Below are 144,179 nucleotides of genomic sequence, written 5' to 3' on the forward strand. Positions count from 1 at the left end.
GGCGCCGTCGTTGCTAGGGAGCATAAAATACTGCCCCTGCTGATGTGGCACCCGGGATTTTTCCCTCCTCCAAAAGCGCCGCGAGTGGCACCGAAAGGGACGTGCAGGCATGCTGGGCATTTTCCATTTCAGTTGTGAGCTCGTCCGAGCATCACCCCTGCCAGCGCAATCATCTCCCTCTTCCTCTCCTGTGCCCCTCGCTATTGAACGCCATGGCTCTCTTTATTTTTCCTTTCCCACTCGCATTTAAATCTTTGGGTGACCTTTGGGCGGCCAACTTAATTTGGCTTGGGCGGGTACCGACTTTGGATGGCCTTATGGCTTAATTGTCTTTGGGTACCATTGAAAGGTATCACATTTGGCATACCTATTGGCCGAGGCTTTGTCAAGCTTCTCCATTGGGCGGCCTTTTGGCTTTGTAAGGGCACCACATTCAGGCATGCATGCTGACTAAAGCATCACCAAGCACCACATCTTTCCCTAGCAGGCCTTGACTAACAGTATCTTCGTGAATTTGATACCCATATCAGCTTCTTAGTGCCATACGCCTGAGAGCACGCCCTTCGCACTTGCTGAAAATAGTCTGAAGCTTCTTACCACATCCGTTTTGGGCACTCCCCGAAATCATTTCATTGCAAGAGACGTCATTTCAGACACGATGATCTTCAAGTACTTATGTGCTTCCATACGGGCACCACATTTAGCGTATTTAACTTGCAAAGCATATTGGTTTGCAGTATTCCCTGATTGAAGCTCAAAAACTCCCAGATGGCACTCCGACCGAGCCGACTAGACTGGCACGAAATCGATCCCCGGAGAATCTTTAGCGGCCCATAACTTGGCAGCCATAACTCCGATCACTGATCTGAAAAGACCCACGCGCACCACAAAGTGAGCACTTCAGGCCCGTGCATTCATTTCATTTCTATCACCTCACCTGCAGCAGTTGCCCAATCTTGTACGGATCTGCAATCGACTTAAGCTTCAAACTGCCATAACTTCTTCATCGTAGCTTCAATCGACGAGCCATAAAGACAGGCCGGTAGAGCACTTCAAGCATTGTAATTATAGATCATAACATCCCATCTGTGCTCACTTCAAGCATAGTCCTTTTTAGAATCATTAAGGCATCAATTGGTCCTTTTTAATCTGCATCTAGCATACTTTAATCATTAAGCTTGGCCTGTTAACAATCCCTGATCACTGCTCAATAAATGTGTAGGCTTCAAAGAAGCTTAGCTTGCATTTCTGTGCTCTTTTTCTCTACATGGCAGCGGAGCTACACGACAGCGTTGCCCACTTTTCGAGAATTTTTCTCTTTTAGAAATTTGTCAAAATGCTTTAGATCGCTTCTTAGAGTAAAAGTAACTCCCGTAAAAAATAGTCAGAAGGATAAGACTGCATTCACACCTACAAGGAGTTCACGTTCAATGGAGTGATAGTGCAGCTCAGCGTCCTTGAAGCAACCAAAAGCCCATCTGCATATGATAGGAGTATCATCATTTAATTCACACAAAATTTATCCCCAAGCTTCAAAATAAACAATAAGGGGCTTATTGGTAGGAATTTGGAGAGAAGGGAGTTTGTTGCAAATATTCTTGATCTTTTTCACCGTCTTGGAAAATTTGCCAGACCAAAAGAATATTTTACTTCTTTCTAATTCCTTAAAAGAAAGTAAATCTTTGGCAAGAGGAGGATATTGAGGGGCAATCCATTGCAGGTATCCAATAAAGGATTGAACTTCTTTGTAATCATTAAGTTTATCCAAAAACTTCACAAGTTTCTTCAATACACGTTCCTGCATTTTTATACATCTAGAAGATATTTCTACTCCCAGAAAGGCTATTTGTGGTTGGCATAGCTCAATATTTTTTAGGTTGAGCACTAATCTTGTCTTCTACAATTTCTATATAAACAGGTGTAAGTGCTTTATGTGACTTGCAATATCCTTGGAGTAGACTAGGATGGAAAATGTTTGAATTGGCAGCAATGAAAGTAGATGGGTGAAGTAGTTAGAACTATATTACCAGAAATATACAGAGAGGGAAGACAAGTGTTGACAGTTCTAATGATCATTCTATAAGCTAGTTGCAGGTGATCTGAACTATGCTTTAGATCTAGGCCATGATTTTTGTTCAATAGAGAGATTACTTCATCGAAATATTTATCAGTAAGGCTGCAAGGGAAGTTTGGAAAAAAATCAATGTATGTAGGACTATTGGATAGGCTACCCTGCAAAATGTTGATGGTTTGATAAGGCAGATTTCACTGCCTAGTATCTAGCAAGGAGATTGTTGCAAATATTCTTGGATTAAATTTGATGATGATGCAACAAATTTGATGATGCTTCCTTCGCTGTTTTGTGGCCATCGCTAGTCTTGGTGCCACTTAGACATAGACATCATCAGCTCTTTCAGACTACTTTTACCCCACGATCTAGTGCTTTGCATATCCGCAATCCATTGACCCCCTAGAGAGATAGTCACCTCTTAGGCATAATTGAATAATCAACCTAGCAATGGTCATATATTCCTTTAAGAAGATATTATCTGACAATGTGGAACTAGAAGAAACCAGTTCCGCTGGAAAATGGACCTTACCGAAGGTCTCTACTGCACAAGTGTACAAACACAATAAGGTATTTTCCCTCTCTACTAATACACTCTACCACAAAACTCATGGGAAGATAAAACTAAGGGAGAGTGATTTTGATAATCACATTATCCACCTCTTTGAGGAGCTATCTAAATTTAGAAATAGGGCTTTGAGAAAAGGTCATCAATTTTTACATATTGTATATATAGTTGTTGGCATAATATCCTTGTTTCGAAAAGGTCTTAATGTTTCATGCATTGGAGCATTGCTAGATACTAGGCACATAAATTTGCCTAATCAAACCATCAGCATTCTACAGGGTAGCCTATCCAATGGCCCTATATACATTGAATGTTTTCCAAACTTCCCTTGCAGGCTTACTGATAAATATTTCAATAAAGTAATCTCTCTATTGATCAAACTCATGGCCTAGATCTAAAGCATAGTTTAGATCATTTGCAAATAGGTTATAGAATGATTATTAGAACTATCAACACTTGTCTTCCCTCTGTGTATAATTTTAGTTACTTGAGAGAAGATGCATCTCAGACCAAAAGACAAAATATTGTCATGAAAGTGGATGATACCACTCAAGGAACCTTACCTGAAATGGTGAACTGGCAAGAAGTGGAGTTTCCTTTAGAATGAAAACTAAATATTTCAAAGATGATCTTAAATGAAGTTCCAACGAGTTCCTTTAAATATTTAGTGGCTTGGATCCATTGATCAATACAAAATCTTGAGTCAATCTAGATCTAAGAAAGTAATTGCTTCCGTCTTGGCAAAACTAGTTTACCAAATACAGTTCAATGAACCTGACTCTCGAGCCTCGAGCTATTCTTCAGCCTCAGCCTCTCATTGACGACATAATCCTCCACCTCTGGCTTGCCTACATCCAGAGACTTACAAGGATTAAGAAGGGCTATTCATATGTAAAATTTGCAATAGAATTTTTCATTTGAGTTTGTTTCTAGTGGAATAAATTTTTTGACCAAGCAGCTATTGAAGAAAAGGAACTTTCTTACAGTCTCCTCTATATTTTTTCTGCACCCAATACACGTCTTCAACATTTAGAGTCCACGCATACCAATGCCTTAAAAGAAATTGATGCACTCCAGTATCAGGTGTTGTCCAAACTGTATCTTGTTTCTCATTCTCCTCCTCATACTTTTTTTCCCGGGGGGTATTTCCTCCTGATAAAAAAGGAAAATAAAAATCACTGAGGTACAACAAACTTTATAGCAAGTAATCAGTTTTGGTGGTAGCCCAAATCATAAAAACTTCCCAAGAATGTTCTCTGTTGTTCTTCACGAGCCAATGCTTGAGTCAGTAACACACTTTCCACCAAAAATGTCACCCTTTGCAGATGAAGATGCTCAAGAGGGATTTAACCCCTATCAAAGATGGGAGTAAATGCTCTTGTGAAAAATTGGCAGCAACAGAAACAAATCGGTGAAGTAGTAAGGACAATATTACTAGAAGATTTTGACTGGATAGTCTTTCAAGATGATAGTTGTTTGTACTAAAATCTGACAATGTGGAACTAGAAGAAACAAGTCCCTCTCAAAAATGGAGCTTACCGAAGGTCTCTATTGCACAAGTTTACAAACACAATAAGGTGTTTTCCCTCTCTGCTAACACACTGTACCACAAAACTCATGGAAAGCTAACAATAAGGGATAGTGATTTTGATAATCACATTATCCACCTCTTTGAGGAGCTATCTAAATTTAGAAATAGGGCTTTGAGAAAAGGTCATCAAATTGTATATATTGGATATATAGTTGTTGGCATGATACCCTTAAAAAGGTCTTAATGTTTCATGCATTGGAACATTGCTAGATATTAGGCACATAAATCTGCCTAATCAAACCATCAGCATTCTGTAGGGTAGCCTATCCAATGGCCCTATATACATTGAATGTTTTTCAAACTTCCCTTGCAGCCTTACTCATAAATATTTCGATGAAGTAAACTCTCTATTGATCAAAACTCATGGCCTAGATCTAAAGCATAGTTCAAATTATCTGCAAATAGCTTATAGAATGATCATTAAAACTGTCAACACTTGTCTTCCCTCTGTGTATAATTTTGGTTACCGGAGAGAAGATGCATCTTAGACCAAAGAACAAAATATTGTCATGAAAGTGGATGATACCACTCAAGGAACCTTACGTGAAATGGTGAACTAGCAAGAAGTGGAGTTTTGTTTGGAATGGAAACTAAATATTTCAAAGACGCTATTAAATGAATTTCAGCACAACCAATGTCTTTGAATATTCAGCGGCTTGGATCCACTGATCAATACAAAGTCTTGAGTTGATCTAGATATAACAAAGAAATTGCTTTGGCAAAACCTGTCTACCAAATGCAGCTCAATGAACCCGACTCGCAAGCCTCGAGCTATTCTTGTATCTCAACCCTTTATCAATGACATAATCCTCCACCTCTGGCTTGCATACATCCAGAGACTTACAAGGATTATGAAGGGTTGTTCATGTGTAAACTTTGCAATACAATTATTACATCTGAGTTTGTTTCTAATGGAATAGATCTCTTGACCAAGACAACTATCACTACAAGAGGCTATTCATATTAGCGACGCTCACACAGCGACGCTCAAAAAAAAATTCCCGGCGTCGCTATGAGCGTCGCAAATTTCTTTGTAAATTTGCGACGCTCATAGCGACGCTGGCTGGGCTAAAAAAATAACCGAGCGCGCCCAAAAACTCAGATCTCAGATCTGAGTTTTTCGACGCCCTCAAGCAAGGAGGAGGTAATGCTCTCTCTCACTCTCTCTCTCTCTCTCTCTCTCTCTCTCTCTCTCTCTCTTTTTCTTCTCCACACACACACACACACACACACGAGGAGAGGAAGGAGAGCCAGGTATGCTGCTTCCCTCTCCTCATTCTCATGTTCCCTTCCCCTCTTTCTCTCTCCCTCTCTCTCTCTCTCTCTCTTTTTCTTCTCCACACACACACACACACACACGAGGAGAGGAAGGAGAGCCAGGTATGCTCCTTCCCTCTCCTCATTCTCATGTTCCCTTCCCCTCTTTCTCTCTCCCTCTCTCTCTCTCTCTCACACACACATACACACACACATAGTGTTTTTGAGAGAGAGAGAGAGAGAGAGAGGGAGAGAGAGAGTACAAACAAAAACAAAAACGCACACACACATACATAAACAAAGAATGCACACACACATTGAGAGAGAAAAAGAGAGAGAGAGAGCATGCATAAACAAAAAACGCACGCATTGAGAGAGGAAAAGAGAGAGAGAACATGCATAAACAAAAAACGCACACATTGAGAGAGGAAAAGAGAGAGAAAACATGCATACGATCCAAAAAAACGCACACACATTGAGAGAGAAAGAGAGAGAAACTAATTTAACGTCGTAGGAAACTAATTAAAATTAAAAGAACTAAAGATCTAGCCGACGAGGAGTTGAACTCAAGACCTATTATTCAAGAGGGAAATGGCATAATCAATCTATCATACTTGGCATGGGTGATAGAAAGGTTATACCATTTATCTCTTTTTATTGGCACACACATTCACACACGCGCACACACACAAGAAGAAGAGAGTTATAACGTCGTAGGAAACTATCTTAAAAGACGTTAAAGATTAGGTTATATGTAGACTTACATTAAATTAGATTTAGGTTTATTTTTAACTAGATTTATGTTTATTTACGCTAGATTTAGATTTACGTTATATTAGATTAGATTTAGGTCTCCATAGACTGTGATGCCTGCATGAAGCGGGTGAAGAAAGCCCTCAATGGAATATAGGGTATTGCTGCCTTCACTCATGGTGGGCTCCGTCGATCCAAAAGTATTGGTGAAATGTCTTCAGAAGATAGGGAAGAAGGTGGATCTTCAGGGCGGCAAGAGTCACTACATCCCCGACACAATGACCATCTAGACAACCTCTAGTCATTCAACAGCAACTTCAAAGTTAGTAACAAGAGCAAGAACGGTCTAAAGGGCCAATTGCTGTCGTCAGATGTGGATGGAGATGAGGCAGCGTCAGCGCCGAAAGTTAACTCTCACATCTTTAGTGATGAGAATGCCAACTCTTGCCGAGTTATGTGTTAAATCAGTTTTAAGGTTCTTATAATCCCTGTTAGTTTAGTTCTTTGTTTTTAATATAACATAATTTACGTTAGATTTAGATTTATGTTATATTAGATTAGACTTAGGTTTATTTAGGTTTACCCACACACACACACACACACACACACAAGAAGAAGAGAGTTTTAACGTCGTAGGAAACTATCCCAAAAGACGTTAAAGATTAGGTTAGATGTAGACTTACGTTAAATTAGATTTAGGTTTATTTTTAGTTAGATTTACGCTTATTTACGTTAGATCGAGTCCACGCAAGAATTACTTGGTAGAAGGTTGGTTGGTATCAGAGTCCCTAGTGTACATTGGAGAGTGGCTAGACGGATTTGATAAATCCCGGGACACGCTATGGCGAACCATAGATGATGAGCGCATATCTGGGATTGTCATGTGCAATCTCAGTGTTGAGAAGAAGATGACGGAAGATCTAGAGGCTAAAATCAACCGATTTTGCATGCTTCACAATCCAGTGATGCAAAAGTGGATTTCACAATATGAGGATGCAAAGCAAGAGCGACAAAGGGTACGAATCAAGTGGAGACGGGGAAGACGACCACCGATGCACTATCTAGCGGTTCTGGAGAGCCTACCAACCTTCATGAGCTTAAGATGGTTGCACAACCAATTGAAAAGCGCACAACAATGCGGTGTCGAAGTGACTGAAGAAGAGTAGGAGTACTCTCGGGGTTGCGCGACCAAGGTAAGTTTGCAATGTACGACTAGCAAGTGACTTTATTTATAAACGTTTGAACGGCCACTCATAATCTTTGTTCGTTGTAGTATAAGTCATACACAGCAGCATGGTGTAAAGGTCGACATTTTAGGGTGGAACGAATCGACAAAAAGCGTTTTACTCAAGATTGTGGAATCATGGCAAAATTTGAACAGTCTAGTCGACGAAGTTCCTCTGATGCAGATCCTGTGGTGGCGGAACTCACTTACTTCGGCACGCTGCAAGAGATTTTGAGGATCGATTACAGAGGATTTTTTGTCGACTTGTTCGACGTGCAATGGTTCAAGATAATCATGGAGGGTCGCAACGCTACTGTGCGTAGAGGAGAGTCTGGTTTTCTTGAGGTGGATTCTACTAAGAAATGGACTGACCTAAGAGACACTTTCGTACTACCCGAGCATTGTGAACAAGTAAGTATGTAAATAGTTAACATCCCCCTTTTACAAGTTATGTGCTTGAAAGCTCTCATGTAAGTTATGTGGCTCTGGCAGGTAGTATTTCATCCTACAAAGTCTACATCAAACTGGTGGTACGTCATTTCTCTCGGGCGTCGCTATAACCGTCGCTATTTATGGCTCTGTAGCGTCGCTATAGTCTGCAGTGTAAACGTTGCTATAGTCGTCTCTATGAGCGTCGCTATGATCGTCTCTATGAGCGTCGCTATATAGCGACTGCGACGCATATAGCGACGCTCTCGTAGCGACGGTTTTAACGACGCCGGGGGTTATAAAAACCCAGTGTATTTCCGTCACTAACAGCGTCACAAGAGCACACAACCTCTTGTAGTGTATTGAAGAAAAGGAACTTTCTTATAGTCTCCCCTATTTCTACCCGCACCTAATACACGTCTTCAACCTTTGGAGTCCACCTCCAATTGGCATACCAATGTCTTAAAAGAAATTGTTACAATCCAATATCAGGTGTTGTCCAAACTGTCTCTTCTTTCTCAGTATCCTCCTCATACGTTTTTTCCCCGAGGGATATTTCCTCCTCATAAAAAAGGAAAAGGAAAAATCAATGAGGAACAACATGCAAATTAATAGCAAGTAATTAGTTTTGGTGGTCGCCCAAATCTTAAAGACTTCAGGAACCACTCATTGAGTTAGTAACACACTTTTTCAAGAAATGTCACCCTTTGCAGATGAAGATAGTCAAGAGGGATTTAACCCCTATCAAAGATGTGGAGTAAATGCTCAAGTGCAAAATTGGCAGCAACGAAAAAAGATGGGTGAAGTAGTCAAAACAATATTATCAGAAGAATTTGACTAGATAGTCTTCAAGATGATAGTTGTGTGCAGTATGAAGAAGAAGATCTTGATGAATTGATATCTCTCTTCCCCAGATATTTCAAGCCCCTGAAGAGTCTTTAGATAATGAGTCAGATATCAATTTTGAAGAAGAAGTAAGAAAGATGAATCCAATAAAAATGGAAATAGGTGAGATAAAAGTTGAGACACCTTCATCTTCTTCTACAACAATGCTCAAAGGTGCTATAAATATTAGAGACATGACTATTCTTGATATTAATGGGCTCATTCAGGAACATGTATGGAAGGTTTTTGAGTTTATCTACAATTCTGCTCATTATGAAATCCACTATAAAGATCTTACACAAAGACAATCAGTGTCGATGATAATAGCTAGATTTCAAGAAATGTTGTGATCCTGGTGGGATAACCTTAGCACAGACAGCAAAGCTTACATTATGTAAGGAGGACCAAAAGTTTCTGAAAATTTTGATAATGTAATTTCACTGGTCATGCAATTTCTGGGGTCAACCAACAAAATACAGGAAAGGAACAAAGAAGCATTAAAAGGAGCAAACTGTGTGATCTAACTCATATTAAGAAAATACCAGCAATACATGACACACTTGATGTATCGCTTTTTAGGCGGGTTTTTCAAAGCCGAATACAAACAATATTACATCAACTCATTCGCTGAGTCATTTGCAAATCTAGTAAAGGAAAGAATCAAAGCAGTTGGTTTGCATCTTGATGAGAATATTTCTCTAGCACGAATCAATTATTTTGTGGATAAAGTTACTGATCTTGAATGAGCTAGGATAAGGATTAAAAAGGAAATCAAGACGGTGAGAGGATTCAACTCCAGTTTCTGGGATAAAGAGGCAAAGGCCAAATCCTTTGGATGGTGTAGAGACGAAACAAAGCACCACAGAAACAAGTATGGTAAAAAATTCAAGGTAGCACAAAGGAAGAAAAATTTCAGCAAAGAAGAAAGAAAACAGGTAAGGTGCTACATCTATAACAAACTAGGGCATATTGCTCGAGAATCTCCTTAACGAAAGAAGAAATTCAAAAATGCAGTACTGAGGGATAACTATGAATATGAGGTAATCTACTGCAATGTTTTGCAAACAAAAGATATCCCTATTGCTGAATATACTGAGTATGATTTTGATGAAGAACAATCGGCTAACAATTCCACAAGTGATCAGTTTCGGCTGATAATTTTGAAGGACCAAATTTTTTTGATGATAGTCAATCAAGGCTTAACAACATGGTGAGAAAACATTTTTCATTTTCTAAGCAAAAAAGGTATGTTTCTTCTAGCTCTGGGTCTAGTCCTTGTTCTTCAAACGAAATAGAATCATGGAAAAACCAACAACCAACACTTAAGCTAAATCTCTCAAGAAAGGAGCAGCAAAGGTATACCCCTTTGCCCTTATTCAGAAACATGGTAGAACAGGCCACTTCTATTACTCAACAAGATGACTGGAAGAGATTTATGCATTCAAAGTTGTGGCCTTCACAACCTTCATAGTCTCGCCATAGAGCTGAAAAGGGTTTTTACAAACCACATGGAAAGCAGAATGAAGCCTCAACTTCACACTATCACCCCATGAATGAGGCCTCTGAATATATTCAAATCTGCAGTAAGATTGATAAAGCCATTCTCGAAGCTATCCAGTAGGTAAATACCAAATGTGATCAATTGCATCAATAGTTTCGATCTATGTAATCTCAACTAGCAGCTATCGAAGCTAAACTTGACCATGTATTTGGAATTGTAACCATTTATGTGATATGGCTGCCCTGACACAGGTTGCCACAGGTTGAACGAAATTTAAATGGTTGTAGCATCATTGAATTTAATCCAAAATATAATAGAGCCTTCTACTCTAGAGCTTGGGTCAAGTTTCCTCAGGAACAAATATTTCATGTGGATGCACTTTGGGACTCAAGATCATTAATTGCATATATCAACTACACCTTCCTCCCCCCACAACTAATTGAACTGCTTCCCTACGGAATTATAGTATCCTATGCAAATAATTCTCGAGGAAGAATTAATAAAATTTTCTCATGCAAAGTTGCTTTGGGGAATGCAAAACGCATGTTATCCTGTATTTGTACCCACATCCTAATATTGATCTTACCCTCGCTGCCAATAGTATATCACAACTTACTCCTTATACTATTGCCACCCACTTATCTATTTAATTCTGGCTTCATGGTACTCCCTACACTATTTTCACTAAACCACGTGGCACTTTTTTAATAGGGGGAGTAATGCCTACACTACCTAATCCACAAAAAGACGAAAGATTTCTAGTCTGGTTTGAAGCAGACAAAAAGAGGTATTCATCTGAGCTTGAACTGATAGCCGTCCAACTGGCTGACCAGACTAGCGATAATCCCTTCACATTTTGGGATAAAGAGGAATATTGGATTTCTCTTCGAGGAGAACCTCAACCTCAAGGGTTGAAAGCCACACATCCTGAAATGTCTTTATAGGATATGAGAATGTGCAATGAAGAGATAATTCAACTTCTTCAAGGATGGTTTGATTTCTCCTTCTAACAATGCTTTTCCATGTCAACCATTCTATGTCAACAATCATCCAGAACAAAATCAAGGAGAAAAGATGTTAGTAATCAACTATAAAACCAATCAATGATTGGTTAGAGCCTAAAATGTTTCCTTCTACCATTAAAGGATGAGTTTTTGAGGAGAATTAAAGATTGTAATGTATTCTACAAATTTGATCTAAAGAGTGGGTTCTGGCACTTCAAAATTCAACCTAAAGACAGGTACAAAACTAGCTTTGTGGTACCACCACAAGGCAGGTATGAATGGAACATTCTTCCAATGGGTTTGAAGCCAACACCATCTCTGTGTCAAGAACAAATAGAAATCCTATTCGCTGACTGCAAAGAATTTTTGCTTCTCTACATCGACGACATCCTAGTCTACTACAAGGATATTGCAAATCACATAAAGCACTTACGCCTGTTTATACATAAACTGAAAAATATAGGATTAGTACTCAGCCTCAAAAAGATTGAGCTATGCCAACCATAGGTAGCCTTTTTGGGAGTAGAAATATCTTTTGGATGTATAAAAATGCAGGAACATGTATTGAAAAAACTCAAGAATTTTCCAGATCAACTTAATGATTGCAAAGAAGTTCAATCCTTTATTGAATGCCTGCAATGGATTGCCCATATCCTCATCTAGCCAAAGATTTACTTTCTTTTAAGGAATTAGAAAGAAGTAAAATATTATTTTTGCCTGACAAACTTTTTGAGACAGTGAAAAAGATCTACCATATTTGCAACAACCTCCCTCCTCTCCAAATTCCTGCCAATAAGCCCCTTATTGTTTATTTTGATTCTTCTAAAGAATCTTGGGGAGTATTTTGTGTGAATTAAATGAGGATACTCCTACATATGCATATGGGCTTCTGTTCAGTTCAAAGACGCTGAGCTACACTATTATTCCATTCAACGTGAACTCCTTGTAGGTGTGAGTGAAGTTTTATCCTTTTTTACTATTTTTTATGGGAGTTCCTTTTACTCTTAGAAGTGATCTAAAGCATTTTGAAAAATTTCTAAAAGAGAAAAATGTTGGAAAAGTGGGCAACACTCGAGTTTACCGGTGGGCCTACAAGTTAAGTCACTTTGACATCACCTACAAATTTATTTCAAGAAATACAAACAACGTGGCTGATCTTCTTTCCCATATCAAAATGACATAATCAGTGACTTCACACTAAATAATAAAAGTGACTTCAGCCCTGACAAAAATCCCACTCACTTTGAAAAGTCACTTTAAATAATACTAGGACATGTAGCCCTTGTATAAAAGGAGGCCTTGTACTCCTTGTAAGGGAGTTCTAGATTGTAAGTGCTCAATCCTCTATAAAAGGAGGCCTTGTAGTCCTTGTAAGGGAGTTCGAGATTGTTACCATATACATGTGGTAGTGATGTGTGTGAACACACTAGGACCACTGGGGTATTTTTTCCCTTTTTAGGAGGTTTTTTTCCCCCGAGCATTGGATATACGTCCATCACTCTAGGGCTATCTATCTTTCTATTGCACACTAAGTAACACACTCTCTATTGTGTGCCTTGAGCTTCCTTCGTCTTCTCCAAGCTATGTGTGTTTCTCTGCAACCCTAATTCCAACAATTCGTATCAGAGCAGGTTACGTCCTCTCGGGCTTAGTCGCCAGCTGCTCCAACACACGCCTACTCATTTTCTCTGATTACAATGCGGTTTGTGAGAGTTTGCAGGTCGACAAATATTTTGGGTCGGCTCGAAGAGCTTAGTCTGCTCAGATTTTTTATTCCGACTCATTTCGGCCTCCGTTTCCACTACAGACAGGTCTACACATGCAATTTCTTCATTTTGGGTAGATTTCTGTCACTGCCAATTTTTTCATAACAGGTGCTTTACAGTCTTTTACGGTTTGTGCTACATACCACGTGTTGTTCCTGCTCCGTTTCTCCTCTTTTCCGACAGTTTTCACATCAGGTGCAACATTTACCATGGCTGACAATAACACGGATGTCTTCAAGATGTTTGTTGTTGAGGACAAGTTGCATGGGGAAAATTACCCTATGTGGGCTTATATGATGCAATACGTTCTTGTGTCAAAGGGTGTCTAGAATATTGTGCAGGGCATTGATGTATGTCCTCGTTCTGAGGATGTAGGCGATGTTGAGGATGTTGCAGGTCTTGCTGCAAGGATTGCTGCTATTAGAGTTGTTTTGACTATGGCAGAACAATCTCCTTGGGGTGTAAAGGATGCGAAGGCTCATGCATTGATTGTGTTTTCTGTGAAGCGCATCATTGTTCGTCACATCCAGTCAGCAAAATCTGCAAAACAGGCTTGGGATATTCTAGCAGGTCTTTGTGCAAGCCGCAACGAGGCTAAAACTGCTTTGATGCGTAAAGAGCTCGAGTCGAAGATTATGCATGAGCAAGATGATATGGACACTTTTCTTGCTAGATCAAGGATATCAATGAGAAACTTATTTCAGACAATTCCCTTGTGCAGACTGTTCTTGACGCCTTACGAGATTCTTACCAGACTTTTGCTAGTACTTGGAGACTTATGACCTAAGGAAATCTTGAAGTTGTCAAGTTTGATGCATTATGCACATTACTATTGCAATAGTCACTTTCCAGAAAAAACGGGACTAGACAGCGTGCAGTTGAACAGGCATTTATTACTTCTCAAAGAAAGGATGGTAACAGTAATGCAGCCACTTCTTATGGTTCTGCTGCGAGTGGCAAAACTTCTGTTCCCAATGCAAATGTTGATGGAAAATGGGCCTTTAGTGCAGAGTGCACTTACAATCCTGTTGTCAATGATGCATGCTTATCAGTTGCTGTAGATTCACATGTGTGGTATTTTAACAGTGGTGCTACAAAGCACATTACCTCACATCGTGAATTGTTCACCTCTCTCGAGTTTGTCCCTCATGGGAATTCAGTCACTTGTGCCAACAATGCCTCTGATCCAATTCAGGGAGTTGGAAAGATTGTGCTTACTACTGCAAATGGCAGTTCCTTCACACTTGTTGATGCACTTACCTGGGATCAAGAAGAATCTCTTGTCTATATCTGCACTTGCTAGACTTGGACTTGTAGTCAAATTTGTGGATGACAGATGTATAGTCCATGATCTCAGTTTTGGTGATGAAATTGTTGCATCTGGCCTTTTGTTCATGGGCTGTATAAGCTCACTTTGTATGACAAGTGTGGAAAAAATTTTGCAAATGTTGTTGCAACCTCAAGGGCTATTTCAGATGCAAAACTTTGGCATGCACATTTTGGTCATCTGAATTTTGCCAGTTTGCTACGTTTGCAGAAATCTAATATGGTCAAGCTTCTTAGCAGCCTCTTGAAGCGCCTGTCAAACATGTTCGGAAGGTTGTAATTTGGGTAAGATGCACCATTCTAAGTTTCCAAAGGATGGTTCATTTTGGGCCACATACAGGTTGCAGCTTGTGCATAGTGATGTTTGTGGGCCCATGCAAACTCCGTCCTTGGGCAATTACCTTTACTTCATGACTTTCATTGATGATTACTCCAGGCATGCATGGTTATTTTCGCTTAAAATGAAGTCTGAAGCTTTTATGTGCTTCAAACAATTTCTGGCTATGGCTGAAAATGTCTTGAAATGTACTATGGGCACCCTCCGTTCCGATCGAGGGGGGGAGTATATGTCTCATGAATTCAATGCATTTCTGGCTAATCGTGAGATAAAAAACCAATGTATAGTTCCTTATACACCTCAACAAAATGGTGTTGTTGAGTGGAAAAAGAGGTCACTTACGAAAGTGGCACGATGTATGGTCAAAGTTAAGCTTTGCTGCATTCTTTTTGGATTGAGTCCATCATGTATGCCACTTATGTACTAAACAGGTGTCCTATGAAAGCTTTGCACTCTATTACTCCATATGAAGCATGGCATGATAAAAAATCCTTCTATTGAGCACATGCGTGTTTTTTGGTTGTTTGGCATATGCTTTGGTGCCACAAACACAGCGCAGAAAATTGGATGATAAGGCTGTCAAATGTATTTTTGTTGGTTATAGTGTTGAAATCAAAGGTTACTGGTTGTATCATCTGCAAACAAAACATATTCTGGTTTCATGGGATGTAGTGTTTGTGGAATATTCTGTTCAGTCCTTGTTGTCATGTACTAGAGACAGTAATGTAAGCTTACGGGACATTTATGACACCTTCTTGCCTCTTTTCGGTGGTGGAAATATGAATGTAAGTTCCAACGAGGAAAATGTACAGCCTATGGGGGTTTCTAAAAATGTTACAAATCAGCCTATTACTGATGCAGATGTACATGATGTACTTTATGAGGAAAGGGCTGAAAATGAGCAAGCTAGAGGTATGCCAAAATGGCTGGTGCACACTTTGCATGATAGTAAATTGGATGCACCTTTGTCTAGTTGTACTCATTCAGTCTCTCACCATGCATCTTATGCATCAGATTGTTATGCTTTGGCTATGTCTAGCTTACATGATGTTGAGGAGCCTCTGTCTTTTGATGAAGCACAGAATTTAGAAAATTGGATGGCTGCCATGCAATCAGAATATGATGCACTTATAGAAAATGATACATGGACTTTATGTTATTTGCCTCCTGGAAAAAAGGCCATTGGTACAAAGTGGGTTTAGAAGTTGAAACACAAGCCGGATGGTAAGATCAATCGCCATAAGGCTCAACTTGTTGCAAAGTGTTATGCACAGGAAAAGGCATAGATTATGAAGAGACTTTTGCTCCCACTTGTCGTATGCTTACTGTGCATTTTCTATGTGCATTGGCAGCTCATTTTGGTTGGGACGTACATCAATCAGACATTGTTACTGCTTTCTTGAATGGTGCATATTTGAGGAAGTTTATGTAACGCAGCCTCGGGGTTTTGTCATAAAAGGACAAGAGGACAAAGTGTGCAGATGTAAGAAGGATTTGTATGGGTTGAAGCAATCTTCTCGTGCTTGGTATGAGAAAGCTGGCACTCATTTGGTCAAACGAGGCTTTCATAACAATCCAACAGAAAGCACATTGTATGTAAAGCGTGAGGGTGATGTACTTCTCATTGAGGTTCTTTATGTCAATGATTTGCTGATCACTGGACCAAATGAGAGACATATTACTAAATTTAAGGCTAATTTGAATGCTACTTTCAAGATGAAAGATTTGCAGCTGTTGCATCATTACTTGGGTGTACAGTTTAAGCAGTGTGATGGTGGTATTGCCTTGTGTCAAAACAGTTACATAGAGACATTGCTATGTAGGTTTGGACTTGAGGGTTGCAAACCTATTGACACTCCCATGGAAAGAGGTTCGAAGTTGAGTCTTGTGATGTTGGCTGTAATGGAATTTGCCTATTCAATTTGAGAGTAGCGGAATTTAATGAGAGTACTTTCAAGAAATGATTTTGTAAGCATAGCGGGTTGACATAATTGAAGATAGCAACATAATCATAGCAATTAGTTAACTTGGCATAGACAATACTTTTGCAAGAGAGAGAATTTAGAGAACATGACAATAGTTGAGGACCGGATTTATGTGGAGCCGGTCCCCCCTCCAATAGGCATTTGTATTATGATTTCTCCCATAAAGAGAGACTTGTTACAATACAGTCTTTGTGTTCCTTGTGACCTAGGTGATTCCATGAAGATGGAAGGCTTCATGCATCACAAACATAACATAAACTTGAAGAAAGCTTTAACTATCCCAAGCCTCAGTCCCAAGACCTCAAACACCTTCGAAGGTGGAGAGAGCTAGCAGGGAATGAGGGTAGGGAAGAGGAAGAAGAAACATTTCGTAGGAGAAATAATTAGTTCCTCACTTATCATACTCTTGTTGCTAGCATACATAATAGCATTAGTAATGAAGAAGAAGGAGATGGAAAGCTTAAGCATTGAAGCATAGCTCTTGGTTGGATTTGCACTCCATAGCCAAGAGTGTTGGTGTAGGCTCTCAACCTCTACTTGCTTGGAGAAGGAGAGGGAGCTCTTGCACTTTGCATAGTACACAATGAGAGTGCTTGTGAGTGTGTGTGGGTGAGTATACCCCCTAAGAACCCCCCTAGCTTGCTTGGGTCGACCCCCCCTTGTAGCTCATGCTTGAAGCTCATTGGACCCCTCCAGGCCTAGCCAATCACAAGCAGAAGCCATTACAAGCAACAGGGATAGCCTTGGGACAAGTGTCCCCCTTTCCCCTTTGAGAGAGAGGACTTGATAAATGCAAAAACAATTAGATAATTCAAGTAATTTATCATTGGACCCTTTGAAGCCTAGCCAATAGGCTTCAAGCAACACATGAAGGTAACATGGGTAGGGACCTGACATGTGTCCTTGCTGCCTCTTCAAGCTGGGGCTTCCCTTGTGAGTGTGAGTGTGTGTTCTCTCTCTAATCCCTAGGAAAAGGACTCGCCCCCCCTCTTGTAGGGATGCTTTTGACTTTAGGAGCTCAAGCACCTTAGTCATCAAGCATGACAAAGCACTTGGACTAGGGGGTATTCCCACAAGCATCTCAGGCAAGCATGTCAAGGCACCTCAAGCACCTTAATCAAGCGGCAAGTCAAGCACCTCAAGCATGGAGTAAGTCAAGCACCTCAAGCACCTTAATCAAGCACCTCAAGCAGGACAAACACCTCAAGCACGACAAGCACCTCAAGCAGGACAAACACCTTGAGCTTGGGCCGGGATCCCACCTCAAGCTCAGCCCTAGCTTACCTAAGGTCAAAGGACTTTTACACACATTATTGGAGGTCTTCAATGAAGCTAACCCTAAGGTCTTATACTCCATTGGTTAGCCTTGCTCTTGATAGACCATCTCCCATTTGGGCCCCTTTACTATTGGCCCCGTGTTGAGATAGATCTATAAGCACATATCTATATCTTAACACTTGTTCCCGTTTATTCTCCCACATTAAGTGATCAATTTAATATGAGAAAATCATTTGGGTTGGTTAGATATTAGATTTTATGACATTACCTCTCTCTTGAAATCATAGTCGTCCTCGACTATGAGGTAGAAGAGATAAAGGCTTAGTCATTAGTCAATCGTACTTAGCGGGTAGAGGATCCCTTTTTTACCCTACGACATCTTTCCAAGATGGATGACTAATCCATTTGGTGCTTGGGAGACATACCTGCCGCAAGCATGTCTGCTCTTTAGTCCATTTCATTCTCCCAAAGTAGAGTGACAAATTCTACTTGGTGTTTGAGAGACGTCGTCATCACAAACATGATTCTAAGCATGCATACTAGTTAAATTTGTGCACAATTAAAAAGAGGACTAGTCATATAAGACAAAAACATGAGTCATTTAAAAAAATTTGTACATTTGCTTACTCTAATGTAGCATTGTAAGCATTGACAAGGTTCATACTATCCTTAAGTTGTACTCCTTGCATCCATCTAGCATTTTCAAAAAGATAATTTTTGAACTTAATAAGATACCGTCGGATTATCTTACCATGTCGTAGTACCTTGTCTTCATGCCGAAGGACAGCTTCGGGTTGTAGCACCTCTTCTTGGTCTTCAATTTCGGGAGGGTCTTCAATAATTGGTACAATTGGTGGCTCACCTTTGTAGGGCTTCAGGAGGCTTACATGAAAGGCATTGTGTATAAGCCAATGGTTGGGCAACTTGAGTTGATAAGCCGTCTCATTGATAGGCTTCAAGATTTGGAAAGGACCATAGTATCTTTTTGCTAGTTTAGCATAATACTTTTGATGGCCCGTAGGATTTTTGCCCGTCGTTTGCCTTATCGAGCCTTACGAAACTTGAGTAAGACCCAATCATTTTCGTTGAACATTAAGGCTCTTCTGTGCTTATCAGCAGCAACTTTTTGCCTTTGTTGAGAGATGGCTATAGCCTCCCTAATCTTTTGAAAAGATTCTTGTAGGTCACGACTATATTCATCGGCGACGAAGATCTTCCCATGTACTTTGAGTAGCAAGGGACTTTTAGGTCTTCCCTCTATGATCTCGAAAGGTGCTTTCCCGGTAGAAGTATGGACAGTATTATTGTAGGCATACTCTACTAGAGGTAAGTACTTTTCCCATTGTGAGCGTTGATCTACTTTGGTAACATAAGTCTTGAGTAGATCGAGTATCGTAAGATTGGCTATCTCACTTTGGCCATCCGTTTGTGGGTGATAGGCCGAAGAGAAATTCAATCTTGTTCCTAGATTTTCAAAGAGACCTTTCCAGAAATTACTGGTCATTCTAGGATCTCTATCTGACACGATGGATGTGGGTAATCCATGGTGCTTGAAAATCTGAGATATGAAGAGAGTTGCCATTTGATGTGCCTTAATAGTCTTTTTGACAGGAATAAAATGTGCTTGCTTGCTAAACCTGTCAACTATTGTCCATATTCCTGTATTCCCATGGATAGACTTGGGTAATCCAAATGATGAAATCCATGGATATACTCTCCCATGGTGAATTTGGAATAGGCAATCGCTGGAGTAATCAAGGTTGCTTCCCTCTATCATACTTGGTCTTTTGGCATACTACACATTTTGAAACATACTCTTGTATGTCCACTTTTAGGGTAGGCCAATAGAAATACGTCTCTACTCCTCGGAGAGTAGGTTGAATACCTCTATGCCCTGCATATGGAGGAGCATGGGATTCATACATAACCTTCTCACGAAGGAAATGGGTAACACATAGCCTATTGCCGTGGAGAAGATAACTATCCTGCAAGGTGAATGGTTCCTCTTTCTTCCCCAAAGCAAGGGCTGACATTATGTCTCTAAAGTCAGGGTCAGTAGCATACTCATCTATCATAGAGGATAGATCATTGTGAGTAGCTATAGACACCGCATTAACTTTGGGTCGTCGTGAAAGTGCATCGGCAACTTGATTGTGCTTACCAGCTATGTGAGCAATATGGAAATTAAATTGCGAAAGAAAATTTGCCCACCTCATTTGTTTGTCGGAAAGCTTGGTTTGCGTCATGAAATACTTGAGACTTTGGTGGTAGGTTCGTAGGATAAATGGAGTCCCCAATAGGTAGTGCTTCCATGTGTCTAGGGCATGTAGAACAGCTAAAAGCTCTTTCTCATAAATGCCCAAGACTCGTTCATCAATATTGAGCCTTCGGCTCTCATATGCTATGGCATGCCCTTCTAGAAGCAAAACCGCTCCAAGGCAATCACCACACGCATCACATTGGACCTCAAATGGCTTTGAGAGATCCGGAAGCACGAGGACTGGTTGGGAAGTAAGCTTCTCTTTGAGTTTTTCAAAAGCATTTTGCTCCTTAGCAGTCCATACAAACTTAACGTTTTTCTTTGTTAAGTCGTGTAGTGGTCCTGCTACTTGAGAGAATTTTGCTATGAAGCGTCTATAGTATGCACACATACCAATAAAGCTTCTTAGCTCATGTAGATTCCTTGGGTTAGGCCATGATTTTATTACCTTTAACTTTGATGGATCCATACGAATACCATCGTGAGAGATAATATGACCTAGATATTGAATCTCTTGAAGGAAGGAATCACTTTTCTTTTGGTTGAGAAAAAGTTTGTTCTCCCTCAAGGCTTGAAAAATCACTTGGAGATGTTGCTTATATTCCTCCAAAGACTTGGAGTAGATGATGATATCATCAAAGAACACTCCAGTGAATTTACGATATGGTCTGAAAATTTTCTCCATGAGACGATTGAAAGTAGCTGGTGCATTAGTCAAGCCAAAAGGCATGACTAGATATTCATAAAGACCAAATGTTGTGCGAAACGCGGTCTTTAGGATATCTTCATCCACTATCCTTATTTGATGATAGCCACTCTTAAGGTCAATCCTACTGAAGTAGGTAGAGCCTTGTAGCTTATCAAACAGATCTTCTACCCGAGACATGGGAAATCTGTTTTTGATAGTGATATGGTTTAGTGCTCGATAGTCCACACACATACGGTATGTACCATCTTTCTTTTGCACTAAAAGGACTGGAGAACAAAAGGGAGAGGAACTAGGCCTCACCATCCCTTTGTCTACCAATTCCTGTACTTGCCTCATAATCTCCTCTTGTTGAGCTTTTGAGACTCGATAAGGAGGTTTGTTAGGCGGTGAGCTTCCTGGAAGGAGCTCAATACGATGGTCATCATCCCCTCGTTTTGGAGGTAGGTCCATAGGGATATCATCGATGAACACATCTTGGAATCCTTTTAGAAAAGTAGACAAGTCTAACTCTTCTTGATTCCTATCATTTTCATTTGATGAAACATTATTAGCTTTTAGAGATTCTTTGACATAAATCATGTACGCAGAAACTGAGCTCTTCATTGATTTATCAAAAGAAAGAGGATTTACAAGTGGAATAGTGCGACCACGCTCACTAGCATCTATATACATGTTCTTTCCCCTGTAGGTGAAGTAAATTCTCCTTTCAGGGAACTTCATGTTGGCGGCCATGCGATCAAACCATGGTTCCCCTAGGATAACATCCTGATGTTGGAGAGAAGATGAAGAAGTCTTCTTTGTCGACATAGCTTTGGACATGAAGCCTCAACTTCCCAATCAAGGGAGTAACGGAGGCTTGTTGTCCCTTGAAAGCTGCATCGGCTATTACTATATCTCCCATCTCAAAAGCTTGAATGCCCAACTTGGTGTCCAACTCTATTGATATGAAGTTGAGAGTAGAGCCTGGGTCAAACAAGATGAAGGCATCATGCTCTCTTACCTTTTCCCGCGCATAGGAAAGTGATGATCCTTTGCAATGACCATCCTCTTTTGGAGCTTCGATGGTGGAAGCCCTAGGAGTCTCATTGCGAGTATTCTTCTTGGGGCAAGAATGATAGCGATGTCCTTGCTCTCCACACTTGAAACACTTATGGTCCTTGCGAAAAGCTTCAAGCTCTTCAGGAGAGAGTTTGTTTTTACCTTTGTAAACTCCCTTCTCCTTGGACCGATTGTTGTTGTTGTTGTTGGAAGTGCCTTGGGAATTATTTTGAGCATTGGATTTCCCCTTTGCATCATTTTTATCTTTGTTTTCCATGGGCTTGACATTACGTCTAGCCCCTTGATGGAAATTGATGCGTGAAGCAACCATGGTGTGGTGGATTACTTCGGTAATAGTACCGGGCCATTGAGAGTTGATGTATTCGGCCATCTCTTCAGGTAATCCCGCACAGAATTGCTGTCTTTGTTCGGCAAAGTCTATCTTTTGAAAGACAGTAGCTTTGAGATGTAAATCCCAAAACTTGTCTACATACTTGTTGATAGACTCGTGAGAGAGAAGCTTCAAGCCGCGCCATTCGGTAAGAACTTTATCTTTAGTATCACTTGGAAGAAATTGCTTCATGATGGAAACTCGTAGAGTTTTCCATGTCTTTGGGGCTTCTCCATTGCCACGAAGGCTAGCCCACCATTGACGAGCTGATTTTTGGAAGTGCATAGCTACATGGCGTAGCTTGGAGGACTCTGTGAAGCCCTCATCTCCAAAGGCCGCATCAAATTGCTGGATGAAGGCCAACACTTTGTCGATAGCACCAAAGGTGCCATCATAGGTGAGAAAAGAGATACTCTTTCCTCCCTCCTTGAACTTCTTTAGCTTTTGTGACCTTCGCCATGCAGGAAATGATTTGCGATGTCCTCCCCCTCTTGTATTCTCTAGGAGAATAGCCATAACTTTCATCGGAAGAGGAGGAAGGTGAAGAAGAGGGAGAAGAGGGTGACCTCTTCCTAGCCCTTTTCTTCCTTTGTTTGCTCTCTTGCCTTTCAGAGTGATGAGGAGAAGGACTATAGGTTGCTCTTTTCCTCTTGGGAGGAGTAGGCGATCGTCTAGACCGCTGTCTTCGTGGAGCCACATCTTTAGAAGAACTTAGACTGTCATTGCTTTCTTTCTCTTTGGATTCCTCCTCTCGAATGGGGGAGAGTCTTCTTTTGGGGGTCTCTTCAAGAGGCCTCCTAAGCTCTCTCTCCTCTAGGAGAGGAAGGGAAATTCCATAAGCACGAAGTTGTTGAGTAACTTCGGCTTGCAAAACAGGGTTTTCCATAGCTTGTGCACCCTAGTGACGAGATAATTCACAAACATGGGAGCATCATCATTAGCACCTTCATGTGCAAAATCAAAGCTATCAATGTTCATTCTACTCTCTTGATTATTGTCAGCCATGTTAACAAGATTTATGTTTATACTTAGTGTATGCTTTGGCAATACAAAACCTTAGTTGCCACTCCTCTTAGCCTTTGAAAATCGGCTCTTAAGTATCTACACCCACGGCTCAAAGTGGTTAATTATAGAGAGTAGAGGAGTAGGTCTAACATAGCAGAGTTTCCAAGGGTTAGCTCCTTTCGGACTTCTTATGGCTCAATAATGGTAAAGCCGTAGGCAAGTCTAGAAAGACTCCATTATTAAGTCCAAAGCTCCCGAGGTGTGCACCATCCCCCACATAGTGGGCTCAACAAAACCGATAATAGATCCCAATTCCACTTACCCTATTATAATTAACAACATCAACCATTTATAGGCTACTTAAGGACCTCTCTTCTTAAGCAAGAAAAGAGAAACCAAATGCTCTGATACCAATGTAATGGAATTTGCCTATTCAATGTGAGAGTAACGGAATTTTATGAGAGTACTTTCAAGAAATGATTTTGTGAGCATAGCGGGTTGACATAATTGAAGATAGCAACATAATCATAGCAATTAGTTAACTTGGCATAGACAATACTTTTGCAAGAGAGAGATTTTAGAGAGCATGACAACAGTTGAGGACCGGATTTATGTGGAGCTGGTCCCCCCTCTAATAGGCATTTGTATTATGATTTCTCCCATAAAGAGAGACTTGTTACAATACAGTCTTTGTGTTCCTTGTGACCTAGGTGATGCCATGAAGATGGAAGGCATCATGCATCACAAACATAACATAAACTTGAAGAAAGCTTTAACTATCCCAAGCCTCAGTCCCAAGACCTCAAACACCTTCGAAGGTGGAGAGAGCTAGCAGGGAATGAGGGTAGGGAAGAGGAAGAAGAAACATTTCGTAGGAGAAAGAATTAGTTCCTCACTTATCATACTCTTGTTGCTAGCATACATAATAGCATAGTAATGAAGAAGAAGGAGATGGCAAGCTTAAGCATTGAAGCATGGCTCTTGGTTGGATTTGCACTCCATAGCCAAGAGTGTTGGTGTAGGCTCTCAACCTCTACTTGCTTGGAGAAGGAGAGGGAGCTCTTGCACTTTGCATAGTACACAATGAGAGTGCTTGTGAGTGTGTGTGGGTGAGTATACCCCTAAGCACCCCCCTAGCTTGCTTGGGTCAACCCCCCCTTGTAGCATATGCTTGAAGCTCATTGGACCCCTCCAGGCCTAGCCAATCACAAGCAGAAGCCATTACAAGCAACAGGGATAGCCTTGGGACAAGTGTACCCCTTTCCCCTTTGAGAGAGAGGACTTGATAAATGCAAAAACAATTAGATAATTCAAGTAATTTATCATTGGACCCCTTTGAAGCCTAGCCAATAGGCTTCAAGCAACACATGAAGGTAACATGGGTAGGGACCTGACATGTGTCCTTCCTGCCTCTTCAAGCTGGGGCTTCCCTTGTGAGTGTGAGTGTGTGTTCTCTCTCTAATCCCTAGGAAAAGGGCTCGCCCCCCCCTCTTGTAGGGATGCTTTTGACTTTAGGAGCTCAAGCACCTTAGTCATCAAGCATGACAAAGCACTTGGACTAGGGGGTATTCCCACAAGCATCTCAGGCAAGCATGTCAAGGCACCTCAACCACCTTAATCAAGCGGCAAGTCAAGCACCTCAAGCATGGAGTAAGTCAAGCACCTCAAGCACCTTAATCAAGCACCTCAAGCAGGACAAACACCTCGAGCTTGGGCCGGGTTCCCACCTCAAGCTCAGCCCTAGCTTACCTAAGGTCAAAGGACTTTTACACACATTATTGGGAGGTCTTCAATGAAGCTAACCCTAAGGTCTTATGCTCAATTGGTTAGCCTTGCTCTTGATAGACCATCTCCCATTTGGGCCCCTTTACTATTGGCCCCGTGTTGAGATAGATCTATAAGCACATATCTATATCTTAACACTTGTTCTCGTTTATTCTCCCACATTAAGTGATCAATTTAATATGAGAAAATCATTTGGGTTGGTTAGATATTAGATTTTATGACACCTGTATCACCGAAAGGATCTCAACATTCGAGAATCCCCCAGCTCAATAAAACCTCACTCGACCCTCAACAAAGCTGCAGTAAATCTGACAGTACATAGACTTCCCACAAAGTCATACATCCACAAATTTCCCACTGTATGTTGTAACTGCTGCGGCGGTTGTTTGCTGCGTGACTCACAGCTAGCAAACCCTCAACAGACATACATCATCTCTGACAATACATCCCATGTGGAAGTACCTGCAATGTCAGGATGAAATCTAGAATATTAAGCAAGCAAGCACAAGCTACCTGATGAAGTAGTGGATGTCGCCTACAGTCTATGTGTAGATGCGCCCGTGTCGTATGTGACACGCCTCCAAGAACTGTGAGCTGTCCTTCGATGTGTAGACAGCCACAAATCAACACTCTGGGAGTGTCGATATCCTCAGCACCTACAGTCGTAGGCCGAAAACCCCCAAATTTGCAGAGTCGGATCTGCACCCGCTGAGACCACGTAGTCGAAAATGCCTGCGCAGAACTTTGTCGAAGCCGAACGGTGACCGAGATGATTTGGGCCGTGTCTTTCCCCGAAGAATTTCACTCCAATCTGAGCTGGTGACTCTAGCCTCCTGCAGTGCTGCCCCGACCCTCGATCTGAGCTCTGATACCAGTTGAAGGAGAACGAGCGAAAGTGGTCGACGCGAGAGAGAGTGCGAGAAGAAGAGCCACGACGATATGGTGAACTCGCTCTACTGTTATGTGAGAGCATAGTGAGTTCTTATTAGGTTTTTACAAAAAATTGTGTACATACCTGGCGGCCCCTCCCACTTACCTGGGCGACCACATTGGCTTTATACCCAATTCCCCCGATCATTGGATATACGCCCATCACTCTAGGTCTATCTATCTTTCTATTGCACACTAAGTAGCACACTCTCTATTGTGTGCCTTGAGCTTCCTTCGTCTACTCCAAGCTATGTGAGTTTCTCTGCAACCCTAATTCCAACATGGATTACATCTATCATCTCTATAGCTCTGAGTTTTACCCTTTGTAACCTCCAGGAATATAAGTTTCTTCAGTTTTATCAATATAAGTTTTACCCTTTGTAACCTCCAGCAATATAAGTTTCTTCAGTTTTATCAATGTCCATTGTTATTACCATGTCGTTACTCTAGTCTGTAGTTACTTTGTGCCGATATTATTTCACAACTAACTCCCTATACTATTGCCACCGACTTGTCTTTTCAATTCTGGATTCATGGTACTCCCTACACCGTTTTCACAAAACCACATGGCACTTTTTTAATGCGGGGAGTAATGCCTACACTACCTAATCCACATAGCCGTCCAACTCGCTGAGCAGACTAACGATAATCCCTTGGAATTTTGGGATAAAGAGGAATATTCAATTTTTCTTCCAGGAGAACCTCAACCTAAAAGGTTGAAAGCTACACATCCTAGAATGTCTTTAGAGGATACAAGAATGTGCAAGGAAGAGATAAATCAACTTATCTAGGATGGTTTGATTTCTCCCTCTAACAATGCTTTCGCATGAGTCAAGCATTCTATGTCAACAATCATTCAGAACAAAAGCGAGGAAAAAAGAGGATAGTAATCAACTAAAATCCAATCAATGATTGGTTAGAGCCTAAAAGGTTTCCTCTACCATTAAAGGATGAGTTGTTGAGGAGAATTAAAGATTGTAATTAGGTATTCTCCAAATTCAATCTAAAGAGTGGGTTCTCGCAATTCAAAATTCAACCTAAAGACAGGTACAAAACTAGCTTTGTGGTACCACAAGGCATGTATGAATAGAACGTTCTTCCAATGGGTTTGAAGCAAACACCATCTCTGTGTCAAGAACGTATAGAAATGCTATTCACCAACTGAAAAGAATTTTTTCTTCTCTACATCGACAACATCCTAGTCTACTCCAAGGATATTGCAAGTCACATAAAGCACTTACACCTGTTTATACAGAAGCTGCAAAAGACAGGATTAGTGCTGAGCCTCAAAACGATTGAGCTATGCCAACCATAATTAGCCTTTGTGGGAGTAGAAAGACCTTCTGGATGTATAAAAATGCAAGAACGTGTATTGAAGAAACTTCAGAATTTTCCGGATCAACTTAATAATCACAAAGAAGTTCGATCCTTTATTGGATGCCTGCAATGTATTGCCCCTCAATATCCTCATCCTGCCAAAGATTTACTTCCTTTTAAGGAATTAGATAGAAGTAAAATATTCTTTTGGTCTGACAAACTTTTTGAGACAGTGAAAAAGATCAAGCATATTTGCAACAATCTCCCTTCTCTCCAAGGGATTCAGTGAAAATTATGCATCCCATAAGCTATCTTAATTCCTATTGGCTAATAGACCTATAGGTCCAATCAGAATTAGGCTTCATTTAAATAATAAGCTAAGCTCTCTCTCAAAAAGAAAAAGGGAGACACTTGTCATAATGCTATACCGCTTGCTAGTTATGAAGGCATCCTTTGATTGGCTAGGTCCTAGCATGGACCAATGAGGTGCAGCAAAGAGTTAGGACAGAGAGGGGTTGACCAAGGAAGGGAACACATCAAGAGATCGCTTAAATTTTGACTTCAGATTATCGACATCAATGGCGGACGTTAGTATATGTGTAGGTAAATCTGGAGGAAGGCCAAATTTTCAAAAAAACATTAATTTCAAATTCTCAATGCCTATATCGAGTCGTATACGGTCACTCATTTTGGCATGTATTTCGATGGATATATCAGCACCTGTAGTACCGACGGATTCTGCAAAAATAGAACGCACAGGTTTCTTCTATGCATTTCACTCATTTTCCTTTTCCTCTCTTGCCCTCATCCTCCTCACTTGCTGGCAGATCTGTTGCCACAAGGCTTGTCGAACTTGAGATTTCCACTCATACGATCCTCCCCATCAATAAGGTAACCTTCTTTTTAAGATTTGTAGTAGATTTTTTCACTTTTGTGTGTGTGTGTGTGTGTGTGTGTGTGAGAGAGAGAGAGACGAGAGAGAGAGAGAGAGAGAGAGAGAGAGAGAGAGAGAGAGAGAGAGAGAGAGAGAGAGAGAGAGAGAGAGAGAGTAACATATAGTGTGTGTGTGTGTGTGTGGTGTGTGTGTGTGTGTGTGTGTGTGTGTGTGTGTGTGTCTGTGTTTTTGTAGTTTTGGCAACATTTCTTCAATTGTTTTTTGGTCAGATAGGCCGCATGTGAGTACTCTATCATTTTCTTTTTTTGCATACACAACATGCACACAGACATTCACATATACATACACACAAATAAACAAAAACATACACTAAACAATATAAACACACTTTATACAGCGCACACACACAATTTTGAATTCAACAAAAAAATTTTGAAAAAATATAACTCCTGTTATTTTATAGATTATATTAATTTAAAATCATCATTAATAAAGAAATATAATGACATTTGATCATGAAAAGAAAGAGTTATTTTAATTTCTGTAAATAAATTTTGAAATTATGTTTTCTTAAAATTTGTAACTTTCCATAGGTGTTGTAAATGTAATTTATTAGAAACTATATAGCGTTAGATTCTAAGTACCTTTGATTAGCTTTATTCGTTTTGCAAATTGTCGATCGGCGTTGTTATGTCGATCGCTTGGGACGAAGCACCATTATGTCAATCGGACATAGCTGTCCACTTTGAGCTATTTGCTTAATTAGGGTTAGCCCCTTAAGGATAACCGTTTAAGTAGTAAGTTGTTTCACCACTTAGGACTAGTCCGTATTTAGACTGGTGATGGTTAGCTGCTTAGGGCTAGCTACTTTGATATTCAACTGCTTAGCCGAGCTCCCTTAGTCATACCTACGGCTCGGATACCTTCGCTATTTAGCCACTTAGGGCTAGTCGTTTAGGTATAATCGATATTCAAACGGCTTATTAGGGCTTGCTGCCTAAAGTTAGCTGCTTAGCAAACTCTCAAACAACAAAAGTTTTCGCACCTTCACTACAAGAGGTTGTGTGCTCTTGTGACGCTTTTAGCGACGGAAATACATTGGGTTTTTATAACCCCCGGCCTCGCTAAAACCGTCGCTACGAGCGTCGCTACGAGAGCGTCGCTATAGGCGTCGCTATAGGCGTCGCTATATGCGTCGCTATATAGCGACGAATATAGCGACGTTTACACTGCAGCCTATAGCGTCGCTCATAGCGTCGCTACAGAGCCAGCTATAGCGACGCTATAGCGACGCTATATAGCGACGGATATAGCGACGCGCCACAGTCTTATAGCGACGCCCGAGAGAATATTTTTTTGGTGGCAGGGCATTGAATGCCCTGCCACCCATCAACCATATTGTACTTGATTCACTTTTTAAAAAAGTGCAAAGGTAGATAATAGACCCAAAATAGTCACCCACAAGACGCATTGTTTGCAAAATTGACAATTGTACACATCATAGGCAAAATGAATTGATTGGCAAATGTAATAATGACAATTGTACAACATCATAGGCATAAAGAATTGATTGGCAAAAGGAACTGCGGTGACAAATGTAATAATATACATGGTTCAAAAAGACGTATAAAATCCGTCTCATGATACATAAGCTATGAGAAACCCTAAACTAATGCTATCTAGCTACGGCTAAACTGACGTCGTCTAGTCAGACGTCTCATCGCGTCCAAGCGGCGTATCTGTCGGATTCTGCAAAAAAAGACAATAAGACAGCTTTCAGTAAGTATAAACATATAACGACATTTATAAAACAATACAAAAAATAAAAAAGAGTAAACCCTAATACTAACCATGCCGCCGCGAGAACTGAGAATGTCCATCAGGGCGTTTAAGCCCTTCCTGCCTGCGTACTCGCGCTCGTACGGTGTGGGATCACGTCCTGTCATCGACCACTGTCAAAACATACAAAGATTTCATTATGTTAGAACTAAAAAACTCATAAACCCTAAACTATCGAACATGCATAAAGAGCAATGTGAAAAACTTACAAAATCGGCCTCAAATGATGCCCATCCACCGCTCCCCAAGTGGTGCGAGCTCCCTGCCTCTACTCGCGCTCTGGCTGCATCCTTTTGTTGCTTCCACTTGTCGGGATTCTCGCGCGCTGCTTTCTTCGCATTCTTCCAATCTTCTTTGGCCAGCCAATCTGGCCTGTTCCACCCATTCTTGATTGCTTTTTGCACTTCGGAACGCTTGTGTTTGCAGTATTCGCGCATTCGAATCTTCATCAGGTCTTCATTGAAGCGCTGATCCCGTGTTGGAACGGGAAACTCATCATGAAGTATGCTGATGACTCTGTTTTTTAAATCACTTGGTACTTCACTCCATTTGTTTAGTATGTAGTGTCTAAACAGCTGAGAGCAAAGACCACGCATGCGCGAGATCACCTTCTTGCCGTCATCATCCATGATGATGCCGCCGCTGATGTCGACGGAGTAAGGCAAGCCCTCTGGCCGGTGACGCGTGAACCTGGGTGTCCCGGCAGGGGTCTCTAGCGGCGTGTCGATGGGGGTACGGACGTCAGGTGTCTCCACCGGCGTCTGGGCCCCGAAGCGAGGAGTGTCGAGTGGGGTGGCTCCTGGCGGAGTAGGTAGAGGTGTGTAGCTTCTAGGAACAGTCAGCCGTGCAAAACCTGGCGTAGATGGCGATGCTGTGGCTGGTGTGGGGGCGGCAAAGAAGGGGAGGGTAAAGAGCCTCGTCGAACACGAGGCGGTGTGGAGGCATCGGTGGCGGAATCCCCACAACAACCGCCACCGCCACCACTAGAGCGCCGGTGTCTAGACGAGTGTGAAGCTCGTCTCGTCGACGCCGAAGCTTCGGAGCGCGCCGAATGCTCCGAAAGAGAGGGAGATGCGGATGGTGTAGGAACGCGCGATGATGCGCCAGAGCGATGACGCTCCACGTACCACTGTCTCTGCTGCGGTGACAAAGAAGAAAGAAACTCCTCATCATCCATACCTGCATTAAACACACGAATATTTAAACTTAATATTGAATGAATAGAGTAGACAATGACGCAAAGACCATTAAATACAATGACGTAATGACGCATATAAATACAATGACGCAATGAATCGAGTGATAGAAGAGGCAAGTCGAAAACTCAGAATTTTCAATCAAAAGATGTGAGCGCGAGTAGAAAAGAGCGTTATACACCATGGAAGGTACTTAGAGAGCCAGAGCTTTTACAACACGGAGCAAAATTGTTCAAATACAATATTTGTGGCTTTAAGAGATCTCTCTCTCATCCTCGCATAACTCAGCATAACTTCCTATATCTATATAGAGCTCTCCGTTTAAACACATATCCTCTGTTTCATTTTGTAGCTCCTCTGCATGCACCCCATATAGAGTAGTAGCATCTTGATGCTCGTCTGGCACCACCGCAGCGGCTTCTGATTGAGCATCTTCTCTGATCTCCTCCATTGATGTCGTTGTGATTGGCACATGGTAGCCTTCATACGTCCTTGCACTACGAGGGGCTACCTCTATGACGTACCACCAGTTTGATGTAGACTTTGTAGGATGAAATATTACCTGCCAGAGCCACATAACTTACATGAGAGCTTTCAAGCACATAACTTGTAAAAGGGGGATGTTAACTATTTACATACTTACTTGTTCACAATGCTCGGGTAGTACGAAAGTGTCTCTTAGGTCAGTCCATTTCTTAGTAGAATCCACCTCAAGAAAACCAGACTCTCCTCTACGCACAGTAGCGTTGCGACCCTCCATGATTATCTTGAACCATTGCACGTCGAACAAGTCGACAAAAAATCCTCTGTAATCGATCCTCAAAATCTCTTGCAGCGTGCCGAAGTAAGTGAGTTCCGCCACCACAGGATCTGCATCAGAGGAACGTCGTCGACTAGACTGTTCAAATTTTGCCATGATTCCACAATCTTGAGTAAAACGCTTTTTGTCGATTCGTTCCACCCTAAAATGTCGACCTTTACACCATGCTGCTGTGTATGACTTATACTACAACGAACAAAGATTATGAGTGGCCGTTCAAACGTTTATAAATAAAGTCACTTGCTAGTCGTACATTGCAAACTTACCTTGGTCGCGCAACCCCGAGAGTACTCCCACTCTTCTTCAGTCACTTCGTCACCGCATTGTTGTGCGCTTTTCAATTGGTTGTGCAACCATCTTGCTCTCCAGAACCGCTGGATAGTGCATCGGTGGTCGTCTTCCCCGTCTCCACTCGATTCGTGCCCTTTGTCGCTCTTGCTTTGCATCCTCATATTGTGAAATCCACTTTTGCATCACTGGATTGTGAAGCATGCAAAATCGGTTGATTTTAGCCTCTAGATCTTCCGTCATCTTCTTCTCAACACCGAGATTGCACATGACAATCCCAGATATGCGCTCATCATCTATGGTTCGCCATAGCGTGTCCCGGGATTTATCAAATCCGTCTAGCCACTCTCCAATGTACACTAGGGACTCTGATACCAACCAACCTTCTGCCATGCTACCCTCCGGACGTGCCTTTTGACGCACATATCCCTTAAGCGTTTTCATGAAACGCTCTAAGAAGAACATCCATCTGGAATGAACTGTGCCAGCTATTTCCACCTCATCAACTATGTGAACAAGAAGATGCACCTGAATGGTTAGCATTGTAGTAGGAAAATGTTTCTCAAACATGCACACAAGCTCCGCAGCATTTAGTTTGGCGAATGGTATGGAGTCTACGTTGATCTCCTTTTGTGAGATCCATTGCACCAGCTTTGCAGTTTGTAGATTGTGTACGGATGTCGAGAGACAAACATCCCTCAATGGCAACCGGTAAAATAAACTGTAAAGTATGTGCAGCAATGATATTAAGTCCACATTTTATGCAATGATATTAAAGTCCACTATGAACGTACCTGACACATTTTATGCCAATCGTGTGACTTCAAACCGGTAAGCTTTCCTTCTTTAGTAAAACACGTTCGGAGCGAGTGCATTACGCCAGTGGGGGTCCGCAAAGATCGAATGGCCTCTTTTACTTTGCGTTCTTGGGCTCCTGTGAAAATCCATGGTGCTTTAGGGAGTTTTATCGATCCATCAGACGCTGTTTGCGGCCAATATTGCTCCATACGATCCACATTTCTAAGGTCAACTCTGGCTCCCAAAGTATCTTTCTTGCCGGTCAAATGGTCCCATAGTAGATTACCCACATTCTTGAATATGTGCATTGGATCGAGCAAGTGATTGATCATGAGTCGGGGCCAGTATGGTAACTCGTACCATAGAGATAGTCTCTTCATCCCTGGAGGCAATCCGTCATCGCACATCTCCTTCTGCTCTAACCATGCTTGTGCAGACATCCTTGGTGGCTCTCTTCCCAAAAAGCCGTCGCGTAACACATGATTCTCTGGAAGATACGCTTGATGACCTTCGTAGATTTGCTTCTTCAGTGAGGGTGCCCTACGTGCATTCAGTCTAGGTCCACATGTGACACATGCTCTGTATCCGCTTGTTTGAAGCCCTGCATGTATACACATGATAATAGATCAACTATGGGGAAAAAACAAGATTTACAGTGTCTGAGTGAGGAGTGTCAATAGATCACCTGAGCATTCTGTTAGCCGGGATAGTCATGCATGGTCCACATTAGAATGCCTCTGATCAAAGCATTCCGTCGTCCTGTGTGTCGGCTCATATCCACCACCTCTATGCCAATCCACAATTGTTGTAGCTCTTCCAATAGTGGACGAAGATACACATCCATATTCCCCACTTTATATCGCCCTGGCACAATCAAGCTTAGCCATAGGTGCCCCTTCTTCGTAGTCAACCACGGGGGAATGTTGTAGTTGACGATGACAACGGGCCATACACTGTAAGATGTTGATCTTTGACCAAATGGATTTACGCCATCCATAGCCAGGCCTAAGCGCAAATTTCGAGCTTCCCTGGCAAAATCCGACCATGTTCCATCTATATGTTTCCAGGCTGCGCAATCTGCAGGAATTCGTAGCACACCATCCGAAGATTTATTCTCCTCATGCCATGATGCTAGGGCGGCCATGGACTTACATTCGAAGAAATGCTTGATGCGAGGAAGCAAGGAAAATGTCGCAAAACCTTTTGTGGAATTTTTGTGTCCGTGGAGATCTACTCGATATCTTTCGGAATCACATTTCGGACACTTCTCCATGTCTGTGTATTCCCTCTGAAAAGAATGCAGTCATTAGGACAAGCGTGGATAGAATTGTAATCCATCCCCAAGTTTCGCAAAATCTTTCTTGCTTCATCTCGGGAATCTGGCATCACATTGTCAGCTGGTAGTATGTGCTCTTTCAGCAATCTACACAACATAAAAATATGATACAGTCGTGTAAAAATCTATCAGATCATTATACATTTAGAGTTCTATTAAAGTAAACTAATTGTAATAGATCACCTGAAAAGCGTTGTGACGCTAGTGTCACTCCATCCAAACTTTGCCTGCATGTTGAGAAGAACCAGGAGTGCTTTCAATCTAGACATACGTGCTCCATTATACAATGACGTATCGGCTTCACTTTTCATATCATCATAGATAAGCCTTTCTGAATCCATGATCGTCTCGATCATTTCATCAATCTCGGGCTCAAACATTGCCTCGTTGGGAATGTGCTCTGCATGATCATCCCCCGAGCTGTCAGAGGCTACATCTTGTGGCCTCACATATGCTGCTTGACCAAAGCGCCTGCGAACACGTCTATTGGGTTGCAAGATTGCTGCTTGTTGGCCAGCGTCAGAGTCCGACGAGTTATAATTGGCAACAACTCGATCTATAATAGATGGATCGAACTCGCCAAATTCGCGAACGTGCTGCAAAGAAACACGTCTTGTCCGTCGCACAGCATGCTTGCATTGATTACAAGGACATAAGACCCTCGTTGAGAGATAGGTGTTTCGGTTGGACGGTCCCACATCCTCGTCGCTACTCATAATGAGGATAAAAAACTTATAACCTGGACAACAAATTTAATATTCTATTGGCATTCTTCGTCTTATCTCTCTCTCTCTCTCTCTCTCTCTCTCTCTCTCTCTCTCTCTCTCTCTCTCTCTCTCTCTCTCTCTCTCTTTACCTCACATTCTCTAGTCATGTCCAATCCCCCCGCACACCTCGGTCTAGAGGTGCACGGAGATCAGAACCACCGGGTTATAATCTCGTCTTTATTGGTCAATACCTATATTTGTGGGTACAAGAAATCTACACACCCACGTCTACATGATACTGCATGTAGTGGACAAAATCCCTTTGCCTCTTCTCTAGCTGTAGCACTTCACTTCATCTTAACATCTTTTCACAGTAGATCTTTTCACTGTTCGTCTAACTCTAAACCCTAAACCATAAGTAATTCTTGCGTGGACTCGATCTAACGTAAATAAGCGTAAATCTAAATAAACATAAATCTAACTAAAAATAAAGCTAAATCTAATTTAACGTAAGTCTAATGACTAGAGGTTGTCTAGATGGTCATTGTGTCGGGGATGTAGTGACTCTTGCCGCCCTGAAGATCCACCTTCTTCCCTATCTTCTGAAGACATTTCACCAGTACTTTTGGATCGACGGAGCCCACCATGAGTGAAGGCAGCAATACCCTATATTCTATTGAGGGCTTTCTTCACCCGCTTCATGCAGGCATCGTAGTCTATGGAGACCTAAATCTAATCTAATATAACGTAAATCTAAATCTAGCTTAAATAAACATAAATCTAGTTAAAAATAAACCTAAATCTAATTTAATGTAAGTCTACATATAACCTAATCTTTAACGTCTTTTAAGATAGTTTCCTACGACGTTATAACTCTCTTCTTCTTGTGTGTGTGCGCGTGTGTGGATGTGTGTGCCAATAAAAAGAGATAAATGGTATAACCTTTCTATCACCCATGCCAAGTATGATAGATTGATTATGCCATTTCCCTCTTGAATAATAGGTCCTCAGTTCAACTCCTCGTCGGCTAGATCTCTAGGTCTTTTAATTTTAATTAGTTTCCTACGACGTTAAATTAGTTTCTCTCTCTTTCTCTCTCAATGTGTGTACGTTTTTTTGGATCGTATGCATGTTTTCTCTCTCTTTTCCTCTCTCAATGTGTGCGTTTTTTGTTTATGCATGTTCTCTCTCTCTTTTCCTCTCTCAATGCGTGCGTTTTTTGTTTATGCATGCTCTCTCTCTCTTTTTCTCTCTCAATGTGTGTGTGCATTCTTTGTTTATGTATGTGTGTGTGCGTTTTTGTTTTTGTTTGTACTCTCTCTCTCTCTCTCTCTCTTTCTCTCTCTCTCTCAAAAACACTATGTGTGTGTGTGTATGTGTGTGTGTGAGAGAGAGAGAGAGGGAGAGAGAAAGAGGGGAAGGGAACATGAGAATGAGGAGAGGGAAGGAGCATACCTGGCTCTCCTTCCTCTCCTCGTGTGTGTGTGTGTGTGTGTGTGTGTGTGTGTGTGTGTGTGTGTGTGGAGAAGAAAGAGAGAGAGAGAGAGAGAGAGAGAGAGAGAGAGTGAAGGAGAGCGTTACCTGCTCCTTGCTTGAGGGCGCCGAAAAACTCAGATCTGAGATCTGAGTTTTTGGGCGCGCTCGGTTATTTTTTTACCCCAGCCGGCGTCGCTATGAGCGTCGCTATAAGCGTCGCAAATTTACAAAGAAATTTGCGACGCTCATAGCGACGCCGGGAAAAAAAAAATTGAGCGTCGCTGTGTGAGCGTCGCTAATATGAAGAGCCTCTTGTAGTGCTTCCCAGCTAGACCGCACAACTTCTCGACAACGTGCCCCATCCATGTGATTTTGTTTGTTTAGTTTTGTATTCAAGTCCTTGTCTTAGGAGTATTAGGTAGATCCTATAATGAACATGTCCTAAGAGACTACATTTTAGATAAGAAGCTCCTAATGAGCATATCCAACAATTAGTGCTTTCGTAGAGACAACATTCCAGACAAAAATCTCCTCAAGAACTTTTTGTGATTTCTCAAGCATGCCATATCTGACATACATGTTAATCAAAGCAGTGTCAAGTATGCAAAAAGTATTATTTTTTGCCATGTTGGAGTCATGCATAGTGTCACATGCTTTCAAGATGCAAGCATAGATGATTGCATCTAGAGAGATGCGCTCCCTTCACATCGGCTAGAAACAACCCAAATCTTTGTGGCCCTGCTCTTGTTGGGAATATCCCTCAATCATTGGGTTGTAAGAGACAAAGTTCCAGATTTAGGAATCTCCATGAGCACTTTTTTGAGCTTTTTGAAGTATTTTGCATACATGTCAGCCAAGGCATTTTTAAGCATAGCGTCCATTTACAACAATCCTTGTCTAAAAACTTCATTGTGAATTATTTTGTCCATATCAGTGTCTAGCATAATAACACATGCCTTCAAGATGCAAGTGTAGGTGATTTCATTCGGAGTGATGCTCTCACTTTGCATCTGCTAAAAAAAGTCAAAGAATATATGTACACATCCATACATACACACACACACACACACACACACACATATATATATATATATATATATATATATAGAGAGAGAGAGAGAGAGAGAGAGAGATGGAGGGAGCGAGAGAAAGAGGTTGAGATAGAGATAGAGAATAGAGAGAGAGAGAGAGAGAGTATATTGTGTTATTTTACTTTGTTTGCCAAAGTTTGTTTGCAGTTTTGAAGTACATAAGTCGTTTATGAATATTGTTTGCATTTTTGAAGTCTGTTTGCGGTTTTTCTACCATTTTCCACTAGCTTTAACTACCTAACATTCTCTAGCCATGCCTAATCTCCGCACACCTTGGTTTAGAGGTGCATGCGTATCCTGACCATCGAATAATAATCTCATTTTTACTAGTCAATGCCTATATTCGTGGTGGGTTCAGCATAAGTATACACCCATAACTACAGACAATGAATGTACGTAGATCCAATACAAACCCTAATAGTACATGCGGATTTCTTAAATGGACCGATCTAATATGGATCAATCGTCAACAAACTACCATTTTTGAAAATCATGTGTTTTTGGAATTTGTTTACATGTTTTAAGTCTATGTGCATTATTGAAGTCCGTTTGCATTATTTTACATCATTTGTCAAAGTTCGTTTGCGTTTTTGAAGTACACAAGTTGTTTCTACAGACGGTTAGTGTTTTTGAAGTCTGTTTGTGGTTTTTCTATCATTTGCTGCTGCTACTAGCTCTAACTACCTCACATTTTCTAGCCATGATCGATCCCCGCACACCTCGGCCTAGAGATGCATGGAGATTAGGACCACCGGCTAATAATCTCCTCTTTATTGGTCAATGTGTACATTTGAGAGTTGGACATAAGTACACACCTATAACTACATGAAAATTAATGTGTATACGTAGATCCAGTACAAAGTTTAATCTAGTACATGCTGATTACTTAAATGGGCCAATCTAATATGGATCGATCTTCAATAGACGGTCAAATCATTTGCGTTTTTTGAATCCAGTTGCGTTTTGAAGTCTGTTTACGTTATTTTACTTCGCTGATAGAAGTTTGTTTGCGTTTTTGAAGTACACAAGCTATTTCGAAAGTTCGTTTGCATTTTTGAACTACAAAAGCTGTTTTAAAAGTCTATTTGCATTATTAACGTTAAGTTTATTTTTGTTATTTTACTTTGTTTGTCGAAGTCCATTTGCTTTTTTTCAGTACACAAGCCCTTTTTGAAGTCTATTGGTGTTTTCAAAGTCTGTTTGTATTTTTTCTATCCTAAACCGTCAAAACACAGCCATATCCTAGCAACTAAACCTTGAGCTTCTTTACACGGTCAAACACATAAGAAACTAGCCTTACCTAAGTAACAAAGTGAGTAGACCTAAACATTTCGACAAAGAGGTTGTTAAACTTGGCGGTTAGCCCTAAGCGGAAAACACTAAGTGATAAGTTTTAAGCAGTTGAATATTGATTAACCCTAAGCGATTAACCCTAAATAAGTGGCTAAATGGCTAGATAACAAAGCGGGTGGGCCTAAGCAGGGCGGCTAAGTGACTAAATACCTAAGCACCAAACCTTAATTAAGTGGTGTGAATACCGAGATTAGCCCTATGCGACTAGTCCTAAGCGGCTAAATTAAGAAGGGGGTAGGACTAAGTAGGGTGGCTAAGTGATTGAATACCTAAGCGGCTAGCTCTAAACAACTAGCCGGAGGAGGCTAGCACTAAGCGGCTAGCTAGCCCTAAGCATGTAACCTTCAACAGCGTAAAATAAGGAGTGGTCTTGAGCATCTAAGTGACTAAATATCTAAGAATGTTCATGACAAAGTACTCACAAACCCTCTTTCTTATTGTGCTTGGAATTTGCTTCTTCTTTGAAGCAAGTTCATGATGAACGGATCACCAATTCACATCCAATTTTACTCAAAAAGAGCAAATAAAGACACTAAGCTTTCAGCCATGAAACCTCAACTCTCATACAAGAACAAATCCCATTCAAAGCCCAAACCTCTTTCATGGAATCATGTAGGCTCGCCCCCAATTACATATCATAACTTCAAACAGTTGAAAGAAATAGGGGATTTAATTTTTATGAGCTTTTGTTTTCATGCTTTGTAACTGTAGCAATGGTTTTTGAGTTTTTTTCCTCTAGCTCAATGCAATTTTCATGCTCACTTCAACTTTGATTTGAACATGTCCAATGGCATGAAAACATACTTTATGACAGAAGATTCATGTAAATGTGGTGTAAAGTCCCTGCCACAACCTTATTTGACTCTGTCTTCCAAATGACTTGGCACAAACACACACATCCCAAGATAATAGTTACTCAAAATGAAAACACTCAAAATACAATGTGTTAGATTTTTCTCTTTTAAGGCCACCTACCAATTTGTGTTGTTAAAACTTATTTGCATATGAAACTCTAAACAAAATACTTATATTATATGGTTAACATCAATAATTCAAATTGTGCAAAAGAAAGATCCATCCTAGCAATACAGATACATCTCTCCCCCCCCCCCCCCCCCCCCCCCCCTCCTCTCTCTCTTTCTCTCGTCGGATAGATCTTTAAGGTCTCTTGGAATAGTTTCCTACGACGTTAAAAATTCTCTTCTTCTTGGGTGTGTGTGTGTGTGTGTGTGCTAATAAAAAAAGTAAAATGGTATAGCCTTTCTATCACCCAAGTGTGGTAGATTGGTTATGCCATTTTCCTCTTGAATAACTGGTCTTGAGTTCAACTCCTCATTGAATAGGTTTGTAACACTAGACTTGTAATGAGCCAAAAGACTAGCTGAAGCCACAAAAATGGCTCACATCAGCATTCTAGTAAATGAAACATAACTTTTGTATATGACATCAAAATTTTATGAAACTTCTTAATCATGGATTCAAGATATGAAAAAGTTGTCTAAATACACAATTTACATGAAAAATCAAAAATAAAAAATTTACTTTTCTAAGATTAGAAAGTTTTACGTAAAACTGCACTTCAACACTTAACTTGGAGAAGTAAAAAATGTCGGTAGTCTTTGTATATGGGTTAGAAAATCTTGGTACATCTATCACATACCTATTAAGGGATTTTTTAAAGAAGTTTGGACTTGCTTAATAAATATTTTGATTAACTTTCAAAAGAGAATAGAAAAAATTCACAAATTAGTTGTAGAAGATGGCAATGGAAAGACACCTTCAGACCTTCATTTAGCTCTATACTATCTTTTATCAACTCATATTGAGTGTCGATCAAAATTCCATGAAACCATTTTCTATTTAGATAACTAACATAGTGTTGAGAATTGTTTTACAAAAGTCTCAAAAAGCCACAAAACTGGCTCATTTTTTACAGGACTAGTGTTAAAGGTCTCTTGGGATAGTTTCCTACCGCGTTAAAAATTCTCTTCTTCTTGGGGGGGATGTGCGTGTGGGTGTGTGTGTGTGTGCTAATAAAAAGAGGATAATGGTATAACCTTTCTATCACCCAAGTGTGGTAGATTGGTTATGCCATTTCCCTTTTGAATAACTGGTCCTGAGCTCAACTCTTCTCATCGGATAGATCTTGCTTGTTGATGCCATGATGCTTATTGTGTGTGTAGTCTTCTACAATTGTTCCTTACCTTTTGGAGGTTTAAGTAAGGTTTCACTTGTGTTAGATATTAGCATGTTGTGCAGCTTTTGGAGAAGTGGAGTCTAGGGTGTGTACAGGACTAGTCCTTTGGCTACTTCTAGCTTGTGCTCATGAAACTTATAATAAATGATTAAACCTTGCATTAATTCTGTTGGGAATGAGGCTACCCAAGCTATAAAGACATATACTTGTGCTGACCCTGATGAAAATTGAAAGAACCTTCGTAAATTTTGGAATACGTAGCACAAAAATTGGTCAAACCAAATGTTTGAAGAGCCACAATTGGAATTTGGATCAACCCTTTTGTATTGGCATTTGAAGAAGGGTCTATAAGAACTCCAACAGTTTGTTAGAGACCGTTTTTTATCCTTTGCTCTATCCATAAGAGGGATTTCCTTGGTGCTAGCAATAATTGAAGAACTAGGACATTTTTTACCATCCACATTAGATAATTTGATCTGCTTAAGCTCGAAGAGAAAATCTTGCAATAAGAGATGTTCGGAATGTAGGGCAAGGGTTTTACATTGCTCTACAATGTCTGTGGGAATTCTGCAAAGCAAACCTAACAAAGAGATTGTAAATGGTGCACGATGGTTCAATATTTCATAATCTGAGAGCTTGTGCTCAAGTCCTATAGCATCCAATTCAACTTGCCTGGGTGGTAGTAGTGGGATTACTTTCGAAAAAAGTTTAGAAACAACTCTTTCTGGGGATATATTGTTTGCATCTGCTAGAAAGTTGAGCGCCTATTTCTCTTGTTCTTCAAGAAGGTCTAGATCTAGAAGGGGATTGATAACCTTTTGTGAATGCTTAATTTCTGTAGGGACGACCAGGAGGTTATTGATGAAATACAACTTGTTCACAATAGTGGGTAAAGAAGTGAAATAAAAGTCAAGATCTGAACTATCTTGTGCATCGATAATGGGTAATTTGGTTAGGAAGGTACCAAATGCTTCTAAAAGCTTTTCTGTCTCTTCCCTAGAAAGAATAAGTAAAGAGAGCCAGTCATTGACCGAGGCTGTGTTTAAGACTGATATAGAGTGGGTGAATATAGCTTGTTTCTCAAAACCAAGCAACTTTTTGTGGAATTCCACACCTTTGTAACAAGAAATTATACATTGGGTACCAATTGGTGGAACAGGAATGTCTTCTTCTATTCCATGTCCCAAACGGTTGAGAGATGGAATCCAAGACACCTGAATCAATCACCATATAAGTATTAAACAAACCATTAGGGATTTAATTATTGTCATACCAGTATTAAGCTTTTTCAGTATATGATGGATACTCGATGAAATATACCTTGGGAAATTTTGTGTGTGTTTGAAATTTAAAATCACATCATTCAGAATCATATACTGAGAGAATTAAATACTATTTGCAAGACATATTGTGGAAAGAACAAATCAAAGAAGAATTCCTTGATACATATAAAATTCATTATAAGACACTTTGATACATGACAAAGTAGGAGTTAAAGCCGGAACTCCTATCAGATGAAAGCAGGGATCTTTACCTTCCAACCAATCACAAGTACAGTTAATTAGAACTAATTTATACTAAATGGGTGACAAACACCATATAAGAGAGTTTGAGATTTTAGAGCCAATTTGGGAATTGCCAATGTATTGAAGATTTGTCCATAAGGACAAATCTCAAACTATTTTTTTAGACCAAAGACTTCCACAAGCTAGTACTTGAAAAGCTCTTCCAAGCCATGCTCTCAAAATTTTGGCTATGATTCAACCATGTGGTCAAATCTTAAGCTCATTTTGGAAGTGCGAATTGGGAGATTCCCAAATTCATTAATATGGTGCTGACAGGTATCCAATCAATCCCCACTACTTGTTATTGTTGTCACAACCCAAACCCCAACCATACTCCTAAATATATATTATGTTTTCTTTAGCTCGTTTATGTAAGTAGGGTCTATTACGGTCTTTAAAAAAATTTATGGGTTTACATTGTTTGGAGATAGTGTCCCTAATTGCTATTGGCTTGGTTTTCTTTTTCCTACTATGCACAGCCAAGAGCTTGTTATGTCCCGAGTGATCGACGCTCATCCTAGTTGTGTGCCTCCTGTAACCCTGTTTATCAACAATAACTAGACACATGTGGTTAATACCCGTAGGTAATAATCCTAACTATTGCCCCACTTTATGATTATTTATGTATGAATCCCCAAATTGTTACATTCTTTTTTCCAAAAAATCGACCAATTTCATTATATGTTTCTTTAATTTGTAAAACTTTCTGCAACATTTTTGTTGTAATATCACTCTTTTAGAAAAAAAAAACCCAAGTAAATATTTACTTTCTTCCTCAAAGGAGGTTGTCATAACATAGTGCTTCATAGCTTGACCCATATCTATAATTATGCTTACCACTCAATAGAAATCTTAGAGGGTTTTACAAATAATTCCGAAGGAAAGCACATAATATGACATAACAACTTTGTACATGATCTCAAAGTAAGTGAAACTTATTGTAAGTAGAGCTCATGTACCACAGTACCTGGTTACTATTTGCCATCGTCATCGCTCTTGTACACATTTTATTGTCCAAGGTTCTACAATTCCATCATTGCTATGCCCTTCAAATGATATTTTTATCCTATGTATTAGCTTTATGTTGATGCTTTTTACTATTAGCATATATGCTTTACTTTAATGCTTCACTACTCATATAATTGTATATTTACTTCTGTATGTGTATATGTGAGAAATTATATGGGTGTTTTGTGTACTTTTTTGTATATATGTCCTTGTACATGCATATCTGTAAGTAATCAAAAAATGCTTTTTATAATCATGCATGTGTATGTGTGAGTCTATGTTTATATGAATATGAACAAAACGGCATTTCAAACTCTTTCTGATGTAATAGCCCCATATCCGCACCATACTTGTGATAATAGCTATTATCATAGATTTTTTACCCCTTTTATGTGTGTGTACATATGTCTGAAAACCCCTTCCGTACGCCTCTAACCGTGTGTGTGGTTTTGAGAGAGAGAACAACCAATTCTTACGTGTTATGCCATGGAGACATATTAAAATCCTTTATGTGTGCGTAGCTAGGTATAAAAAACACTTTCCTTTGTGCTTCTACCAGTGTGTTTGTGGTTTCTGGTACAAAATATGGATTGCCTCTTGTATTTTGTCGTATGTTGCTCTTTTGTATGCACTTGAAGGCTCACTATGCAACCTTTGTCTTCTTCGGTTGGTGTGTGCAGAGTTTGTAGCTCTTTAGAGTGAGAAGAAGCTAAGCACAGCAATCGCAAGGGACCTCGTGAGCAAGTACTAGTGCAGTATGTTCAAGGTTCACCTGTACGGTGTAATAAGAGATCACTTGTGTGCACAGCCAATACACAGCAGTCTGTAATCTATCAGCATAGTTAGAGGTCATGTGTGAGTAAAAGAACCTACGCAATATTGTAGTAAGTGCTAGCAGTTTGTAAATAGCATGAGTGTGTGCCATGCAGTACCAATGCATTCATGCTTATGTACATATAGTCTACTTGTATACAGACCCTTTGAATTCGGTGCATTAACTAAGTAGGTGCAAGTAGCTTTCTTGTGAAAGTGCATCCACCCCCCGGGTGTTTGCTAAAAATATCCCTTTAGCCAACTACATTTATCTCTTTCAACCACTTATTCAAAAAAAAGGATTTACTATCCTTAGCACTGGATATTTATTCATTTACTCAAGGGTTTGTACATTTTTTTAAAAGACTTCCACCACCAAAAAAGAAAAATATTATTCTATGTTAGAAATGTACAATGACAAGCCATACGGCTTATGTTTATAAAAAAAACTGTTGAGTCCTTGCTTGGGTCCTTCTTCTGTCTCCAAATCCGTCCATCATTCATCTGCTAAATGAAGTAGTTGCATGTGCCATTGTAAAGGTTTAGTAAATCCATGGTACCATGTCGTCAATACATGTGCAATCTCATGTTTTTCATTTTTTGGAATATGTCAATGGTATTATATATTATGTGTGCATGTGTGCATGCGTGTGTGTGCAGTATCAAAGGATGATAGTCGTATGTGACATGTCCCATATATTGTGTGTGTGTGTGTCCCATATATTGTGTGACATGTCCCATATATTGTGTGTGTATGGAAAATTTTTTCACGGTTGGAAGAAGTTAATCTTACCCTATCAAGACAAAAATAATGAAATGTTAATTGTCGGGCAGTTGGAAGAAGTTAATCTTATTCTATGAAGACAAAAATCTATATTTAGAGTTAATGAAATGTTAATTGTGGGACTTATGTGTGGTACCCAGACTTTTCATTTTCATGGGGCTTTTCGTTTCCTATGCTTACCCTTCTCTTATGCATTTAAAATGTTATAAAGGAAAGTAGGCAGTTGGCCCCACTTGCTGCCAAAGCATGCGTGAAATTGGTTGCAATTACCCGATAGGAAAGATATAGGGTAAAGGGGCCAATTAAAAGCTGCCCCCCTTTACAAGGACGTGGCCACCCCCAAACTTAAACTTACGTTTACCCAGTCCAGGACATCAAATGAGGCATGCTGTGCTGGTTACGTGAGCTTCTCTAGAAATTGGGACCACACGATCTGCGCTCGATCCTTGCTGGCAGCATTGGCACATTATACCCCTCTCCTATGGTTTGCCTTTCAACCCCGATTTTGTTACATAGGAAATCTTGTCGCTGCTGTGTGTCGCCTTCGAATTTCCGTCAAGGCGAGAACGGAAGACAGACGTAAGGGAATTTGCCGAAATGGAGAGATACAGATTCATCTTGGCGTTTTGGGCGATATTAGTAGTAGTGGTAGGGCTGACAGGAGGCACGCAGCGTTTCTATCATGCTGCAGGTACGTCCGTACTGGACAAGAAGCCTCCACATCATGATCGGTTGAGAAAGATGGGCATCACGTACAGCAGGCTGGCGGACAACTTGCCGTCGCCCAAGCAGGCCGCCCAGTTGATGCAGCAGTTGGGCGTGGGCAGCGTCCGCATCCTCGACAGCGACCCTGACGTCATCAGCGCCCTCGCTAATACCAGCCTTCGCGTCGTCGTGTCTGTCCAGAACGATGACATCCCCACACTATCCGGCAGCGTGCAGGCCGCTTCTACATGGTTCTATACCTACGTGTACCCTTTCTTCATGAACGGCACTCACATCACTGCCGTTAACGTTGGCAACGAGCTTCTCAGTGGGAGCAAGTACATCCACGCCTGGATGCAGCTCATCCCTGCCATGCAAAACATCCACGAGGTCATCACCAAGGTACTACCCTTCCCTCCCTGGTCCCTTTTGTGTGTGTGTGTCTGTTTGTGTCTGTGTTTTGAGTGAAGACATAAGAAAACTTGTCGCGAGAGAGAGAGAGAGAGAGAGAGAGAGAGAGAGAGATGCGTGGTGGAGTAGATGGAAACTATACCTTAGATACGGTGTGTGTGTTTGAGAGAGAGAGAGAGAGAGAGAGAGAGAGAGTGCGGCGGAGAAAGGGAGCAGCTACGATAATTTATGCCAAAGTACATGTTTCTGCGTTACAAAAATTGATTTAACGCTACACACACACAGAGAGAGAGAGAGAGAGAGAGAGAGAGAGAGAGAATATGATGGTTGAACACAACATCATTTCTTGTTTGCCAAATAAAGAAAATAATCCATACTCTTAAGGGATGTTATAGGCCCAAAGAGCACTGTAAATTTAGTGAGCTTTATCGGCCAATGGGACATCCACATACTTACAAATCCAAAGCATGTGTTTAAATGTTTCAGACTTATTACACCTAGGACAAAGGCCCCTGGACATATTCTTCTTAAGTAGTAATTGACAAACAAGGAGTGCTCCTTTAACTGACCAATAGGGAGTGCTCTTGTAAGTACTCTTCACAGCAGGGCCTGATGTTTGAGCAAGCCTTACCTCCCACCAAACGTCAGATTTAGTGGTCGTTAAAGACACCATCGAGGCTAAAATGGGCATAGTGATAAAAGACCAAGAGATCCATACAAGCTTATACTCCCCCAAAAGAATTTCAATGAAGTCGAATTGAGTTTTTGCAAAGTCTTTTTTGACCAATATTCAAGAAGCAGCAAGAAGTATACGATGTAGGAAAGCAAAATGGCATGGATAATTTTATGTGTCAAATGTATTGGCCAATCCTGGTAATGCCAAGATGCACATTTTCTCTGCACTTTTTCCAATACCCACTCAATCTTAGCCTTTTGGGACACATCTACCCCTATAGGGTCCCCTAGATGCCTCACAATATGACCTCTAGGAATTCTTTCCCTACCCACTTCAATTTTTCAAAGGTCTTTGCCGAGATATCGATTAGATGGGATTTCCCCAAGTTCAAGTCGAGACCCGCAGCTAAGGAGTACAATTTCAGATAATTCATATGTTTCTCTATGTTGAGTACATTCTTGGCATGCAAAAAAGTGATTGTATCATTAGCAAATCCCAAGGTAGTGATATGATCCTCCCCCAATTAACTCCTTGAATGTTCTGTGAGTGAGCTTGATGATGAAAAAAGTAGTAAAAATGGGTGTGTAGCCACAATAAAGAGCAAAAAGTTAAGGGGAAACCATGCCTGACTAAGTTCCCAATACGTATGTAGGAGGAGGGCCTCCCCTAGAATATAATCCTAGAGATAGTTGCATCTTGCCCCAAGAGGAATACACGTACTCTCGCCATTTCGGGTTTGAATCCTAGCTTGAGCATTACCACGCAAATGAAATCCCAATTAGCATTGTCAAATGCCTTAGTAAAGTCTAATTGAATGAAGACAAGTTTTATATTATTGATGGGAGCAGCTTCCATTCCCAACATGACAGTGAGAATATTATCATATGTGGATTGGCCACTAATGAACCCAACTTGAGCTCTATGTATATGTTTCTACGAGAGGGAGAAATTCTCAGTGCAATTGCTTTAGCTAGCAACTTAATTATACAAAATCCATTATAGTTATTGGTCACAAGTGATATAGAGAAGTACAAAAGGTCTTCTTGAGAATCAGTTTAATCATTAGGAAAATTTTGAACTCATTTTTGGGCCTTTTAAGAGTGCCACATCATCAAAGTTGTACAAAAGAAAGTAACCCGGTAAACCCCTCTAAACATTGCTTAGAACCCCATGATATGACCTATCATTGGAAAGTTCTTGAAAAATGGATTCTAAAGAGCCAAGGTCCGAAAAGTTTGGATGACTTCTATGAAAGTTATGCCATTTTTTCAATCAGCCAGGTTTTGTTACCGTTACGGTAAGCTAAAATCACCTTTTTCTAGATCTACATGAAGGCAATTTCCAATACATGCATGCTATATATCAATAGATAGCATTTGAAGAGTAGATTCTAAATATCCAACCTCCTACAAGTTTGGATCTTATTTCAAAAAAATTACCGATCCCCACTTTTTGAAAGCTATCCCACATCAATAATTCTTACAAGGCCCATTTTTTAATCCAAACTTTTCCTAATGTGGCTTTTTGCTTAAGACTAGGGTCCATGTAAAGAGAGTGCCATATAATATTAATAAGACTCAAGATGATGTCCTTGAGATGATCCCAATATTCTACAATGAATTCTTTGGATAATCATAGAGACCTGGTTTCAGGGGGCTTAGTCAAAAATGTGTAGAAAATCACGTGAGTTGAATACATAAGGGGTCTCTATATACCTTAAAAAATGTAGAATAGGGGGTTTTATAAACACCTCTAACGTACTTGCTATACAATATCTCTATATAGTGACCTCCAAAGGACCTAGTGTTTTGTCGTTTGGCAGTTCTTCAATGTCCATTTCAATTCTTCCATTTGAAAGGGTTGTTCAAGACTTTTGGAATTGAAGCTCTCAATACATGGATCAACTGCCTAAAGCATAAGGGCCATGGCTTATTTCCTAGCAGAAGAGGGATCTTGGGTTTTAGTCAAAATGGCCTCGTCATAATCAATAGTAGCATCAAGGATCTTCAAGGGATCTATGATAATATTTCCATCTACATCCACAAGTTTAGTCATACATTCCCTGGTGTGTTTCTGTTTTAGCCTAGCAATAAAATCCTTATAAGTACAATAAGTGTCTTTGAGCTCTCTAGCTCTACAGAAACCCTTCTAGCAATATTCTCCTCATGCTCTTTCAGAACTTTTCTTGTTGCCATTACTTCTTGCAACCTAGACTAGGATGAAAAGTGGCTAAGGGAGTGAAAGGTGTATCCTGTGTTTTGCTTAGGTACCCAAGGTCGAAAGGTCATGGAGATAATGAGCTCCTATCAATTGGTCCTAGGCTATCTTTTCAAGCTTAGGAATGGTTGAATTAGGAGTAGTAATATCATCATATTTGCACACCATGTTGAAGTTTCCCCCCTAGGAGTCCTTGAGTCAAGGATAAAGGATGCAACCATTCCCATAAGTGTGACCGGAGCTTAGGTTTGTTGTCAGCATAATACCTAGCCAAAGCTAGCTAGCCAAAGCTGGCTAATCACAAAAACGATTGAGCATCTACTTGAGGGGTGGTCAAGTATCCAAGAGGGGTGAAGGTGGGTTTTGATGAGGGTGAGGGTTACAAAGTAGTGCCTCTTTTGTCCACCATAATAGAAATGATACCCTTCTAGATGAACTTTTTTTCGTGCCCGATAATGCATCTTGTGTTCTTGGACAAAGCAGATGTCTAAGTCATGTTTAAGCAGCCAACAAGTAAATGTGTGCAACCTGGAGGAATATTTAATCCCTTTCACATTGAAAGTGGTTACCTTCATTGGGGATTACTATGAATAATTTGTGTGTCCCCATCACTATCCACATCATTCATGTTGACCTCCAATTTAATAGCAGGGCCCTCTAGAGCCGATGCTATTTTTTGCCCGAGTAATGAGCCTCAATAACATTATCAATGACTCCCAATGACTCATGAGATGGGATATCTATCATGAGTTCCTCATAGTAATTGTGTGAGGAGTAACTTGTGGATACATTATTTTCTATAAATGTCTTCCTAGTAAGGACAAAACTCTAGTTGTCAACTGCCCTTTTCCATTTGTCAACCATGGGTTTAAGGTTGGGGTTGAACAATATCAAGGCTTGGTTAGAGGTCCTAAAACAAAGGTCCAGGGCTCACTTTCCCTATGGATCTAGTAACATTCAGTGCCCCTGCATAACTAGGAGTCGAGGGGGTGAGGCAGATATAAAGGGGGTTCTTTCCAATGGTGCTTTCTCAAAAAGCTTTTCCCGAGGAACCAAAATTTTTCTCTTGGGGTAGGAAGAATGCCACTAAGATGGTGCCCCACATGTCCACAATGGAAGTAGGAACCTGCAAGGTTGCCCCACCTAAGATAAATCGCAAGCTTCTTAACCGACTCGAGATTAATTTATAAGGTTAAACATTGGTCCTCTGGTTGGTGTCACACTGGAGCAGTGTTGTTCTACTTTCTGAACACAATATGAATCAGAGTTCAAATCACATTTGTATAGTTTTTTTGTATGGATTATGGCTGGTATCAAGGGTCCATATTGACAAGCACTTGTTATTAAAGCTTATTCAACAATGTATTGGATGAACTTTTGATCAAATTTGTGGTTGAAGTAATGCATTTTATAGAGTTGATATAGTATATTGCTCGGTATGTATGCTTGTACGTGTTTTTACGACAGATGGGAATTTTTGGGTGTTTGCCCATGTATGTTATGCATAGCAAAACTAATGATCAACAAGCTAAAAAAAAAATTATGTCCAATTGGTTGTATTTGGGGCGCAACCAAGTTGAAAAGGCCCAAAAAGGTCAAGTTTGGTTCATTTTTTTGTTAGACCAGAGAAAGTGGGCGACAGGAGGGGAGGGGGTTATGGGCATGCCACATGGTACCCTATAATTCAATAAGGTATTTTTGGAGAAGAAGAAGGGAAGCTTGGGAAAGGAGAATGGAGATTCTCTCTCTCTCTCTCTCTCTCTCTCTCTCTCTCTCTCTCTCTCTCTCTCTCTCTCTCTTTATCATTTGCAATTAACAATCAATTATTGAAGTCCACACTCTATACAATTTGTCTAAACCTAGCCTAAATTAACTCTACTCACAACCATAGATCCGTTGCCTATCCCAATTTCCCTAGAGAATGGCCTCTTTTGACAATGATACTAGGAGGCTATGCCAACACAGCAGGTGTCACTCGATACTATTTGACAAAAATTTCGGGCTCAGATTTCTGATTCGGGCTCATTTCAGCCTCCGTTTCCACTACAGACCGTACTGCACAGGCCATTTCGTCATTTTTTGCAGAATTTCTGTCAGTACCGTTTTTTGCATAACATGTTTCTTACAATCTATTGTCGCTTGTGCTATATAGCATGTGTTGTTCTCGCTTTGTTTCTCCTCTTTCAGGCAGTTTTTACATCAGGTGCAGCATTTACCATGGTTGATAACAACATGGATGTGTTCAAGATGTGTGCGGTTGAGAACAGATTGGATGGGGAATATTACCCTATGTGGGCTTACATGATGCAACATATTCTTGTGTCAAAGGGCATCTGGAATATTGTGCAGGGCATTGATATACGTCCTAGTTCTGAGAATGCAGGCGATGTTGAGTACGTTGCAGGTCTTGCTGCAAGAATTGCTGCTATTAGAGTTGTTTTGCCTACGGCAGAACAATCTCGTTGGGCTGTAAAGGATGCGCAGGCTCATGCATTGATTGCGTTGTCTGTGAAGCGCACCATTGTTCCTCACATTCGTTGAGCAAAATCTACAAAACACGCTTGGGATATTTTGGCCGGTCTTTATACAAGCCGTAATGAGGCTAAAATTGCTTTGCTGCGTAAAGAGCTGGAGTCGAAGATTATGCATGAGGAAGATGATATGGAAACTTTCCTTGCTGGTGTCAAGGATATCATTGAGCAACTTATTTCTGTAGGTGAAGGCATTTTAGAGAGTTGCCTTGTGCGGGCTGTTCTTAGATTCTTACCAGACTTTTGCTAGTACTTGGAGGCTTATGACCCAAGGAAATCTTGAAGTTGTCAAGTTTGATGCATTATGCACATTACTATTGCAAGAGTCACTTTCCAGAAAAAACAAGACTAGACAGCGTGCAGTTGAACAGGCTTTTATTACTTCTCAAAGAAAGGATGGTAACAGTAATGCAGCCACTTCTTATGGTTCTGCTGCGAGTGGCAAAACTTATGTTCCCAATGCTTCTGCTAGAAGCACTTTCACTGGCAATTCTGGCGATAAGGGCAAAAAGAAGATGCGTTGCCATTATTGTAAAGCTAATGATCACTTGATCAAGCAGTGTCCTAAGTTGAAGCCCAAAGAGACTAAGAAGAAAGAGGGTGGTTCCACTACAAATGCTGGTTCCAATACAAATGCAACCATTGTTGAGTCTTCTGTAAAAGGAGACTGTGATGCTGATGTTGATGCAGAATGGGCTTTTAGTGCAGAGTGCACTTATAATCCTGTTGTCCATGATGCATGCTTGTCAGTTGCTGCAGATTCACATGTGTGGTATATTAACAGTGGTGCTACAAAGCACATTACCTCACATCGTGAATTGTTCACCTCTCTTGAGTCTGTCCCTCATGGGAATTCAGTCACTTGTGCCAACAATGCCTCTTATCCGGTTCAGGGGGTTGGAAAGATTGTGCTTACTGCTGCGAATGACAGTTCTTTCACACTTGTTGATGCACTTTATGTACTTGGGATCAAGAAGAACCTTTTGTCTGTATCCGCACTTGCTAGACTTGGAATTGTAGTAAAATTTTTGGATGACAGATGTACAATTCATGATCTCAGTTTTGGTGAAGAAATTGTTGCATCTGGCCTTTTGTGTTGTGGTCTATATAAGCTCACTTTCTATGACAAGTGTGGAAAAAAATTTGCAAATGCAATTGCAGATTCAAGGGCTATTTCAGATTCAAAACTTTGGCATGCACGTTTTGGAAATCTGAATTTTGCCAGTTTGCTGCATTTGTAAGAATCTAATATTTTTGCTTCTTTGCCGCCTCTTGAAGCACCTTTCAAACATGTTTGTGAAGGCCGTATTTTGGGTAAAATGCACCGTTCGAAGTTTCTAAAGGATGGTTCAGTTAGGTCCACATGCAGGTTGCACCTTGTGCATAGTGATGTTTGTGGACCCATGCAAACTCCGTACTTGGGCAATTACCTGTACTTCGTGACTTTCATTGATGATTACTCCAGGCATGCATGGGTATTTCCTCTTAAAGAGAAGTCCGAAGTTTGTATGTGCTTCAAGAAAAATTTGTTTATGGCTGAAAATGTATCGAAATGTACTATGGGCACCCTCCGTTTCGATCAAGGGGGGGAGTATATGTCTCATGAATTTAATGCATTTTTGGCTAGTCGTGGGATAAATCACCACTGTACAGTGCCGTATACGCCTCAACAAAATGGTGTTGCTGAGAGGGAAAACTGGTCTCTTACGAAAATGGCAAGATGTGTGGTCAAGAGTCAAGCCTTACCACATTTGTTTTGGCTCGAGGCTGTCATGTGTGCCACTTATGTACTCAAAAGGTGTGCTACGAAATTTTGCAGTCTATGACTCCATATGAATCATGGCATGATACAAAGCCATCTATTGAGCACATGCGTGTTTTTGGTTGTTTGGCTTATGGTTTAGTGCCATAAGTGCAGCGCAGAAAATTGGATGATAAGGCTGTCAAATGTATTTTTGTTGGTTATAGTGCTGAAAGCAAAGGTTATAGGTTGTATCATCCAAACAAAGCGTATTTTGGTTTCACAAGATGTAGTGTTTGTGGAAGATTCAGTTTAGCCCTTGTTGTCATGTACTAGAGACAATAATGTAAGCTCATAGGACATTTATGACACTTTGTTGCCTCTTTTCAGTGGTGGAAGTCCGAATGTAAATTCCAATGAGGCAAATGTACACCTTATGGGGGTTTCCAAAAATGTTATAGATCAGCCTATTACTGATGTAGATGTACATGATGTACTTGATGAGGAAAGGACTAAAAATGAGCAGGCTAGAGGTATGTCAAAATGGCTAGTGCACACTTTGCATGACAGTAAATTGGATACACCTTTGTCTAGTTGTACTCGTTCAGGCTCTCACCATGCATCTTATGTATCAGATTGTTATGCTTTGGTTGTGTCTAGCTTACATGACGTTGACGAACCTCTGTTTTTTGATGAAGCACAAAATTCAGAAAATTAGATAGCTGCCATGCAATCAGAATATGATGCACTTATAGAAAATGACACATAGACTTCATGTGATTTGCCTCCTCACAAAAAGGCCATTGGTACAAAGTGGGTTTACAAGTTGAAATGCAGGCCGGATGGTGAGATCGATCGCCATAAGGCTCGACTTGTTGCAAAGGGTTATGCACAGCAAAAAGGCATAGATTATCAAGAGACTTTTGCTTCGACTTGCCGTATCATTACTGTGTGTTTTCTATGTGTATTGGTAGCTCATTTTGGTTGGGATGTACATCAATCAGACATTGTTACTGCTTTCTTGAATGGTGACATATTTGAGGAAGTTTATGTAACGCAGCCTCGCGGTGTTGTCAAGAAAGGACGAGAGGACAAAGTGTGCAAATGTAACAAGGCTTTATATGGGTTGAAGCAATCTCCTCGTGCTTGGTATGAGAAATCTGACACTCATTTGGTCAAACAAGGCTTTCCTAACAGTCCAACAGAACGGACATTGTATGTAAAGCGTGAGGGTGATGTACTTCTCATTGTTGTTCTTTGTGTAGATGATTTGTTGAGCACTAGACCAAATGAGAGACATATTGTTGAATTTAAGACTGATTTGAATGCTAATTTCAAGATGAAAGATTTGGGGCTGATGTATCATTACTTGGGCATACAGTTTAAGCAGTGTGATGGTGGTATTGCCTTGTGTCAAAAAAGTTACATAGAGACATTGCTATGTAAGTTTGGACTTGAGGATTGCAAACCTATTGCCAGTCCCATGGAAACACGTTTGAAATTGAGTCTACATGATGCTGGTGATCCTGCAGATGTCACTCTTTACCAAACTGTTGTTGGATGCCTCATTTATGTATGCAACACAAGACTAGATGTTCATTTTGTAGTCTCACAAGTCAGCAGATTTATGCATAGCCCAGGGTCTAAGCATTGGAAGTTTGTCAAGAGGATTTTTTGCTACCTTAGTGGCACTTTACATCCTTGCTTGTTTCATCCCAAGGGGGGATCATTGCCGCCAGACTTACATGCCTTTTCGAACTCAGATTGGGCTGGTTATTTTGACACGCGAGTGTCCACAAGTTGTTTTTTGTTTCATGCTTGGCAGTTCATGTATATCATGGTTGAGCAAGAAGAAACCTACTGTGGCCACTTCGAGTTGTGAGGCTGAGTACAGGGCAGTCTTCACAGCCACGGTTGAGTGTGTATAGCTCAGACGCCTTATGGCTGATTTGGGTGTTGAACAGGACACTGCCAACACTATATACACAGACAGTCAGAGCGCATTGGCAGTTGTGAGGAATCCAATTTTTCTTGCTCGCACAAAGCACATTGAGGTGCATTACCACTATGTCAGGGAGAGGCTCTCAGTAGGAGAGATCAGCTTGGCTTATGTGGACAACCTTGCAGATCTTTTCACAAAGGCATTGTCTCGTGAGAAGCTTGAATCTTTCCGCAAAGCAATGGGCTTACTCCCCTTTGTGGATTGATCATGTCCTCAGGGCATGGCACTTCCCATTACTCATGTGCTAGCTCTTGTTCACCGCATCCCTCCGGGGGGGATTTGTTACCGTATACATGTGGTAGTGATGTGTGTGAATACACTAGGACCTTCGGGGCATTTTTTCCCTCTTTATGAGGTTTTTTCCCCTGAGCATTGTATATACGCCCATCACTCTAGGGCTATCAATCTTCCCATTGCACACTAAATAACATACTCTCTATTGTGTTCCTTGAGCTTCCTTCTTCTTCTCCAAGCTGTGTGCATTTCTCTGCAACCCTAATTCCAACATTTTCAACCCCTCCTTGGTTGCAACCATCACAGGCTCACCCTCTACTCCAACACTCTTTCTCTCTTTACACCATCTCCATTTTTGCCGCAAGGAAGCTCCTCTCTCCTCCCCTCCCACCTCCCATTGCCACACCAAGCAAGGGTTATCCACCTCTCCCATCTCCATTTCCACAATACTCCTCCCCCCTATGTCACTACAACCTCCCATTGGCACACCAAGAAACGTCATTCACTTTCTCCCACCTACATTGTAGCAATAAGCAAGGTCCTCATCCTCCTAATTTTCTTTGTTCACCCATGGCCATCTCTACTCCGCAAAGGTGGCCAAAGGATGATTGTCACAGCACTTGCGTGCCACAACACAAGAGGTATAGACGGTGAGTGGATGCCACAAGAATTCACCAAAGGTGATTGGGTATACATGTAGCCATCTGTTATTGGCCCTCATCATGTGCAAAATGGTGGAAACTTGGATCATTATTGGAAAGGAAATCTCCTTGTCTTCAAGAATCACAAAGACAAGGGGATCGTAGCCATTGTGAAATATGTTTTCTCAATGTCAAGCATGCTATTGCAACAACCAGCTCAATTTCCAACACATTGTAAGTACATGTTTTAAAAATACAAAGTTGGGTGTGAAATCACAGTGGAATGTTCTTATGGATTCATACTTATGATTTTCCATGTATTTATAGTCATATTTCTATCCACATTGGTGGATAAAGCAGCCACTTCATAGCCTCTTTGACAAAATTCAATGCTATACTTATGGATATTGGAGCAACAATTTTTGCACATCTTTGCCCAATTCCTTTATTTTGTATGCTTCTACACAAGGGTTTGGAAAGCTTGAACCCATCAAAGTATCTTCCTTATTAAGTATGGAATGGCTACAGCTAGATTTGTGGTCGGTAGCATCTTCCAAACAAAAGATGATAATAGATGTCCAAAACTCCTTGAAGTATTCTAGAGCTTTTAGGTCTGCGGGCTTGAGTTGGTGTTTGCCTATTCACTGTTTTGTGTAGATCTTCAAAGAGTTTGGATTTGTGGAGACTACCACAACGCTTGTATGAAATATATGTATTGTGAGGATTGAAAGAGGCTTTTAGAAGAGGATTGGGGTTCTATGGAGGGCATGCATAATGGGAATAGGTATCGTTGTAAGGTTGGAGCATCAGGTATTGAGATGCACTATTTAAAATCCTGCACCTCCTCAATTTCACTATGACCGTTGTATGTGCAAGGTTGGAGTGTGGAGCCCCTTACAGAGTGTAGATGGCGCTATTGCAAGCTTTGACATTGCAGTGAGGATGCCCAACGATGCTTTGGAGGCTGTCCAAGTGAACAAGCATTAGACTTTCAGTAATGTGCGAGAACATTTGGCTATTATGAGTTTTGGGGACCTTCAACAAGCGCAATTTAGATTACAAGGTCACAAGGTGAGAATCCTTCCACCAAATTTTCACTCCATCAAAGTTTGACGATCATTGCCTACTTATTGTAATGAATGTCAGCAGATTGGGAAGAGAATGGAAGATAAAATGAAGGTCCAGGAGGATTTGGACATGGATGGAACTATGCTATCGTTGTTATAGCTTTGTAACTCTTGCATTTTTTAAAACAGTCCCCTATGTAATCAATTTGCTTTGCTTTGGAAAATTTAATACGGAATATAATTTTTCATACTACAATGTCCATACTAGCGTCCAATTTACCTTAGATAGTGCAACAGATGCCCTTGAAAGCAAGCTCTTACTACTTGGGGACTCTGTTTACTGACACTATTGTAGTTGTGTGTGCGGAGGTCCTGGCAGTAGAGCAATTTCACGTGGCCGAGAAATAATTATAGGCCACGCAAGCCAAGGTTGTGGCCGCTAGGATGCTTACTCCACTGCAGAACCCCCCCTCTAATCATCCAAATCTCGTAGATGCGATGAAATCAAGCGACGACTTGGGTGGAAATGGAAGTAGGGAGGCAGAGAACAAGGAGCAAGAGGTAAACTCTACCCTAATTTCCATGTTGTTTTTACTAACCTTAGTTGTCTTTTTCTTACCCTTGAGTGGATTATGACAAGACGTCCTGGAAGTTGATGAGTTTGTAGCAAGGACGGGTGAAAAGCGGACGGCCTTTGGACCTTAGTCTTCCCTTGCACATTACGTAGAAAAACTCCCCCCTTGGTGATGTTTCCATTGTACACAATGAATTTACTCCCCAAGGCCATTTCATGACATGGTCATTGAAAGCTTTGAGCAAGGTTTTGTGGTTTTGAGCACCATTGCTCAAACTACACATCTTGTGTTCCTAGTGTGTAGATCCCTTGTAGCACAGCATTTGGAACTGGCTTTCATAGCAAAGTTCTTGCCCAGATAGGGATACACATTTTCGTTGGTTCAACTGACCCTCAGGCGATAGCGCACTCCCTCCTGGCCAGGGAATTGCCTTACGCGCAAGAGAGGCGCCAAGAAATGACAAAGAAAATTATGAGCTCCTCAGATGTATGATGTAAATTCAACTTTTCAAAAGTAATAAAATATATATTGAATTGTCTCTCTATCTTGTACATTCTTGTCAATGTGATCTTTCAATCTTGTAAATTATTGAAATTAATGTTGTGTTTTAATAAGCGGTGTCCTTTTTGCTTTAAGCAACAACTCAACATAAGTGGGACCATTGTCAAGGGGGTGGGGATGGGTCGATGGGATTGAAATGATGCTTTGGAAGTTGAATTGAAGTTGCACTTGTGCTTTTCTAGTGTTCAGATCTACGAACCAGCCAAGATAAGCACCTGCACCCATACATAACCGCTTGCAATAGCCTCACAAGCCTGCTTCTCCCCTCCCAAGATACTGAAAAAAGTCAAAAGGCTATTAAAGGATGGGTGGAAGCGGCTTATAGGATCGTAAGGGTACAAATGGCCGTCCACCCAAATGTCAACATTCGTCTCATCGGTGGTACAATGTTCCTGCAATGACCTTTGATCACCTTCACATGTGGCCTTCGGTGCAAACGCCGTGGGCAAGCAAATATATACGCTTTTGGTGTGCGGAGTACGTGGTGTTAGAGGCACACAATTTGTGATGTTCGTAAGCACCATGGAAGTTGTTGCGTGAGGAAGCAAAGGATGAAAAGAGAGAGGGGGAGGGAGAGAGAGGAAGATGGGACGAAAGAAGGAGGCAGGGGGGGAGAGGGAGAGAAAGGGGAGGAGGAGGAGAGAAGGGGACAGGGAGAGAGAGGAGAGGGAGGAGGAGTAGGAGAGAAAACAGGTTTTTTTTTTTAAAGACAGAGGGGGGGGAGATTTTGAAAAAATAGCCTTTTAGTGCTTGTAGGTTTAAAAAAAGGTCAAAAAATGATTTTTGGATATGTATGTATGTTGGGGGACAGTTTTAAGTCAAAAATAAGTAAAAATGACTTTTTTGAAAAGAAAATCAAATTTTGGCTCTTAGTGACCCATGTTTTTGCTAATGTGGCCACACCCCTTTACTCCCTTCACTTTCAAAAAGCTAGAGAGAGAAAGTAACCTCCTAGGTCCACATGCTACATGTATTTTAAAAAAAAGGCTAGAAAAGCCTCCTCAAAACTAGCTTCTTGAATGCCCTTGTCCCCTTAACCCTAAGTAACATTTACCTTAATCCCTAAAAATTAGGATTTCTTACAAGGCCCATGCAAAGTCCATATTTCTCCTAATGTCTTAAGATCAAAACTTAGAATTTAAAATGATGTGGGCCGTTGACCTTGAATGGAGGACCCGTCTGGGGCCATTAACAGTGATAGAATCTTTTTGTGTTCTCCATGGAAAATAAACAAAAATGAGACCTTTAATCGACCCACATACTTGAACCCGGCACTTCTACATGGGTAATCCAAGGCCCTACTACTCGGCCTCACCTTGATGTATGAGTATCACGTTGAAATCTTAACATAGTATTCAAAAGGAGCGATAAATCATATTTTACATGTGGAATTTACTTAAGAAAGCATGGATACACATGTGACTCATGTGGCTCATGTGGTTAATGCAGAATTCACTTGACAAAGCATGGACACACATTTAACACTTTACTTTTACTTTCACATTGAGTTGACATTATACTAGTTTACTTTGGGGTTAGGTGGAGTTCAATTTGAGAATGGAGGGGGCATTTTAATTCCACCACTCCCACTCATTCTAGGCCATTGATCCCACATGAAAGTGGGAGTGTAGATTAGTCATGAATGTGGGTGTCATGTTGCCACGCTAAACCCAAGTCAGAGTCAACTTAAGACAAGGTCGTAGATTAGTCACGAAGGTTGCTAAGGGTATCCCCCATATAGGAGGGGGGTAGCTTTCAAATTACCTCGTCCACCTTGCACTAACTGCACCTCAAAGGGTGCATTTGCAAAACAATCTTTTTATCCCCTCATCCTCTACGTTGTCAAGAAGTGTGCATTACATCTAGGAAAGAGCCGGGTCTCTGAATATGAGGATTTGTAGAAAAATCAAGCAAGGCGTAGATTATTTGAAGTTAAAAACACACTCAAAAAGAACAAAACTCCATCCATATTGAAAGATCCACTTTGAAAAATAACCAAGGTTACCTCAAAACTCTTGTGTGTGTGAAGATTAGGTGTAGCCTCGCTCCCAATTGCATAGATGCAGTGCTCTTTCGACATGTTAAAACCCTAAATGATGCTTCAATTCTTCATTGGAGAAACCCAACTAGTTATTTGAGAAGGGGAAACCCTAATTGGAAGCTTCACAGCCTCGAACATGTAGTGGAAGCAGCATGGGACTGCACTAGCACCCTGGATTGGAATGGCTATATCTCCTTGCTTATATGCCCAAAAGAGCTTGTTCTGGGCTCTATAAGTTCCTTCGCAACATGATCAACAAAGAAACCATCATTGATGTGGAATTTTGAGCCATTTTGTGCTATTTTTAGGCTATTTGATTGCCATTTTTAGCCCTTTTTGTCCAAACATGCCTCCTATTTTTTGTAAAATGCCCAAACAAGCTGAGAAAAATCCATATTTTTGTGGAAAATGCACTTTTTTCTTATTTTGAACCTCATTTTATCACTTGGTAACCACTTTGGACACGTCTTTTACGTCCGCAAACGAAACCTGCTATTTTTTGCCAAGATCGCTCGCATTGAACTTTCTAGGCAAAACGAGCGTGCCACTTCAAAACACTTGACATTTGTACAATTAGGAATGCTTTAATTTGTTAAAATATGCAACGGTTCCACATCCCCGGTCTCGCGTGTCCGGCAAGGTATGTACACACCTACAATCATGACATCCATTTTCCATATATCACACTATGTAAATTGTAGCACTTGGTCCCACACATCAAAAGCATTAAGAGTAAGGTAGATATTTTTAGTTTCATATTACACACATGCCACAACACGAAAACGTCTGTGTGTGAGGCTAATCATGTCGAATTGGTCACATCACCGTTTCTTTTACAATTACCCTCTTTATGTGGGGATACATATAAAGGAATTTTCAGGCTCAAATAGATAGCCAATCTCCCCCTTATCATCTTTTTGAGGTGTAGGTCAACTTCAAATGCGCACATACACACACACACACACACACACACACACATAGATGGAAACAAAAGACTATTCTTCTTCTTCTTCACTAACTCAAGATAAGAGGTCTACAATACATGAGAAAACAATAACACCGTAAAGTGGAACTACTACAACAGTTTATTGTAAACCGCTAGTGAGTGAGGTGAGTGGATAAGTGTGCCATCACTAGAGTAGGTAGACCAAATCAATGTAGTACAGTTATAGTATCACTCGCAAAGATAGTGTATCCACCAAGACACGCCAGTGATGATGACTGTCAGTGGTACTCATCCCGAAGTCGTACAGGTTGAGCTTGACATATAAACACTTCTCCTCAAGCTCAAAGCCACCTCATATGTGCCAAGCATCACTCAAAGCCATCGTAGATCCTCCGCTCCAAGGGCCTTCGTTAAGATATTTTCAACCTGCTCATCGATTGTCACTGGTATGAGCGCGTATAGAGCTCGAAGAAAGCAAGAGGAGGTGCTCACAATGTACAAGCACTTGGGACTTGATAATAAGCTTAATCTTGATTACAAGGCTTAATACTTTATTAAGAGAGATTGATACAAGACTTGGATTACATGACTCGAGTACAAGGCAAGGCTTGATTGCAAGGACAAGACTTGAACATAAGAATTAGAAGAGGGATTTCCTTATTGGAGCCTCACAACTGGTGTTGGCAAGACTAAGGGGCTTGTGGCCCAAGACCCCTATTTATACTAGTGCTTGAGGAGGTTTAGAACTTTCTTGGTTATTCTTGAGGAGGTTAGAATCTTCTAGAACCTTCTTGATCCTTCTAGTCCTTCTAGATCCTTCTTCAACTTTCTAGAGCTTTCTAGATTCTTTTGGAATCTTCTCCAAGCTTCTAGAAACTTAATAGAATATCCTTGATACTTTTAGAACCTTCTAGAATCTTCTAAATCCTTTTAGATTTGTTTAGAGTCTTCTAGTGACAATGTAGGCAATGATGCAGGCAATGATGTAGGCAATGACATAAGCTATGACATTAGTGATGATGCAGGTGATGTCATAAGCGAATGACTCTCAAGCATCCATGACATTATCCCCTCCTCTAGCGAGGAGCTCTACGAGGAGTGGTGGTGTTCCTTGGCTGGGGTTTCCATGGATGTTGTTGATGGAACTCTTGGACTTTGAGAGGTTCATGTTGAAGATTGTGTGTTGGTTCCCAGGTTATTTCATTGATATCATAGCCTTTCCAATGCACCAAGTACGATAACCTGCCATGTAAAACTTGAGAATCTAGAACTTTCTCGACCTCATATTTGTCATGTCCTTGAATCTCAACCGGAGGAGGTGGTTGTAGGGCTCTCCCTAGGATGTTAGATGTGTGACAAGGTTCTAGGGTTGAGACATGAAAGACCGGATGGATTTTTATGGATGAGGGTAACTGGAGTCGATAGGTGACTCAATTGACTTGACGGATAATCTTAAATGGGCCAAGCCTTTGATAATCTAGCTTTTGACAAGAACGAGATGAACGCAGATCACGCCGAAGGAGCCACACTTTGTCCCCATCTTTGTATTTTGGATGATGCATGCGATGTAGATCTACACTTTCCTGATACGTGGATTGAGATTCTTTGATATGAATTTTAAGTTTGTTGTGAATTGTAGAAAATTGTTGTGCAAGATTAACAGCAGGCTGGATTCTTGACATGATGGTGCATGTGGATATCCTTTTTGGGATGTTGACCATGATTAGAAAAGAATGGAGGGTGACGGGTGGAGGCATGAAAACTATTATTGTAGGAGGATTCTGCTAGCGGTAGGAGTTCGACCCAATTATCTTGGTGATATTTGATTATACAACAGAGATACTATTCCAAAACTTGATTCAGTCTCTCTTTTTGTTTATCACTTTGTGGGTGATTGGCTAAGGAGAGGTTGATTTGTACTCCGAGTAGCTTCAATAAGCTTTTCCAAAATCTTGATATCAACTATGGTTCTTGGTTTGAAACAATGTCACCTGGAATCTCATGATAGCGATAAATATTCTCAAAGAAAATCTTTCCCTTTCCTTTCCCAATGAATGAAGATCCTTGATGTAGCTTACTAAGATTGGTTTCAAGAGCTACTTCTCCAAAGCATGTTGACAGAAGTGCGCCAATGAGATTAATTTGAGAAGCACCATCCGAATAAAGCTTTAGTTGCATGCATATAAACAGCTCCGCTTGTTGAAAGAAGCCTCTAAACTTTGATCCTATCCCATCATATTTTTTAGGTAAGTTGTCCTCGGGATCCTTCCTTTGTTGTGGTGAACTAGCTGAAACCACGGGTAGATTTTTGAACGTATTAGCTTCTTGGACTGGTGATTGAGGCTCTTGCACTACTGGACTTGGAAAGTGTGGTTGCTCTACTTGACCCATTGGACTAGCCAAAATCATGGGTGGATTTTGGCACATCATTGGCTTTATGGAGTTCTTGCACTGGGGGTTGAAGCTCTTGGGAATGGAATGGGGATTGAAGCTCTTGCACCACTTGTGTAAGGTGCAGCGGAAGTGAATGTTGTTCTTGCTCAAGATGAGTGCTTCGAACTGTGCTCAAGGGTTCCTTTTACTTACGGAAGGGATAGTCTTCCGTTCCTTTAGTGACGGAGTGCAATGATCACAAACAAAGTGAATGCAGCTGTGAATGAAGGTGTTGAGACTGAGAGAGAGAGAGAGAGAGAGAGAGAGAGAGAGAGAAGAATACGACACCAGACGGTTCCCAAACCCTTCTCCTAGGGCCCCCCTCTCTATGGCAACAGAGGTCTATGCTATAGATTGCACAAATTTGGTACAATGGTCTAGGTGCAATGGACTTGCTGATGATGTCGACGACAATGATGACGACGATGAGGACGGACTGAAATCTGAAAACGCTAGGGCTGAACTGCTAAAATCTGCAAAACCTTGACTTTTTGTTGAACTCTGACATTATGTCGACGAGGACGGTGATGGGAACGATGCGACAACGATGCGTTGAAAAATGCAGATGCTAATATCTGCGGATAGCGGGCTAAATATGAAAATGCCGGCTGACTGGACGGTACAACAAGGATCTATTGTGGTTAGGTAAGATCTGTGAGGCTAGGGACTAAATCTGTTGTGGTTAAGTGTTGAGAACTGAAAATTTTTATGTACTTGGCTGATCTGGCGGTACGGAACTCCAAACACTAGGCTTGATCTGCTATAGGAAAACCACCAAAAAATGTTGGTGATGATCTGCTATAGAAAATGCCAGGTGGTTCTTGATGGCTGAAAACACTAGGCTCTCTGTTGGTCTTGTTGAAAAGGAGCGCTGCAAGTTGCTGGAACTTCTTTTGCTTCTTCTGCTAAAGCTGGGTGCCGCATGTTTGCATATTTAGCTAATAAAATTTGGGTCGAACAGTTTCCCACACCCCACCACCCTGGAAAATGGTGGAATTAAATAATAAAAAATATCAAGTGTCTGTAAAATATTATGTTCCCAAACTGACCGGGATTTGGAACTTTTGCTTGCAAGGACAATGCATATGTTGGGTGGTATTGGGTGTGCAATCAGAGCATATGCAACTACTTTTAAGTGCCTCGACATGCACAGCCTACTCACACGCTCACAAAGGTGCCAGAACACTTCCTAAAATGACCTGAACCCTAGACCTGAAGTAGCTTGTCCACATGCACATAGGGTTAGATGTGCACGTGACAACTTGACTTGGCAAGTGTGATCGCTCTTCTTTTCGTTGTGCATGTAGCTGTTGAATTTGTTGCTGCACATTTTGCAAGGTGGATGCAATGCTTTCCAAAATAGATTGTTGCATAGCTAGGTAAGCCATGATGGGAGTCTTGCCAAACTGTTAGAATCTTCTTGAGGAGGTTAGAATCTTCTAGAGACTTCTTGATCCTTCTAGTTCTTCTAGAACCTTTTAGATCCTTCTTCAACTTTCTAGAGCTTTCAAGAAACTTTTAGGTTCTTTCGAAATCTTCTCCAAGCTTCTAGAAATTCCTTGATACTTTTAGAACGTTCTAGAATCTTCTAGATCCTTCTAGAGTCTTCTAGTGACAATGCACGCAATGACATGCGATGATTTAGGGGATGACACAAGCTATGACATCAATGATGATGCACGTGATGTCATAAGAGAATGACTCTCAAGCATCCATGACAGTCACATACTCAAGGTTGATGTCGCCTGCTAAGACCCTCTCTTTGATGAAGTGGTAGTGCGTCTCAGTGGACGCTATCCTCGCACAAAACATTGGGTTTCATGTCAATTGTATACTATTGAGATTATTTTTAATAGATGACAACCGATCTTTGTACATGTACTCCAAATTCATTAAGTAGCAATTTCAACCATGCTATCTCGCATGCCGCCACTGCAGCACCCTTATACTCTGCAATTTCAACCATGCTATCTCACATGTCGCCACTGTAGCACCCTTGTACTCTGCAATTTCAACCAAAGCTATCTCACATGCCGCCACTGCAGCACCCTTGTACTCTGCCTCTATACTCGAAAGAGAAACTGTAGGGGCTTCTTGATGCTTCATGTGATAGCAGCACTCCTAAGTGAAAACATGAATCCATTGATAGACCTGCGATCCTACATATGCTACCAACCCAATTTGTATTTGTGTAACCATAGAGCTACAACTCCACATCAGCCCTATAAAAGAGTGTATAGTCCAAAGTAGCACTCACATAGCGCAAAGTACACCTTACTGCATCAATTGTGATTTTCTGGGAGACTGCATAAACTTACTCACCAATCCAATTGTGTATCTCAAGTCTGGACATGGTAGCATTCCCAGGCACTTGACCTACATCATTCCCAACTTCAAATTGTGACCTAAGGGTATTACACTTGTCTCTTACAATTAGCCATACCATGCTTTTCAACATACCCAGAGCATGTTGTCTTTTTGATAACCATACACCCTCTTTTGTGTGAATAATTTCAATGCCCAAAAAATATCGCAAGTCTCCCAAGTCCTTCATATCAAACTCCTGCATGAAGAGAGCATGTCCACCCTCTACTTAAGCCACATTATCACCTCCAACAATCAAGTCATCTACATGGATGCATACCTCATTCTTCTGCACTTACAATGAATGATATGCATCAAACATTTCAAAGCCCAATGAAATGAAGAATTCTCTCATACCAAGCTCTAGGTTCTTGCTTTTGCCCATATATTTCTTTCTTTAACCTGTAGACAAAATCATGTAGCCTCTTATTTGCATAACCTTGTGGCTGCTCCATATACACAACTTCCTTCAAGTCTCCATTCAAAAACTTATTCGTTACATCCATTTGTTTCAACACCCATTTTAAAGTGGTAGCCATTGCAATAAACACACCAATGGTAGCCACATTAGAATATTTTGGAGGTCATTATGAGGAACTTCTAAGAAATTCTATTTCTCTCTGTAGAAAATTTTCTTAAAATGTATTTGTACTTATTGAGTATGTCCAAAAGAACAACTAGATAGTCTAAAAAGTAAACCTAACTTTTCAGAGTTCCTTGAAAACGATCACCTGTTTATTAGATGCGAGTGTCTTTTTCACGAGGTCGGCACTGCTCATTCAATATGGCTTGTGTCATCATTGAAATGAAAAAAAATCACAAAACTGTCAACTAGTGTCATAATTTGAAGATCTTGACACCGCCAATGCGTTTCAAATGCCAAAAAACCTAAAAATCAAATGTCTATTTGTCCTTTTTTGACACCTGAAAAGTGAGAAATTGACAAAAAAAAACCCTAAAAAGGAGGTTTTGACAAACAGCACAGAGGCCATTTCAAACAAAAAAAAAACTATCCCTTGCGCGTGGTTCATCAAAAACTCCTTTTTAGGGAATTTTTGTCAATTTATCTCTCTCCGGGTGTCAGGAAAAGGGCAAGTAGACATTTGATTTTTTTGTTTTTGGACGTTCCGAAGCATTGGCGATGTCAAAATCTTCAAATTCTAACACTAGTTGACAAATTTGTGATTTTTTTCATTTGAGAGATGATGCAAGCCAGATTGAATGAGTAGCGTCGATCTCGTGAAAAAGACACTTGCATTTAATGAAAAGATGACCGTTTTCAAAGACCGTTTGATCATTGAATGCATTGGTGATATCTTTTTCATATTTTTGTTAATATCAAGCTTTTTTTTCTACGTAACATTAATGGAGCAAAAGACACCGTACACACTCACACACTTTCACACCGTAGCACAACTCAAGGAATTCACTCAATTCCCTCACCCCACACACCACCACTCAAGAGCCTTATGAAAAATCTCCCTCCAAGCTCAACTCAAACTCCAAACACCTCGACTTACAAGCCCTTGCCTGCCCACAATACTTCAAGCTGAGTCGAGCTGATCAACGCTTGAAATCACACTCGATGGTGCCCAAAATATACAAGAAAAATCACTAAAAACTCAAATACTCCAACCACAAAAGACCTCTCTCAAACCATTGCAAAAGCATCACCAAAATCCACTCTGTTGAACTCTTTGGAGTAGCGTCAACCCTAATGGCACCAATACAGGGTCACATAGTCTTGCAAAAATCCGCACCTTCTTCCCTCAATTCCTCGCACACACACATCCATGGAAACCTCAGAACTTCTATAGACTCTCCAAAGTGAAAAATTGAAGAGAAGAACCTCTCGTTCACTCCTCCACACACTCAAAACGGACGCAAACAAGACGGGACTGCATAGGACCACCTATGGAAACCTTGCTTCCACCCACACATAGAGAGGTGAAAGTTCTGATATTGGGCTTCAAAAGTTCTCCCTCATCCTAAATACTCATGGAACTGTGAGTGATGTAGCGGTTTGAAGCCTTTTCACACCATTTTTGACCATCTTTTGACCGTTTTAATCATAACTTTGGTCAGTTTTGACCCCCGACGGCCATTTTTCGCGGGAAAAATACCAAACGGACTCCAAAATCCACCAAATTTTGTAGGCTTGATCCTTGATATCCAAAATTCATTGCCACATTTCCACATTCCACTTATGACCACTTCTAGGAAGGTTCGCGCACTGCCACATATTAGGCACTGCAAATAGACAGTTATCACATGTGTCAATCTTCCCTAGCGGGATGAGAGTACCCACACATTTTTCTTGAATTATTTGTACCATAAAAATCTCAAACACCTTTCCTAGAGCCAAAAGAAACCACTTGGGAACACATCTAAGACTTTGACACCATGTCCAGGCATGTACGGGTGCCCAATTGCCAGCACAGAAACCTTACTATTTACAATGTGCACATATCGCATCATCTTTGCAACTCAAAACCACTTTCCAAATCTTCCAAATGCATGTTTATAACTTTTTGTACATATAGCCATGCATGTGTACGCTACTTTGTACACGCCAAAAGCAGTTTATCATCATTGTCTAACCCCAAGTTGGGCATTTATGCTCAACACTCACCCTAAACAGTGACATAAACCTACAAACTTGACCCCAAAATTCCTCTTGGATCATAAGGAAACTCATCAAGTTTCATAGGACCACCTATGTGCCCAAGCACTCCACTCACACCAAATGCAAAAGCATCTATTTTCTTGGCAGAATGCCACCACCCACCTAGATCCCAAACATGATTTGAAATCTTCTACAAGGTTGGCACATGCCATGTTGTACCATACTTTGTTCCAATCATCCAGACCCATAAATACCTCAAAATGCATCTTATAACTAGAGCCCATTCGATTGACAACCATAAATCTCAAATTATCTTCTTGATACATTGACTAATCTTCATTCCCTGTGCAAAAGAGATCATCACTCCAAAAGACATTGTGCGCTCACTCACACACCCTGACACCTTAACACACCCAAGGAATTCACTCAATTCCCTCACCCCACACAAGCACTCAAGAGCTTCATGAAAAATCTCCCTCCAAGTTCAATTCGAACTCCAAACACCACGACTTACAATCCCTTGCCTTCTCGCAGACACTACAGGTGAGTCGAGTTGATCAATGCTTGAAATCACACTCGATAGTGACCAAAATTTACAAAAAAAACCACCAAAAACTCAAATACTCCAGCCATAAAAGTCCTCTCTCAAAACATTGAAAAAGCGTCATGAAACTCCACAACGTTGGACACTTTGGAATAGCCTCAACCCTATTGGCACTGATATAGGGTCACATAGTCTTGCAAAGAGCCTCACCTTCTTCCCTCAATTACTCACACACACACATCCATGGAAACCTCAGAACTTCCATAGACCCTCCCAAGTGCAAAATTGAAGAGAAGCATTAGGAGATTTCGGAGGTCTTTTGGAGGGCCTTTTGGAAGAGAGAGGAAAATAAGCTCCTCCAATGAGAGAAGAGTCTACGTTGTGTAGAAAAATAGATTGATATTAACAAAAATATAAAAGGTGTCCCTCTCCTCATTTAATAATCTAGTGGTCCTTGAAGACGATCACTCTCTTTCATTTAATGCGAGCACCTTTTTCAGAAGGTAGATGCGGTGCATTTAATACTACTTACGTCATCACTGGAACTCAAAAAGTCACAAAACTATCAAGTGGTGGAAGATTTTGAAACTTTTGATACTATCAATGCGTCTGAAACGCCCAAATATCCTAGAAATGAATGTCTAATTGCCTCGCTCCGACATCCAAAGAGACAAAAAATGTCAAAAACCCCTAAAAGAACATTTTACTAACGGCGCGTGTTAACCCTCACGGCACACGGACACCACATCACCTACGATGGACGCGTATTATGTATTTGGTAGAGTCAGGTACCGGGCTTGTCGGACCAATAGGGAAAGGTAGAGTGATCGCCGATGAGAGGCGCACTTTAACTTGGACATTCAAGGGATTAGTTGGTTAAGCATGGGCGCCCAAGTGTGAATGGGGTGAGCTCCTATAAAAGCCAACTAAACCTAATTTTTACTCATTCTCTCATTTGTGCAATTGAAGAGTGCTCTTGCTCCATCTCCATCTTCTTCTTCTTCACCTCCTTGTGTGTGTGTGTGTGTGTGAGAGAGAGAGAGAGAGGGAGAGTGTGTGTGCGATCGAGCATTACGAAGGCACGACGGCGGCGAAGCGGTTGAGCGCGGCACGACTGCAGCTTCTTCTTCATCGCGGCGAGGAATCCACCACGAAGGCGAGCGTAGAGCGGTGAGTGACACACCCTTTGTTTTCTTGAGCTTGCTAGTTTAGGCTTGTTGTGTGCTTGGAGCCGTTTGTGGCTCGCATACGGTGTATTGGCAAATCCCTTGCTTCGACAGTGCGGCAAGGAGCGCACATTTTTGGCGCCGCTGCCGGGGATATGCCCTACACTAAGCTCGGTTAGCACTTTACGCTTCTTTGTGGTGCAATCTCTATCATAGGAAAGGCAGGGAAGGAGTGTGTGGAAGATTTCTGTTTTTTGCGTTTTCTGCAATTGCTGTCAAATTTCAATTTCTGCTATTGTCTGTGTTTTTGCATTTTCTGTCAATTTGCTGCAATTTCTGCGTTTTTTCTGCATTTTCTGTCAATTTCTGCAATCTCTGCGTTTTTTCTGCATTTTCTGGCAATTTCTGCAACTTCTGTGTTTTTTTCAATTTCTACGTTTTTCTGCATCAGAAAAAAAAAATTAAAAAAAAAAATTTTTGGAAAAAAAAGTTTTTTGAGAAAAAAAAAATAAATAAAAATAAAAATTTGAGAAAAAAAAAATAATTTAAAAGGAAAAAAATTCGGAAATTAAAAACGCGAGTGAGTGGGTGGCGATATTTTTCGAAAATAAAAAACGTGACTCTTAAAACGTACGGGTTGGTCTGTATAAAAGGTAGATCGGGATCGGGATCAAAAAACGTGACTCTTAAAACGTACGGGTTGGTCTGTATAAAAGATAGATCGGGATCATTTTCCCAAGCCCAAGCCCAAGCCCAAGCCCAAGCCCAAGCCCAGGCCTCAGTCCTCAGTCTTATGATATATACTAGACTCACTCTTATATATATACCCTACTCCCTCAAGAGAGAATGAGAGCATGTGGGACAAGTCCTCCACTCTCCTCCTTTCTCTTCCCACTTACACCATTAGACTTTCTAGTTTGGGCTTAGTTCCCTACTGGAAATTGACAGTTTTAGGGATTTCGAGGGCATAGAGTGACCAAACGGAGGGCTGTAAAGCACGGCACGACCCTCTGACCGATACGCTCGTTTCGAGCTATCACACGGCCCATTCCACGACACGCTCTAAAAAATCTAGCAAAAAAACAAACAAAAAACACGCTAAAAACTAGTCACAAGGCCTCCTAGAGCAGCTTTTTGACACCTTAGGGTATCAAAAGCACATGCACTTACGCTCTGGGCGGGTGCTAGAACACGAGCATATTGAGGGTGCCTCTGTTCATACGGACACCCATTACCCATCCACGATAAGCTCTAGACCCTCAGCGGGGACACAAGGTAGCACCACCCAAGACCCTAAAATAGCCGCTAGTGATTCCTCCTCCGACTCAGAAATCATGGAAGCATACCCTACCCAAAACACTGAGAGAGAAGGCCATGCACCTCCCGAAGCTCCACAGCCTAGTACTAGTATGTTTAGCCGTTTCATGGAAACGTTAGGTAGAGCTACTCGCTCGGAACCTGATGCAAATGAAGCACACGAAGGGGGTGGGGAAGTGGAATCTCCTTTCACATCGCACGTGGACCCCACACCCCCAAAGAGTGTCCATGTGGATATCCTACCAACTTCTTACCAAGAAGGCCCTGTTGAGCTGCCTCCTTCAGAAGTTCCCTTTAGAGTACCGTTGGTGGCAAGTAAAACCACGGGGAGCAACATTGCTTCTACTTCACAAGAAACCGTTAACACGTCGACTCTAGAAGGATTGTTCATTAATGATCATTGGACATACGACCTCCACACTGAGGTGTTGACGGATCTACACTCTGGCCACGCCTACCATGTAGGATGGATAGAGATTGTACAATCCACCTCTAGTGCCACGAGCATCGAAGATCAACAAAAAATGATCTGTAATGTTATCCATGGCATTATTCAATCAGAAAGGCAAAACCGAGGGGTAAATATACTCTCAACTGGCCCCATGAGATTTCTGGATACGAGCAAGGCTCAACAGCCTACTCTATCTCAAATGGAGACTCCTCTAATGAGCCCCATGGACCCATCTTACGTCATTTCACCTGGGGTCTCTATGCAATCTGAGCCTCCGAGCGAAAACTTTAGCTTCCCTAACTTGGCTCAACCCTCTATTAAGGAAAACACAGTGCTCACTCCAGGGATAAGCCTGACAGAGAATGTACCGATGACATCTACGGTTAGCGCAGTGCCACTACCTAGTGTCGTAGTACCTAATATGGGGCCTCGACCATATGTGCCTCTAGCCCCTTATGCACACATGGCCCCCACACCTCCAATTGTACCACTTGCTTATGCTCCTCGAGTGCCGCTCCCTAGCTCTTATCCGAGTGGACCTATGCCCGGTTATGTTCCATATCCTGCATCATCCACACATATGCCAAGACCGGTACCCGTCCCTCTCCCACATATGATTCCAAGAGTACCTCCACCGGCCCTGCCTCCTCACATAGGTGACTTGGCAGCGTTTGCTCAAACCATAGGTCGATCTATCGCGGAAAATATGCGTCATGCATCTGATAGAGAGCCTAGAAGTAAGGCAGTACAAATTGCCAAACTCACGCAAAAATTCAATGGGGACGAAGATGCTAGGAAACACATTGAAGTGTTTGAACAAGTATGTGATTCCTTAGGGGAACGCAACGAACTACATAAGTGCAATGCCTTAAGCTTGACATTAAGTGGGAAGGCTGGAGATTGGTATAGGACCCTAAGGGTGGACGAGAAAACAATCTACCCTACCCTTCGAAGGTTGTTTCTAAAGGAGTACATACGAGAAGGTGTGCTTTGGGGTGTAGCATCTCAGCTACAGAAGGCCGAACGTAAGGAAGGAGAGTCAGTAAGGGACTTCATTAGTCGTCTAAAGCACTTAAACTCACGTTGCCCTGTAAATGAGCGCTTCAACAATAACCAACTGCTTGATCGATTCATTCGAGGGTTGAGGAATGAAGGAATCTATAATGGACTAGTGATTAGAGGTATCACAACCTGGGAAGATGTCACTGCCAATGCAATCCAATTAGAGGACAACTTGATGATAGCAGGCATGAGGGTGTCTACCGACACGAGATCCACTCGCTCACAAGCCATTGAGTATGAACCCATGACTGCAAAGCCCATTGCCAATGAGCCAAAGGTATTTGAGACATTCTTGACAGACCTCACCAAGGCAATCCAAGAGTCTCTTAAGGATAATCGACCCCCTCAAAATAGTCACATGTATCCAAGAAGGGAGCAACAATGGTGTTCCATTTGCTTAGGTCCACATAGCACTAGTGAGTGCCCTACGTTTAGAGTAAAATTTAATGGAACTTGCAACGCATGTGGTAGGTATGGTCACCAAGCTAAGGATTGTTTAATGATCAAACGTATGATGGCAAATAGACCACCTGTAGCTTGGACGGATGCACCTCGAGCTCCTGTATTGATGCCTACTCCACCTGTTGAGCAACTACCGCAACACATGGTCCCTAGATCTCAAAATGTTGTACAAGCTACACCGCTACCACCTCCTGTGCTAGGACCGCAGCCCCCGCATCCAAGAGTCGCCCCTATGAACCAAGTGGGTTGCGAGCCATCAAATGCTTATGCAGATGGTTGTGAGGAGGAAATAGACACTAGTATTGCCTACGGACTTGATACATTGGAAGAGTGTCCTATATACTACATGGAAGATTGTTGGGGACAAGTCAAGCCGGTTTATCAAGCTGCTGCTCTCGCATCCAGAGGTCAAAATATCAACACCCAGGCTAGGAGGCCACCTCTTCAATGCTACGAGTGTGGTGGACCACATCGAGTAGCGGAGTGCCCTATTAGGCTGCAAAAGAATGCTGCACAGATGCAAGTGAATCAAGGGAGCACGTCTGCAATGCCAATACTCACATGTAATCGTTGTGGCATAGATCACTTGATTGCCCAATGCCCCTATAACCCAAATGCACCTAAAATCACACCCCTTAATTTGGTCGAAATTGCTAGTGTGACATCGCCAATACCACCCGTCGCACCTGCTTATGCGATTACACGGTCCATGCTTCAAGGGCCAGGACATATCCTCGAAGAGAGAGATACCACGTCAGTTATCCAAGCAAAGAAAAAGAAGACACGAAGGAAGAAGTCGCAGAATACGGAAAATTCAAAGCCAAGTTCCAAAACAAACATAGGAACAGGAGATGACCCCGTGTATATGAATGACCTCGAGGATGATTCAGATTCAGTCGAGACAATGGAGACTAGAACCAATACCACAAAGGGAAAGACCGACAAAGAAAACCGTAACATGGAACCAAATGAAAACCGAATAAGAGAAAACCATAAAGAGCCTCTGAAAACACCACAAGTGTTTCCAAATCCAATCCAAGACCCCCAAGATAAACAGCAGGGGCAAAAAGGAAAAAATCGTAAAAAGAAGATTGGGACGTATCCAAACCCAGTAGACGAAATTAAGCAGGTGAAACATCTAAGAGGTTTAGTGGAGGAGACTCAAAGGAAACTAGAACCAGAACCCATGCATATCAAAATTCATGACACAGTGTTTCCCACGCAAGTTCATCCACCCCACATGAACCATAGACCGTTAGCCATATCTAGTATCATCCAAGAAGGGAGTGAGGACAGGACATCAGAAAGTGAGCATACACCCTTCTTGTTGGAAAGGATGTTTAACGAAGGAATACCTGATCCCATTGAGGAATATGAGATTCCATCCTCACCAGTTCCTAGTCAAGGACCTACACCCTGCAAAACGCCAATGAATGTTGCCAAACTAGTGGACTTCATGTCTTCTGAGGTCCGAACCACGATCATAGCAAAGCTGTATGGAGATCCTGAGTTATTCCTTGCACTTCGAGCATTCCTTAACGGAGAGCTACGAACGGGATTACCGCAGTTTGCGCAACCAAATAGGCCTGACTCGATTATGATTGATGAGGAAAATCATGTGCAATCACTTGACTTAGATGGACACGAGTCTGTGATCGAGGTACCCATTAACGAATTAGGGCAGTATTTTGAAGGCGACGAGTCTAATGCGACCCTACCCATCACTACCAAGGGATTAACTATAAAGGGAATTCTTGATGGTGGTGCAGGAGTTAGCATCGTTACAAAAGATTGTTGGGAATCCATGGGAAAACCCCGCCTCAGTGTTACTAACATTGTGGTAAAGATGGCAAATGGTACCATAGCCAAACGTATGGGGATGCTCAAGGATCTTAAGATCAAAGTTCTAGGATACAAGGTACGACATACGTTCATTGTAATGGATTTCTCTAAACACCTTATGTCATATGAAATGATTTTAGGACGACCATTCATGAGGGAAGCACAAATGGTTCACGATTGGTCTAAAAATCATGTCTATTTGCAATTCCAAGACTCTGTCCTTAGAGTGGATTTGGTGACTGGTAAGGTACACCCCTTAGGGAGTAAAACCATTATTGATCATCGCTCTGACACCACGGTTCACTCGGCCCCACTACAATATTGTTACACTTGTAAGAAGGATACAGACATTGGCCAAGATTCTCCTTATATGGATGTGTTACCGGGTATGACGGAATCAGACAATGTAGACTGGGTCCACCTAGCATCAACCATAGACACTTGGGGAAATAGGGGGACGACCTGGGTAACACCTGAGGGGGATGAAATTCCTGTACCCTTAAATATGCTACAAGCAATGCATATCGCTTCCGACAAGACTCATCCTAATGTAACAGAGAAAACATACAAGTGGGTCCCTAAAGCTTCTTTAGTGACCATAGCTAGTGCTAAAAGACAGAAGCCTTGTAAGAAACGTGCCACTCGCTCCAAGAAATGTAAAGAAACGCTGCGTTGGATTCCTAAACGACTATTGGAAGCCCAAGGCTACTATCAAGGAAATGATCAAATCTGGGTGCCAAAACGTAGATTGTGCTCTTACCTGTCACCTGACCCAAGTGAGCCCAATCCCGTAGCTCCAAAACGAATCAATGATCGTGGAAAGAAAAAAATCACAGAATGCTATACACCCGCTCCCGAGCTAGTTTGGGTACCAAAGAAAGAACGAATTGTTCCACCTAGCTCAGGAAGGGGGGAGTCCCATGAAGATTCTAGCTCCTCATGTAATACATCCATAGAGGTAAAAGATTCTACACAGCCTCCATCTATAGTAGTGGACCTCAATGAAGCTACAAAAGAATCCACACCTCCCAGTGTTCAAGAATCACCTGATGAACCACTTCAAGTTCGATCCTGGGAGAGTACCTTACCACCCTTGCAACTTGACGAGGCACCTAGGGTAATAGAAAACTACTGGCAAAAATCCTCACCTATTACCAACTGGAACAATTGGTTTCAAAGGGTGACAAGCTCATTTCAAACGGTATGATCTACCCAAGGAAGGGGGGAGCGTTTGCTGACAGTCATCATTCACTTGTTTCCCTCTCAACCTTTTTCCCTGACCTCTCAATTCCAATCTTAGGGAATGTACATATAAAGCTTTATACTCACAAAAAAAAAAAAACAAAAAAAAAAAGAGCAAGAGCAATTAGCAAACGAGTATGCACATTAAAGTCAAAACATTGACTCAGACCTACACATGTCACATTTGGTACACTGAAACAGAAACCTATGTCCTGACTGTTTTAGAGTTGAGAGATTAGTAAAGTTCTCTTTTCCCACTGATGTGCCTCCTGGAGGTATTCCTTTTGTTTCCTAGTGTGTACAGGAACGTGTTGCTATTGATAGGATTTGGATCTTCATGGAACCTTCAAATCAAGCGCGACCATCAACACAAACAGGTGTTTCTTGTCCATTAGCATTGCCCTTATCTTTTTTGCATCCATGTTTGTCTGCTTTGATTGTGATTGGTAGCATAATATTCAGCGCATTGGCTTAGTATCCAACATTTAATTCAATGTAATGTTTTGTCATAATCACTTGTCTAGGTTTAAAAATCAAGCAGTCCGACTAAGCTAGTTTGACCAAGCTAGGTATTAGAAATCTTCTCTTAATACCATGGGGAATGCCTTCCTAATAAACAATGGTTACTTAGGTTCTTAATCTGATTTAGGCAGCATTGTATGAAATGTACTAGGGCTTTCTAGTGGGCTTAACCCTAGTGACCTTTAGCTTAAGTATTATAAAGGGAGTTTACTAATGTGATGAGCCTGGGGAGTGTAACAGTGTTATATGACCCCCCAAAGTTACAAAATTAAAATGTTGAAAATGAACAAACAAAAAATCAAAGTGCCACAATGTAAAATTTTAAGCTGGAAGAGAAATCTCAGCTTGATTTGGTACTTCACTCACATGTATTGCCTATGGTACTAGAGCCCTAGAGGTTCCCAGTGTGGGCGCTTTTCCTTGAAAAGCAAAAAACCCAAGGCATACAAAATAAGCACACACATCATAATTGAATCACTGTGAAAAGACCTTGGGGGGTCAAAGAAAAAGTAATCAGTCAGGCGATGATTTCATGAGAAATTCCTTTTATGGTAGCTTAACGGCAAGGTTTTCTAGATATAGCCTCTAGTCAGCCCTTGAACATGAATACTTGGCTCTCGCGATTAAACAACTTAATTGACCAGAGAAAATTAAGAAGCTTACCTATGGTATTAATATTCTATCTCTAGTGCCTTTCGACCGTCAAATTAGCGACCCCAGACTTGTTTAATTTTCTACCTTTACATCTGTTTATGCATTTGATTACATTGCAATTTAATGTTCATTGCTATCAAATTGTTTGAAATTCTTTTACCAATCAATTTTTCTATCTAAAACTGCATATGCTTTTTAAGAGAATGCAATTACTGTGCCAATGTTGTTTGATTTGGCAGTGACTGAAGAAGGCTAAGGACATTCATCTCAAATGCTCTTCCACCTCGACGAACCAGCTTCAACTCAATAGCTTCCGAGGACGGAATCTACATCAGGAAGGGGGGCATGTTAACCCTCACGGCACACGGACACCACATCACCTACGATGGACGCGTATTATGTATTTGGTAGAGTCAGGTACCGGGCTTGTCGGACCAATAGGGAAAGGTAGAGTGATCGCCGATGAGAGGCGCACTTTAACTTGGACATTCAAGGGATTAGTTGGTTAAGCATGGGCGCCCAAGTGTGAATGGGGTGAGCTCCTATAAAAGCCAACTAAACCTAATTTTTACTCATTCTCTCATTTGTGCAATTGAAGAGTGCTCTTGCTCCATCTCCATCTTCTTCTTCTTCACCTCCTTGTGTGTGTGTGTGTGTGAGAGAGAGAGAGAGAGAGGGAGAGTGTGTGTGCGATCGAGCATTACGAAGGCACGACGGCGGCGAAGCGGTTGAGCGCGGCACGACTGCAGCTTCTTCTTCATCGCGGCGAGGAATCCACCACGAAGGCGAGCGTAGAGCGGTGAGTGACACACCCTTTGTTTTCTTGAGCTTGCTAGTTTAGGCTTGTTGTGTGCTTGGAGCCGTTTGTGGCTCGCATACGGTGTATTGGCAAATCCCTTGCTTCGACAGTGCGGCAAGGAGCGCACAGCGCGCGAGGAGGCATAATTTTGGAATGCCTCCTCGCGCGACGTTAGTAAAAAGCCCCTTTTTTTCTCTATTTAGGGAGCTTTTTGAGAGGAAAATATCAAAAAACCTTTAAAAAGGGACTTTCTTGAAAGATAAGTGTCCAAAAACCACTAAAAGAAGCTTTGTACTAACGGCGCGCAATAGGGCATTATAGAATTTTAAAATGCCTTCTCGCGTGCCTTAAGAAAAAAGCCCATTTTTGGGGGATTTTTGATATTCTTTGTCTCTCCGGATGTCGGAACGAGACAAGTAGACATTCGCTTTTAGGATATTTTGGCTTTCCGGACGCATTGGTGGTGTCAAAAGCCTCAAAATCTATCACTATTTGACAGTTTGTGACTTTTCAAGTTCCAGTGATGACGTAAGCTGCATTGAATGCGCCGCACCTGCCTCCTGAAAAAGATGCTCGCATTAAATAAAAAAATGACCGTTTTCAAGGACGATTGGGAATATAAATCTACTTTTTAGAGTGTCTGGTTATCCTTTTGGACGTACTCACAAGGTGCAAGTGCATTTTTTAAAAAGTTTCTAGAGAGAAATACAATTTCTTACAAGGCTCTCCAAATGACCTCCGAAATTTTCTAATGAACCTCTCATTCACTTCACACACTCTAAAACAGGACACGAATAAGACGGGAGTGCATTGGACTACCTGTGGACTCAACCCTGCTTCCTCCCACACACAGAGGTGAAAGTGCTAATATAGGGATTCAAAACTTCTCCCTCAATCTAAACACTCACGGCACCATGAATGATGTGGAAATTTGAAGCGTTTCCACACCCTTTTTGTCCAATTTTTGACCTTTTTAAGCCCATTTGTGATCACCAACGGACATTTTTCACGAGAAAAATACCAAATGGACTCCAAAATCCACCAAATTTTGTAGGCTTGATCCTTGATATCCAAAATTCATTTCCAAATTCTCACATTCCACTTTTGACCACTTCCAGGGCGATTCGCGCACTGCCACATATCAGGCGTTGCAAATAGACAGTTATTGCATGTGTCAATGTTCCCGGGCAGGATAAGAGTGCCCACACATTTTGCTTGCATTATTTAAATTCTAGAAAGCTCAAAAACATTCCTTAGATCCAAAAGAAGCCACTTAGGACCACATCCAAGACTTCGACACCCTAACTTGGCACGTACATGTCCCAACTGCGAGCACACAAACTTGACTATTTACAATGTGCACACGTTGCATCATGTTTGCAACTCAAAACCACTTTACAAAGCTTCTAAATGCATGTATTTACAACTTTTTGTACATATGTCCATGCATATACACGCTACTTTGCACACACCAAAAGCGGTTTATCAACATTGGCTCTTCTCTCATTGGAGGAGCTCTTTTTTCTCTCTCTACTAAAAGGCCCTCCAAAAGACTTCTAATGTCGTGGCTACGGGATTGAATATCTCCTCATAATCAATCCCATAAGTTTGTGTATAACTTTTGTCCTCAAGCCCGGCTTTATATTGGCTCACATTTCCATCAACGTTATGCTTCATATACATCCAATTGCTTTCTTTCTCTTTGGTAATGGCACCAAATTCCATGTTTCATTTGTATCAAGGGCAGCCATCTCTTCATTCATAGTTTGCTCCTATTATTCCTCTTTAACAACATCCTCAAAACATGTGGGTTCTACCTCCTTTGAAATCTTCCCCATATATACACAATGATGAGCCACATAACTGTCATAAGTCAATATATACATAGCATTTCTTACTCTTTCAGACCTGCACTTCCAGGTACTTTCTCCTCTACTTGCATCCTTCTTGCACTCGGAGTCTTCATAGAGGGTATATCAAAATGCTCATCTAAACTTTGCTCAGAACAACTGTTGTCACCATCATCATGATTAGCACTTAGATTTGACAGTTTAGGGGTATCATCAACCTTTTCCTTCCCTTTTCTTGATACATTTGAAGCGTTAAAAGGACTCAATCTTTTATGTAAACTACCATTCCATGGATTCTCATCATGACTTACACTACTTGACCCTTGCGGCCCACTCAAAATCTGTGACTATGCACCTACATTTTCTATAGCCTCTCTTGCATTAGTCCCTAAATCATCTTTTACATCAGCATATCAACTTGTCATTTCATGAAAACCATCTTTGCTCACCCTCATTTTACCCGTGACAGGATTGTAACATTTGTACCCTTTGTGCTCAAGAAAATAGCCAATAAACACACAGTTTTTTGCTTTCAGATCAAGCTTACTTCTTAGCTCATATCATGTACGCAATACAAGCTTACTTCTGGTGTCATATCATGTACTCCAATAGTAGGGGTTATGGCACATTCCCTGTATGCATAATGGATGTGCAATATCATCCTCAATCTTTACATTACTAAGACTTTGCAAAGTTTGCATTTCCTTAAACTATTCACCATGATTGGTCATGGTGAATAGTTTGCATTTCCTTAAACTATTCACCATGATTGGTCATATGATTTGAAGCACCGGAATCCACATACAAGACATTAGCACTAGATTTTGTCACATTACAGATATAGCATTCAACATGCATTGCACCACAAACAGCCTCTCAGACCATCTACATTCCTCTTAGTGGTGAATTTTTTGAATAAGCAATCTAATGCCTTCCCAAGCAATGAAGCAATTAGAAGAGGAATATATGATCATATGAAGAAGACTAATACAAGTATTAAGAGCCAAATCGTGTGGCCTATCACTTTTCTTCTTGAAAAATTCGTTGGTCCCTTTTCCAAAAGAAATGATAGTCAAAGTCACCATTACAAGGATTGTGAAGTATAATGCTAATGTTAAGAAATTGCAAAGAGGTGGTGAAGAAGCTAGAGGGTATATTAAATCCATCCATGTATGTAGGTTCAATAATAAAACAATTAGGGTAAATGCATTTTAACTCATCAAAAAAGGATTTGTCGTTGAGGCTTAAAATATCATCTATATATCTCTATGTATGTTTAAACAAAGAAAGTTTATGACAGGTTTTTTTATCTTTTAAAGTTTCGAGAAACCACTTGTATTCAAATAGGCTAAGTATAAATTGCACATAAGGGGTGAACATGAAAATCCCATAGGGATACCAAGGCTCTAGTTGTAACGTTGGTTGCTAAAGTGGATAGAAAAATTATCAAGCAACCAAGTAATGTGATCACTTAGTTTCTTTTCATTAAAGTGGAAGTTATGAGCAGAGGTGGCTTTTTTAATCCATCTAAGCTTATTTAATAGAGAGATAAAGGTAAAACCGTTTAAATGCGCATTTTCAAACGCAATCCTAATCATTTTTTTCATAACATTCTTCAATCCTTCATCCACATTCAGGGATATGTTCTCATAACATCGAGTAATGTCTGCAGATCCAAGGTGAAATATCTAATCTAGGAAGTTGAGAGTGACATCAGTGAAGTTTTTAACCAGGCAAAAGGGGTTACTATGTACTTTAAGAAAATTTGAGCAAAGTTTTTGTTTAATAGCACAAACTGTCTCAAACTTTGAAAGGACAAGGTCAAGGAAGACTCTAATGTTTTTAATAATCTAGGTAAATATCCCATTCTAGATTCGCAGCGGGCTTTAGGTCCAGAAATTTGCATTCACATTTTAGATATGGCCAAAAAACATTCCTAATAGATTCTGGGTAGAAGTCTGGGTTGCTTTTGGCGAACTCCATATTTCCCTTTGCTCGAATGTATAAGCTTGCAGTAGAAGAACATTTAGACTGGTCAACAAAGTTGAGACTAAAAGGAGCTTTGATAAGTTCTCCTTCGTCCAAGAATAGTCCTCCTTTTAAAACCTTGAGCTTGCAATCTTCCACTGTGGAAGTCGATAGGTTGGCTAAGTACCAATGTTTCACTAAGAATAGGTGTCAAGAAGGCCTCGTTAGGGAGGACCCAAAGTTAATGGTCCACACCAAAAGATTCGACTTCAATCTGTCTAACTGGTAAGAAAGGAAAAACTTTAGAAACTTTAGGTACCATCTCCAAAAGGTTAGCGGCATTGAGGGAGCAAAGATTGTTTTGAAACTCTTTGAGAGCTTGCAAGCTAACACTATCTCTGCAAAAGATACCTCCTGTTTGTGGGATAGTAGAGGTAGGAGTACTAATCAAAGTGAGATTGAGGCCACAAAGCTTCTTAAGAAAGTTGCATAGTTCTGCACCTGACGAAGGAAATTGCGCTACTTCTTGGTTATATTGTAAAGAAAGTATAGGCAATTGAGCAACATATTGGGAGATCAAAGCTACACCATTTTTGTCATCTTCTGACCTTATCATTAAAAAACAGCATATGTAAAATAGAAGACTTTTTATCTGAAGCTGAGACTGATTCATAGATTAATTGTGAAGCATCCAAACTGTTAATACATCTTAAGACAAGGAAAGTTGCCACGGAAAGGGGTTCAGAGGATATCTCTAGGCCTTGAGAAAGGATCAGGGCCTGTAACAAACAACATGTACGATTAGAAAGAGATTACTTAGGGTAGGGGGCAACAAAGTCTTTGGCCTTTCTGACAAGAAAACGCCTAGTTCTATGGGTAAGGGTTTTTTTTGGGGGAGGTGGTCCTTTAAGTACAGTCTGATTTGCTCTAAAATTTTCCCATGCTTCTCCGGGTCGTGGATAACTCTCATACGAGCTGTCAATTTGTAATGTGAGTGTTCCTGAAAGAATGTATATACACCAAGGTTAGTAGTTTTGGATATCCATGCACCTTTAAACTGGTTGAGTCCAGGGACTATGATAGCCGTGAGCAGGAATCCAGAATTACGGTCTAAGAGGGACCACCTAGCATCAACCAACCTAAAAACAGGAATTATTGACAGTGGGTCCAACTTAGCTCTATAATCCAAATTAGTTCCTAAAGCTAGCGTCCTGGCTTCTCTGAAAACCTGGGAAAGCCTTGTGAGTAGGACGTGTGTATAGTTGTTTTACTTAAATATATAAACACAAAAGAACCATAAAGTTCGAAAGGCAGCTTGCTTTAGACAAGTAACCAGGGGTAGCACAAAAACAACTCGATCTTAGAACTATTTTTGTACATTGCAATAAGAATGAGGTCACATTCTACTAACAGAGTAACAAGTAACCTTTGTACAGTTAGCTTCGGATTTGTTTGATATATGAAGAATGGACAACAACCAAGTCAAAGAGATTCCAAAAAAGTATAAAGTCCTCACCTGCATCCATTCAAACAAGAAAACAATTCTGTTAGCTTTGAATGCGTATTACAGGTGTCAATGGAGTAGATTAGTTGTTATCCATGTCCAACTTACAACCTTTTTAACCTAAACCATCATCCAAAGTAACCAGTTTTACTGAAAAGGTGTGTTTTTTTTTTTAATTAATTTAATGGAAAGTCATAAAAAGGTCATCACTCCTTTGGGATAACAGCAAATTAATGTAGTTTTAATAGATATGGTTTTTATATATCCCAATTTTATTAAGACCTTATAAAACATATTAACATACATAACATTCTGATCGGAAGGACACTACCTCTTCCAATCCAAGTGTTTAAATCTCAAAATCGGGCCCAAATTTCTAAGTCCTTCCCTAGTGCAAGATCTTTGAAATAAATAGCCCAAGAATTTATCAATCCTAATCAAATGATTGTGATTTCCATACCACTTCCTTTCTTGAAAAAATCTTCGATAAGATTCATTTATGCATGTAAAAAATACAATATCCGTACCACTCAATAGCCAGTAGGTGTTAAAAAAACACACCTCACGGGCCTCAAAGCCTCTTCTTTTTTTACTTTTTTATAAAAAACCAACAGCTCTTAGTATGCGGTAATAAAACCAAAAATCCCAAAAGTGCAGCCTAGTTAGGATAGTGATACCGTTAATACCAAAAAACCGCGCAGAGTTTTCCATTGCCTTGTCTGACATTATACAGGATATCCCCCCCTATTTTTAACCAGAAACACGAGCCATAACCTTTCCAAAAAAGACCAATATCAAGATAACTAAGAACAAATCCCCCAAAGTAATCCAACCACATATCTGGTTACAAATACAAATTCATAAGCGGCCAGTAATTTGCAAGGGCAAGCACGAGCAATATGTGTCAAAACACAAGCCATTATTAGTGCAGTATACCATATGCTAGACCAAATGAATAGTCTGCACAAAACGAGGGCCACCTTTTCCTTGCTATGTAGGGCAACCATAACAAAAAGGCCAAGGTGTGTTATCACAAGGCTTGTGAGCCATACAAACAACATTAAATTATACAGAGCTCTTTGACCCGTTGGACTCAGATCCAAAACAGAGTATGATGTAGTAGACTAGCTTGAAAAACAAATAACCAGCGCAAACAAAATACCATTGTATACATCAGTTTTTCCTATAGCAAAACCGTCAGCAAGACATCATGTTACACATTATGTGTAGAAGAAACCTTAAGTTTATGCAGTCAAACCAGAATCAAATCGTGACCAGCGCCCAATGTGCAAGTAAATGCTTTTGCAAAAAACCTTTTTAGTGCAGAGTGTACAGAACGACAAGGACGGATTATGCAAAGTACGGACCTGTGACGTTCCTTTTTGTTCAACTAACTCCATAGTCATGCAGTGAGAGAGCGACCAAAGAAAAGCCCTCAAATTCTCTCTTTTCACATAAACTCACACATACATTCAAGGCTAAGGTGAGGGATATGACGCATAAATCACCTTGTTTATATAATATATATGGATAGGTCATCACCCGATGCAATGAGTAGCACCAGCAGGGCGAATGACGTTCGGATCTACTTATCACCAAGGCACACAGTTGCTAGTGGCGGCCACCATGGAATCAATGCAAAGGAGAGGGTGGTGGTAGAAAGTACACAGCATGAAGACGACTCGGAACTGACAGTGCAAAGAGGAAAATTTTAAGCGTGATGAGTTAACGCCCGACTATGTGCCATAATGTCATGAGTTAGAGAGCCAAAATATCAAATCATGTTCAGAGTTAAATTAACTTGACCCAAGAGGCTAAGCAACCCCTTCAAGGGTAGTGTCATATGCGAGACTAGGTAGGTGTTTTCTTGGCCACAAAGGTGCCAACCATGGGTGAAAAAATTGTGTGTGTGTGTGTGTGTGTGTGTGTGTGTGTGAGAGAGAGAGAGAGAGAGAGCTCTTTTTATGACTATTAGAAGCCAAATTCGACCTATGAGACTAATCAAATATACACGTGTGTCCTCCATTTATCATGAAAGGATGAAAGCACAAAGTAACAAAATGTGGTCTTCTCTGATAGGGGGGAGGAAGTGATCAATTGGAGGCTAGGATACAAGATACATGGTTTTGGTGGTTGGGGGGGGGGGGAATCTCTAGGGGTCCCATTCTATAAGTTCTCGAAAGTACAATCATGACGTGGATCAAGTGGACTTGCTCAATCCTATGCCAACCCTCAAGACTAAATAACACATAGTATTAAAGAGGGGGGGATAAGGGGATCGAGGGCAGAGAAATGCGCGCACGAAAATCGGAGAGGTTGCAGCCGTAGATGGGCACTTAAAAACTAAACCCGGTCACAGACTAAACCCGGCCACAGATTAAACCCGGGTAGCGCCTGTGTTTTAATAATAAAACCCCAAAAACCCGGGCCATGGCTACAACATGTGCGCGCGGGTGGGATGGTTACCCCATGCGTCACAATCTGGGCGACGAGGCCCTGGGTTCAAATCGGGTCGCCGCCCGGGTTCCTTTTCGCGTTGACTTGCCGCGCGTCCGGGTTTAATCTATCTCGGGCTCCCCGCATCCACTTCCGCGCCGTGGATCCCCTTACCCCCCCCCCCCCCCTCTTTAATGTTATGTGTCACTTAGTGTCGTGGTATGCCAACCAGCAGCTAGCCTGCTAGCATCTGAGAAAATCTTTCTTGGGCTACCTGGTGGTAGCAAGCGTCAATCTCCTGTATCTGAATGCGATGGAGTCTCGAAGCTCTATATCTTGGAGCTCGGGGACATCTTTCATCTTTGACCATCTTAGGTGGCTACAATCTCTCTCCATGTCCAAAACGGTGCTGATCTTAAAGCTCATATTCTCTCTTTTTGTCTAAAGAATGTAAGCGGTTGTGCATTTTAATTGTTTAATTGTAAACTGCCTTGTTTGGGATTGTGAATAGCAGTGGCTAGGGTCAGTACCAACATGTTTTCTGCAAAAGGTAGCCTCGCTCATGTTTATGAAGAAGATAAGTGTGCTTTATTGAAATAAGTGAGCCAAGAAATTTTCAGTTGTTGCCTTGAGAAACAGCTCTCTTAGGTATTTTGATTGTATTAAGGAATATACCTTCATAAGGTCAGAAAAGTCTGAATTCGGGAATTATAAGAGCTGCAGGCTAAAACACTCACCTAAAAACCCGAAGCAAAAGAGATAAAATAGAAAATAGAGGATACCTTGGATGCAATTTTTTTAAGTTCTGTTAAAGCGGCATGATATTTCAGTAATCCATGGACTAATGATGCAATAATGTTGGCATTTGAATATTAGGCAGGACTAAATGATCAGATTATAGTGAGCACATCCTGTGCCATGGACATCTTGGACTCTTTGACTGGGAGCTTCAGAGAGTCCATCATGAGGCCCCTTATGGCATTTATATCAGACAACTCATCGGCATTGTTTCTCAATGTGTACCCCTACCGCACATGGGTCAGTGATCAGAAGAAAGCCCCCCTAGAGTATGCTCTTTTCCATGACTCTGTTAAGGATGGCAATCTCACATACACTAGCCTGCTGGATGCAGAGCTTGATGCTGTCTGGGCTGCCATGGCCAAGCTGGGGTTTCCAAAACTCCCTCTGCAAATCTCAGAAACAGGCTGGCCAACGCTAGGCAACCCCGGAGCGATGCCCGACAATGCAGCTACCTACATCCAAGAGCTTGTCAACAAAACTCTTGAGCCCAAAGGAACACCGTTGCACCCAGGAACATACATACCAACGTACATATTTTCCCTGTTCAATGAGAACAACAGGCCAGGACCAGCTGTAGAGCAAAACTGGGGCCTCCTGTATCCCAATGGCTCTCATGTGTACCCTGTGAACCTCGCTCCACCCTTGCCTCCTGCTTCACTGCCCCCACACCTTCCTTTACCACCCCACCCTCTTGTTTCAGCTCCAACACCTCGTCCGCCGCCTCTTGCTCTGCCTACCAGACGTGCCCCATCTGATGAGGAGCCCAAGAGGAAAATGGGCATCAACTACAGCAGGCAGGGGGATAACTTGCCATCTCCCACGCAGGCTGTGGACATGATGCTACAGCTGGACGTGGGTAGCGTGCGCCTCTTCGACAGTGACCCGGATGTGCTGAGTGCCCTAGCCAACATGGGCCTGCGAGTGATCGTGTCTGTGAAGGATGCAGACATAGTGGGCCTGGCGGACAGTGAACAGGCAGCCACTGAATGGTTCCTAACACACATCAAGCCTTTTTATATGTCAGGCACAGACATCGTTGGTGTGAATGTAGGCAACGAGGTCCTCAGCAAGTCGAGTGATGACAGCACCTTTGAGCGGCTCGTCCCGGCCATGCAAAACATCCATGCCGCCATCACTAAGGTACCAAGCTGGATGTGTGTGTGTGTGTGTTCATGTGATCAGCATTTAGCATGTGCCATTGAATTCTTTTTGCTAAAAATGCCAGCAGTTCATGTTTCTAGGAAACACATTGTGCATGTTATGAAGAATCATGTGCTTGACTATAAAATGGTTTTCTGTGAGAATATAAGTGATTGCCTTTTCTATTAGAGCGGCATCATAGTTCAGTAATCCAAGGACTAATAATGTGATTTTGAATATCAGGCAGGACTAAACGATCAGATTATAGTAAGCACATCCTGTGCCTTGGACATCTTGGACATTTCCTCTCCACCATCTGCTGGGAGCTTCAAAGAGTCCATTACAGACACCATCATGACACCTCTCTTGGCATTTATATCAGACAACTCATCTGCATTGTTTCTCAATGTGTACCCCTACCGCACATGGGTCAGTGATCAGAAGAATTTCCCCCTAGAGTATGCTCTTTTCCATGGCTCTGTTAAGGATGGCGATCTCACATACACTAGCCTGCTGGATGCAGAGCTTGATGCTGTCTGGGCTGCCATGGCCAAGCTGGGGTTTCCAAAACTCCCTCTGCAAATCTCAGAAACAGGCTGGCCAACACTAGGCAACCCCAAAGCGACGCCCGACAATGCAGCTACCTACATCCAAGAGCTTGTCAACAAAACTCTTCGAGATGAGCCGAAAGGGACACCATTACACCCAGGAGCATACATACCAACATACATATTTTCCCTGTTCAATGAGGACAAGAGGCCAGGACCACCTGTAGAGCAAAACTGGGGCCTCCTGTATCCCAATGGCTCTTATGTCTATCCCACGAACCTCACTCCAGCCGCCGCTCCTGCTTCACCGCCCCCACACCTTGCTTTACCACCTCACCCTCTTGCTTCAGCTCCGACACCTCTCCCGCCTCTTGCTCTGCCTCCCAGACATGCCCCATCTGATGAGACGCCCACCAGAAAAATGGGCATCAACTACAGCAGGCAGGGGGATAACTTGCCCTCTCCCACGCAGGCCGTTGATTTGATGCTGCAGCTGGACGTGGGTAGTGTCCGCCTTTTTGACAGTGATCGGGATGTGCTGACGGCCCTAGCCAATACGAGCCTAAGGGTCATCATTTCTGTCAAGAATGAAGACATTGAGGGGCTGACGGGTAGCCAGAAGGCAGCAGACAAATGGGTACATACCAACGTCAAGAATTTCTACATGGGCGGCACAAACATCATTGGTGTGAGCGTGGGCAATGAGATCCTCAGCAACACGAGGGACACGGCTACCTGGCAGCATCTTGTCCCAGCCATGAAAAACATCCACCACTCCATCATCCAGGTACTGCCCTGGCAAGTGTGTGTGTTGCATTTCAAATGGATCTAAAAATATACATGAACATAATCCATGGACTAACTACCCAATTATGCTGACACTTTATTCAGGAAGAACTTGATGGACTGGTCATGGTAAGCACATCCTGTGGAATGGACATATTGGGCAACTCCTCCCTACTTCAGCCCTCTGAAGCGAGCTTCAGGGAAGACATTGCAGAATCCGTTATGCTACCTCTGTTAGAGTTTATCTCAGACAACTCCTCTGCCTTGTTTCTGAATGTTTACCCTTACCGCACTTGGTTTGATGAACAGGAAACATTCTCCCTAGAATTTGCCCTATTTAATGGCTCTGGTTCTGCTGTTGAAACTGGAGATTTCACCTACACCAGTCTGCTAGATTTACAGCTAGACGCTTTCTGGGCTGCTATGGTCAAGCTTGGCTTTCGGAAAATCAATCTTGAAATCACTGAAACTGGCTGGCCCACTGATGGCGACGACGGCGCAACCCCAGAACTCGCCTCCACCTATACCCAGCGGCTTGTCACTAGAGTTCTTCAAGATCCACCACAGGGCACCCCTTTGCACCCAGGAGTCTACACACCAACTTACATCTATTCCTTGTTCGATGAGAACCGAAGACCAGGATTGGAATTAGAGAAACACTGGGGCCTTCTTCACCCCAATGGATCTCAGGCGTACAGAGCCAACCTTAAGACTCCTGGGCCTATGTCCCCCACACCTCCTTATACTACTGAAAATGACCATGGGACAGTGAGAAAGATGGGCATCAGCTATGGCAGGGCAGCAGACAACTTACCGCACCCCAAGGTAGCAGTGGCATTGATGAAGGAGCTGGGAGTGGCCAGCGTGCGCATTTATGACAGTGACGCAGATGTGCTGATGGCCCTAGCCAACACAACCCTGAGGGTCATCATCTCAGTACAGAACAAAGATGTTCAGATGCTAGCAAACAGCCAGGAAGGGGCTGACCTATGGGTCCAATCTAACATCCAGCCCTTCTACACAACCGGCACCAACATCATTGGAGTGGATGTGGGCGAGGACTTCCTCAGCAACCCCACCTTCAACGACACCTGGCCACAGCTTGTCTCCGCCATGCAAAACATCCACGCCTCCATCACCAAGGTACCACTATCTACACTTCTGCATGCAATGTCATTAATAGGCAGACAGTGCAATGAATACATTTATCATATACAGTATATAATATGACCCACATGCGAAACGCAGAGGGATGCAGACTAATTACATGATACTGTTAAAACTTTCTACAGAGTGAACTGTATAGAGGCATCATGGTGAGCACATCCTGTGCCATGGACGTCTTGCATAATTCATCCTATAACCCACCATCTGCAGCAACTTTCAGGAATGACATTGCAGACCCTGTCATGAAGCCTTTGATGGAATTTCTCTCTGCCAACTCCTTTCCTCTCTTTCTCAACGTCTACCCCTACCGTGGATGGTTGTCTGGCAATCATGACAAAGCCTCTCTTGACTTTGCACTCTTCGAGAGTTCAGCACCCCCTCTTGTAGATGGGAATGTCACCTATACAAACGCTTTGGATGCACAGCTTGATGCGATCTGGATGGCCATGGACAAGCTCGGATTTCCTAGTGTCGAACTTCAAATCACTGAAACCGGCTGGCCAATGCAAGGTGACTCCCCAGATGCTGAGGCATCCCCAGTCCTCGCCTCTAAATATGTCCGGAAGCTTGTCGATAAGATGCTTGCAGATCCACCACGTGGGACCCCTCTGCATCCTGGAACTTACATTCCAACTTACCTCTTCTCCCTGTTCAGTGAGAACCAAAAACCAGGTCCAATCTTTGAGCAACACTGGGGTATTCTTTATCCGAACGAGTCTCGAGTGTACGAATTAGACCTCAAGCCACCTCCACCTTCTACCCCAGGCGCCACAGAACGGAATGGAGCACATTGGTGCGTGGCCAACCCCTCGGCTGAGGGTGTGGCCTTGCAAGGTGCCCTCAACACAATCTGCAACCAAGACCAACAATATTGCAAGGCCTTCATGGGGGAAAAAGATCCTTGTTATCAGCCGAATTTATTGGTTGAGCATGCATCCTTCGCCTTTAACCAGTATTGGCAAGACAGAAAGACGCACAGTGCTGTTTGCGACTTTAACGGCACTGCTGGCTTGACATCAATTAATCACAGTACGCCAACTAATCCCTTAATTCATTTGGCTCTCCATGTACTTGATTGCACTCAACTAGATGCAGGCTTATCAAATACAAGCAAATTCTCTAATAGCCATGTGTGTGTCATGATAAGCACATGGAATTCTTTGAGTACAACTACATGCTTAAAGAAACAATCGCACTGAACATGCAGGTCATGGTGATTGCGTGTTTGGATATAACGACGTAGCAGAACTCGACCATTCGCCTCTGCTACCCACCAAAAAGTATTGGTGTGTTGCAAAACCTAACATCGATGAGCATATCATACAAGAGGCACTCAACAATGTTTGCAGTATCAATATGAAAATCTGTGAGCCCGTCTTCCTAAACAAGCCATGCCATGCCCCCATTACTGTGGCAGATCACGCATCTTATGCCTTCAATGCATACTGGCAAGCTAATGTCGCGGCAAATTCAACCAACTGTGACTTCGGAGGAGCCGCAGCCCTCACCACCGTAAATCCCAGTGAGTGCTTTATCCCCTAAAACACGTCAATTCTGTGCATGAAACCTCTTATGATTGCACCAATTTGGTAGGCATTCAACATGATCCACTAAGAATTGATAAGTACTGGCGTTTAGGCATCTATGGCACATCTCATACCATCCCAATAAGGACTTGCAGGTGTAATTAGTCCTCACACTATTATGCAGCCCCAAGTATAGCGTGTCCATATTGATAAATGCAGGATTTTATCTATTACCTAGCCTCCCCAATCAGATGAGCATGTAATCCGTGTGTGTGCCTGAGAGGGAGAGAGAGTGCGTGCGTGTGCATGTGATGCTTGCTTAAAAATGCACCTTCAAGGACATATACTGCATAGTCACACAATATTACAGTCTTCTCAATTATGTCATAACTCTCTACATGGAACATACAGGTCATGGTATGTGTCTGTTCGAAGGGGTCGATGACAATCCACAACGGAGCACTTCTCCTGCACCATGAACATGATTTTCTTCACGTACAACACACCAGAGCTTTGGGTGTATGGAACCAGTTTTGTGGGCATGTTGAACCAAGCAACATATCTTGTACTGTGTAATGGTCCTAAACAATCTTCACCACCACATGCATTTGCGCCACCTAGTTGTACTCTGTCTTGGCTATAAAAGGAACCAAAAGTTAGCTTTGATTGGGGTCTTCAAGGAAGGTAAAATGCATTTAGTTGTACTTTCTCTTGGCTCTACTTAAGAGCACTCTATGTACAATATATAAGGTATTCCTAATGGCTTCAAAAAAAAAAAATCATTGCATTGTGCAAAGACACAAAGAGAAGAAAACATCGAAAGGAAAATAAAGGAGAAGAGAAACACAAATATACCAATGTGCACTCGACCACCTCTCTTTATATGGATACAAAAAGTCTCTTTACCTCATCAATAAATTTCTATGGAAAGGCCAACCAAACAAGACTAGTTTTACATGGCATAGCACGCTATTGAGACAAGATTTTGACAAACATCAGAAAATTGTGAAGAGCACTTATCTTTTCTGATTCGCATTTTGAGGAAACAATCGTTTCCAGCACTCTATGTACATACTTTATGCTGAGTAATCCAGCTATTTTGTGAAGCATTCTCTTATGAATTCATGGAGTCTCCACTACTCTCTAGTCTAGTCCATACTAATTATGCTTAAACAATACATGTGGTTTTCTAGAATTATCCGCCCTCATTCCTCCAACACTATCACTCTGAATAAAAATCTATCACAGTATGAAGCAAAAGGAGTCAATCTAAAGTCCTCCTAAATGCAATATGTTGGATGCATTTCTTGCTCTCTGTTAACATGAGAATCAACCACGTTATACTTAGAAAATGCAATGAGCCACTTTTAAAATGCTAAGAAGAGGTGGAGACTAACCCCTCTGTCCACTTTAAGATTTCATGATAATGGGCGCCACTCTATTTCTCACTCTCCCCAACACATAGCGCATCCCTTAGTGCCTCGGCAAAAGTCGGAGAATAACTTTGACTTCAAGGGATTTTATCTTTTCGATTTGTTGCACGCTCGCTATTGCTATGTTAGACCTGTGCATCCTTTCCCCTATATCCCCCCCACCAACTCCACTACTCGTGGGTTTCTCTTAGCTTGCCAGCAATCGCTCCAGCACCGTCGCCTTCTGCCACAACATCAAACACGAATGGAGACTCGTGCTTGTCAGACTTACACCACTCTACTGCTTCACACGTTTAGGGCATGCATGTACAGCTAGTGTGCCTACGGGCTGGCCACCCTTTGCATATGCATATAGGCTGCATTGTCCAGTCGCCCACTTTCGGGCGCCTCTCTTTTGTCCAGGCGCCCTACTCCCTTATATTTTTTCTTGCTGGGTCGTGGAGCATTTCCTTGCACTGCTCGACCTCCTCTTGGGCATCTATAATATATATATGTGAGACCGGGGGGGTACCCACTTCACACACTGATACGTTGTAAATTATGGGTCTCATGTTCTGGTAGTCATGGGGGGCTGATCGCCCCCTCTTGCGTTTCGTGGTCTACTCTCTCTCTCTCTCTCTCTCTCTCTCTCTCGCACACACACTCACATGGTATCAGCAGCTAGCTTTCCATGGTCTTGCGATCGGGTGCATCACCTTCTCCCTCACGTTCTCCCTCCCAAGAAGAAGATCAGCCAACGTTTTGCATCAGCCAGGCAAGCGATGGGACATGCTGAACTTTCATCGCGGAAATTTTCCTCTCCACCTACGTCTTTGCAGCTCCACATGGAGATCAACCTACTGGAAACCAGCGCCAGCCTTTTCAAGCACTTCATCGCGGAAACCCCTCTCTAACACCTGCGTTTTCAGCCAGCATTTTCGTTTTCAGGGCTAAAATGCCTGCATTTTTGGACAGCACGGCTCCGTTTTCAGTAGAGGGGGGCAGCGCTAGCCACACCCACTTGGTCTTGCCTCCTACCCCCGGTTTGGCATCCGGTGCCTTACCAGCCCCTAATCCTCATATATCACTGTTTACAGCCATATATACTTCCTTGCTGTTTTCTCTGTTTTCAGCCCACATGGGGTTGTGACCTTGATTCCCCACCCTCCCCAAACTCCCTACACCGCTCCGGACCAGCGTACGAGCACGCTGAAAATCGTTGGACAGCAGCGTTTTCATCACCTCGCAGTTGCGTTTTTGGGTGGATAGCAACCACATGGCTTGAGTTTTTCACACCTCCTGCCAAGACACCATCCGATGGTGGTCCATGCGGTCTCTCAGTGATTGTTGCAATACACGCGGTATCTACGACATCGGTTTGATCATACACGGGCGTACAATCCTTGGGAGATCCATTCATTCTAGCCATCATTCGGCGGTTGCGTACTCTAGAGGGGGTGGTGACTTGTAGTTTGCTATGGACACACCTATGCACTCATCAAAGGACTTCACACGAGATATGGCCATATTCATGGCATATGGGATTCCGACATTCCCAGAGTAGACACCACTAGACACCACCATCTTGGTGGACAGACACGTACCACTTGACCTCGACACGTCAGAGCACTTGCTTACACAAGAGCATCTACATGGACTTAGGGAGACGATCTTGAATCTCTTCACGAACACGTTCATTGCTTGGATCTCCAGACTCAAGTGGGACTTCACTGCTTTGGAATCTCTTGGAAAGTTTACTCACAAGATGCGGGGGATCAAGCATCCCAGGACTACATTTGGAGTCACCTGGAGCTTGGCTTGGATGGTAGTGCAGTTGCTCTTCTACACTCCTGATCATTTGGATTGCTACCTTCAGAGTTGCTTACACTCACCCTCGGTAACCTTACAACAGACTTCTCTCCCGACATGGGCAATAGGACACTCCCAGCTCATTCAGATTGAGACCTACAACGAGTTGCGGTTTGGTGGCGTTTGCGGTCGTGAATCTTGGTCTGGCCACTCCACTTCTCAGTGCAGACTGCTCAGTTTGGCTTCCCTACTTCTACAATATGATTACGGCGCAGACAGCTTGGTCTGACCACACCTCTTCTCAAAGGCCCTTCACAGCGCAGACTGTTGAGTCTGGCTTTCCCCTCATCTTGGATTACCCTAGCTACTAACAGGACACCATCCGGTGGTGGTCAGTGCGGTCTATCAGTGACTGCTGCAGCTTACGATAGCTTCTACAGTGCAGACTGTTTAGTCTGGCTTTCCTTGTTTCGGAAGACGTTTATGGAGCAGATTGCTACATCTGGCCTTCCAGGAGTTTTTCACAACTTAGCCACCTGGCCACACTAGGTTGCAGGTTCATGCATTCACAGCCTTCCAGTCATTCTCATGACAATCCCTGGGCTTCCCCATTTTCTACAGATGGTTTGACTACAGACACCACAGATCCTATTGGACAGGACACTTGCAAGTCTAGTGGCACTCAGCTCGGGACCTTCACGTAGTATCTTCACATTGTATCGGCGGAGTACAGCAGTTTGCTACACTACTCCTGACGGCATCTTTCCACGGAGATTTCTCGGAGGTTGAGACACCCCAGACTACTGCTACACTCAAGGAGTAGCCTTCAATGGACATTACAGCAGACATCTTCATCATTTGGCTCACATCTTCGGCTTCATGCGGTTTGTTCAGCATCAGGTGCTAGACTTACACCACTCTACTGCTTCACACGTCTACGGCATGCATGTATGGCTAGTGTGCCTCCGAGCTGGCCACCCTTTGCATATGCATATAGGCTGCATTGTCTGGCCGTCCACTCATTAGGAAGAGGATGGAGTCTAGGAGGGCCTCTTTATTTTCCATGAGCTTATGGAGGTGATTAACATTTTGACGAGTAGGTGTATGCCATGTGTGCAAGAATGATGGGTGTGTAAGAGATGTGTAAGAGTGGTCAAAGGATGCACTTTTCCCCCGTAAAGGAGGTGAACTATTTTATGGTTTTCAGCCTTCCATAACTCCCACATGTGATCTCCGATTTGAGCGGAGATTATAGATCTGCAATCTACGCGTCGAGCTCTTTCCATAGATATGCTACATGATATGGTTCTACCTGCTAGATTTTAAATTCCATTTTGGGGGGAAAATTTGAATTCAAATAAACTAGCCGTTTTGCCTATTTTAATCCAAAAGTTGTCCTTTGGTTACTTTCTTACTACTAAAGGTTTGACTTCCTTAAACTGCCAAATAAAGAGGCTCTCCTAGACCCCATTCTCTTCCTAATGCTGGGTCGGCTGCCTCTCTTTTGTCCAAGCATCTACTCCCTTATATTTTTCCTTGCTAGGTCATGGAGTATTTCCTTGCACTGCTCAATGTCACAAACTGCTGACGTGTCAAAGCCTAAAGAATGGAGCCAACTTACAGATGCCGGTCGAGGGGCCTAAACCCTAAGAAGAACAAGTAACAGAAGAAGAAGTCCTACCAACTTATGGGGACCCCGTCCGATGGGGCCCAGTGACATAAAGGGATTAAAATAAAGCAAGACTCACACACACTCATGCAAAGCTGATGACGTGGCATCTGTACGGCAGATTTCCGAAAATTGCACAGGCATGATGACGTGGCAGGCTGTACGGATTTCCGCGTTTTGTGTTGGGTGATGACGTGGCAGGCTGTACGGACTTCCGTAAATTACGCTAGCAGCTTTTGGCATTGCTTTTGGGAGTAGAAGCTTTTGAGTTTTGAAGGCTTTTCACTGTAACTGCTTTTCAGGCCAAGGGCCTTTAAATATGAGGTTAGGGCTCATTCTCTCGCATGCTTCCTAGAGAAGGTGCACTGTCTGGAGTACCGGCTTGTATTATGTTGATGCAATATAAAGAAATACCGAAAGGGGTGCCAAGGTTTGGGGCCAATATTCTCTGGGGTGGAATTCCGTCACTCCGTGTCGCATACCGTCTCTCTCTCTCAGTTCAGTTGTTATTGAAGTGCTAAAGTCTGTTCAGTCTGTTCTTTTCTATTGGCATGTGGTGCCCCGTCTTGGACAGTTGTATCAGAGCATCAGGCGTGTGCTTTTATGAAAGTATATCGGTCCCATATAAAGACTTCTGGAATTTATTTGAGGTATCTTCGGCCCCCGACCCCGGACTTATAGCCACACTTTTGGAATTTATTCGAGGTATCTTCGGCTCCCGACTCCGGACTTATTAGCCACACTTCTGGAATCTATTCGAGGTATCTTCGGCCCCCGACCCCGGACCTATTAGGCACTCCCACCCTTACTTCATCGCGCATCGGGCGCGCTCCCGTCTTCATGGCTCGTGTCTTACAGGGCATAAGCCATTAAGATCACTTGCAAGAGAAGGATCCAAAATTTGTTTCGAGCTGCTGTTTTTCTCAAAGACAGTACCATGCAGATGTCTATAGCTACCAAGCCGCACACTTCCAAGGACTTGGCAAGCTTTCAAGAAAAAATTTTGCCCAAAGTTGTATGGTTTCTGGCATCTTCCTTCGGAGTGCAACTTCTGGCAGAGTGGGGTATCTTGAAATGCTTGCCATGGAAACCCTAGCTGATTATAACTTGAAATTTCTCAGCATCTCTCAGTAGATGTCTCTTCCCGAGTTGATAACCTTGGAGCTTTAGTGCAATTGCTATCTTGGGACTACCATCGCTGCCAAAGAAACACAGTCTGTCTAAGAGCTGATGGACCATGCTGTGCTCGGCTACGACCTTATGGAATGAACCTAACCCTAATTTTTGGTGCAGGTTCCAGGATGGAAAGTCAGTCGACTTTTCGAGCTCGGCTAATGTCGAGATTGCTTTTTAAGTTTGAATTTTGTTTGAGAACTTGTTTGGTGATCTTCTTTGAAATGGATGGTATCTGTTTTGAACCTGTATTGGTACCGATTTGAAATGTTTGACTCTGGTTTTAATACTGGTTTTAACGATTGGTGATTTTACTCCTGGGTGGAGTAGTGAGAAATTATGTTTGAGAATGCTTGTTCATACTCATGGTCCGGACCCTTGTGGTTATTTGCGGGGAGAGTATTGAATGATTGAAAAGTGTTGTTTTTACGCATGGCCCGGACCCTTGTGGTTATTTACGGGGGGAGTATTGTCGTTGTTACTCATGGCCCGGACCTGTGTGGTTATTTACGGGGGGAGTATTAAGAAGTCTGAGGCTACGGTCTGGGGGGGCGTTTGGTTGTAAATGTCACAAACGGGAGCGTACACGAGCACTTAGAAAATCTGAGAAATAATATAGTTTGCAAAAGGGAGAGAAGGGAGAAGATCGACACATTATTGGGGACCAGAAGATGGGCTGGTCCCCCCCCGTTAAGAGTATTCTTTTATTCAGGGAGAATTCTTATACAAGCACGAGAACCCGAGGAAACCCCTCCGTTCTGTAATCTTAGACCCGAGGGTCGTGCTTTCCCGTAAAGGGCTTCGGCACAAGGCAATCCTTCCCGTAAGGAACTTAGGCGCGAAGCCGTACTTTCTCGTAAGTGACTTAGGCGTGAAGCCGTACTTCCCGTGAAGGGCCTTCCCGTAAGACGGGAGATTCCTGCAAAACAAACCACACAAACACGTGACAACAATTCGTATGGCGAATCCACAATAGATACCTGTCGCTCTTGCGCGAGAAAAGAGACTTCTGTGCTTCGTAGTCTCGCGATCTCTTGCGGCAGAGTCCTCTCTTACTGACGTTGGTACCCCCTTTGAGTGAGGGCATGTCGTGCTTTTATAGCTCCCTGGCCACGGCACGAATAGCTGCTCGCGTAGAGATCGCGGCCTTTTTTTTTCTTTTTTTTCTTTTTTTTTTGCACTGTTCTACCCGAAATAGGGAGAGAGAATTCGCTCGCTGGTTTTGTTGCTTGATCTTCTAAGTGGCTGCCCACTTATTAAGTGGGCGGCCGGCATATTTTAAAATTAGTCTGAACCTGCCCAAAAACTCAATAAAACCTTATAAGTTAAAACCAATGCATTTCACAACACTTCCCAGGCGTCCCTGGATGCAACCACATGCACGAATGCAATGCAAACATAGATTCCTCACGGGAAAGTGTCTGCCTTCCCGTGATTGTTCCTGCTTTTCGTAAAAAGCTTCATTGAACCCATCTTTATTCTTGTGCTTGCGTTCTTACGCGTATTTTCTTACTCAGTTCGGATTTCCTCCTTAGCCTACGGGATGCCCCCTTATTGATGCACCCGTCACCCATCATGTGACGCATCAGAGGCACTCGTAACCCGGCCCTTTCCACCGAACTTACGGAAACTCCTTCGCGATGTTTACCGTCACCCATCAAATGACACATCAGAGTTGTCCGTTCCTGATGGCAGTTCCTGTAACTACAATCTTCTAACAGTTCTTAGAGCACATAATAAAATATCCTAAAAAAGAGATTTAATCATTTAAAAATAAGAAAATAGTCCAATTATTGATACCACTGTCACAAAACGGGAGCGTACACGAGCACTTAGAAAATCTGAGAAATAATATAGTTTGTAAAAGGGAGAGAAGGGAGAAGATCGACACAGTATTCGGGACCAGAAGATGGCTGGTCCCCCCCCCCCCCCCCGTTAAGAGTATTCTTTTATTCCGGGAGAATTCTTATACAAGCACGAGAACCCGAGGAAACCCCTCCGTTCTGTAATCTTAGACCCGAGGGTCGTGCTTTCCCATAAAGGGCTTGGGCACAAGGCCGTCCTTCCTGTAAGGGACTTAGGCGTGAAGCCGTACTTTCCCGTAAGTGACTTAGGCGTGAAGCCGTACTTCCCGTGAAGGGCCTTCCCGTAAGACGGGAGATTCCTGCAAAACAAACCACACAAACACGTGACAACAATTCGTATGGAGAATCCACAATAAATACCTGTCGCTCTTGCGCGGGAAAAGCGACTTCCGTGCTTCGTAGTCTCGCGATCTCTTACGGCAGAGTCCTCTCTTGCTGACGTTGGTACCCCCTTTGAGTGAGGGCATGTGGTGCTTTTATAGCTCCCTGGCCACGGCACGAATAGCTGCTCGCGTAGAGATCGCGGCCGTTTTTTTTTTTTTTTGGCGCTGTTCTACCTGAAATAGGGAGAGAGAATTCGTTGGCTGGTTTTGTTGCTTTATCTTCTAAGTGGCTGCCCACTTATTAAGTGGGCGGCCGGCATATTTTAAAATTAGTCTGAACCTGCCCAAAAACTCAATAAAACCTTATAAGTTAAAACCAATGCATTTCACAACACTTCCAAGGCGTCCCTAGATGCAACCACATGCACGAATGCAATGCAAACATAGATTCTTCGCGGGAAAGCATCTGCCTTCCCGCGATTGTTCCTGCTTTTCGTAAAAAGCTTCATTGAACCCATCTTTATTCTTGTGCTTGCGTTCTTACGCGTATTTTCTTACTCAGTTCGGATTTCCTCCTTAGCCTACGGGATGCCCCCTTATTGATGCACCCGTCACCCATCATGTGACGCATCAGAGGCACTCGTAACCCGGCCCTTTTCGCCGAACTTACGGAAACTCCTTCGCGATGTTTACCGTCACCCATCAAATGACACATCAGAGTTGTTCGTTCCTAATGGCAGTTCCTGTAGCTACAATCTTCTAACAGTTCTTAGTGCACATAATAAAATATCCTAAAAAAGAGATTTAATCATTTAAAAATAAGAAAATAGTCCAATTAGCAACATCCCCTCTCGCTTCTAAACAGTTGACCTCAACTGTAGTGCTTGGACATATACCTCCAGTATCTCGAGATAAGCTGCTAATTCCTCCTGCGTCATCCACTGAGCATCTAGATTCGAATAGTTCTTAAACTTAACCAAATACTTCCGTGTTATCTTTCCGGATTTGAGAGACCGCTCCTGATGACTTACTATCTGCTCCGGTTGGAGTATTTCTTCTGTTTCCTCAACCTCAGGAGGTTCCTCAGCACTAGGCTGGCTTGGAGGCGGTCCCACATACGGCCGGAGTAAACTGACATGGAAAGCATTATGGATCTTCCAATTAGGCGGTAGCTCTAATCGGAAAGTGACATCATTCACTCGCTCAGTGATCTTAAACGGCCCATAGTAGCGGGTAGAAAGTTTTACCACCTTCCCCTTATGAGACGCTTGTTTCTTAAGTCTTGCCTTCTCAAACTTGAGTAAGACTAACTGTCGGACTGTTAAGTCTAGATTCCTTTTGTGCTTGTCTGCAGCTTTCTTATGCTTTTCCTGAGAGCGTAGAATAGCTCCCCTAACTTGCCCGTAGGCTGTGTCCAAATCCCGGACAAATTCATCTGCTGCAAAGATCTTATCCTTAGTTAAAAGAATGGGTGGAAGCAAAGGCTTACCATAGAGAATCTCAAAAGGTGCTTTCCCCGTCGATGAGTGTATGGTATTGTTATACGCATACTCGACGAGAGGCAAGTATTTCTCCCAGTCAGATTGCCGATCTGACACATAAGATTTTAACATATCCAATACTGTGGAATTGGCTATCTCACTTTGCCCGTCCGTTTGAGGATGGTAGGTAGATGAAAAATTCAGCTTTGTACCAAGATTATCCATCAAGGCACACCAAAAATTTCCTGTCATGCGAGGATCTCGATCACTCACAATAGACTTAGGCATTCCATGATGCTTAAAGATCTGTGCTAGAAAGACCCTAGCCATATGATCTGCTTTGATCGTTTTCTTGACTGGTATAAAGTGTGCTTGCTTGCTAAACCGGTCCACAATGGTCCAGATCGCGTCATTTCTAGTCTGAGTTCTAGGGAGGTCCATGATGAAGTCCATGGCAATACTTTCCCAAGGTTCATTAGGCACAGGCAAAGGTTGTAGCAACCCAGGCGTCTTATGCCGATCATACTTCACTTTTTGGCAGACCAAACATTCCCTGACATACTTATCAATGTCTGCTTTAAGCCTAGGCCAAAAGAAATATCTTTCCATTGCTAAGGTCGTAGAGAGAATACCCCGATGACCCGCATAAGGCGAAGCGTGTGCTTCATCCATGATCTTCTTTCTTAATGGTTCCGCCACACATATGGTATGATGGTGGTAGAGATAACCGTCCCGAATGGAATAGGGAAACTCATTCTCTCCACGATGTAGCTTTCCCCAAATGCTGGAGAAGTCGGGATCATTCGGATACAAATCCGGTAGTGCTTCTAATTCTTGGTGATACACCGAAGTGATAGCGTTCACCCTTGGCCGCCTAGACAGTGCGTCTGCGACTACATTCTTACTCCCAGCCGTGTGAAGGATCTGGAAGTGAAACATAGACAAAAAGTTTTCCCACCTCATCTGCTTCTCAGATAGTTTCCTTTGCGTAAGAAAATACCGCAAACTCTGGTGATCAGTCTTGATCACAAAATCCGCTCCTAGAAGATAGTGCTTCCAGTTGGATAAGGCGTGAATCACAGCCGTGAGTTCCTTTTCATAGATTGATGCATGCAACTCTGCATCCTTAAGCCGTATGCTTTCGTAGGCCACTGCATGGCCTTCCTGGTTCAACACTGCTCCGATGCAATCGCTTGAAGCATCGCAGTGAACCTCAAATGGTTTCCTTAAGTCATGCACTATCAAAATAGGTCCATGGCTTAGCAAGTACTTGAGCCGATCAAAAGCTCCTTGTTGTCTCGATCCCCATCTGAAAGGAATCTTCTTCTTTGTCAAGTCATGAAGTGGTCCTGCTACATGAGCAAATCCTCGGACAAACCTTCGATAATATGAACATAATCCCAGGAAACTACGTACATATTGTACCGTAGTGGGAATAGGCCAATCTTCTACCACTCGGATCTTGGCAGGATCCATACTCACTTGATTGTGAGAGACTATATGGCCGAGATAATGTATCTCTGAGAGAAAGAACTCGCTCTTCTTTGCATTCACATGCAACTCATGCTTTCGCAATTCTTGAAACACTAAGTCCAAGTGCTTCCGATGTTCCTCTTCTGACTTAGAGAAGATGAGTATGTCATCAAAGAATACTCCCGTAAAAGCTCGATACGAGCTGAAAATGCGGTCCATCATGCGATTGAACGTCGCAAGAGCATTGGTCAAGCCGAAAGGCATTACCAAAAATTCATATAGCCCAAAGGTTGTGCAGAAAGCAATCTTATGGACATCCTCAGGGGCGATTCGTATCTGATGATACCCACTCTTTAAGTCTATGCGACTAAAGACACTTACACCCTGCAACTTATCAAGTATATCATCAATCCGAGGGATCAGAAAGCGATTCTTGATTGTGATCTTGTTTAAAGACCGATAGTCTATGCACATTCGAAACGTGCCATCTTTCTTCTGCACCAGTAGAACTAGAGAGCAGTAGGGTGAAGCACTTGGCCGTACTAACCCTTTCTCTAGAAGCTCGTTGACTTGCTTCAAAATTTCCTCTTGCTGAGCAAGACTTACCCGATAAGGGGGTTGATTGGGAGGCGAGCTACCCGGTATGAGATCTATGCGGTGATCTTCCGGGCGTACCGGAGGGAGTTCATCAGGAAGTGTTTCCGTGAAACAATCCTTGTACTTTTCAATAAATTGAAGACGCTTGATTTCCAGACTAGAGAGAGAGTCTCTACTAGTTTTATCCTTTGCAAAAATCAAGTAAGCAAAAACACACTTCTTCATTTCTTTCTTAATGGAGATATGGCTTACAATTGGGAACTACCAATCTCCTGCATCAGCTTGAATCTTTATTTTCTTACCCCCATGATCAAAAGTGAGGGTCTTTTCCACATAATCGGGAATAGGTGTCATGTGGAAGTGCCATGGCATACCCAAGATGATATCACATCCCTCGATGGGTGCTATCAAAAATGATTCGCGGTCCTTGTACTCGCCGATCCGAAGATTGAGCTGTCCTTGCACGGGAGTTGCATTGGTTGTCAACCCCTCGAATGCCGATCCGGATGTAACCGGTGTGCCAAGCTAAGCCGGTGTGAGGCACAATCGTTCCGCAGTATCCAGGGAGATGAAGTTATCTGTGGATCCTGGATCATAAAGAATCAGTACTCGCTAGTTGTTCAAAGACCCCCAGCCCTTCAGAAGTTAACGCTTCCCTTTCTCCGTTTCTATGTTTCCTTGAACATCTGGAATTGAGTTCGAGCTTGGCGGTGCCGGTTCCTTCCTTGCTTTCTCTTGCCTCGTAGAGGCTTGTTCTTGCCGTTGCTGCTTTAGCGGGCAATCCGGTTTCATATGTTCTTTCTCGCCACAGTAGAAGCATCTCCCTTCCTCTCTGAAAGTTTGAAGTTGAGTAGGAGAAAGATACTTAGTTCGCTTGCCAGTGCCCTCTGGCTTCTTAGAATGATCATCGTCCCTAGATGGAGGACGTTTTCTTCCTTGGCCCCCTTGGTCATCGTAGACCCCTCTTTGTCTTGCACGGTAAGTGCTATGCTCCATCTTTCTGGGCGTCCCAGTTGAGTGCAAATCCTCAGCAATGATTGCTGACTCCATCATCCTTTTAAGAGTATCATGCGGATACACCTTCATACTCTTTCGAAGCTGCGGTTGGAGACCCGCTTCGAACTTTCTTTTCTTTTCCTCGTCGGCAATCTTCATGAAGGGAGTGACCTTCAGAAGAACCGACCAATACTTGTCCACATAGGTCGTTACTTTTTCATGTTCCTTCTGGGCAAGCCAGTCCCATTCCTTCCGTATGTCCTGCTCGAAGTCAGGTGGAAGAAATTGTTCATAAAATTCAGATTTGAAGCTCTCCCAAGTTCTGGCCTGAGAACCTTCCAGAATCTTGGCTAGCCACCAATTACTTGCCGTTTCCTTGAAGTGCATCCCCACATGGCGTAATTTGGATCTTTCTGTGAAGTGCCCATTGGTAAAGGCGACTTCAAACTGTCTAATGAAGGACAATGTTTTGGAGATGTCTCTCCGTCCATTGTAGGTTTCGAACTTGATGTCCTTGTCGCCCGATTTGAAGACTCTCATGCGATGTTGAGACTTGCGACCATGCTTCTTGAATCGAGGCTTATCTTTAGGTTGATGAAGAGCAATAGTAGTAGTGGCTTCCTCCTTCTGACGAGATGATCGAGAAGTAGAAGTATAATCAGGAGAGTAAGATGGAGATGAGATAGAGATGTCCTTGCTCTCGTCTAGCAAAGAGAGCGCTTTTTCCTGGCCTTTCCTTGGAGTAGGCCGTTCATTACGATCCGAAGATCCTTTGTGCACCTCGGCACGTTCTTCTTCTCTTGCCTCCTGTGGTCTCAAGCCAACAGTGTTGTCTGGATGCTTGACTGCATCAATTCCATTCGTTTTCTTCATTCCGCCCAAAAGCTTTTGGACGTCTGGCAACAGTAAAATTTGTTGCAACTCCGCAAGCTGAGCTTGCACTTGTTGAAGCTCCTCTTCAACGCTTCTCCCTTGGCTCGACATGGTTCTTCCCGTTCTTCCCGGAATCGTCCTTCTTTGCAGAGAAAGAGAGGAATCCGAGCTCTGATACCGCTGTCACAAAACGGGAGCGTACACGAGCACTTAGAAAATCTGAGAAATAATATAGTTTGCAAAAGGGAGAGAAGGGAGAAGATCGACACAGTATTGGGGACCAGAAGATGGGCCGGTCCCCCCCCCCCCGTTAAGAGTATTCTTTTATTCAGGAAGAATTCTTATACAAGCACGAGAACCCGAGGAAACCCCTCCGTTCTGTAATCTTAGACCCGAGGGTCGTGCTTTCCCGTAAAGGGCTTGGGCACAAGGCAATCCTTCCCGTAAGGGACTTAGGCGCGAAGCCGTACTTTCTCGTAAGTGACTTAGGCGTGAAGCCGTACATCCCGTGAAGGGCCTTCCCGTAAGACGGGAGATTCCTGCAAAACAAACCACACAAACACGTGACAACAATTCGTATGGCGAATCCACAATAGATACCTGTCGCTCTTGCGCGGGAAAAGAGACTTCCGTGCTTCGTAGTCTCGCGATCTTTTGCGGCAGAGTCCTCTCTTGCTGACGTTGGTACCCCCTTTGAGTGAGGGCATGTGGTGCTTTTATAGCTCCCTGGCCACGGCACGAATAGCTGCTCGCGTAGAGAGCGCGGCCGTTTTTTTTTGTTTTTTTTTTTTTTGGTGCTGTTCTACCCGAAATAGGGAGAGAGAATTTGCTCGCTGGTTTTGTTGCTTTATCTTCTAAGTGGCTGCCCACTTATTAAGTGGGCGGCCGGCATATTTTAAAATTAGTCTGAACCTACCCAAAAACTCAATAAAACCTTATAAGTTAAAACCAATGCATTTCACAACACTTCCCAGGCGTCCCTAGATGCAACCACATGCACGAATGCAATGCAAACATAGATTCCTCGCGGGAAAGCATCTGCCTTCCCGCGATTGTTCCTGCTTTTCGTAAAAAGCTTCATTGAACCCATCTTTATTCTTGTGCTTGCGTTCTTACGCGTATTTTCTTACTCAGTTCGGATTTCCTCCTTGGCCTACGGGATGCCCCCTTATTGATGCACCCGTCACCCATCATGTGACGCATCAGAGGCACTCGTAACCCGGCCCTTTCCACCGAACTTACGAAAACTCCTTCGCGATGTTTACCGTCACCCATCAAATGACACATCAGAGTTGTCCGTTCCTGATGGCAGTTCCTGTAGCTACAATCTTCTAACAGTTCTTAGTGCACATAATAAAATATCCTAAAAAAAGAGATTTAATCATTTAAAAATAAGAAAATAGTCCAATTAGCAACAGTAAAAGGCCTCTATATCTCATGGCCCAGACCTTTTTAGGTTATTTGCAGGAGGAGTGATGAGGGAGTCGTTGAACAGCTCATGGCCCGGACCTCGATGGTTATTTGCGGAAGGAATGTTCATCGGCGGCTTTATGTTTCTATGTCTTGTAACATGCATATGTAAGTATTTATGTTGCATTGTGATGTACCAATTACTAGATATTCCTAATTGGATGAGATTGGCTCGTTATGTAATTTTAGTGCATCAAGACACCCGTGGAAGATCAGTACGGTCTGGGTGTGATGGCTAATTTTACTACGCCGGAATATCAAGAGTTCCGATCTGGACGAAAGGAGAAGCTAACTCCTTGATCAAAAGAGCCAAAAGGAAAAGCTAACTCCTTGATCAATAGAGCCGAAAGGAGAAGCTAACTCCTTAACAAAAAAAGAGCAGATTGATTGTCCCTCGGAAATTGTTTTTGAGCTAACTTGAGTTGTTTTGCAGATATGCTGTAATCGCGAACGATTACTCTCTTTCAAGAAGGGGAGATGTCACAAACTGCTAACGTGTCAAAGCCTAAAGAATGGAGCCAACTTAAAGAAGAACAAGTAACAGAAGAAGAAGTCCTACCAACTTATGGGGACCTCGTCCGATGGGGCCCCAATGACATAAAGGGATTAAAATAAAGCAGGACTTACACACACTCACGCAAAGCTTATGTGTCACATGACACATCCCAACCCTATGTGTCCGTGGACAAGCTACACCACAGCAGGGTTCAGTCAGCTTAGTCAAGTTTAGATTAGTAGTGATCTGGCACTTTTGTGAGTCTATTCGTAGACCGTGCATGCCCAGTCACTTAGCATAGATGCATATCCTCCGGTTGCACACAGCATGATCATCGGAATTCCCATCAGAATCCATTAGCATCAGTTAGGGGAATTTTCCAGTGCATTTAGCCTATTTTCCTATTTATTGGGATTTTCACTTATTAACTTTCCTACAAAAGTAGGTAGGGCAATTTTGCTAAGTTTGTATATAAGCAAACCCAAGTTAGCACTCCACAGCAGAAGAGGCAGCAGGAGCACCTTGCTCAACAGGCAACTTCTCAGCAAGACTAACCCCCGCGACTACTCTGGCGTTTTCTCCCCAGAAGACCTAGCGTTTTTGCATCAGATCAGCCTTGGCGATTTGTGCACAGCAGATCAGCCCCAGCGTCATCACGACACAGCAGATCAGCCTAGCGTTTTTGCATTTCCAAAACCCCGGCGACGACAGAAGGACCAATTTCAGCCCCTGGCGTTTTTGGATTTCAGCAACAAATTAAGACCGGCATCATTCACCTAAAGTGTAGCAGATTCAGCCCGTAAAGACCATCAGTTTTCAGCCCTAAGAAACCTCATTTTTCAGCCAAGAAAAACGCAGCCAAAACAGTCATTTTCAGCCACCGAAACAGTCCCGAAATTCAACGACTAGAAGATCTCAGATTTCAACCATCGTCGTCGTCGTCGTCGTCGGCGGCATAGACCAAGTTGCATAGTCCATTGCATACGCATTGTACACCTTTGTGCAATCAAAGATAGACCACTCTCGCCGACGAGAGTGGGGCCTTCGGAGGAGGGTTTTACAACCCCTCGGTGTCGTATCTCTTCTCTCTCCTTCTCTCAGTCTCATTCACTTGCACGCACAATATCCACTCACTTTGTTCGTGATCATAGCACTCTCCATAAGACGGAAAGCTCTCTCTTTCCCTAAGAACTAAAAGGAACATGGAGCAATAAAGATCACTAATCTTGAGAAAATACAACATTCATTCCGCTGCACCTAACATTGGTATCAGAGCTTTGGAAGAGTTTTGCATTACTCAAGGAAAGAACCACAAGAACCACAAGAATTCTTTTTTTTGCTTGTTGCGATCACACGAACCCAAGTTTACTTGGGCGTGACGATTCCTAATCGTGTTTTGTTGAAGAGTGACAGGAATCCCAAGAAAGAAGGGCTTGTCCAGCCTCCCCTTGTGTCTCTTTTCACTCATTGAGAGAGGACCGTGCACTTAGCGGCCGGCCAATCGACGTGAGGTGGGAAAAATCAACCTTGGTGTGAGCGCAAGGCCGCCAAGGGGTGCGCCTGCAGAAAAGGGTAGAACTCGGGTGAAGAGAAGATCCTTCTCAAACGCGGTTTGCAAGCGAAAGAAAACCTCAAGAACCTCACGAACCCCAAGAACCCAAGACCCTCAAGACTCAAGCACCTCAAGAACCCAAGATTCTCACGAATCAAGGACCTCAAGAACCCAAGTTCCTCGTGAACTTAAGAATCCAGACCACAAGAACCCACAAGAACCCACAATTGCAGAATGATCATCACTCGAAGCGGAATGGATACTTCGCTTGGAGGTGATGAGCATGAGAGAGGCGAAGAAGAATTTTCCCCACCAGGAGGTTTTTCCGACCCCCCCCCCTTCACCATCTACAACAAAGATTGCACTAACTCCTTGGAGGAGTTGACCCAAGAAAGAGAAGCAGAAAGAAAAGCCTACGAAGAAGACATGGCAGCCATAGAGCGCAAGTACCAAGAACGAAGGGCAGCCATAGATCAAGAGAACAAAGCAAGTCAAGCAGAATTTGATCGAGAGAACAAAGAAAGTCGAGCAAGATTTGATCGCGAGAACAAAGCAATACGGCAAGAGATGTTGCGACTCTTTTCTCAAATGCAAGCACAGATGCGACAGGATCGGGAAAAGGAGACTCTCTCAGTCTCTTCTTCTTCCAAGCATGACACACAGGATTTGCATGATTGTGTGAAGCATGATGATGATGATTTGATTGATAATGATTTGCATGACGATGAGAAGCATGATGAATTGAATGATTATGAGAAGCATGATGAATTGAATGACAATGACTTGCATGATGTTTTGATTGACAATGATAAGCATGATGATTTGAAGCACAATAAGCATGATGATTTGGATACCAATGATTTGCATAATGATTTGGATGACAATGACAAGCATGATGATTTGCATGATCAAGATGTGATTTTTCACAAGCATGATGAGTTGCATGAAAAAGATGTGATTGTTCACAAGGATGATGTGTTAGTGGATGCTTTTCCTAGCGAAGCTAACCTCGTTGAAGATTTGATCAATCACCAAGAATCGATCTTGGCTTTCGAGTCGAGGTCCACAGATCCCCCACAAGAAGTTTCGATAGATCCCGAAGAAGCGATCTTGGCTCTCGAGCCTTGGTCCAAAGAACCCTCACAAGAAGTATTGTGTGTTCGCATGATTGATACGTACGCATTGTTCGAGTGTTTCATTCGTGAAGGTTTCCTGTATTTTAGTCAGCATCGTTATGTGATCCCTTTTCCTAGGCATGACATATTGTATGTTGAGCACGTTTCTCTCATGGATGAGCACGAATGTATGCGGATTGTTCATGAAAAGCTGAAAGGTATGTATGTAAGGAAGTCACATTCCATGTTTCTTCCTTGGCATGACACAGTTTCCGAAAGAGCACATGATTGTATGAGCACCAAGCATGGGCATTTCCTTTTTGATTTGCCATAGTTGATTAATTTCGATCAAACAGAAAAGATTCGAGCGCATTGTTTGCATGTGTTTGATGAACGGGTTGTAACTCCGTCTCTATGTTCATCTACATTGCATACACAGTCTTTAGAGAAGACAAGATTTTTTTCCTTCACTATACATGGAATGGGTATGTTCATGGTTTTGTGTTGGAGATTGTTTCAGGAATTGTCAGCCATGGAGATTCTTGAAGACGAAAGAAGCAGGACTCTAGACGAAGTTGAAGCAAGAAAGGAGATTCAGAAGACTCTGTCGCTTTCGGTGCGGCCCAAAGAAGCAAGCGTTGCAGACCTTTATGAAGTTCAAGTACCGCTCGACCCACACAGCAGAGTGGGCCGGCGAAGAGTCCCGGAATACACATCCCAACCCTATGTGTCCGTGGACAAGCTACACCACAGCAGGGTTCATTCAGTCTAGTCAAGTCTAGATTAGTAGTGATCCGGCACTTTTGTGAGTCTATTCGTAGACCGTGCATGCCCAGTCACTTAGCATAGATGCATATCCTCCGGTTGCACAAAGCATGATCATCGGAATTCCCATCAGAATCCATTAGCATCAGTTAGGGGAATTTTCCAGTGCATTTAGCCTATTTTCCTATTTATTGGGATTTTCACTTATTAACTTTCCTACAAAAGTAGGTAGGGCAATTTTGCTAAGTTTGTATATAAGCAAACCCAAGTTAGCACTCCACAGTAGAAGAGGCAACAGGAGCACCTTGCTCAACAGGCAACTTCTCAGCAAGACCAACCCCCGCGACTACTCTAGCGTTTTCTCCCCAGAAGACCTAGCGTTTTTGCATCAGATCAGCCTTGGCGATTTGTGCACAGCAGATCAGCCCCGGCGTCATCACGACACAGCAGATCAGCCTAGCGTTTTTGCATTTGCAGAACCCCGGCGACGACAGAAGGACCAATTTCAGCCCCTGGCGTTTTTTGGATTTCAGCAACAAATTAAGACCGGCATCATTCACCTAAAGTGTAGCAGATTCAGCCCGTAAAGACCATCAGTTTTCAGCCCTAAGAAACCTCATTTTTCAGCCAAGAAAAACGCAGCCAAAACACTCATTTTCAGCCACCGAAACAGTCCCAAAATTCAACGATTAGAAGATCTCAGATTTCAGCCATCGTCGTCGTCGTCGTCGTCATCGGCATAGACCAAGTTGCATAGTCCATTGCATACGCATTGTACACCTTTGTGCAATCAAAGAATAGACCACTCTCGCCGACGAGAGTGGGGCCTTCGGAGGAGGGTTTTACAACCCCTCGGTGTCGTATCTCTTCTCTCTCCTTCTCTCAGTCTCATTCACTTGCACGCACAATATCCACTCACTTTGTTCGTGATCATAGCACTCTCCATAAGACGGAAAGCTCTCTCTTTCCCTAAGAACTAAAAGGAACCTTGAGCAATAAAGATCACTAATCTTGAGAAAATACAACATTCATTCCGCTGCACCTAACATTATGACGTGGCAGCTGTACAACAGATTTTTGAAAATTGCGCTAGCATGATGACGTGGCAAGCTGTACGGATTTCCGCGTTTTGCGTTGGCTGATGACGTGGCAGGCTGTACGGATTTCCGTAGAATACGCTGGCAGCTTTTGGCATTGCGTTTGGGACCAGAAGCTTTTGAGTTTTGAAGGCTTTTCACTGTAACTGCTTTTCAAGCTTTTAAATATGAGGTTAGGGCTCATTCTCTGGCATGCTTCCTGGAGAAGGTGCAAAGTCTAGAGTACTGGCTTGTATCGTGTTGATGCAATATAAAGAAATACCGAAAGGGGCACCAAGGTTTGGGGCCAATACTCTCTGGGGTGGAATTCTACCACTCCGTGTCTCGTGTCGTCTCTCTCTCTCAGTTCAGTTGTTATTGAAGTGCTAAATTCTGTTCAGTCTGTTCTTTTCTATTGGCACGTGGTGCCCCGTCTTGTGACACTCGACCTCCTCTTGGGCATCTATATATGTGAGGCCAAGGGGGTAGCCACTAGACATTGATACGTCGTATTGCGGGTCTCATGGTCTGGTAGTCATGGGGGGCTGATCGCCTCCTCTTCCCTACACCAGCATTTCGTGGTCTACTCTCTCTCTCTCTCTCTCTCTCTCTCTCTCTCTCTCTCTCTCTCTCTCTCTCTCTCTCTCTCTCTCGTGCTCTCGTGCTCTCACAATACTCTGCCATAGAGGTCCGAGGGACTCTGGCAAAGCCCCCTCGATCGACCCGACAAAGCTCACCATTCGACTTGCTTTGTCACCAACAGAGAAAGCGAGCCTTGCAACAAAACTGGAGCACCTCCAGGCCACCTCTGTTATTTGCAAGATCATTGGCAGTTGACCTAGCAGAGGCTAGGTGTACGACCTCCTTCAGGTCTCTGCAGGAAACATCATCGATAAACAGCTTCTCGGACAAGGGTACTACGAAATCGAGTTTGAGACTCCCGAGATGGCTGCCAAGGTCATTTCGATGAGCCCTCTGCCATTTGAGCGGTCAGGGCTCATTTTCGACAGTGGTGCCATGGTTCGACCCAGATTCGGATGTTCTTATCGCGGAGGCAGTTCTATCCATTTCGGTTTGCTTCCCTAGCTTGAGGAGAGAGTACCTACCGCTTCTTTCTAGGATGGGTTCTGAGATTGAGACAATCTTGGAGACCCCATGCACAGCAGTTTACCTGTGGTTAAATTTCAAGCACTAGTGCCCTACGTGGCACTAGCAGTCGCCGTTGATTTAAAAAATGTGTCACATAGGCAACAGCGCTCGAAATTTACCTTGGTCCCGGCAGTTTTAGTTGTTGCCAAAGTTGCAAGTGTCGCCCACCAGAAAAATGGGCATCGACTAATAAGCATCATGTATTGAAAAAATGGTAGCATTTTGTGTGTCACTTGTCGAACTTTTCAAAAAAATCACCCAGCACTTCTAAATACGTGCTAAAACAACATGCATAAATGAATTGCTCTATCTAGAAAAGAACGTAGCGATAAAGCTCTGCAGCAATGGCAGTTAGGGTTAGTTAATAGGAGATATACAACCTCAGGCTCACTGTGTATTTGTGTGTTCATCTTGGCCACCGTTGGCTTCACCGTGATTGGTCTCTGTTACGGCAGCGTCTCCACCTTCAGCTCTGGCCAGTGGTGGCTCTTATGTCCCGCCGATTTCGGCTTGCCCAGTGCTGTTCCTAGTGGTTGTTCCTTGCTTCTTCTCTCCTTGCGTCGGTTCAAGCTCGCGATTATAATCGCTGGCAAGAGAAATTGTGGTCTACTACTTCAAAATTTGAAGGACGGAGACGGTCTCGTCGTGTCACACATTGGTTCGGTGAAGGCTAATAAAACTTTCTTTTTTTTTTTTTTTTTTTTTGGGGGGGGGGGGGGGGGGGGGGGAGAGAGAAGTGTGCAGACCTCGAGATGAATGGAAGGTGGAAAAAATAGGCGCTTGTCAGCAGGCACCCGGATTTGTCTCCTCGCCACTGCGGTGAGAGTCCAATGCACTAACCGCTACGCCTGCGACGTTTTCATTAACATATGTGCAAACCATGAAATGAAAAATAAACTTGGACAAGTTTTCCACTTGTCCTAGTTTACCCCTGAAGATTCAAGGGCTGTGCACGCCTTGATCTTCGCGTCCTAGTTTGCTTTCCATTGATCCCACCGCTCGGTCTTCATTGTGAAGGCTCCGTGCCCTTTAGTGTTGGGGGGGGGGGGGGGGGAGATGGATGGATGGATGGGACCAGCCGATCTGATACCACTAGTATAATATTGATTGAATCAACAATAAAATATTTCTTTCCACGCACACCCATATGTCACAAATGCCTCTATTTTAAGCCTCACAACATATTTGACGAATTTTACATTGTTAAAACCGTCCATCATTCTTCGACTAATTTTAAACTGTTATAATCCTCCCTCATAATTCCACAAAAAAAGTGGTTTTGAGAGATCATCATACTTGCTCGCCTCCAATTTTATTCAATCATTAACCAGATTCCTCCCATTTTCAATCTCGTCGCTTTGCAGATTAATTAGCAAATTGTTCACCCCAATCAAGCGAAAACCACCACAGTTCAACACGATTCAAAGCCTGATAGCCTAGACACAATTAAACGAGGCTAACATCTGACCAGGCTTCTGTCCGCCGCTGATGGAGCGCCCACAGTCTTAATACAAAAAAAACAAAACATCTATGCTACGGACATGTCGTCGTTCACACCTGCTCGTTTTCGTTGCTCAGAGTCACGTGTCTGAGCTTGCCTCGCCTGTGGCATTTACAACCTGCGCATCTTCTGTGATTCGCCCTAATAACCTTTTTTTAGAACGTGTACGACCTACTCATGATCATTGATTCACTAATTAAGCATTGATTGATGTGCCTCATATCAAAACTTATCATGATCAATCCCTCAACTCTATATAAGGGAATGTTCAAATGGGATCAAGCGTAGAGACAGGGTGCGTATCGATCATAAGTTGTCTGATTAAGCACCCTGTTCCGCTTAGTTGTTCCTTGCTCCATCTCTCCTCACCGTCTCTCCTTCTTGCGTCGGTTCAAGCTCGCGATTATAATCACTAGGAATTATCGCAAATTCCTTGGTAATTCTATGAAAAGTTTTTGTGAAAATAGAAAGAAGTACCCAAATTTGAATATTTTGGCTCCAAATCATTGCACGATAATGCTAGAGGCAATAATGGTGGTTGTAACCTCTCTCCCTCTTTCACATCCACCTTCACACATTTTCTTCCATTGTTGTTCTAAAGTGTTATGGATGCAAGTGGGGCCAGCATTTTGTGTCATGCGTAGTGCGAGAGTGCTTGATCTGCTACCTCAACTGCTTTGAAGAAGCACTCCTTTATTGTACTACTTTCTTAAAACCTCTTCATGACAAAAGAGCTCGTCGCTACCATTATGTAAAGCCTTTCATAATATGCAACAAATGCATAGATTCACTCACTCGAGTGAAATGTGTATGATTTGTGCACGATAGATGTCTAAGATATAGGCCGCCATTAGTGACAAAGCAGTCATATGTATTGTGCAACTTGATTCATCTAAATCACCATCATTTCATGTTCCAATATCATTTTCTTTTGCTTATTTTCTCCAAAATAAAAATAATGTTCTTTTAATTTTTTTCACAAGCAAAATATAAAGAAGTACCCAAATTATTTGCATATTTTAGTGGCATGCAGAGTTCGATAATATAGGTGGTAATAAAAGCGAGAATAACAGCGATAATACTCGTACTAATAATCACAATTATACCTGCGGTCATATTTAAAGTGCAAAAATTTTCCCTCCCATCCCTCTCTCTCTTCTTTGGCCGGCACATTTTAGACTCTCTCTACAAAATGCAGTAAAGGCCGGGGTAAACAATTTAACCACCAAATGCAAATCACCTATGGTTTCATCTTGAAGACAGTGCAAGACCTTCACATCTACAAGAGAATTCACAATGAGATTGGGATTTGTTGGAGAGAAACATGTTGTGCTTGGCAATGCTTTGCTTGATATGTGTGTCAAATGTGGTGCCCTTAGAAAAGCACATAACGTTCTTGATGATATTTTTATTCAAAATTTTGTCTATCGAAACAATCAACGACATGGTGTGGCAAGGAATCTTTGGGCTATTTTGACAAAAAGCAAAGCGAAGTCTTTTTGTCAAATGCTAGTCACCTATGCTTGCACCTTGAAGGCACGTGTCCTTGTTCAAGACCTTTACGTGGGTGAGAGAATTCACGATGAGATCTTGGCTATTGGTAATGCTTTGGGCAACATGTATGCCAAATGTGGTGTACTTTAGAAAGAAAAAAAGCTTGCTTTAGGAGCTTCCTGACTGGAATGTTGTCTATTGGAGTGCCCACTGTCATGCCAGGGGTGGGACTATAGGAGGGCACGGCCCTGGCCAAGGGCCGATGGATACACATGCGGTACAGGGGCTATATATAGCTAAGATCCAGAGGGCCAAGGGCCTATACATAGGTATGGTTGGGTGGTTATTGGCATGTCTATCTCCCTATGGTCTTTCACAGGTATTAGAGCTCAGGGAGGAGAGTTGTGGAGGAGAGGGGAAGATGGCTTTGCATGGCTCTGTGCATCTCTCGCTCTCTCTCTCTCTCTCTCTCTCTCTCTCTCCTTGAAGAAGGAGGAAAGATAAGGGCATGCTTTCATGATTAGCAAAGAAGAGGATGCAGAAGAGGGTCGTTGAGTTCTTGGCAGGCAATTGCATGCTCCATGCAAACCTTGGCCACAAGTAGGTGAAGCTCGGCGTGTGCATGCTTCCTAAACAAGACACGTGATTATGGCGTTCACGCGGGAGCGAACCCTTACAAGGAGGGGGAAGCTAGGAGGAGGTTGCCCAATTGCGACACAGCTGCAACCAATTAGGTGTGCGCGGGCCTGCTGAAGCGTTTTCGATTCATGGCCGTCTTCAACCGAGCCCTGTATCGGGCATGGCGAGCAAAATTTCTCTGCTGCGCTGTCGAAACGCCCTCACCATCGCAGTGCAGGAAATTTTTTTATTTTCCATTGTGTTCTCACGCTGGCCGCCCACGGTGGCAGCGATTGACCTAACATGATTAGGGAGGGGTGCCCACGGTCGGCCCCCCATCCTCTTCTTCCATGCTTCGACGCGATTGCCAAGGCACCACATTGCAGAATTTCTGCAACCTCAGCAAAATCGACAAAAAAATCACAAACATGCATAGCTTGAGCTTTGCACAATCATGCAATTGTTGTTGTTGTTCACATCATCAATGAACAAGGGTTACATGCACAACAAGGCTTCATAGTTGCTGATGGTTGATCACAATCTTCATCGAGCATGGCAAGGTGGTGCATCTTGGCAAGATTATGCCACATATTCAACAAGCCATTGATTTTTTTTGTAGTTGCAAAAATTTGAATGAGCACCTGCACGACAAGTTCGTGGATTCAAGGATTTCTGGACGAAAATCGGTACATGTCGAAGGATGTTTGGTATGTGGGAGATGCTTCATGGTGCATCCAATAGCATTCCAAGAGATCAAGCACCGTTAAGAATCCATGCAAAGTGTTGTCAGTTACGACATCGCATGCAAGGCTTTTTGTCAACTATTCCAACACGAATGGATTATAAGGTTCGAGATTCACCTTCTTCTCTTTTCATAGCTTTGTGCATATGATGGTATTGCAAGAGCATGTAATTATTTTAACCTTGGCCATGGTGTCTGAGCGACTACCATGGTCAGTTCATTCCGTTCAATTTAGATGGTCGTTACCACAATTCGGACTAAGGAGCAAGTCTCCAACAAAGCTACCCCATACCAGGGATGTTATGGTGCTCCAACAAGGCAAGGCTGCCTAGGAGTACAAGTAACATAGGCTAGTCAACAAGGTCGAGTTCTAAAAGGGGTACATCAATCATGTTTTACCCAGGGAACAAGGCTCCGTCCACCAATATCTATATATGTATTTGGGGCATGATCTCACCCAAGCATCTATAGCTTGTAAAAGACAGGAAAATTCCACAGCTATGAGCTAAAACCCAAGTCAACAACCATAATATAGGATGCTATGCCTTTCAATACCAAAGGTAGTCAATAGGTATGTTAACTTGTTGCTTTGATCAAGCAGTATTTGGCAATAGTTGACACTTGATAGCTAAGCTGTAGATGCTATCTCTATTCATATTGGGCAATCTCACGATTCTCAATAAAGTGCACGATTCGGCAAGGCCGATTCTCTATCAAATTTTGACATGGTCGATTCTTCTCTACTTGGACACATGTATGTCAACAAGCGTCTCAGTATCAGTTCTATCTCATCTTACTCGTAGACTTCTAGGAAGCAAGGCTTCGCTCTCAGACATACTGCATAGCAATTTTCAAAGTTCATAATATGCTATCAGCATACGAATTCGGGAGTCTTTGTAGCAAGTCTGCAAGTTTTCTCAATCAAGATCACACCAAACCAAGTCAAGACGGCATTTGCGGGACATCCCACAACTCTCAAGTTATTCGCCTATATGGCAATGAGCCGGATTCGTGTGAACTCTCAGAAACCTAGCCACAAGTGGGGGACAAGGTTAGTCAATTTTCAAGTTATGTTTGTTCTTGTTAATGTTTTACTTTTCATTTTCAAAATGATCACTCTAAAGTGAAAAGCGAAGTGCTTGGGCAGACTACATAAGAAGCTACAATATATAGCAAAAGAAGCATGGCTTCTCTTCTATCCCATGTTATTATCGATTTCTTTGAGATCAATGATAATGGTACAAATCTTTGGCACTATGTGGATATAAGCTCATAATATGTAACAACGCACTGTGATGTATCCATGCCAGTGTCATCATGCGAGGCACGTATACCGACGGCTCACATGGTTGAGACTGTCATTGAAGCCAAGGGCTTCTCATTCCATTTTTTTGATATGTATGCCTGACATACTAGTACAATGGACGTACAACAACCATCATTGTATACGCTTCCGCTATCACACTAGCTACTCTATCAAGGACGAGGTAAGCACTTGACATCTTAAAACAATTTTTATTTATGTATATTCACAGGCAAAGTGCCATACCTCAGTCACTCTGGTACAATCATGACCACATATACGATAGGTGGGTCCAAATGTGCAATAAGGTATCTCTCTCTACGAGAGCGTTGTACAAAGAGCATATGCAAGGGGCATACAACACATTAGAGTAAGGGGTTTTCCTCAACCCAACATTCTCTCTCTCTTTCCAAATTCTCTGTGGGAAAGGTGAATGTAGGCATGATTTTATCTTTCTATGTCAAGAAGGTAATAGGAAGGGCTAAGAGCCATCTATTGCCTCCTATTTTGGAGTGGCTAAGAGCCATTTTTTTGTAGTACATCGGTGATGGATTTCCAGATCAAACAATTCTATCCAGTTGAGTACCCATCAATTATAATGGACAAGCAAGAGTCTTGCCATTAGTGATTTTTTGGGAATTATTTTAGCACTACACACTTTAAGTGTGTGAAAGTCAAGTTGAGTTTTTGAATGTCTTAAGCTCGTAAGGGCGTATCTATACCAAGGTGTATAGATGAAGGCAGCATTTCAGACAGCACGACTGTTCACACAAACCCAAGGTTATGGATTTTTGGGTGTGGAAAAGGTCTAGTTGTGAATACGACTCCAACTTTAGGGGAATTCCTGTTAGCACTAAGAGTGCCTATATGAGTACAATTTGGGGTAAGACCCATCGCGTGATTACTAAATTGCTTAGTAAGGGTTGATGGTCAATTCTTGGAACCTTAACACTTACATTTTCAAGGAAAGAAGTCCACAAACTGCCAAGGGGTAGTGGAAATCTTTCAACTTCCAAAGTAATGAAATGACATGGGCAAACCCACGTGGGTCACAAACAAGGCCAAGGGCTGCTACGCGTGGAGCAGTAAGATGACAAGGTCAGGTAAGAGCCAAGAATTTTGGGCCGTTGTGTCCAAAATACATTTTTTGTATTACGTAGTTATGGACCCACTTGTAGGGTTTTATTTGGCACATGTTGTCACATAGGATGCAACATGGTCCAAGAACTCAAGGAATTTGGTTTAGACAATGTGGAGCAAGGCTAATGAGGGTCCCTCTCACTCCCGTTGTAGAGTGTTTGCAGTTACCTCTACGCACAAGTACATTTTGTACTCGAAGGATGTTCTTTTTCCAGACATTCTTACATGAGACATATTCCACGTGAAAGATATGAGTCTCTGGGATTGGCACTGGTGCCCCCTATTTCAAGTATGTGTCGCGACAAAGTCCCCACGTGCTGGTCAAATCTATTTTCTAGACCATTTTTAGCACGACGTATCAGGAGCAATTTCGGTGGCCAAAAATTGTCAGATACTTAGAGTGACTTGCTCAGGTACAAGTACTGCTAAACAACATTACAGATGATTGTTTATACATATAGCAAGGCTCTGAGTTGTTAATGAAAAAGTTTCATTGTTTGTCCCTAGAAGTGATTAATGTTTCACCTTCTATTATGGTTCAGATGTTTTAGTAAGGCTTGCAAATGATTGCAACGTACAGTATTTAGTTTCTTTTCAGACCTATTTAGATTCCTCTTTAATGTGTGCTACGAGCATCACATTTGCCATAAGTATTGGCAAAGATAATCATGGATATACAGGTTCAGATCTGTTTTTTTGCTAAACGCATGCACACTAGGTGTTATGGGCCCTAGTGTTTAGCAAAGGCCAATTGGGAACGGTATGCATACTCATCAAGTTGTTGCTTTTGAAGCATTTTGCAATCTATGTGCAGTATCTCTATGAGATTAGTTTTGAATCTACAAATCACCAATAGAGGTCATGGCTCGGTTTGGGTGCTTTTGGATTTTTCAAGTTAACTACGATGGTTATTCAGGACATTGTTCATTCATCAGCAATATGGTTCATATGGGAAAATTGTTTGTAAACCATGGGGGAAACACACCTCAGTACTGTTAGTTATCCAAGGGGATAGGCAGATTACAAAGTGTAATCTTGTGCTAAAGGATATGCAAAGTGCGTACATTAGCACCAAGCAATCTAATTAATAAGAATTTATTTCTCTACTTGGAGTTTTCTTACCATCAGATAAAGCATGTTTGCAACTAGAATTAGTCTCTTCATGTATAAGTCAGGTTCTCAACCTTGAACACTAGTTATGGTGGGGTTGTTTACAGATGACATTTGAGAACAAGTCAATGACTTACATTTGGTTGATGAGTTATGTCAGTAAGTTACCTTCATGGAAAGTAAAAAGCAGTACTCTTTCAGGTACATCTTTGTTGTGATAACTCATTTAGCATGCTCACTTGCGTTCTAAATGGAGTCCACGCACCATGATTGGATTGGAACCGGTAACACAAGATGGTTGTAAATGGACAACAATGTGCAGAATCAAGATGTTATTCTTGCTTTCATTGGACCTCCTACTGCACAGTGTTTCGATCAAAAAAATAGATGGATCCATGAGGGATACCATTGTGGAAAACATTAGTGTTCTTATGAAGATCCTACCACTTTTGTTTTTGCAGACAAAAACGCTTCTCTAAGGGGGGAGTAATGTCATGCCAAGGGTAGGACTATAGGAGGTCACGGCCCTGGCCAAGGGCCGACGGATACACATGCGGTACAGGGGCTATATATAGCTAAGAGCCAGAGGGCGAAGGGCCTATATATAGGTATGGTTGGGTGGTTATTGGCATGTCTATCTCCCTATGGTCTTTCACCAACAGGATAGGGCTAGGAAGCTCTGGGCTTTTTTTCAAAAGATGCAAAGAGATGGAGTCTCTCCAAATGAAATCACCTTCACTTGCATCTTGGAGGCATGTGGCATTATGTTTGATATCGATATGGGCAAAGAATTCACAATTATATTTTTAGTCAAGGGTTGTTGAAAACAGACGTCATGCTTGGAAATTCTTTGGTTGATATGTATGTAAAATACTTCTGAAAGCTCAAAAAAGTGCTTGATGAGCTGCTTGTCCAAAATGTCATCTCTTGGAATACATTGATTGCAGGATATTCCCAACAAGGGTAGGGCTAGGAAGCTTTGGACTGTTTTTAGAGAATGCAAAGTGAGGACATTTCTTCAAATTTAATCACCTATGCTTGCACCTTGAAGGTATGTGGTATTATGCAAGACTCCAATATGGGCAACGATGATATGCAGAACAGGAGAAACACTAGGAAGCTTTTGACCACATAGAGTTAAAGGAAAGACACTATAAAATAGAAAAAATTATACAACGATAAAATCAAGAAAAAACTATTCAATATGGTTTAAGAATATGAGTACTCTACCTTTGGCATGCAACTTCATGCATACTCACAGTCTTTGTTGGTGACTTCCTCTCAATGTGCCTTTGCTTTGTTCACTCTCTCATGGATCCACTCGACTCTAATGGGATCTAGAAAACATTCAAGGTGTTGAGGAAACGTGGGTGACCTCGTGCCTTCATGAGCTTGCTTCCATGCTTCCCTCTCTTGCAAATGCTTTGCCTTTGCCACTATCCACAAGTCCACCCACTTGGACATAACCTTTGCATTGAGGATGCAAAAGGTGTTGGCCACTTGGCGTGGATCCACATCCATGTTAAATAATTTTGCCTTTCCACTTGGAAAGTGTGAAGTCATCCTTGCATCCTCGTCATTTGACCACAAGAAAGACATAGAGGGATCAATAGAAGCCAAATACTCTAAAATATAAAATAATACCTCTCGCGTGATCCATCCTTAGGCCATGTGTGCCTCTAGTTGGGACCGTAGTTGCACAAAAGCTTTGAGAGTCTTTAAAAGCCTCTCTAAAAAGAACATCCACAATGCATGCACTACTCCACATATAGCGATCTCCTCAACCATGTGAACCAAGAGGTGGACTTGACTAGCAAGAACGGATTGAGGATATGCATCCTCAATGACACACAATGTTTCCATTGCAAGCGTTTGAACAACAATTTCAATTTTTTTGGAGCTTAGAAATCTACAAGATAACACACAAAAATATACTAAGTGCATACTAAGAATATAGGTATATATAGGAAAGTTTAACATACTTACATGCAAAATGAACTACAAGGTCAAAATATGAAAACAAGATATGGTTCTAGTCATACACAATATTAAATATCTAAAAGAAACAAGGGAGAGGATAAAAATTGAATAAAAGAATTACCTCTAACATCTTGTGCCAATTGTGGGACTTCAACCCGTACAATTGAATACTTCTACCTTTCTTTGCTTTTGTGAAAGCTCTTTTTAGTGACCTTCTGTATTTTGTTGGTGTGCAAATAAATGCAATGGAGAATTTCACTCGATCAAGCTCATCAATATTCCCATTGGGGGCTCGATGTGGAGTGGTGGATGCGAGGAGACATTTCAAGACCCTCAAATCCTCCCTCACCCCCAAAGAGTCCCCTTTGCCTGTAATGTGTTCCCATAGGGTGTGAGCTATATTCTTGAGTATGTGCATGGGTTCCAAGGGGTGTTGCTTTTAAATTTCTTCCAATATGGAAGCCTTAAAAATATGAGGTACTTTGATATATCTTTTGGTAGAGTATAAGGAGGTGGATCATTGGTGTAGTGCTCTTCACAAATTGCCCAATCTTCCATTTTAAGCTTTAGAGGTGTCTTCCCATTTGTTAGAGCCTTGTATTTTCTATGATTTTGGGGTAGGAAATGATGCTTTTTTGGATAGATTACCTTGTACAAGGCATATGGATGCAATGATGTCCCACAAGTAGAATAGACATTCTGCTCAATGTGGACAACCATGCACTCATATCGCGAGAGAAACGCTTGAAACTTCAAATGTTAAAGATCGAGAAGAATGAATACAACATACCCGAATTCTCTCCAAGGCTAGGATAGTCATGCATAGTCCACATAAGGATACCCCTCACAATGGACTCTCTCCTCTCCTTTGGAAGTGAGACAACGACAATGGAGATATCCTCATAACTTCCTAAACTCTTTGATAACGGTCTCGAGGTAGACATCAATATTCGCCATTTTGTACTTCCTCGACACAAGTAAAGAAAGAAATATATTTCCCTTCTTGGTTGTCTCCCATGATGGAATATTGTAGTTGATGATCACCACAGGTCAAGTGCTCTATGATGTAGACTTGTTGCCAAAGGGCTTGACACCATCACTTGCCAACCCAAGCCTCAATTGTTGAGGCTCTAGCCAAAACTTTATCCATTGAGTTTAGATGTGCCTACATGGAGGTGAATTGGCAGGGATATATATCATTTCATCATTTGAGTAGCGGTTGGCGTTCCATGTGAGAAGGTCCATCCTAGACCTTCTTTTAAACATGTGTTGAATCCAAGAAATAAGTGAAATGCTTCAATACCTTACAAGATATGTAGCGTGCTTTTGCGCACATAGGACAAGAGGTGACATGTGTATGTTCATTATGGTAAAGTATGCAATTGTTGACACCTGCATGGATGCACACATACTCATGCCAAATGCAATGACATATATGTCACCTGTCCGATGATCCGAAGGCATGTGGTGATATTTAGGAAGCATTTTGCCGATCAACCTACAACAAAATAGATAATTGATACAAATGAAAGGGGAGACCAAGAAGACAATGCAATTCACAAAAAGCGTAAATAGAACTTACTTGAAGAGTATATCTATAGTGACAGTGTTTCAATGGAGTTTTGCTTGCAAGTTGAGGAATTTCATTGATGCTAGGTGCTTTACAAAGTGTGAGGACTTGAAGCAAAGTTAGAGACAACATGTAAATAGTATATAGAAAGGTTTGAGAACCAATGGTTTGATAGAAGATGAGGAATGCATTGCAAGTGTGTTTGACGAGTGTTCATTTGTGGATACCATGTAAGACTAAGAGTCTTTAATGGATTGCAATTTGTGCGTTGGAAATGAGATTGTGAAAGTATGCTCCATAGAAATGTACAAAGTTATTGAGGATTTTGAAAATGCTCAAGGTATTGATGTGTGAGTGGATGCTAAGTATAAGTTTGTGGTAAAGAAAGTATTACTATGCACCATCGCAATGAGGTGTTTAGGCACTTGATAGCAAGCTCTCCTTCGTTGGTTGTGCCTGTTTAGTGCATCATGTCTACAAGAATCTTCACACATGTTGGCTTCATGTGCTAACAACTCATCAACCATGTTGAACATGTGATCATCCTCAAACTCAAAGTGTCCCTCAGAGGCATGTGGAAGAGCTATTGAAGTAGAGCTACTACCACAATCACCATGCACCATGCCTCTGCTCACCGGAACTTGCCGTTGTCTTTCAATCTTGCATGCGAGAGTACCACCACCGAGCAGAAACCAATGGAGAGCATCCTCAAGTGAGGGGGGAATGGTGCTTCTATCTACTTGATCATTTTTACCAAGGGATCCAAAGCGCCTTGTTCTCCACATACTCCAAGGCAATGCACCTCAAGTGAGGGATTGCCCCTTTGCACTTTGCACAAGGGCAAGGCAGCTTGTCTTGATCCATCGCTTGCATTCGAGGTCGTTCAGAGGGCCACAATCATCCTAACCATGTTGCACTCGAGTGAAAGTTAGTTAGTTAAATTCAAGAATCTTTGTTCAATTACATGTGCTCTAAATAATAAATAGATAATAGAGGAGGTGTAAGTTAGAACTTCAATAATGAAAGAAAGAAAAAACTAAATAAAATAAGAATCTTAAAAAATACAATAAGTAAAAAGAGATAAAAGATTAAATAAATAAAAATAGTACTAGAGGGATTGCAAAGATTCTTTTTGCAATGTTTTAAAAATTCATAATGTAGTAATATGTGCACGGTAGTATACACAGTATTATCCACGATAATATGTGCGGTAATATCTGGCGCATTTAAAAAAGAAGCAGAGCAAGTTATGCCGCATTTTTGACATACCTGGCTTAAGTTTCATCATTGCACCTGCAAGTTAGAACATCACCATCTCTCCCTCTCAAGCCCCTCTCTCTCTCTCTCTCTCTCTCTCTCACACACACACACACACACATACGCATACATGTACACACACATACATGCATAAGCTTCATTTTGGAGAAGCATTCTCTATAGGCATTTTCTGGAGCATCATTGCAACAAAGGAAGGGAGCTCTATCATCCTAAAAATATTGACCACAAGGAGAAGAAAGAAGAGGTAAGTGTTTTCACACCCCCTCCTTACCCTATTGTTTGAAATGCACACGCGTGTGCACACACTAAAGAGTAGAAGTAAAGCTCATCTCTTGCATTTTTTTTTTTTTGCTTGCAATTGACTTGCTTGGCCTCTTTGCACTTTGATTTGTTTTCTTGATTTTCTTGCTTGCGATGTGTGATTAGAGAGAGAGAGAGAGAGAGAGAGAGAGAGAGAGAGAGAGAGAGAGAGAGAGAGAGAAATGAAATGTTATATTAACGTTTTCAAAAGGTCAAAATGACCTATGAGACCAAAAAGTTACAATTGGTGAATCTGATACCATGTCTGAGTATGGAAAGTACAAACACTAACTAACTAACACTAAAACATTCAGGGGATGAATATGAAGCTGATTTAGAATTGAAACGGGATAGAGGGGGGGAGGGGAGGAGGGTCGGGGGGGGGGGGTTGGTGGGTTCAAATGAAATCTCTCATTGGTCGCTATCGAATCTCATCAACATTCTCCATGGTCAGTACTCTGGTTGGGCGTCTTGCATGTCGAGCGAGAGTGATCTGTATCTTCTGTTGTTGTAGCCTGTGTCCATGATGGGAGACCTCTCAAGGTCATGGGCATCTAGATGTGCCTAGCTCAATGGCTCGGTCAATCAACGGACCTCTAGTGTAGGTGGGCTCTAAGATCTGCTGTGATGACTGCTCCTCTGGCTCTCCCCTGGCTAGTGTAAAGAAATATGTGATTCGCCAGTGAGACTATCCCTCCCCTGATATCCTCAGCAAGTTATCCATAAGTCTGCACGGCTCTAGCAAGAACAATCCCAGACATCTCTGATCCGCGTATCTCATGACTCTAGAAAATGGTTCGAAACCCTCTCTGAACAAACAATGGAAGCGCTCGCATATCTCATAGTACGTTGGGTAGTGACATGTGTAGTGCAGCTCTGTCTCTGGCTCTAAGTGACATAGGTGACATATCCTACTCGCTGTTGGTACCCCTCCAAATCGGCCAGTCTTGATCTGGAGCTGATGTGAGGATGTGTGTATCTGCCCAATAGCGCATCGTATCCCATGAGATAAGTGCATATCCATATATGCAGGCCTAGTCACAAAACCGTCCTCTGGGAGTTGGAGAAGATTCTTTTTGTAGAAGGCCATATTTGTGCCCCAACTCTTGTGCCGGCTATATCCATGTCCTCCTGGTATCTAGCTGAATCACATCCTGGCATATGAGTCTGGTGAACTATGTCCGTGTGAGGGATAGGGATGGTGCATCCAGCATGTGCACAATCGATTTGACTCTTCTCCATTTCTCCAACACCCTGTCTCACAACATTGAAGGAAATGGGAGCTAAGCCGAATGGTTGTGATAGTGTGTATCACCGACAAGGGGATAGGCTCAATCATGTAAGTGTGAGTACGGTTTCCTCTTTCAGCGAGAAGAACATGGTTTTGTAGTTGGGAGCAATATGGGGTGTAATGTATGAAGTGTGACCCACTGGATTTCTCCCAAGTCGTAATACATCGGCGTTGTAGAAAAGCTTCATTTACTTGGGAGTCAATTGAAGCTTCATGTAGAAAGTGTAATACATCCCATCTCCCAAACCACTTCTGTATGTCTTGTATCCATCCCGTGCTCAAGATCTTGCTTTCATGCATCTTTCGAACTTTTTTGCTTTCTTCCCATGCAATTGTAAAAAGTTGATGTGAGGGGTTTTGATGAATCTTTACCATGTATTCAACAACCCTTTCCATGCCCATAACCTCAATTGGAAGAGATCCCGACTCAAGAAGTAGGAGCACGTATGGTGTTTGTGTCTTAACTTGGAAAAAGTTTGTAAGAAAATACTTTTGGACATTCTCAAACTCTTTCCAAGTAGACTTTGAGATGCTCCCGCCCCCCACTTCAACTCCATAAAGAAGAACCGGTGTCACCAATGCATCAAAAAGGTACTTCTTGATAACCCAACACTTGATGTTTCCAGCATTACACGTGTTATCAAATGCACAATATACTCTCTTTCCCGCTTCCAAACGATTCATATCACATTCATGCCACTTGTGATTGGACGGAACCTCAAGGCCAAGCTACTTAAAGCTCTCAACAACTTCAAGTGTCTCATTGTTGTACACAATGCATGGCTTCTCCTTATGGTTGGTTTTCACAAGCATAACCTTTGTTTTGGATCACTACATCATCCGCATACAATAGAAGCATGATTGCCGCATTGCAAATAGTGGCCTCTTCAATGCCTTCTTCTTGCATAAAGTCAAGTACCATTTTTTCCAATTGATGGATGCATAGACCAAAGCGAGTTGGTGACAACGGACATCCTTGTTTAACCCCAATAGTGCTTACAAAAATTTCTAAAATTTCTCTTCCCATGCGTAATTGACAAATCACCTTCCCATAGATTCGAAAAACCGCAAGCATAAACTCATGTGGAACTTGGAGTTCTTTCATCCTTCTCCAGAAATTGATACGTGAATCATATCAAAGGCTTTTTTAAAGTCCACAAAACAACAACACAATCGCTTGCCTTTCAACCGACTTTCCTCCATGAGAACACGAAGAGTGACAAGATGATTAATGGTGTTGTGGCATCGACGAAAACCCGCTTGTCCTTTTGCATGCTTGTCATTCTCTTTTCCCAATCACTCAATTTCATCTCCATTATGCACCCAAACCCGCTTGTCCTTTTGCATGCTTGTCATTCTCTTTTCCCAATCACTCAATTTCATCTCCATTATGCACCCAAACAACTTTTCCATAAGAGACCCAATCATTATAGTCCGGTACTTGTTTACATTCTTTACATCCCCTCCTTTATGCAAAGGCTTAACCCAATTAGTACTCCAATCATAAGGCATACCAGGTTGAAGTGCAAGGTTGAACATATCACATATCCACTCATGGGTAAAATCTCCCATCCATTTGATCATCTACGGCTTGATACCTTGAAGATCTCCCACCTTGCGAGTGGCCAACTTCTCAAGCCCATCGCATACGTCCTCAATAGTAAAAAAAGAGGGCATACATGGGAGTGAACCCTAAAATGGATTTTTTAAAAGCATTTTCTTGCTGATATAATTGCCTACAATGTGTGTATATATCCACAAGACTCAAGTTACCAAAATTCTCAAACTACTTGCCTCTTAAGTTTCTCCAAAATCTTCCACATGCATGTGCCTTTTCTTGGACTTGAAAAAGTTGTTGCTTTACTTTCCATCTTCTTCTCTTCTTTTGAATCAATGCCTTGTACGTATGCAAATGACTTTGATAGTTGTTGTTGTCCATAGTTGCATCAAGCTTTATCAAGGACTTTTGAGCATCTTGACATTCTTTATCAAACCATGATCTATCTTTGTTGATACCATAGAGATTCTTTATGGCAAAGCATTCTTCGGCACAAGAACAAATAGCTTTCTTGAAAGCTTACCATTTAGTCTCCAATGGTGCGTCATATTGAAACTTTGTCATCCATAACTTTTGCTCAACCATTTCAATGTACATTGGTACCCGTTTGAAATCCATACATAGTGATAATATCTCTTCCCTTTGGCTGAGATTATCATGCTTAGTTGCTTCTCCACATGAAAGGTCAATACATAAGGTCCGAAGGTCGGATTCCAGGGTCCATTGACCAAGCATATAACTCTTTATGCGATACATGATGGCTTTGGAGAGTAGCATATAGTCAATCACACTATCCCCATTATGTTTCCTACATGTAAATCCATTGGTTCCACTCCACAAAGATACACCATTGGCAATGAGCATACCCGTGCTATTACACATGTGTAAAAGTAGCTTTCCATAGTGATCCGGCTCTTTCTCATGCGTTGAAGTATGATCATACAAGTGAACTTCCTCCAACTCCCTTGAAATGTATGGCATATCAAATTGTTGAGTATCATGTTGCAATGTTTTTGTGTGAGCATTCATATCCCCAAATACAATAACATCACCTTTGTCTTTGAAATAATCAATGTCCTATTCTAAATCAAAAAATGGATGCTCTCCATCCATGCGAGCATAAAAGGGGAAATCATGAAGAGGAATGTAGCAACCGGCTACAAAAATGGGTGCTCTTTTTGGTGTCATAATATTCAGCCATACATAACGTTTGTACTTGTCATCTTTCACAATTGATACAAAATCTTCCAATCCTTTCTTAACCATACATGCTACCCCTCCTTTCTCTCTTCATTGCTTGAGATTCTTTGACCACATCAATGAATGTACGTTGTAATCCTCCAAGCCGTTAATCCTTTGTGTATCATGCTCCCAAATTTCAACAAGAAGTACAACATTGGCTTTGCTTGTTAGTTCATCGATGCCAACCCCACATTCCATGGGTATCCATTACAATTCCAAAAGCATATTTTCAGTTGTAACTCGGTCTCATACGTCACTCATCCCTATTTTCTTGAGGAACTTGCCTGCTCCTTAGACACATTTTCTTATTCTTTTCCTCATATGCCTTGCGGCGCATATTTTGTTGCTTAATAGTGCAATCTTTACATACAAAACATTTTGTATCCCTCAAATAGATCCAACTATTATCAAGGATAATCTTTCTTTTGGTCTCATCCGGCATGGTGAATACAATTGGCCGTTCTCCCGAGCGAGGAGCTCCTTGCTTACCCACTCTATGTGCTCCATAGACCATGACTCCAGACATGCCAAAGTGGGTTTTTTCCGAGCTCATGGTGTCAAATTTCTCCTCTTTCAATACATGGTCATGCTCTATTTTGCTCATGCGCTTCTTCAAAGCATTGAAGTCCACAAGAGAGCATTTACATTCCTTGACTTCCTCTACAAGTTGCATCAAACATGTTGTTTGCATCTCAAGTGTCCTCTTGAGATTCTCACTCTCAACCATAAGTACCCTTTGTGTGCCATTCTCCATTGCAAGTGCCCATAGGTCTTCGCCTTGTTTGTTTATGCTCTCTTGCAATGATACCAAGCGTGCCATGATCATGGTTTTTGATGTTGTTGGTTGGGTGGTCGTGTTGCTATCCCCACACTTAGGAGATTTTGAATCATTTTCCACAATGGTTGTGGACCTTGTTGAAGAAGAAGAACCCTTGCGAGTGCCGGAAGAAATTGTACGTAAAATAAGAGATGAAAGTCAACTTTCTTGATTCTGTTCACTTTAGAAATGATACTACAAAAACACCTTTCATAACTTTGAAATTTTTGTCTTTACATCAATGCATAGAGGGCATCGTGCTCTTCGATTCAAGCTATAGATCACCCAAATCAGAGTTCAGATGAAGAACTTATTATCAAAAGAGTGAACTGTTGTCTACTAGGTCAAAAAAATGGCTGCACTAGAGAGAGAGAGAGAGAGAGAGAGAGAGAGAGAGAGAGAGAGAGAGAGAGAGAGAGCTTGGGGGGTACACTTGTTAGAACTTCCCTATATAATGTGCATTCAAAGGGTAGCTAAAAAGACCCGGGATGTTCTCATTTCAGAAATACCTATAGCACGTGCATTCAATGGGTCTTTTTAAGACTCCTCTACACACACACACACACACTTCATCATGAATTAAAAGCCCCTCTTCCTTCATAAACCTGTAACTTTTTGTCAATTTTCCATTTTTAAACCCCTCTTGTACATGTAATTATGTAACTCTTTGGTATATAAAAAACCCTTCAAAGGGAACTCAGGTGCTACACTTACATATTTTGAGGTAAGACCCTTGAGAAAAAACCCCCTTTTCCACATGTTTGATTGAATAGAATGACCCTTTATTTCAGGGTTTCTTTTGATGGAATATAAAAACCCTTTTTGTTAATGTAGCTCTGTTAATTTTCTTAATTTTTTTGCATTAAAAAACACCTCCTGTTGAACTCACGTGATACGTGAACATGATTACCTAGTGCACCCAGAGAGAGAGAGAGAGAGAGAGAGAGAGAGAGAGAGAGAGAGAATGCTTGATTAATGTATGTTTATCTCTAATGATTTGATTACCTAGTGCACCGAGAGAGAGAGAGAGAGAGAGAGAGAGAGAGAGAGAGAGAGAGAGAGAGAGAGAGAGAGAGAGCAAAAGAATACATGATTAGTGTAGGTTTATGTTAATTGAATGAATGAGAGCTAAGTTTGAAATAGCTAAATTAGGTGAAAAAAATGAGTAAATGACACGAAAATGACTAAATGAGTTTTTTTTAAAGATCAATCCTAAAAAGAAAAAAAATAAATAACTAAATGGTTTAAATAAATGAATGAGTTTGGAGATAGATAGAGAGAGAAAGAGAGTAAGTAGAGAGAGAAATAGAGATAAAGAGAGGATAGAGAGAGCGAGATTTAGAGGAAAATAACTGAGAGAGAGAGAGAGAGAGAGAGAGAGAGAGAGAGTAGGTAGAGAGGGATAGTGAGATATATAGAAAGGAGAAGAGAGATTGTACGTTTGGTGTATAGGGTAAGTGGGCCAATTACGGGACGGTGTCCAAGTATGGGACCTCCCCACCCCCAGAAGTAGGACATGACGAAGTGGGAGGATAGATGGTTAGCGGTGTTGGGATTGAGTGTTGGTTGTCCAATTGTCGGTTTGACCGTTTAGTCTTTAAAGACCCCTTGTCCGTGGTTGGAAACTGTCTCCCACTTTTGTCACATGCGAAACCAGAACACGGCTCTGATCTTCGAGTGTCGAGCTGCATTCTTGTCAAGATTTTTGAGGTGCATAGGACCGTTGTAGCGCTATTGATTGTGTGCTACTACAAAAACACCTTTAATAACTCTAATTTTTTTTGTCTTTGCATCAATGCATAGAGGGCATCGTGCTCTTTGATTGAGGCTATAGATCACCCAAATCAGAGTTCAGATGAAGAAATTATTATCAAAAGAGTGAATTGTTGTCTACTAGGTCAGAAAAAGGGCTGCACTGGGGTGGTGGGGGGGGGAGAGAGAGAGAGAGAGAGAGAGAGAGAGAGAGAGAGAGAGAGAGAGATCTTGGGGGGTGCACTTGTTAGAACTTCCCTATATAATGTGCATTCAAAGGGTAGCTAAAAAAACCCGGGGTGTTCACCCTTTCAGAAATACCTATAGCAAGTGCATTCAATGGGTATTTTTAAGACTCCTCTACACACACACACACACACACACACACACACACACACACACACACACACACACTTCATCATGAATTAAAAGACCCCTCTTCTTCATAAACCTGTAACTTTTTGTCAATTTTCCATTTTTAAACCCCTCTTGTACATGAAATTCTGTAACTCTTTGGTATATAAAAAAACCCTTCAGGGTGAATTCAATTGCTATACTTACATATTTTGAGGTAGACCACCAAGAAAAAACCCCTTTTTCACATGTTTGATTGAATAGAATGACCCTTTATTTTAGGGTTTCTTTTAATGGAATATAAAAACCCTTTTTGTTAATGTAGCTCTGTTAATTTTCTTAAATTTTTTGCATTAAAAAACACCTCCTGTTGAATGCACGTGATATGTTACATGATTACCTAGTGAACCCCCCGAGAGAGAGAGAGAGAGAGAGAGAGAGAGAGAGAGAGAGAGAGAGAGAGAGAGAGATTTTATTATCGTCCTCGGAGGTTAAATATGACCTCTAGGACCAAAGTTACATGTCATGTAGTATGTGTATGGCTGATGAGTGACTCTTGATGCTCCAAAATTGTAGTGATGAGAGTCGCAATGGAGAGCCCACACTTTGGATGGGAGAGGAAAGTGTGTAGGTCTAAGTTATGGCTGAAAATGTGAGAGAAGCAAGTTCGGATGTGAACAAAAGCTGAGCACTCTAGTAGTGTGTGGTACTCAGACTCTCAAACTTGCAGGAAGCATAATGTGCACAGTTGATTTGACTCTTCTCCATTGCCCCAACGCCCTATCTCGCATCGAAGGAAATGGGAGCTAAGCCAAATGGCTGCGATAGTGCATATCACCGACAAGGGGATAGGCTCAAGCATGTAAGTGTGAGTACAGTTTCCTCTTTCAGCGAAGAACATGGTTTTGTAGTTGGGGGCAATATGGGTGGTGTAATGTATGAAGCGTGACCCACCAGATTTCTCCCAAGCCGTAATACATCGGCGTTTAGAAAATCTTCATTCACTTGGGAGTCAATTGAAGCATCATGTAGCAAGTGTGATGCATCCCATCTCCCAAACCACTTCTTTATGTCTTGCATCCATCCCGTGCTCAAGATCTTGCTTTTATGCGTCTTTTGAACTTTTTTGCTTGCTTCCCATGCAATTGTAGGAAGTCGATGTGAGGGGTTTTGACACATCTTTATCATGTACTCCACAACCCTTTCCATGCCCATAACCTCAATTGGAAGACATCGCGACTCAAGGAGTAGGAGCATATATGGTGTTTGTGTCTTCACATGGAGAAAGTTTGTAAGAAAACACTTTTGGACATTCTCAAACTCTTTCCAAGTAGACTTTGAGATGCTTAGAGAGAGAGAGAGAGAGAGAGAGAGAGAGAGAGAGAGAGAGAGAGAGAGAGAGAGAGAGAGAATGCTTGATTACTGATTAGGTTTATGTTTAATTGAATGAATGAGAGCTAAGTTTGAAAATAGCTAAATTAGATGAAAAAATGAGTGAATGGCCCGAAAATGACTAAATGAGTTTGTTTAAAGATCAATCACTGAAACGAAAAAAAAAGAAAAAAATGTTTTAAAAAATAACTGAATGAGTTTGGAAAAAATGAATTTTTTGAGTAGTTTAAAAGGAGAAAAATGTGTAAAATTGATAGAAAAGAGCAATGAAGAGAAAGATACCTAGAGATAGACAGAGAGAGAAAGAGAGTAAGTAGAGAGAGAGAGAGAGAGAGAGAGAGAGAGAGAGAGAGAGAGAGAGAGAGAGAGAAATATATAGAAGGAAAGAGAGAGAGTAGGTAGAGAGAGATAGTGAGATATATAGAGAGGAGAAGAGAGATTGTACATTGGGTGTATAGGTTAAGTGGGCCAATTACGTGACGGGGTCCAAGTATGGGACCTGCCCACCCCAAATAATTTAACATTCTTAAGCACCAGAAGTAGGACATGACAAAGTGGTAGGATAGATGGTTAGCGGGGTTGGGATTGAGTGTTGGCTGTTTTGTCGGTTTGAGCCTTGCTGGCCCTTTAGTCTTCCCTTGCCCGTGGTTGGAAACTCGCTCCCACTTTTGTCACACGAAAAACCAGAACACGGCTCCGACCTTCGAGTGTCGGTATGCATTCTTGTCAAGATTTTTGAGGTGCATAGGACCGTTGTAGCGCTATTGTTGTGCCTATCTATTCTCAAAAGGGCGCAACACAGACAAATCGCGCCCAATGCCTCGATAAAGGTACTTAATATGGTTCACTTACCCTGTAACTCTTTTGTTGTATATACTTATAGTACATATTTATATACACGTCCATATGTGAGTGTCTAGATATGTATGCATGCATATATGTATCTATGCGAGTGTGTGCATATATAAAATATATAGACACTAAAGGAGCATAGCACACGATGGTTGAACACTTCCACTTGAGTATAGTCCCTTTTTAATTGTGGCATTGCAACCCTTTATCCACTTGTGTATGGATTACCACAACACACCTTTGATTTTACCACAATTGAGATTTTTATGATATCTAAAGAGGTGCCACTAGACTATTGGCACTACTTATAACCCCCACTTAGGTCTAATAATACATGTGTAAATGCATATGTATGTGAGTGTGTGTAATTATATATGCTCATGTGTATGTATTTATATGAGTGTGTATGTAGTATATGTACGTAGATATATGTGTGTGTGTATATGTATATGTGATAGAGCTTGTGGGTATACACTTAATCTACCACTCTTTGTAGAATAGGTGTAGAAAGAGCGGTAGATAGGTGGTTAAAACTCTATCTACATCTCTCTCTACAACTAATATACACCTAGTCTACCTCTCCTTGAACATCTTCTCTCTCAACATTGATTAGGTATAGAAATATAGGATCTACCTCTCTCTCCACACCTAGTCTATACCTATTCTACCTCTCTTTCTACATTGTTAGCGTGCAAAGGAGAAGGAAAATGAATGCCTCTATAGCCTTGCACAAGCCACACCATCAAAAGGAAGAACTATTGCACGGCCGAAAACACTTGTGGTAAACACCTATAGAGATTTATGAAAAACCCTTCAAGCATGGAACACACTCAAAATTAGGAGAAACAAGGGACATCATGACGAAGCTCATCTCGTGGAGATGTCCGTACAGTATCCATAGACAAAAAACAGATGAAGGATGAAAGAGTTACGGTCGCTTGAAGTCGGGGGTGCACTCTTTCTTGCTCAAAAATGAGCTCTCTGAAAGTTGTGCACATGTTGCAGCTATTAAAATGGGGGATTTCTTTTCTTTTATCCCCAAGATTTTTCTCTCTCTTCTTAGCCGACAAGGTTATCTCCTCAGGCATCTTTTAATTGGCTCCTTTTAGGCCTTCTTTTTGGGCAAAAAATGAGTTGTCGGTGGTGACCCTTTGGCCAAGGAATGGGGTGGGGGCAAGTGGCCGGGGACCAAAATAAGTGGCCAGGCGCCTGTCCAGGCAGTGTGAACTCCCTAAATGCACCATCTCCCTCCCCATGAGCCCAGGAGCCCCCATAGCGAAGCTTTGAAAGAGCTCCTCTCCCTTTGATACACCTATAGTGGGCACCCAATGTGCCCTATATACCCCCACTTTCCCTTTTCCTCTTCTCACGTGGGATAATCTCCCTGCCTTGTGGAAACCTTCTCCTCATTCCTCCCAAGCCCAAAACCCAGCTCTCTCCTAAAGCATAAGAACTCCTAGGAAAACTTTCCCCGCGTCATAACTTGCTGCTCCGATCACCGAATGACGCACTGTAACACACGACTCAAAGCCCATCACCTCGGCTATCTCCAAAAATGTAAAATTTCAGCATTTCTAATCTTAGACCCCCAAATTTTCCCGGTTGCCCTTGTCACATGCACTTGCAATCACCTTCGAAGTTGAGACCGTATGCTTCGGATGCTCATAATTTATGATGTACAAGTCCGATTCACAAGCTATAAAGCACGACTGAAAACACTTATTAAAAACCATGTTTTGGAGACTCAAACAACCCAAAACATCAGTACCCAAGCTTGGCAAAATCACACCTTTGTACATGAATTTTTATACGACCACTTCCAAACTTGCAGGGCTATGTACACATATATACATGAGGCTAGTGGGCAAGCTTTTTGGCATGGCTTAGTGACTTTATGCTCATCCAAAAAATGCCTGACATAGCTTACCAACCCCCCCCCCCCTAGCCTGCTTGATCATTCATAACAAGCAGAGGTTTCTAGGGTGAACAACTATTGTGGCTCATTACCAAAAACCTCATTTACATTCCCAAATGTCTCCACACTCTCTTCCTCTATCGATAGCATCTCATCTGTCAAATTGTCACGAAACAAATATTTCTTTAGTCTATAACCATTAACACAATATTTATGTTGTGCACCACTCAAATCAGCCAACTCATATGTGCCATTATCAAATTTGTTCACAAGCTCCAGCTTCTGCCTGATTTTCCTCCTTTTGGCCACCATTACTTTGCATAGGGACCGCTTTCCCATACTCATTAAGTCTTTGAGCCTTCCATTCTTTCTCTCTTGCAATAGCGATTACCTCCTCTAAGGTGGCGGGCCTTTTCAACTCAACTTTGAACTTCAGACTTTCTTTTGAGTTTGCCACAAAACGGTCCTTCTTTAACATGGATGAAGGGATCTCATTTCCCAAAGCCCGGGCCCATTTATCCCATAAACGGGTAAACTGCATGACAAAATCATCAACACTTTTATTAGCCTTTTGAGTATACCCCAAAATGTCATGCCAAACTTCATTAGGCACTTCAATGGATCTATAATGTGCCAAGAAAACTTGCTTCACACGATTGTAGTCCAAACCACCCCTGGAGTTTGTGCCTGCACCAACTCTTCATGATTGTGTAACGAAATTTTTGCCTCATCCTGTAAACTATATTGCAACAACCACAACAATATATCTTGGTCTAGTATATTCAGTAGTAAGCAATTGACTTCCAACTTTTCAATAAAAGTATGTGCATTCTCATTAGGCAATCCATGAAATTGTGGGAACTCGTCTGCCATGTTTGATTGCCACAAAAACACTTACATGTGACATCGAAAGCTGAAGGATGTCGATGGATCACTCCAGTACCTAATCCACCTCACATTGGGCAACCCGGCCCTCAGTGCTTGGCTTCACAAAACCTCACGACCCTCCAAAGGCTGCAATCCAATTATACGACCGCCTCAAGTGTTGTCCACAATTTGCACATACATAGGCGGTTGTCCATAAGGACCAACATCCCATTTACATTCTCTGCCTTCAAAATAGACATATTCATAGGAATTGGAGCATAGGAGCACTTGCTCCTTAGTGGGGGCACCAAAACAATGTTAGCGTGAAAACGAGAAGGAAAATGAATGTCCCTATAGCCTTGCACGAGCCATACCGTCGGAAGGAAGAACTATTGCACGACCGAAAATACCTGTAGAGATTTATGAAAAACCCTTTAATCATGGAACACACTCAAAATTAGGAGAAACAAGGGAAATCATGAGTATCCATAGACCAAAAACAAATGAAGGATAAAAGAGTTATGGCCGCTCGAAGTCTGGGGTGCACTCTTTCTTGCTAAAAAAATGAGCTCTTTGGAAGTTGTGCACGTGTTGCAGCTATTAAAATGGGGGATTTCTTTTCTTTTATCCCCAATATTTTTCTCTCTCTTCTTAGCCGACAAGGTTCTCTCCTCAGGCCTCTTTTGCTACTTTTAGGCCCTTTTTGGGCAAAAAATGAGCTGTTGATGACCCTTTGACCAAGAAATGGGGTAGGAGCAAGTGGCCGAGGACCAAAATAAGTGGCCAGGAACCTGTCCATGCACTGTGAACTCCCAAAATGTGCTATCTCCCTCCCCATGATCCCATGAGCCCCCATAGCCAAGCCTTGAGAGAGCTCATCTCCCTTCGATACACCTATAGTGGGCACCCAATGTACCCTATATACCCCCCACTTTCCCTTTTCCTCTTCTCATGTGGGGTAATCTCCCTGCCACATGGAAACCTTTTCCTCATTCCTCCCAAGCCCAAAACATTCTAGCTCTCTCCCCAAGCATAAGAACTTCTTGGACAACTTTCCCCGCGGCATAACTTGCTGCTCTGGTCAACGAATGACGCATTGTAACACACGGCTCGAAGCCCATCACCTCGGCTATCTCCAAAAATGTAAAATTTCAGCATTTCTAATCTTAGACCCCCAAGTTGTCCCAGTTTCTCTTGTCACATGCACCCGCAATCACCTTCTAAGTCGAGACCGCCCACTTCGGATGCTCATAATTCATGATGTACAAGTCCGATTCATTAGCTATAAAGCACGGCTAAAAACACTTATTAAAAGCCATATTTTGGGGACTCAAACAACCCAGAACATCAACACCCAAGCTTGGAGAAATCACACCTTTGTACGTGACTTTTTACAGGGCCACTTCCAAAACTTGCATGGCAGTGTACACATACATACATGAGGCTAGTGGGCAAGATTTTTGGCACGACTTAGTGACTTTATGCTCATCCAAAAAATGCATGACAACGTCATCTCTATCTACTTCAATTAGGTAGAAAACTAGAGCTGTGTACATTCGGTAAGGTTAAGGTGTACATTAGACATGTAGATTCATATTGAGTAAAGTTTAGGTGGTGAGAGAGAAAGAGAGGCACAGAGAGAGAAAAAGTGTATGTATGTATGAATATATGTATGCATGTATCTATAATAGAGTGTATATACATGTATAAAGGAAGCATAGCACTTGATAGTTGAACATTTTCTCTTGGGTGGTGTTACAGTCCTTGATCCACTCGTGTATAGATTACCACCGTGTTCCCTGGGTGTATGCAAGATAGAGTGTACCCACTTCCCGTAGTACGCGACGAGTTACTAGTAAGAAGCTCCACGTAACTCACCGAGTGATGTGGTCATGCCACAAAGGTGACAAGTTATTTCCACGTACACGCACACATGGCATTGCCACATAACTCGTCGAGTAACGTGGCAATGTCAACATAGGCAAGCCACGTAACTCGGTGAGTTACATGGCAAAGCCTACTAGATTATCACATAGACTGGCCATGTAACTCGGCGAGTTATCTGGATGCCATCGTGGAAGAACTCTAAAAAAAAATGTGGCATAAATGCCAGATATTTACGTAACTCGGTGAGTTACATGGTTGCCATGTAACTCGGTGAGCTACATGGTTGCCATGTAACTCGGCGAGTTATGTGGACATATCTCCGACCGTTTGCATGCCGCCACACAACTTGGCAACTTACATGGCACTCGATGAGACTTGCAGAGATGATTGAACATGGATCCACATGCATGCATGGACTTTTTCGATGAGAATTGTATTGAGTGTTTAACTCAAAGAATGTCTGGATCGGATCCCCCTAGCGATAAAAATAGAGAGAGAGAGAGAGAGAGAGAGAGAGAGAGAGAGAGAGAGAGAGAGAGAGAGAGTTTTCTTTTTAAATTTTAGTTGATGAAAATCTAGTTGTCCATATAAAAAATGAGCTAGTTGTCTAAGTATACACCAATCTGGTTGACCATATATGCAACAATAAATATGATGATATAGAAAACCTTCTAATCTAGTTAACCATACAAACAACCATTTAAAAGGGCTTGGAGAAATTGTATAAGCAACCATATAGATGACCATGTAGAGGATCATACTATCAACCATATAGATGATCATAGAAATGACCATATGTATCCCTATATAGAAGATCATTGAACTGGCCATATAGACTAGCATAGAACTGACCATATAGACTACCATATACATGTGGTCTATGGAAAAAGGATAGCACTATATTTAGATGACCATATTGATGCTAATGTATAGGACTATATAAATTCCCATGTAGATAGTCATAGAGACAACCATATAGATTCCAATATAGATTTCCATAGAGCCATAAAGAGACGATCATATCCTAATCTATCATAGAAAGATAGCAATGAAGATGACCCTATTGATGACATTAGCCGATCATATTGATGATCCACGTAGACAACCAATGTTTACAAAGTTAACCATGTATATGTCCATGCAGACAATTATATAGATGACCACAGAGAAAACATTATAGATGCACTTGTAGAGGACCATGTAAACACCCATATAGAAACTATATAGACAAGCATGTCCTAATCCATCATAAAAGGATACCAATGTAGATAAACATATAAAGGTCCACACATATGGCAATCAATCTAATCATATAGATGAAAATATAAAAAACCATATAAATACCCATGTACATAACCAAAGATCCAACAATATCAGATGATCATATCCTAGTCCATGATAGAAGAGCTACAATGGGCTGTATGAGCCATATGTCCCATTTTAGCACATAGTATAGCCCTTGACTACCCAAACCATATCAGATGGATGCGTGACTTTCTACGGGTGGGTGAATGGTGATCATACCCACTCGTGAAAAGTATCATGGCCATCCAATATGGTTTGGTTAGTCCCGACCCATACTATATGCTAAAATGGGTTATATGAGCCATATGTCCCATTTTAGCGCATAGTATGGACCTTGACTGTCCATACCATATTGGAAGGCTATGAAAATTTGTAGGGGTGGGTAAATGGTTTTCACACTCATCCTTGAAAAGTCGCATGGTCATCAAATATGGTTTGGACAGTCACAAATCATAATATGCGCTAAAATGGACCGTATGGCTGATACGACATATTTTAGCACATATTATGGGCCTTGACCGCCCATACCATATTGGATGGCTATGAAATTTTGCAAGGGTGATAAAATTATGCTCAATACCACCTGTAAAAAGTCTTGTGGCCATATGTTTTGGGTGGTCGCGAACCATACTATATGCTCAAATGGCCATACGGTCCATTTTAGCACATAGTATGGGCCTTGACCACCAATACCAGTTTGGATGGCTATGTAACCTTTTAGGAATTGGGGAGAGCACCATTTTTTCACCTAAAAAAATTTTCACAGCCATCCACTATAGTATGGGCGATCAAAGCCGATACTATACGCTAAAATGGGTTGTATGAGCCAAACGACCCATTTTAACACATAGTATGGATTGGGACCGCCCAAAGTATATTGGATGGCTATGAGATTTTGCAAGGGTAAGGATGCATATCATTCTCCCACTTGTACAAATTTGCACATCCATCCAAACTGGTATGGATAGTCAAGGCCCCTACTATGCGCTAAAATGGGCCGTATGACTCATATGGCCCATTTTAGCCCATAGTATGGATCAGGACCGCCCAAACCATATTGGATGGCTGTGAAAATTTTTCCGGATGGGAGTGAGAACTATTCTTCTACCCATGAAAATTTTCACATTCATCCAATATGGTATGGACAATCAAGTCCCATACTATGCGCTAAAATGGGTTGTATGAGCAATATATCCCATTTTAGCACGTAGTATGGGCCTTAACTACCCATATCATATTGGATGGTTGTATAACCTTGAAGAGGTGAATTAATGGGCTCACCCCCATCCATGAAAATTCTTGTGGCCATCTGATATGGTTTGGACGGTTTCGAACCATATTATGTGCTAAAATGGACCGTATGTCTCATACGGCCCATTTTAGCACATATTATGGGACTTGATCATCCATACCATATTGGATGGATGTAAAGCATTGTAGAGATAGGAGAATAGTACTCATCTCCACCCACATAAATTCTTGTGT

General features: G+C 42.0%; 1 protein-coding gene, 1 long non-coding RNA gene and 1 pseudogene across 2 annotated transcripts; 1 reads left to right on the forward strand and 2 right to left on the reverse strand.

Moving 5' to 3' along the window:
* The first annotated feature begins 46,171 nt into the window (after positions 1-46,171).
* LOC147441107 (uncharacterized) lies at positions 46,172-93,611 on the forward strand. Its single transcript, XM_086483653.1, has 7 exons — positions 46,172-46,681; positions 88,041-89,105; positions 89,349-90,440; positions 90,545-91,582; positions 91,732-92,635; positions 92,814-93,128; positions 93,544-93,611. Exons 1-7 carry the CDS (start codon positions 46,172-46,174, stop codon positions 93,609-93,611), a joined length of 4,992 nt encoding a protein of 1,663 aa, XP_086339779.1.
* LOC147441108 (uncharacterized) lies at positions 62,999-63,604 on the reverse strand (annotated as a pseudogene).
* On the reverse strand, positions 93,484-115,040 carry LOC147441109 (uncharacterized). Its single transcript, XR_015184357.1, has 2 exons — positions 114,807-115,040; positions 93,484-93,769 (listed from the first exon to the last, which is right to left on the reverse strand). It is a non-coding gene; the product is annotated as an uncharacterized LOC147441109 (long non-coding RNA).
* Between the last annotated feature and the right edge of the window lie 29,139 nt (positions 115,041-144,179).

This window comes from Adiantum capillus-veneris, chromosome 15 (assembly GCF_014529385.1).
Source record: "Adiantum capillus-veneris isolate H3 chromosome 15, ASM1452938v2, whole genome shotgun sequence".
Classification (NCBI taxonomy): Eukaryota; Viridiplantae; Streptophyta; class Polypodiopsida; order Polypodiales; family Pteridaceae; genus Adiantum; species Adiantum capillus-veneris.

What these genes read in the sequence shown, in the direction of transcription:
- LOC147441107 (XM_086483653.1), top strand. Translation starts at nt 46,172, where the DNA reads ATGGAGAGATACAGATTCATCTTGGCGTTTTGGGCGATATTAGTAGTA. An exon ending in TCCACGAGGTCATCACCAAG is followed by an intron (nt 46,682 to 88,040) that starts GTACTACCCTTC and finishes TTTGAATATTAG; the next exon opens with GCAGGACTAAATGATCAGAT. An exon ending in CCTCACCACCGTAAATCCCA is followed by an intron (nt 93,129 to 93,543) that starts GTGAGTGCTTTA and finishes TGGAACATACAG; the next exon opens with GTCATGGTATGTGTCTGTTC.